The sequence below is a fragment of the Acanthochromis polyacanthus genome, chromosome 10, assembly GCF_021347895.1.
Source record: "Acanthochromis polyacanthus isolate Apoly-LR-REF ecotype Palm Island chromosome 10, KAUST_Apoly_ChrSc, whole genome shotgun sequence".
NCBI lineage: Eukaryota > Metazoa > Chordata > Actinopteri > Pomacentridae > Acanthochromis > Acanthochromis polyacanthus.
Window position 1 is genome coordinate 30573760 of NC_067122.1, and position 132456 is coordinate 30706215.

Consider the following 132456-nt stretch of genomic DNA (forward strand, 5'->3'; position numbering starts at 1 on the left):
AGCATAAGATGAGCATGAAGCAACTTTACAGGGTTCCATTTGAGAGGAACTCTGACAGTACAAGTAAGTACGTGGTGTGCATGGTTGTCTCATAATCTGTTTTACTGAAAAGTTGTAATTCCCAATTTTCTAAGATTCAGTTTTTACCTGATCACTGAGTACTGAGTGAGTACTTACTGAATATTAGAAAATAAGACAAAGAAATTATAGATATGCTTACTGTAATACAACTATTGTAATCCTTCTTTGTTTTTGTTTTTTTACTGTAATGAATGTCTAAACATTTACAAAAATTGGCAAAGGAGCTGCAATTAGTGCCTCCTGAAGATAAATGGGAGTATTTCCCATCATAAGATGGGAAATGCATAGTGGTCATAGTGCCTCACAGTACCTCTATCTCAACTAGTTTTGGTACCACTGTTGTAACGGATGGAAACATGGAGCATTCCTTTGCAATTTGATGTATGTACTGTCTGATTTTCTGTATAACTTATAACTAATGAGATGTTTTGTTCATTGTATTGCAGAGAATAATGGCTTTGGAAGGCAACGAGGCTCCTCACACCCTTGTGTTTGTGGATGAGGCTGGGTTCAATCTAGCCAAGGGACGAAGACATGGCCGGAATATTTATCGGCCACCGGGCCACAGTTGATGTCCCAGGCCAGTGTGGGGGCAATATAACCATGTGTGCTGCCATTTCTGAGAATGGTGTGGCAAGTCACATCCCCAGCCTTGGCCCATACAATACAGAAAAACTCCTGGCATTCTTGGATCATCTCTATTTAGAACTAATTCCTGAAAATGAGAGAGGGTTGGTTGGGCCTAACTTCCCAAAATTTGTTATTGTGTGGGATAACGTAAACTTCCACCGTGGCCAGCGCATCAGAGACTGGTTCACTGCACACCCCAGAATGCTGATGGTGTTCCTACCGCCTTACTCAGCATTCCTGAATCCAATTGAGGAGTTTTTTTCAGCTTGGAGGTGGAAGGTATACGAGTTTCGAGCTCAGAACCAGAGGACCCTGCTACAAGCAATGGATGCCGCTTGTGATGATATCACCACAGACCAATGGTTTCGGCATGCACGTGGATTCTTCCCCCGTTGCATTGCAAGGGAGAGGATAAGGTGTGATGTGGATGAGAATATGTGGCCAAACCAACAGGAGCGCGAGGGAAATGACGAGGATGAGGGAGAATGAGGGGGTGAACTGCAAAGTGGAGGGTAACTCCAGCGTGACTTTCTGTTTCTGTTTTGTGTTTAAATAGTTTATTCACAGTATGCTGAGCTGTATAAATTGCTTTACTTTATCTTCAACATGATGTATAGCATTCATTTCAGTTGTGAATATATAAATAGTGTCTTTCTCATTAGCTTTGCAAGCGTTTTGGATGTGAAACTGCATTTTGTTGAGATCAAACTTGCTTGTAAGTAGATGAAACAGAGTTTTGAAATTTGTGTGAGCTGTTTTGCAAAAGTTGATTTGGTTTTGAGAAGATGAAACCGAGTTTTGGAATTTGTGTGAGCTGTTTTGCAAATGTTGATTTGGTTTTGAGAAATGTGTCAAAGCAATTGAGAAACTGTAAGAATAAATTTCCCATGGCTGTGCATGTAACAAAGGCGAACAATTCTTGACTGTTGCACCCCTCCATTTGGAGTGATACATTCCACCCCGTCTAAGTTGGTATGCTCCAGCCCTGGTGCAGTTGAGAAGACGGTGTTCAACTCGTTAGCTTCTCGTCGCTCTGTGTACATGCTGTTGTGTGCATCAATTGAAAGAATGTAAGTTTGTTTAAGTAAGATATACATAGTGTGAAGGATTTCCACTGAATTATGTTTGTGCATTTCATGTTTAATCTGCGGCCTCATGTTAATTGAGCATCGTTAAGTGCCGCTACGGAATGCAGTGTTACGGTCGCATGTGTGTTTAGCACCTGTTGTTCTTATAGTAGGAGTTAATGCTTATTACCACGTATGCTGTTGCAGGAGAAGTGTATATGCTATGGCTATTGTTGCTGCAGAGAAATATATGTGTGTTGCATATGTGCTGTAGAGTGCTAACCTCTGCTAGTTACATATAGTTATCGGTAGTTCCTGCATGAAAAGTACTGCTTTTGTGTTACTTCCCCCTAAGGGAATTTTGTGAAGGGACGTATTGTATGGTCTCATGGCACCATCTTGTGGTCATTTTGTAATATAGCGGTAAAGCACCCTACAAGGCCAATGTGATATTTTGAATTAACAAATCGCTGTTAAATGGTAGTTAGTACATAGAGATACATTCTTATATTGTGTTATATTTTCAATTTCAGACCACACACATACGGCATTCTGTACACCTAGTTGGACTTTGTCAATAAAGTCTCTGAAGCGGAACACGTGGACAGTCTGTGATTTGATCGATCACACCAGTGGTGGTTGGTGAATTCCGAACCATAAGAATTGGAAAGGAGCCGTTGCGCTATACTTTCTTTTAGTGCAAGTGCCATGTGTGTGTCACTACTCATGTTTTGTTTTGTCTTATTGAGTTTTTTTTTTTTTTTTTTTTACACCATTGTACTGTTAGACATGGGGGATATTTGATGTTCCTCTGCCACAGTGACGAAACTTCTAAACGTTTTGACTAGTAGTGCTCACACAACGCTACAGGGACTTTGCATTTTGAGGGCACTGACCATTTGTATGAAAAAAATGTTTAGTTTTGAAGCATGAGTGAATTGTTTTCATAGATATATGACCTTTTGCTGGTGATCCATGGAGTTGTGCTAAGTCATCCACGCCATTTTGCCAAATGAACCTATGATTTTGAGAACGTACTTTCTGTTTTCAAGAAATGTGCTGAAGGTATTGAGAAAAAATGTGTCATTTTGGTGCCACTGACTATTTACACGGGAGGAGTATTTGGTTTTGAGGCATGGATGAAGTGTTTTGAGAGAGATATGGCATTTTGCTGGTAATCCATGGTGTTGTGCAGAACCATAGAAAGTATTTTGCAAAATGCACCTAGAGTTTTGAGAATGTCATCTCGGTTTCAAGAAATGAGCCAAACCAATGGAGAAAAACTGTAATAGACCATCTGAATTTGAGTGATGCCCTGCTCAGTGCAAACAAAGACAGAAATTGTCTTTCCAGCAGTATGAGCTACTCCACCAGCTGGCTCTCTAGATCATTGCCAAGCTGATGGATGGCCCCATCATCACAAAGGGCAAATTAATGTTTTATCTGCATGTTAGATACCTGGTATTCATGGAAGCATAGGCATCAGTTTAGGGGGGGACGGTAGGGACGTGTCCCCCCCACTTTTTGTCAGGGGTCATTTTGTCTCCAACACATTCAAATTCTTCACATGTAAGCCGTTATAAACCCAGTTATTTTCAGTAGTATAGAAAATTCCGACGCTCCTGAACGCACCATCCGCACTCGGCTGAGAGTTGCACAGACAAGCAGCACACCTTTGTGAGGTTAAAAAAAACAAACAAATAAAAACCCGCGCAGATGCTAAATTTGCGCCTGTGCCAAGTGGAAGCTCCGACCAGAGGCGTGCAGGGGCAAAATTTCAGCCCGGGAGAATTAGTACTATAGCGGCCCACAGACCCCTCGACCCACATGTACCGATAGCTCAACAGCTTGAGCCTCTACCTTTGGTGTGGTGGTTGTGAGTTTGAGCCCAGCTTGTGGCATTTTGCCGCCATTCTTTGACATTTTCTCAAAGTGCTGTGGTCTCCATCCCCCCCACTTTTAAAAACAAACTGACGCCCTTGCATGGAAGAACAGTTGACACAGAGGAGAGGAGTGGAACTGGACTGTGGTTGGCCACATCATGTCACATCTAGCTTTTGACATTTTAGCCACCTATTTCGAATATCTTTTCCCACTTTTTGGACCTAACTAGAGTAGTCTAGAATACAAACTCCAGGTTCAGGAAGATGTGTTATAGTATGGCAGCAGCACAAAGAGGGGGACTATTCCTAAAGGTACTACTAATACTACTTGATCATAACACAGCGCCTTAGGCTTTGAACATCACAAACTGTCATCTGTCAGTGTGCTCTCAGTGTCTTGCATTTTGAGGCTACATTGTGAAGCATGTAATGCATCTTCTACTGCAGGAGTGTGGGTCAGAATAGCCAGAAAAGCATGATGGTGTGTGTAATTCAGAATACAACCAGATGTAGTGGGACATCTGGGTATTTTTGACATAATGATTTTATCTTATTATGGGACATAATAAATCTTATCTCATATATACATACATACATAAATACATACATACATACATACATACATACATACACACACACATATATATATATATATATCAGTTTGCAATTGTACAGAAACAGCTTGGTAGAGCTCTCAAGCTACAAAAATAATTACATTATGTTACATTAATAGTCAGAAATAAACACCAGAATTGCTGTCATTAATGATCTATCAAATAGTTACACATCATACCGATACGTTCACACAAATGCTATTTCAATTCTTGGCATCCGACCTACCACAAATTTATGTGTTGCTGAATATTTCCAGAAGTACATATTTGCAATAATAATATACTATTGTATTAGTGCCACTTTGACCCATGTGGAATCATGAATCATCATCATGTTGTAAGTGATGATGGCGACAAATAAAACAGATGCAGCAGAAAACTGACAGCTACAGATACATTTTAAAGGGAAAGTACAGTAACTCTTCTTACAGTGAAATAAAAATGAAATAAAGTTCTGTACCTGCTCAGCTACACAGAGAAGACCAGAGTGGAGCTGTTTTTCTTGAATTGTATGAAGGTTATTGATTTATTCAGGCAGCCTCAAGAAACTCACCAGTAGTTATAAAATAGTTGGAATTCATTGTGAGATTAGATCTGTACAAGATTTGGGGCATGTCAACAAACCCCGCTTTCTTTTTCTTAGCAATTAGGAGCAGCAATGTTTTGCCACTTTATGCATTGACTGAAATTGTATTGAATACTTGTGTCTTTTAGTTATCTTGTGCCCCAAAAAGATGTTTCAGAGACTCAGTAAATGAACAGATTTTTTTAGAGGAGACACTGACAAATCCACACTCAGAGACTAAATTAGGATTTTCACACAGAACAGCTGGTCAGTGTGTTTATTTTTACTACTGCTCATAATATCCCATTTTCCATAAACCGTTTAGCTAAACTTACTTGGTAAATGTGGTATTGGTATATTTTCACTATAAATCCTATAACAAATATGTCATCATGAAGTGCAAAACAAACAATGAGAAGAGTTGCTGTAGCTTGAAATAAAATTGCTGCCTTTTTTGTCTCAAAATGTTTGGATACTTGAAGACAAATTAAAGAGACAAATAGCGGTAACCGAAGAGCCCAGAGCAACCTCTGAAGACATTAAAGGTGAACTCCAAGGTCAAGGTTCATCAGTGTCAGATCCACCATCCATCTTTGATTGAGCCAAAGTGGACTTCATGGGAGACGACCAAGGAGGCCACCATTCTTGAAAACAAATCATAAAAAAGCCAGACTGGAGCTTCTGGGTGAATGTCCTTTGGTTAGACGAGACAAAACTGGAACTTTTTGGCAAGGCACATCTACTATGTTCACAGACGCAAATATGAAGCACAGGAAGAAAAGAAGACTGTCCCTATTGTGAAACATGGAGGAGGATCTGTTATGTTCTGTGACTGCTTTGCTGCATCTGGAACAGGGTGTCTTGAATCTGTGCAGGTACAATGAAATCTCATGACTATCAAAGTATTCTAGAGAAATGTGCTGTCCAGTATCAGAAACCTTGGTCTCAGTGGCAGATCATGGGTCTTCCAAAACAATAATGACCCAAAATACACAGCTAAAAACAGTCAAAAATGGCTAAGAGGAAAACATTGGACTATGTTGAAGTGGCCTTCTGAGCCCTGAACTAAATCCTATTGAACATCTGTGGAAGGAGCTGAAACATGCCCTCTGGAGAAGGAACCCTTTAAACCTGACACAACTGGAGCAGTCTGCTCATGAGGAGTGGAAGAAAATACCTGCTGAGAGGAGCAGAGGTCTCACTGACAGTTACAGAAATGGTTTGATTGCAGTGATTGCCTCAAAAGGTTCTGCAACAAAATATTAAGTTAAGGGTACCATAATTTTTGTCCAGGTTACTTTCATTAGTTTTTTTAATGATTCTGCTAAACCACAATTCAAAAGCAGTGTCTGATTTTCATTGGTTAATTTTCATTACATCTTTATTTATTATTACTTTTGTCAGTTTCAAGTTATTTCAGTGATCATTGTGGGTTTTTTCTTTCTTTAACAGAGGGATGCCAACAATTTTGTCCACGTCTGTAGACAACCGATATAAGTAGTTTTTTGTTTGTTTGTTTGTAAAAATCACTATTTTTGTCGTGGACCCTCCTCAGACAGCATGAAACAAACCACAACATGCAACCAAAAGTCACAATAAAACAAAACTGACTGGATGGCTAAAGTGAAACTCAGGTTTACTGGCAGATTGCTTACACTTGTTCTCATGTTTTGTTGCTACAGGGCTGTAGGGCTCCTTGAAACTTATTCTACAGATTGCTATGCTTTCCTCCATAGGCAGGTGTCATGTTTGCGTGTTATTTCTCTGCGCTCATCCAGACAGTAACCCCTCCCACAGTGCTGATCCTCCATTCCTGCAGCTGTCTGCTCTCATCCACAGTCTGCAGCTGCTGTAGAAGCACGAGGCACCGGAACATGTCTCTCGGACAGACAGCCGCGTGCGTCCTGCTGTTTGCGCTGCTCGGTGCGGAGCCGCAAAGTCTGGAGGCTCGACCACTGCTCGTCTTCCTGATTGATGGATTCCGCTACGACTACATGGATGATCTATACGAACTACCCGGATTTCGCGAGCTCGTGGAAAACGGGGTGAAGGTGGATTACTTGACGCCGGACTTTCCGAGTTTGTCATACCCCAATTACTACTCTTTAATGACAGGTAAACATCTGTGTTTGTCAGTCTGTTCATGAGCTCACAGCACCAACGGGAAAAGCAGAAAATACCAGAGAAGCAACTCAACCACTGTGAAAACAATCAGGCCATCAGTACAATGCAAGGGAAATTTTGATTAAAAATATAACCTATGTTTTAGACAAATGCCAAAAATGTAAAACCTGTAGATACAAGAGCAGTGCATGTTTCAGGTATCCTGTCTGCTGCCTTTCCATTGCTGTAATAAACGGTCTGCTATCCTGCCAATAACATGAACTGTGGTGTTGTTGGTTTGGGTGTAGTAGCACTTCCAAAATGTTGGAGTTGACGTTATTATCACTGATTCCTATGAAACCTTACAGCTGACACAAATGCCGACTCACAGGAAATATGCTATGAGGTCTACAGTTGTCGAATTTATTCTGAGTAATCTACAGTCCAGTCCATAAATATTTGGACATTGACACAATTTTCAATATTTCGCCCCTGTACACCACCACAGTGGATTTGAAATTAAATAAGATGTGTTTTAAGTGCAGACGTTCAGCTTTAATTTGAGGGGATTTACATCCAAATCAGGTGAACGGTGTAAGAATTACAACACATTTTAGATGTCCTCCATCTTTTTAAGGCACCAAAAGTAATTGGACAGTTGTCTACTCAGCTGTTTCATGATCAGGTGTGTGTTACTGTTTAATCTACAAGGAGCAGATAAAAGGTCTAGAGTTCATTTCAAGGACTGTATTTGTGTTTGGAATCTAATGAGGTCAACTCTCAATATGAAGTCCAAAGAGCATCACTATCAGTGAAGGAAGCCGTCATTAGGCTGAAAATCCAAAACAAACCCATCAGAGAGATGGCAAAAACAATCGATGTGGACAAATCTACTGTTTGGTTCATTCTGAAAAAGAAAGAACTATCCAGAAAACCAAGAAAACAAGTGTAGAGTATGACAGAAAAATCTTTTCCCTGGTCAAGAAAAACTCCTTCACAACGGTGCACCTGATCAAGAACACTCTCCAGGAGATATAAGTCAACAATTCAGAGAAGACTTCACCAGAGTGAATACAAGGTGTAAATCATTGGTGAGCCTCAAAAACAGGAAGGGCAGGTTAGAGTTTGCCAGAAACATCTAAAGGCTGGGTTATGTTTTCTGCATGAACGAGTCGCTCAGTAGACTGTGTGTGACTGTCTTCTGAGCAACTCAAACTGCTCCCAAACTGCAGGGGGCAGCGTATCACGAACACACATCTACCTAGTCTACTCTAGTACTACACTAGAGTAGAAGAAGCTTGCCATTGTTACACCACTTAAATATGACATTTTACCGAATAAAAACATTTCAGCAGTTTCAATTTCACACGATGAATTCTTCATAACCCTGTTGTCATGGTGATCTCTGTGTGATGAATCGTATAAATGCCTGTATTTCTAGACTTCATCTACAAATTGCTTCTGGTCCTCTGCCATGTTTTTCCGTGCGTCTCCATCCGCTTTGTTAGAAAAATGTGGAGGTGCACAACGCGGAATTTTTCCGCCTAAGAAGGGCTGTTTGAGGAGGTGTGGCTGCTAAAACGGTGTAATTCGTCCACACGGACCTCACGGACGTGACAAGCATAAAACAAGCTTTAGAGAGCCTGTGCAGCTCTGAAACAACATCCTATGGACAGATGAAACAAAGATCAACTCAGGGCCGGGTCTAGCCAGGCATGTATGAGGGGGCAGCCACAAATGTTGAGGGGGCATTGTGCTCCAGCACCTTTTACCATGTCTAACTGACAAATTGACAAATTCACTCTCTAGGATGCGGGTACACTGAGCAAGTACCTTGTAAAGTAGTGTCGTCTCAAATGCTTGGCACTTGTTTTATTGTAGTTATTGTTGTTAGACTAGGGCTGGGCGATATGGCCTCAAATCAATATCACGATATATTGAGCACCTCTCCTCGATAACGATAAATGGACGATAATTCAGATAATTCCCTATATTATTAGTACTATATTATTCATATTATTAGTTTTCAACTTGTGAAAAGTAGGAAATAACTGACATCTCTTTTTAAAAAAAAAGTTTGCATTGCAGTTTTAAAAAAACAGGCAAGTTGCATAAACATTCAGAAATAAATAACTTACATCTAACCCTCTCCCATTCGTCATCAATACAGTGCAGCGTAAGGGTCATTTCATAGTCAACGCAAAGGCATGCAAACACGAACACACCACATGTCAGCCTCCCTGTTTTTTGTGCTATGCACTGTTCATATTCATAATTTAACAACATGTTAAATTATTATTTGTTTTAAAAATGTAAATTACTTATCAAAAAGACTTAACAATTCAATGAGCACTAGAATGCATGTGATAATATAGATTGAAAAATCAGCCGAAGTGATACCTCTTCTCCGAATATATAAGCTAAGCCAGTGTGCTGCTGTTAGCCAGTGAAAACAGAGCGGAGTGGCACCTCCTCACTTTGTTACACAATCTATGTCAGTGCGCTGCTGTGGCTGGAAATTTCCTTTGCCTTTTGGACTCGAACGGTGCCGGTGCAGTTGTTGTAATATTTTTTTCTTGGTGGTGGCGGTGCAGGTAAAACCCTACTTACCATGTGTAAACACCTTTTAAGACTTTTGAAAGACTGATTTAAGACATTTTAATGCCAATTAAAGCTGCAAGCAGCGATGGACGGGTCCTCGCATCCGCGCTGGTCGGCGAATCCATGCACGTCCACCAGGTGGCACTGTGACTGAGAGTGTGTGCCGGCCTCTGAATCACATCTGGACCAGAGTTTAATCACATGTAAAATTTCAGCCAGATTGGAGCATGTTCAGACTAGTTATACAGCATTTCCTGCCCATCCACCACCAGGTGGCGCTGCAACTCAGAGTGTATTTCAAACAGTGGATGTGATGAGGGTTGGACTCTGATCACTCATGAAAAGTTTCAGGCTGATTTGATCATGTAGAGGCCAGTTATACAGCATTTACTGTCCCTCCAACAGGTGGCGCTGCAACTGAGAGTGTCTGTTGGCCTGTAGATGTGATCAGGATTGGATTGTGATCACACATGGAAAGTTTGAGGCAGATTGGAGCATGCAGAAGAGAGTTATACAGCAGTTGTTGTTTCATGGCGAAGCATCAAAACTCTGATGGTCGCCATGACCACGCCATTTGGCTTCTGGTTAAACTTTTGATAACTTTTCATCACCAAGTCCTGCTGTGTGGACTGACAAAATTTCAGGTCTCCTGGAATTATCCCCTTGGAGGTATTAACTCTCAAAAATGAGATGGGGGATGGGGTAACCGAAATAACCAACATGGGCAGGATTACGTCGGTTAGAGACCCTAAATGTCAGTTTCGGTTATTTTTCGATTAATTGCCCAGCCCTATGTTAGACTAACCATATTTATTTCATGAACTTGGATTGCTGTTAGGTGTATGTCCCTCAACCTAAACTGATTGCACTTTGCCAGGCCTCTACCCTAAGACCTGCCCAACTTGGGTGTCCCTATGAAGACTAGCTTCTGTTGGTATAGCTCTTAGGGTCACTGAGGCACTCAAACCTCCTGACCACGATAAGGTGGTAATCCCTCAGGAGGATGTTTTTGTATTTTTTTGTATTTTTTGTGTTTTTTTTATAATACCCTTAGGAGGATGTTTTTGTTTAGTATTTATTTTTTTATTATTATGTTTATTTTTTTCAATAAAATTAAAGAAATCAAACAAAGGCTATTAGCCTAGACAGAACAAACAACTTAACAGTTACTTAGGTCTACTGGATGAGACCATTAGGCATGTCAAAAACATGTCCATAACAAAAGCAACTTACAAAAATACCCAGCAAATTGTCAACATCAACAAACAGAACAGATGTTGCCTAGGCTAGAATAGCTGGTGATGAACCAAAATGAACATTTTTGTAAAGGCTTTTTTATATTTTAAGTTTTTATTTTATTTTTATAAGACAAAAATAATAAAAGAAAGGCCTATTATGCAGCAAAACTTGCACAATTACGAATTGCCTTTTTTAAAAAGTTTGTCCTAGCGGTCTTGCCTTACTGTAGGCTGTTCTCTTCCCTTGTTGTGCTGATTAGCTGTGGCTTTGACCTGCTGTGACGCCTCAGATTCTGTCAGAGGTGTTGTGTTTATTTCTTCTTGCTACTAAAATGGTAAGTACACCATCTTTCAATTTCTAATCTGACTGAATAATTAATAAGTAATAAAAATAATTACACAGAGGCTATATAACAATTTTCATATAAAGTTCACTGGGAAATTCACCAGTTAATGTTCGCTCGTGTAAAGGTTAACTTCAACGTCTTTTAGGGTGACAGTTATTTTTGCTTTTGCGTTTTTGCTGGCCACTAATTTTAGTTATATTCTCCTAGGTCTCTAGGTCAATGGCAGCCTCCTGTTTCCCTTGGCAAACTCTCTCACAAATTCGTCCATGTCCAGCTTGTTTGTAATGGACTTTTCATGGGCCAAGATAACCAAGTTCCTCTTTCTGCAATGCAGCATAGTTCTGCGAAAGGGGGTTAAGACACGGGACAGTGTAGAGAAAGAGCTCTCACATGCAGCTGAAGAAACCCCAATGACCAGTGCTGTAATGTACAACTTGTACAGCGAGGGAAATGCTGCCTTGTAGTGCTGTAGGGTTTTGCACACTGTAGATAGATCTGGTTCATTGGGGCATTCCTTAAGCAACATGGGCTTTGCCACCAGGATTTCATTTTTCAGACATCCTGCATCAGTGCCAGCCAGCTCAGTCAACGGATGCAACAGAGCTCCGTGAAGGAATGTGTCAGATGAAGGCACAAGGCTGGATGTGGCCTTCATCAGCTCCAAATTCTTCTGGCAGAATCTCGTCTCCATCTCAGTAATTACCCTATCCAGAATGTTTAGTAGAGGTCTTTTAAGTGACTTATGGGGGGGGACACTGTCATCTGTGTCTGTGTGGCCCACTGTTGTAATTACAAATTACAACACTGTCACTGAGGTGCCTATTCATTGTTCTCCTTCCCTTTGCAGAAAGGTCATCCCCAGCTGCGGTGTGATCTCCCTCTCCCCACTCATCACTGTGATCCCTCATGGCCCTCAAAGAATCCAGTGCTGTACCAACCATATTTGAGGCTCTGCACATATCCACAGACTGAGACTGTAGCATGGCATTTGCTGGTGTCAGTAGACCAAGCACTTGAACCAGAAACTTGCCAATTTCAAAGAAGTGCTGCCTCTTAATCTGACAGAGCAGGCCTGATGCTTCAGTGCACAGATCCACTGCATCATCATCATCATCCTTTGCCACCTCAGACAGAACAGTGATGATTTGATCTGCATTCTCAGTTATGCAATTTGTCACCTCATAGTGGCTTGTCCACCGGATTTGGAGTAGCCTCCTAAGATTAGGAGCATCATACTTCCGAGTGATGTAGTGGTGCTGAAAAAAGTTGTACAAGGAAGAAGACAGATCAAAAAATCTTTTAGTACATTGTTCGCTCTGCATGGCATGCACAACCACCAGGTGCAGTTGGTGGTTGTAGCAGTGAATGTAGGGTATATACTTTCCCAGCTTCTGTTGGAGCAGAGCTTGAACACCTCCTCTCACCCCACTCATCACTGAAGCTCCATCATAGCACTGGCTAAGAATGTTGTCAGCACTGTAACCAGCATCAGAGAGGCACTTCAGGATCTCAGAGGTTATGTACGCTGCATCTAGTTGGTCGAGGTGAAGCAGCCCAATGAGATACTCCTCGGGTAGGGAAGCACTGACAAACCTGATCATAACTGACAGGTTTTCAACATTACACCTGTCCCTGGTCCCATCACTCTTGAGGCAAAACCCCACAGCATCAGCATTTTCATATTTTATTTTATCTCTCCAAGCACCATGCTTGCCAGTGTGTCAATTATTTCATTTTGTACGTGATTTGATGTGTATGTTGCTGCTCTCATGTCTTGTACCATCCTCCATTTTCCTGTATGTGCCTTTTAAACAGGGAAAATGGGTGTATTACAAACGCACTTTTTTGTTTTCACAATAATCCCTGATTTTTCCATATCTGCAATAACCGGTCTTATACCTTCTATCGCTGCTTGTTTCAGAGGATATTGAGGAATCTGTGGTCGATATGGAGTGGCTGCTTGTATTTCAACAGGTGGAAAATCTTTTATCAGTCCTACATCTGTAGGGCTGTTGGACCAGAGATCACTGGGCAGGTTTTTTTTTTTTTTTTTTTTTTTTTTAAATTCTGGGTAATCCTCTATAGACAAACAAATTAATGATCAGGTTTCTTTTCCATCCAAATGTGTGGAGGGTGTGGTTTTTACACACCACCCAAGAGGCTGTTTCATGAACCGCAAAAGTTGTTGTAATTCGGGTGTTTAGCTCTATTACTCTGGTTTTCAGGTCTGCACTCTCATGAGATAGGGTTTGTTTCTTTTTTCCGTCCGTTAAGAAATATGCAACCACATCCATATATTAATATCTTTATATAGTAATACATTTATACTTTATCACATCAATGCTCTATCAACATGAAATTTTATTTTAACGATCTGTTGAACCGTGTGATAATTGTTCCTGTGGTCTTAATACTGCATACAGAGTGAAGTGTTTGAAATGTACCAGGCTGAGCTGCATTCCAGAGATAAAAAGAACCTTGAAGCAAAAGCAGCTGAAAGTAAACCATTTTAAGCACTGAGTTCTCATTGTGGTACGAACTAACAGCAAGAATACAGTCTTGGTCTTACAGGAACAATTACCTCACACACCTCATAAAAGCTCATCATTGAAAAATCCCAAACCTCTAAACATATGAACAACTGAAAATTAGATTCCTTTTTTTGTGATCAATTATTTTTATTTAGAAAAAGAAAAGCATGAAACAATTCAACGACAGAGGTACAACAAATTACAAGCACTTCCTTTTCAACAATTTTTGAAGATGACCCCCCCCCCCCAATTTGCGACATTCCCTCCCTCCCATGATCTTCTGTATTGTAGTTTCAAAGAGTACATATTAATACAGCACACCATATCCTGGTCTCATTCGTAATTCGTAAGTTGAGGTAAAAAGAACAAAAAAACAGAAACAAAAGCGTATATGTATACCTACATACCGCATACATACATATATACACCGATATATACATACACACACACACACACACACACACACACACACACACACATATATATATACATCCACACACATACATGCGTGCACAATCACTCACCCATTCTATAACACAAAAATACTAAATTAATTATTTAACTGAACAAAAATGCAGAAATAGTTATTGAATTAGAACGTAGATGAGCAAAAAGTTACAGTTTGAATACATACGACATACAGATCCCTCATGCCAGTAAATCTTTTACTGCTGCGGCCGCAGAGGTCTGAAAATTAGATTCCTATTTCACTGACTCCATTGCAGGTTTCTATAATCAATATTACAAAGCAAATCGGACCACAAAGTAATTTCTGTGATCATGCTTGCATATGACAAAATTATGTCAAGTTATTACCAAGTTATATGTCAAATTACAGGTAAGAAAAAGAGAAGCATATATGGTGCAGATATTCTGAATTCAATTCATGCTTCTTGTCTGCTTTTTGTAAGAAAGTTTTTTTTATTAACACAATAACATCATTCTTAGTTACTAAAACCACACTTTTATAGTAAGTGCAACTGTGTCAAAAGACAAACTCACATCTAGGTTTTAAATCTGAAGCTGCCAACACATAATAAGAGTTACATTATCAAGTTATTGCAGCTAGTATTCAATGTAGAAGCTGGTCTAATTTTTACTGCATGGAGACAATGTTGTGCTAAATGAATGCTAATACATTTTACAATTGATCTCGGAGGTTAACCCCCTACTGAATGGAGACAATTTTTCATCTCCACAACACAGAAGAGCATTTCTTCATGAGACACTGAAGAAATGATAAATCCTTTGTCTATTTTCTCACACCCCACAGTTTCGATTGTGATCATTTTGATGGAAGACGCTAGCTGTCTTATCTTCTCTTTCTGTTCCTATTTTGTTTATATTAACAGTGTAGGTGTGTAAATTCAGCCCTTGGGTTCGTGATCTGTCACCCTTGTTATGGGGTGGGAGGGTGGGGGGGTCATTTATCTGGTGCCTCAGCTGCCGCGGCGCCTTCGGCCTCTGATGCACCAGGCCATCGTTGTTGTCTTTGTGTTTTTGTACACTATCTTATCACCTTCTGCTCTGGCTGCACAGGCCTCAGCTTTTTTTTAATTTTGTCGGTCAGTATAGCCTTCTTTAACCCTTTCCTCAGGTTAATTCAGGACCAGCTCTCCGTTTAAAGGGTTAGATTCTATCTGCCTATTAGTATTCCACCTAACAGGTTTCAGCAGAATAATTAAGCTGGTGTCGAGGAATACTCGCCTAGGTCCTAACTGTCTTCTTCCAAACGTCTTACCCCTCTTACTCCAATAAATACTCTCTCACTAAGCAGCCCTCCTAAGTAGTAGAATTGATTTATTGAACACGTTTGTTAACGACAGCTTTCCTCTTAAAACTGTGGCACTTGTTGATATTCCTAGGTTCGTTTTAGAGGTTTGGAAAACTAACCCCAGGGGTAATGTTTAAATAACTAGTTGGATTAAAGTAACCTTTAAGAACCATTAGATTTAATGCACACAATCAGCTTAACTTTTTACCACTATGCAGAACAGGTGAATCATAATCATTTCATTAGACTTCTCCTTAAATGCAATATAGCGTTTTATTAAGCAATTATTAGCAGGGGCACAGCATTAATTCATGATTAAACAATTTAATTATTTCTGATTATTTCTAACTTAACTAAATTAAACTAAGCTGAGCGTACCTAAGAATCTTCTCTAATTAGTAAATTTAGGAGAGAGAGCGGACAGCGCGGCCAAGCTGTCACGCCCGGTCTTGACCTGCATCTAGTTGAGCCACTCGATCGACCAGTAGACTCGGTACGAAGTCCTCTTTGTTGATGGAGGGTGTTCTTCCTCGGCAGGGGGAGTGGAAAGGTCCCGATAGCCAATCGTTGGTCTGGCAGTTGTCTTTAGTAGCAGCTGGAACACAAGTGCGGGCGTCTCAGCTGTCTTCTCAGTCGGATGGTGGTGGTGGAAAGCCCCCGTCTCATCAGGCTGTGGTGGGTCACTGGGTCCTCCAGCCCCTGGAGTGGAGCAGCCCTCTGCTGCTGCCTCCTGCGCCTCTCTGGATGTCGTGGGTGCTTGCCTCTCTTCATCTCTTTGGATAACTGCAGACCTCTCAGGACTCTCCTTTCAGCAGAGTGTGGTCCTCGCTTGTTGAACAAAGTCAGAAAAAGACTTTGCCTCCAACGATGTTCTCAGCGAACTCTGGAGCCTAAGTCCTGCGTTGTCTTCACGTCTCTTGGGCAAAAGGGTCCGGTGTCGACTCTTCAGAACTTTGGCAATGCTCTCCGGCAGCTCCGGCGAGCAGCATCTCTTGCAGCTCCGGCGAGCAGCATCTCCCCCCTCCGGGGGAGAACTCCAAATTCAGTGTCTCTGACTCTCTCTTTTATAGTGTCATCCTCTAATACACACATCTCTGGCTAGGTACGCCCCTGACACCGTCTAACTCATGCAATCAACTTATCACATACATCAGTAATACAGAAGTCATGGTTTTACAGCAAATACACAGCATCCACCTTCCGTTGTTAACACACACACATTGCTTGAGACATGTTGCCAAGACCATATTTGGCCACAGAACTTCCTCAATGTCCTCCTTTCTGCAGTGTCATGGTGACTTCTGCTTTTTGCCCTGCACACAGCTCAGAACAGCACAGATTACTTCAAGTCAAAACTCACTTAGTTACACTGAATCACTTCTTTAAATCATTCTTCTTAGCATGATCAAATAACTCATTTTAAATCATTCTCTTCTATAGCAATCATCATTTTCAGAATATATATCAGCCTATTAAAATCATTCTTGCATCAAGCATAAGCATAATCATGTGGTTAACTTATATAGTTTCTCATTTTAACTTTTCATTGGTTTGCTTAAAGCTTTTATTTAGGTGGTGGTTGCTCCTGGGATCTCAAATAACTCGGCCCCACTTGACAATTTGTTGCTGTATTTCTTTTTTTCTTTGTGCTTCTTTCAGCCATATTTCTGCATAATGAAGCTGTTTTTCAGTTTCTTTTGATTTCTTTTATCAGTTTGTTGTTTTGCAGTTAATTCTGTAAATAGCTCTGTGCAGCCTCCTACTATTAATTTGCTATTAAATTCATATTTCTTTTCTCAATCTGACAAGAATTGTATCAAATCTGGATGCTTCTGTTCTGTTCTGCTTATTTTGCATCGCCTTATAGTGAAATTTTTTCCTGATTATTTCCCATTTTTGTTTTGTTTTGTTCAAAATTATTTTTATTTAGAATTTGTGTTTTTCAAAATTATTTTATTGAGAATTTATGAAAAACAATGCATCATAAGCCAAAATTCAGCCCTTGGAAAACAAGCTTCTCGGCCAGCTCTATCAGCTAGTCCAGTTTTCCACTGGGGGTCCTATATCAGGACTAAAGGTCGTTTTAGAGTTTTTACAAAGTCCTCCTAAATCTTAATGACTGTTCACACTCAGTGATTTACTTCAACTGACAACAGCCGTACGTTCACACCGATAGGTTTCAGGCTGTCCGCTGCTTCAATCACTGACCAGTCCTTTCACACTCACAGTTTTACACATGCACACATTTTGTAAGTTTTCAGCTTTCCCTAGCTCAGGACTTCACTTTCCTACTGTAAGTTTTTGGCTTCTCTTCGCTCAGGACTTCACTTTCCTACTGTAAGTTTTTGCTTCTCTTAGCTCAGGACTTCACTTTCCTAAAGTGCTTTGTTCGGATGCCGTCAACCTGGAACCCCGCGGAACCCGGACAGGGTGTAACCGGCCGACGTGGAATTCAACCACGGAGGGCTTTCGTCCCCGAACCTAGTTCCAGGGGGCTGTGCACAGACTTCGGTCTCCCTCGAACAGCTCCTTAGGTTCCCAGGTGTATTGGCATCCTTTCTGTGCTTCTTTTTTTTCACTCTTTATCTGAAGGATTTCAGTTTTTAGTTTAGTTTGGAGTTCTAAGATCTCTCTCTCATCTATTTTATCATGTCATTACGGCGGAATCTATTTTATCATGCCGGCGGAATCTATTCAAAGAATTCTTTCTCACCCGTGGTTCTGATCGGTGTCACTTCCTGGATCGGATCCTTGGATTCACACCCAGCGCCGAGGGACCGCTTTTCCTTTCACCGACCTGGCCACGAATTCACGTCCCAGGATTTTCAGATCTCGCTGCTTGGTGACGATCGCTGTCGATAGACTTCAGTGTCGGCTCTCCTCGACGTCGGGAAGGAATCTTCGGATCCGGCTCGAAGGACCAAGTTATATGCCAGAGAGAAGCTCCGCTGAGAGCTCCCACATAACATAAGAAGATATTCACCGAACCAGAAAGACATGGAGACTGTAACTTTTACTTGCAGCACAGTGTAACAAGACACATTAGTGCGAACTACAAAGACTGCTCCCATACAAGGTTTATTTTATACACGAGCAGAAATGAAGACATGGCATAAGATAAGAAATAGCTCGAGTTACACAAGGGGGTGTGCTAAGCTGAAAGAGTGGAATTATACTGGGAGGTGGAGACTAGGGAGAGAGAGAGAGGGAGAGATATGTGCAGGTAGAAGTGAGTGAGTGGTATTCTATAAAAATAGTCATGTAAAATACTATGCACACACAGTTAATGCTCTAAGGCTCGATTATGATAAATGTATTTACAAATTCAACTCTAACAGTAACAGTTTCTCTGGTAGCTCACCTGATGCTAGCATTAGCTTGTTAGCTGATTAATGGCAGTGATAGGGCGTGTGTGACTGTGAGAGACATGCTTTATTTCACTTTAATCAGCTTAAGCAGGGTTTGAATTAAAAATGTTTTTTTATCCGATTTATCGATTAATCGAAAAATAATCTACGATTAATCGATTATTAAAATAATCGTTAGTTGCAGCCCTAATGATGTGACTGCTGACAAAAGCAGCAGAATGTGTGAAGGGCTTCGGTCAACATTATCTGCTCATATTCAGCCAAATGGTTCAGAATTCATCCTACTGAGCTGCATTTCACTTGCTGAAGACAGAACTGAAGGGGAAATGCCCCAAGAACAAACAGGAAGTGAAGACAGCAGCAGTAGAGGCCTGGTAGAACATCACCAGCGACCAAACCCAGCATCAGATGATGTCTATAGATTCCAGACTTCAGGCTGTCATTGACTGCAGAGGGTGTGCAACTAAATATTAAAAATGACAATTTAATTTACGATGATGTTAGTTTGTCCAGTTATTTTTGGTCCCTTAACATTTTTGGTCCCATATAAAAATGTGTTACAATTCTTACACCGTTCATCTGCTTTGAATGTAAATATCCTTAAATTAAAGCTGAAAGTCTGCATTTAAAGCCCATCTGGATTGTTTAATTTCAGATCCATTGTAGAGTACAGAGCAGAAATATTGAAAATTGTGTCAGTGTCCAAATATTTATGTACTGGACTATATGTTGATCAAATCTAAAAACACTGTGACTGTTATGCAAAATGTTTTCACCATTGTGTAGACACTGAAACGCTAGAGAAATGCAAAATCAGTGGTGAAATTTTTGAATCAAATTTTTTGAGACCAGTGATCTTAGTTAACATTAAACCTCAGTAAAATATTTTTTAATTATACTATTTTATAAAAACCATTTGTACTTAAAAAGTGTAGCAGAACCACACTTTAAACATGAAATTTTACTAAATATCAGGGCATCATCTCAGTTTACAGAGAAACTGAACATTCAAGGTGAAAGATAAAAGGAAATTTTAATCGAATTATGTTGATCTCATGACCTAAAGTCATTGGTTCTGAAAGAAAAGCACAAAAACAATGATGTGGTTCAAATGAAAATAGTAATAATAATACATTCTATTTATAGGTGACTTTCAGAACACCCAAGGTTGAGGAGTTCAGTGAGGCTATGGAGGGCCTTAAAGGTTAGCAGCTTGGTTTTATAGATGATGAAGTGTGTGATTGGGAGCCAGTGAAGTTGTTGGAGAACAGGGGTGATGTGGTGGAGAGGAGGTGTCCAGGTTAAGATCAGGGCTGCAGCTTTCTGGACTAGTTGGAGTTTATGAAGGAACTTGAGGGGGAAACCAGAGAGAAGAGAGTTAAGATAAACCTTTATTGCTCCAGGGGAAACTCACATTGTTACAGCAAACATACTTAGCAAATAAACATAATAGTAATAAAAAAAATAATAATAAAAGTACGGTGGCCGAGACCCGCCATCGCTGCAAATAAAACAAACGCTGCAAACAAAAACAAACGCTGCTGCAAATAAAAGAAACGCTGCAAATAAAAAGAAACGCCGCTGCAAATAAAAAAAGAAACGCTGCAAATAAAAAGAAACACCGCTGCAAATAAAAGAAACACTGCAAACAAAAAGAAACGCCGCTGCAAATAAAAAAGAAACGCTGCAAATAAAAAAGCCACAACGGAAGTGGATTACTGGGGATTATTTTTGCCGATACACCGGTGTGAGAAGAAGAAGAAGTAGAAACAAGAACAGGAGTACGACTTGGAAAACGAACGAGAAAGTAAGTGAAAATGTTAGTGTTTAATGTCACTACGTCTAATTTTTAATGTGTTATCTGGTTAGGCCATGTAGCCCCAGGTTTGAAGGTTTGAAGTTGAACTGGAGGATGCCGGTGTGTTGTTAGCCGTCAGTTGTTTCAACCCGGATGTGTTTTCGTTCCGGACTCATTCATTCTGTCCGCTCGGGCGGACGGTGTCGCTACCCGCATAGATATATACAAACACTGGATGGCTCATGAGCGCTGTCAGCCGATGGGGAGCAACGTCGCCACATGGCGGCCATCTTGGGACAGGGCTGCTCGATCACTCGTAACATTAAAGTCAATGGAGCATGGATTTTAAAATCACTGTAGATTGCTCAATTTTCAACCGATTTTACAACAGCTTGGTTTGTTATAAACGTCAGAGATGTACTTGTTTTACTGCTTACATAAGAATAATTAAAACCATTGAATTCATATAATAATGAACACAGATATCAGCTTTTTTCAGCATAAATGGATGTAAATGTAATTTTAATATTTAGCATTGCACTTTTTTATTACTATCAGCTTTCTAATGCACAGATAAAAACAAAGCTCAACCAAAATCAATGCACTACAAAAAGATGTTGTCTTTTCTTTTCATGAACCTGGTGCCTACATTACCCACAATGCATTTCGGCTGCAGGCTAACTAATCCAGGCATAGATGTATACAAACAATAAGTCTAAGGTCTCAATCAAAGTCTCTTAACAAGCAAATAAATACAACCACAACCACAAAGAATGTAATTTCGCCTAAAGATTAGGTTCTCAAAAAACGTTGGTCTCAGGAAAACCTAATAATTGAAAATCAGATTGTGAGTAACACCATCTTCAATGTGAGTAGCCAGGCAGAAAAGACACACAACTATGCCGCATTTTTCAAAACGAAAAGCTGCGATTTCTGAATTGAGCCTGAATCATAGCCACGTTAATAAGGTTTGTAATAAACTAAACCGTTTGTAAATCAATCAAGAATTGAGCGAGTTATGAGTGTTAAAGTGAGGAAATCATCCACCTTACCATTGACTACAGTACAGTGCGCCAGAGCAGTCCCCTGTCCTAAGATGGCCGCCAAGTGACGACGCCGCCGACTCCGTCTCGAGACATCTAGTGTTTGTATATGACATCTATGGCTACCCGATCCGTCCCGGAAACCCGATTTGTACTGCGCATGTGCGAAAAGTACGTCACTTCCGCTACTCGTTTTTCCATGCATTTTACAGCATTTTAACCTTTAACCCGAAAAAAATTGAATTTTCTGTCAATTACTTAATGATTCAAGAATTATAGGGTTAAGCTAGTAGTAGGAACCTTTAGTAGTGAAACTGGGCACCATCCTCCTCACTACAGCGATCTGCTTCTGTCAGAGGAATCACTCCGTTAAACTGTGGCCAAGTGAGCCGCTGGGCGTTGCGTGGCTATTCTGCGTAATACCGTAATGTTATCACATGCGCTGAGCAGCCAGGCTGACAGACGTCCGCTGCAAATACATGCTGTTATTCAGATTTTGACTTTCAATATCTTCAAATCCTGAGGCGGTGACAAAGATCTCTCACTATGGCCTTGTCAGGGGTCATCCCAGCTCGCACCTGCACAGTATCACCTGATTTTACTGTAAAATTTTAGAGAAAATTAATGTCAAAGTATGCTGAAATTTCAGTTGTGTTGATGCATAATGGCTGATTCTCAATTCAATTCAGTTCAATTTAAATTTATTTATATAGCATCAATTACAATTAAAATGTTTCAAGATGCTTTACAAACCCATATGGCCTGAAACCCCCAGAGGAAGCCCTCAGACGACAGTGGCAATGAAAAACTCCTTTTTAACAGGGAGAAACCGTAAGCAGAACCTCTCTCATACGGGCCAGCCCATCTGCCGTTGGCCAGCCGGACGATTGAAATTTCAGCATACTTTGACATTAATTTTCTCTAAAATTTTACAGTAAAATCAGGTGATACTGTGCAGGTGCGAGCTGGGATGACCCCTGACAAGGCCATAGTGAGAGATCTTTGTCACCGCCTCAGGATTTGCAGATATTGAAAGTCAAAATCTGAATAACAGCATGTATTTGCAGCGGACGTCTGTCAGCCTGGCTGCTCAGCGCCTGTGATAACATTACGGTATTACGCAGAATAGCCGCGCAACGCCCAGCGGCTCACTTGGCCGCAGTTTAACGGAGTGATTCCTCTGACAGAAGCAGATCGCTGTAGTGAGGAGGATGGCGCCCAGTTTTACTACTAAAGGTTCTTACTACTAGCTTAACCCTATAATTCTTGAATCATTAAGTAATTGACAAAAAATTCTTTTTTTTTTTCGAGAGTAGCGGAAGTGACGTAATTTGCGCACATGCGCAGTACAAATCAGGTTTCCGGGACGGATCGGGTAGTGACAGTCATCCTGACAAAATATCTGGAAATAAGTCGCGTTCTCATCGTAGGAGTCATGCGCTGTCAGGCAACAAGAAAGAAAACTACGTAACCGCGGATGAAACTAGTGCAGCTGTGATCACTGTTTACTGTCAAAACCCGTTAAAGCAGCTGACAGGAGACCAGGACACGGTGCGCACGTCTTTTAATAAGTTCAAACCGTGTGGTAAAATATCCTTTAGTGGTAGTTCAGCATCACATGTTGGCTGTTTTATATCCTTTAGTGGTAGTTTAGCGTCTCATTCTGGTTGTTTTATATTCTTTAGTGGTAGTTTAGCCAAAATGCCAAAATGAGACGCTAAACTACCACTAAAGGACATAAAATAAGCAAAATAAGATAAAAAATTAACTCATAAAGACATAAAATGGCCAAAGTATTACACAAATGATGTATAACGACCAAAATGTCACACAAAGAGCACAAAATTATGAGAAATGTTGAAAATTAAAAGTACAATTTTGAGAATCACCAAGACAGAGAAGTAAAATAAGTGCTTACACCTGCAGAGCATTAGTTAGTATTTAAACCTTATATTGGCATTCTATCTAGATACAAATATACACTAACAATGAACTTACATGTGCATTTTAAAAGTCATTATGAAGATATCAACGTACCCACTTCTTAATGTCACTCTCCATGCCAGGCCAGTAACAGCGGCTGATTATAGCGCTGTGTGTTTTCTCCCAGCCACAGTGATCCCCAAAATGACTTTCATGAAATTCATAAACGATGTCATCTGCCTCTTTGGCAGAGCAAACAACTTTTGCCAGGTGATCAGGCTGAGTTTTTTTCCGCCTACGTATGTAGTACAGTTCACATCTAGTGTGTGAATGTGAAGCACATTTAACATGAAATTACAGAGTTTAGAAAGTGTAGTTGACAAACTACAAATCCCTATTATACACCTTACCCTTTACCATGAAGGTTTCAGCTCTTCTTCTGATCACATATTTGTTTTGCAGTGATGACTTCAGGGTAACGGTTGTTAATTTTCAGGTCAAGGACCTCTTGTGCCATTTTGGGGTCCATTTTTTAAGAGAGATTTTCCTGTGTTGCCCTTTCTTAGCACTGGCTACACTAACACCTAACTAACGTAAACTAAACTAAATCCTACGCTTACCTATCTACTAACTTATCTACCTTCACACTTAACTATAAAACTACCTTCACACTTACCTATAGATGCCACAAACGCTTAACAGATACACAGACAGACAAATTACAGAACAGACATACAAAACAGTTACAATCACAAAAAGACAATAACACCAGACTCTCAACACACCTTACCTCAGACACTCTCACTTTCAAACAGCCACTCACTCTGTCACAATCAAACTGCAATCACACTATCAGCCACTCTACAACTACTATAACTCGCTTGATGAAATGCCTGCCTTGTCTAAACTTTCTCCTCACTAAACCCACAAGGTTGTAATGGGTTAACCAACCTTATACAGAGAGAGAGATGTACTCCCCAAATCTCTCCACCTGTGTGCCCACCTGTGTAGCCAAATGTGGCCACACAGGTGTGCCTGTGCCCAGTTTGAGGTGTGCCCACCTCACCTGTCTAATGAAATCATTTGAATTTTTTTGATAGTGTCAAATTTTGTTGTGATAAGTATTTACCTCTGTAGGGTTCCATACATGTAGCTACATAAGAATATGTACCTGTGAGAGATACGTTTTGCTTTTATGTGGGATACAATTGTTAATTTTGTTTGTATTTTTTTAATGTCTGGACTTCTGCTTTGTATATTTCTACAGTTGTACAGTTTCATTTAGCAGATGCTTTTATCCAAAGTGACATCTGAGAATACATACAACACAAGCAAGGATCTAGACAGGAGAAAACAGCCTGGATAAATGCCATTAAAAAAGTTAAAATGTTTAAATAGGACCTTGGTGTTTGCAGGCAGTGCAGAAGGTAATAGGATTGTTACTTCTTTTTTTTCAGCAAGTGAAGTACAAAGGTATTCGGTGAAGAAGTGTTTCTTAGTCTTTTTTTTAGGACTGGGAGAGATTCTGCAGATGAAACTTACTGTCAAACAATGCAGTGAGATGATCTTATTTGGTCTGTTTTTACTATTTCTCATTTTATTGTTTGCATGTGTTGAATTTTGAGATTGTGTGGCTTGTTTGAAACACCAGCTTCTGAAGGCAAGAATGAGAAATCGTTGGTTAAAATGTGGGTCAGGTGGTTTATATAATTTCGTTGTTTTACTTAAAAGGTGTATAAAAGTAAAACAACGCAGATCCACCAGCTTAATTGCAGTAATCTTTGAAAACAGTAACAGTATTTCTCGTGTTGTTTCTGTCTGACCGTCGGACTGAAGCCTCAGACTGTCACCAGTTAATCTGGTGTAGATCGTCACACTCTACGGCAGTGAAGCGATATTTCCACTCCGTTAGGTGGAAGTCCTCATAAAACCGCGTATTTTATTGGTAGACTGAACAGCCGTGAGTCAAAAAAGAACAATAAAGATTTTTGGAGCCAATGTTAAAGCTGACAACAAGAGCATTTCGGAACAGTTTATTGACATCTGTGTGTTTTGAACAGGCATCAACACAGTCACCCATAGGTGAAGAAAATGGAAATCGAAGCTTAAAAATTATCTTTCCCTTAAACATTCAAGCCAACTGCAAACATGTAGCTAAATGGATGTATGCATTCCAAAGAAAATAATAATTCCACGCAAAGTTTTACATAGAGACATCATTCTATGTATTGCCGGTGTAACGTCTGTCTCGCTAACTGAAAATCACCAGTTGATCGGATCACCAGTTAATCTTGAACACCGGCGGCAAAGGATGGTTCGCCCGGGGCGCAAATCTAGCCATGACCGAATCTGTGTGTTTTTCTGGGGTAGACACTGCTTTTGAGTGAGAGCGTGCAGTGGAACATGTTACTGTGTTTTGCTGCAGCCGAAGCTAACAACACACTGGCATCCTCCAGTTCAACTTCAAACCTTGGGCTACATGGCCTAACCAGATAACACATTAAAAACGAGAAAAGCACTCGGAGAGCGCAGACCTCCGCCAGGCCATCTGTCTGTCTGTCTGTTTACAGCATAACTCAAAAAGTTATGGATGGATTTTCACCAATTTTTTACAGAATGCCCGGAAGAGCAAAAGTAACAATCGATTAGATTTTGGAGGTGATCCGGATCACCGTCTGGATCCAGAAAAAAATCCTGGATGCAGGATCCTGGATCCAGATGTTTTTTTTTTTTTTTTCAAAAAAATCCTGGATCCAGACAGAGGTGTGGATCCAGGTGTGTTGTTAGCTTCGGCTAACGAGAGGACAATCGAGTTTGGTAACTTTACTCCAATATGCAGCAAAACACAGTAACATGTTCCACTGCACGCTCTCACTCCAAAGCAGTGTCTACCCCAGAAAAACACACAGATTCGGTCATGGCTAGATTTGCGCCCCGGGCGAACCATCCTTTGCCGCCGGCGCCCGTCCGCCCGAGCGGACAGAATGAATGAGTCCGGAACGAAAACACATCCGGGTGGAAACAACTGACGGCTAACAACACACCGGCATCCTCCAGTTCAACTTCAAACCTTCAAACCTGGGGCTACATGGCCTAACCAGATAACACATTAAAAATTAGACGTAGTGACATTAAACACTAACATTTTCACTTACTTTCTCGTTCGTTTTCCAAGTTGTACTCCTGTTCTTGTTTCTACTTCTTCTTCTTCTCACACCGGTGTATCGGCAAAAATAATCCCCAGTAATCCACTTCCGTTGTGGCTTTTTTATTTGCAGCGTTTCTTTTTATTTGCAGCAGCGTTTCTTTTTGTTTGCAGTGTTTCTTTTATTTGCAGCGGTGTTTCTTTTTATTTGCAGCGTTTCTTTTTTATTTGCAGCGGTGTTTCCTTTTTATTTGCAGCGTTTCTTTTTTATTTGCAGCGTTTCTTTTTTTATTTGCAGCGGTGTTTCTTTTTATTTGCAGCGTTTCTTTTTTATTTGCAGCGGTGTTTCTTTTTATTTGCAGCGTTTGTTTTATTTGCAGCGATGGTGGGTCTCGGCCACCGTATAAAAGTAGTAATAATATTAACAATATATACAGGGATGAGAAATGAAAATGAATAAATACAGTGTTGACACTCTGTAAACGATACGATATAAAGTGGCATGATGTGAGTGTGGTTTATGATGCTGATGTTCTACAGTCTTACAGCAGATGGAATGAAGGACCTGTGATAGCGCTACTTCTTTCAGGGTGGAGGAGTTAGAGAGGAGGGTGGTGTTGGTGGTAGAGAGCTGAGGTGTGAAGAAGGACCTGGCTGGTCGGTGCTTTGATGAGAGAAGAGGGAGCAGAGTCAAATCTGTTCAAGAACAGGTTCAGCTCTTTGGAACTCCAAGTCTGTACAACAGTGTGTCTTTCTATGACAGGAACATCACTGAATGTGCCTCTGATGTGTGGTCTGCTCTGTTGACGCTGTGTCCCTGTAGTTCTATAGCTGCATATGGGATGTTTCCATGCAGCCATGATTTTGAAATGATTGTAATACAGCTGTCCCATCTGTTGTTTACAAATTGGAGTCTCAAATTGTCCATTTTGTTGACACCAGAGTGAGCGTTGAAGAGGAGTAAGCTGGGAACAGTGTGGAGCCTGATGCAGTCGGGCTCTGCAGCTTGCCTGTTCACCAAGGTTCTATCATCTGTATCTTCATGATCTGATCTGGGGCTGTTGGCAGAAATCCGTGAGTGAATAGTATATTTTGGGAGGGAATTTATGTCCTCTGGAATGAGGTCCAAATCGTGTTTTCATGCTTCCATAAGTTCTAAACGTGAGTACTTTAAAAAAAACTGCCATGATTAGGAGAGCATCGGGTCGCTGCGACTTCTCGTAGCGCCATCTCCATGGTAACATGTGATAGCATTGACATCTAACATTAGCTTCTGACATCCCTGAAGAAACACAGAAGCTAATTGAAAGTCTGATGTGACTTGTGCACTACACTCTATTCCTCTGTAGATAGGTTCAGAGCAGCTATTGACGTGCTTTGCTTTGAAAAACTCAATGAACAGAAACACACACAAGAGAAAATACAGAAAAACGCACCAAACAGGAAGGAAAAGAGCTGCTGCACTCATGGGCTGCCGTTTTTGAACCAAAAAGATGTTTAAACACAGCTGACATTCCTACTTGGACAGCAGTCTGTGCAGTTTAAAAATCTGTTTTCCTCCTGAGTTCTTCCCGCCTGACCTTTTTTCTCATGGTAAACTATGGTGTCATTATATAGAGGTAACCTGCACTCTTGCTGCTTCATGCTCTTTCTCTCTTTGATATGTAACTTGCCACAAATGTGTACTTCAAACACACATCTTCAGTCTTTATTAAGTAGCCGTTTTACACACTTGCCATATTCACAGTTGCGGCCCGTGACCAAAATTACCGAGGAAGCCAGTGTGAACAACAAATTAGATTCGGTGTTTTAACTGGTATTTTCATGTAAACAAATCAGCCTACTGTTACAGTACCTTTATTCTACCGACTTCTCATTCATTTCAGTGGAAAAAAGAGGTTAAGTGCTCCAGGGGTTGTTCAGGGAGCCGGTAGACTGGTCAAATAGGAGACATGGCCAGCAGAAAAGCCGGTTAAGCTTGGCACTTCCCATTAGCCACTCTTTTCTGGTATAGTTAGCTTCACAAAAAGAGCAAGCTTTTCCATTAGCTCTACACTTAGTTAGATTGAGCTTTGGAGTTGGCCTACCGTCCCTTTTGACTTGTAGTTGAACTTCAAAAGGAAGTTTTGTGAAGTCATTTTTTTACAAGAAACTCAAGGTCCCTGTCACCATCCATTCTCTGGCTAGCTTGATGGCTATACTTGCTGTGTGGGCTTGCTGGCGCCTGGTGGGACAGCTGCATTAGTGTGGGTATTGTTCATCACAGTTTGTGATTGGTCGGAAGCCAGATTTGATCTGGCCTCCCTTATGTTTTTTTTAATGATGCATCGACCATTAAGCAATGAGCCTTGCTTCAATCTGATTGGCTAATACGGGCTGTTTTTTTCCTCTAAGGGAGGCAAGGCGAAGCTGGCCTCTGAACAGACAGACAGCGCAGAGGGCATGAGAGACGTAGTGTAATGCACAAAAAGAGCTTGACAAGAGGGGCGCTGTTTTGCTCCTCACAAAGCAGAAATGCCTGATGTAGTGTTTTGACAACAAGGAATGACAAAAATATAAAACATAAAATACATAGTGGTGAAGATTTATATTTTTTCTTTCTTGCATATTTTTTGGGGAAGCCAGGCTTCCCTTGGCCTCCGTGAAAAACCGCCACTGCACATTCATTGGTTTGTGCTTATTGTTCTGTCCTCTGCCTCTTGCCTGTGTCATTAGCAAACTATCCATCCATCCATTCTCTTTACATCGCTTTATCCTCACTGGGGGGGGCTGGAGTCAATCCCAGCTGACTCGGGTGAAGGCAGGGGACACCCTGGACAGGTCGCCAGTCTGTCACAGGGCTCATTTGCAAACTACAAGTTCCTAAAAGAAATACCCTGTTGGTTGTTGCCATCATTCTAGCAACTCAGTGTGATTGCAAAACAACAAGTACAGCTCAGAACTGAAGAATCCTTTTATATGAGAGGTGAAATGTCTTCAAGAGCCTAAAAGAGAAGTCCAGTTGCTTTCCACTGAACCTCGTAGGATTCATTATTTAACAAAATATACATTAATTCCGTCTACATCTTGTTTACTGTCTATCCTCATGACAGTTGTTACTTTATGTATTGCTAAATGTTGTATCCAAATTTCCAGCATGAGAAAAGTCATTAGTGTTTTAGTGTCATCAGAAAATCTTTCATTTGTAATTCAGAAATGAACCATAAACTGGAGTGTTTCTTTCTCTGTCATTTTAAAACAGACAGTACACTTTTAAAAACTAAAAAGCGCTTTAGGTGCTAGAAAACCTTCAGAGGCTGCATTTGAAGGCTGAATGCATCACGGTGGTGCGATGCAGGCCGTCCCATTACAGACTCCTTCGATGTGGCCTTCTTTTCCTGGACTGTGGAGGAAACCTGACCAATCCTAAAATTCATTGCACTTCAGTGACGGTTGGATTTTTGAGACAGTTAACTCTGCTAGAGGAACTTTGGTGATCAGAATCTACACTTTTAAATAGTGGTGGGATGTGATTAAAAAAGATTTGATTAATTAATGGCCTTGGAATTAATTAATCGTGATTAATTTACTTTTGTCAAATAGCAATGTTTGAGACAATAAGCGAAGTTTTTTAATTCAAGTTAATTTTGGTGGATGACTGAATTGCTTAATAGATATATATGTAAACTTAAACAACAAAAATGTTTGTGTTTCATTGACAGTTATCTGTGCATTTTTTTTCATCTACTACATTCTCAGATCAGATCAGAAAACTCTGCACAATTTGCACACAACCAGGCTTTTATCTGAGCTGACATCGAGAATATTTTTAAAAGAAAACTTTCTGCCCAACAAACCAATCAATGCGATCTCGTCTTCACCAAACTTTCTTGTGTTCTGACATCACTCAGTGCTTCCTGTGCTTCTCCTTCATGGCCGGCACACAAACATTTCGTTCATTGCCACCACCTACCGGACTGTAGTGTGTTCATCAGAGTCACCGGTGTGCCAGAAAATGAAGGAACTGAGAAAGGTGCGATTAAATGCTTTTTTCTGTGTGCGGTATTTTTTCTGTAATTAATTAACTGAATAATCGAAAAACACGTTAAAGTCTCAACCTTACTTTTAAATGATGTATTAGTTTCAGTTCACTTCACAAGCTACAGATAGCAAAAAATCTAACCTTAAAAACTTAAAATTTATCTACAATAATTAGTTGTAATTATATATTTCATATATATATATACATTACTGATGCTGTGATTCACTCACTGCAGTTTAGCTGCTGCCATCAGTTAACACTAAAGCCCTTCAAGCTTTCACTTTGTAATTTTAGAGGTTCACAGGTTGACCTGTGTTTTATATGGATGCTTTAAAGATGAATGTGAACAAATGCAGACAAGTTGTGAACCAGTTTTCAGACAGTCAAACATCACTTTTAAAGTTTACACTTACAAAGGCTGGGATTGATAACTAACCAGAAGTTGGTTATTTTACTTTCTGCTTTTGTGTAGCTTGCTCTAACATTTCATTTTGTTTTTTAAGCAGCAAGGAGCAGAATGCCCAAGTCAATAAGCTGAGGGCAGAATATAGAAAAAATGATTAAATCAACATTTCATCTCCATCTTGTTAACACGACTTCTGTCCTGACTCTCAGCTTTGGCTGTCAGGTTTGCTCACCATAGGAGTGGAAAACCTGGTTTCATGACCAGAGAGTCCTGATAAACAAAGGCTCAGATGGAGCGTTGGTGTATTAAAGGCCTGGTCCCCTGAATGGGGACACACCTATGATCTGTTTATGGTTTGGCAATTCTTCTTTTGTTTCTTGTTTGGAAGTCAAAAACAGAAGTCACTTGTTTGTTTGTTTTTTAAACCAAAGAGCAGAACCAACTAACCTGTTTTGTTTCCAAATGAAACAGAAAAGCGATTTTTGCAGCATTATACCAGCCCTGACCTAATGTCTGTTTTTGAACTGAAAACTTGAATTCACAATCTCAAGGTTTGTCAATAGTTAGACTTTTAGACTGTATAAGAAAGGTGGACGCAGCCACCGTGACATCACCCGTTGGTTTCTGGACTGAGACAGTGCAGCCAGGAGTTTGTGAGTAGGACTCTCTACCTGCCTACATTTACCGGCTTCTGCTGTGTTAACCGACACTGCTGCTAACAGCATCAGCCTCCATCTGTGGAGATAAAAGCTACAGGTAAGTTTTGAAGTCATCTTAGTAACTTACTGTACTCTACATATGAAGCAGTGAGCTACGTTGCTGTATTTTAAGTTAATTTGTGTAAGTTAACATTAGACTGTGTATGGTAGAACATGTTCTACGTAGTGAATCAGAACTAGAATAAGAAAAACTTTATTTATACCCGAGGGGCAGTTATGTGTTTTAAATTCATTCTGTAAATCTCAGGTTACGTTTCCTGACTTAGTGAGTTCTAACTCTGCTGCAAAGTCAGCTTTGTGCGTCCGTCATAAGTTAATTTTTGACTCTATATAAGGTTTCCTGAAGGTCACAGCTGAACGTTCGTAACAGCTTGATTAAAGTTATTACAGTCCTTTTACTGCTGCTATCTTGTGGTTTGCTAATCATCCACAGAATGAAGTTAATCTAAAGTGAACGTTCCTCCACAGAACACGGCTTACTGATGGACGTTAATGTCAGTTTTATTATGAATGAAGCTCAGTTCAGTTCTGTGAGTTGATATTACTGCTCTTTGGTTCAGTGTCAGGCTCTGGGCTGTTTTTAACAACTTCTGTTCATTTCACTGAGCGAAACATCCATTAAAATGATTCTTTCTCCTTCAGAAAAAATAACGTTACGCTGGCCACCCACCATGACATGAGCACACACATTGAAACAGGTAAGTGATAGTTACATTCTGCTGTTATTTAGTGTTTAACAGTACAGCGGACTGTGTTCTTTATGACAATATATTGTCGGATAACTGTGTGGAGCTCATGTAATAACAATGCTGTTTCTTTTCCATTTTCTCTGTTGCTTACAGTATGATATATAAGAATATAGTCCTTCCATCCATTATCTGTACAGGCAGGAAACACCTGGACAGGTAACAGTTTATCACAGGGTTACACATCGAGACACAGGGAATCAATCACACTCACATTCACACCTACAGACAATTTAGAATCACTAGTTAACTTCAGCATGTTTTTGGACTGTGGGAGGAAGCCGGTTCACGTGGTGAAACCCAGACATGCACAGGGAGACCATGAACCCTGCACAGAGATATCCCAGAAATAATAAACTTTATTGTCTATCTAAGGCAGTAAAATGTTCTTTGATCACATCCAGGAAAACCGAAGGTTCAAAGTACTCATTACCAAGTGTAACTGGTCCTGCAATCAGCAGTATACCGTGGTGGTACATAATTTCACCACACTCTAAAACCACACAATAGACAAAACATATGACAATAAATAAGATATAATAAAAACAATAGACTAAACTAATAAAACCATCAGTCATGCACAAAAGAATATGATGATAAGAAAATAAAATGACATGGTGCTGTTTAGGAGGACAATGGATGAAGGACAAATGAGTGTTATACGTTGTTGGTCCTGCACCTGTAGAGACTGAACATACGACCAGAAAGAACAGCTTAAACTCACCACACAGTGGAAAGACTTCTTTCAGCCAGGACTGACTGAACCTGCTTTAAGGTTCTGTCCCTGTAAAGTGATCAGAGATTAATCAAGTCTGTCCCTGCAACTTTTCACACTTTCTGTTGTGTTACATAAATCCCCTGCTGTGTATCAGATTTAATGCTGTGGAATGAAAGAACCTTGGAGATCTTTTCCTCACTGTTAGTGTTTTCTTTCCAGTCTTGGTCTGGATAATTGGGAACATCTGGTCTGATGTGTGCTGAGAGCTACAGAGAACATGAACATCTATCTGTGGTTGTCTGAGGTGAAGAATCATCTCTCTTCATCCAGTCCCTGTAAGAGCAGCATCCATGTCCTCCTCATCCACTGCAGTAATAATAATGCTGCACTGCAGACTGAGCTGACTCTTTTCATAATGCACACTTGTCTTGTGACTGTTAAATATTTACACTTCACTGTAAGCACTGTTTGCAGCGTGTTTAATAATAATTTGATTCAATTCAATTTCCATAGGGACTGCACAGTGGTAGTGGTTAGCACTTTTGCCTTGCATCTAGAAGATCTCTGGTTCACGTCCTGGCCTTCCTAGAATCTTTTTGCATGGAGTTTTCAGGTGTGGGTTTTCTCCAGCTTCCTCCCACAGGTCAAAAACATGCTGAGGCTAATTGGTGGTTTTAAATTGTCCATAGGTGTGAATGTGTCTCTATGTGTAGTCCTGTGATAGACTGTTACCTGTCCAGGTGTCTTCTGCCTTCTAAGTCAGCTGGGATGGACTCCAGCCCTCCATGACCCTGATGAGGATTAAGCGGTGTATAGATAATGGATGGATGGATAATTCATCCGTTTGTTACACACTTTTACTTGTCTACCCAGTTCAAAATTTGTTAAATATGCAATAAAGGTATTACTGAAAGTCTTGAACTGAATGTTTTGATGTTTCAGTGCAGCGTATCTGCTATAAATGAAAGATACATGTGGTCTGTTTTGTAATTGTGCAACAACAGCAGAGATGAGTTACAGGTAAGAAATGGAACCTGCAAATGCAAAGAACAGAGAACAATACACAGCTGAAAAATTGGTGGAGTGTCGTCCATTCAGTCTCCTTCTTCACAACCAGATGAGGTGTTCCTTATGTTGGCTTCACTCAGAAGATCCTCACAGTGAACATGAGACACCTGAGATGAAGACGGACCTCACAGCATCAGCACCAACAGCAGAGCTTCATTTTAAAGTAGCCTTTTTTCATGTTCAGTTTTCCAAGCACTTAAAGACAGAAAGGCCTGTACTCACTTCAAATTTAGGTGAGAAGACTTTTTTATCCAGCTTATCTGTGCTGTAATTTTTTTAAAAAGCATTATATTTAACTTTAGTCATGTTCTGACTGTTTCATCTTCCAGTCTGCTGCAGTAAGAAATATTGCAACATTTCATTGAGTTTTGGCTCTACATCAAACTCCAGAAAGAACGCCTATGATAAATAATGATATATTCATTCACTTATTTTATATCTTCTATAATAAACATGTAAGTGGAGTCATGTTCCTGAACATGAACTGAAATCCATTCACAGACTGTAGAAAACTTCTTGCCTTCATTTCTTCCTGTCCAACAGAAAAAGCACGTTAGGGTGAACTTTGACGCGGGGGGGCAAGTTGCTGAGCTGCCTGCCTGGCTAAATACTGGAGCTATGTCAAAAATTCATTTCTCCATCACTCACATGTATGAAATGACATATGAAAACAGACCCCAGGTTGAAAAAAACGAAATTCCACTTTAAAACAACAACTGTACAACACCACATTAGCGATTAGAGCGTGTACATTAACGGTTTTCTCTCATTTAACATCAGGACACTGCACATGTTCAGAACATTAATGTTGCTGTTTTAATCACATTGAAGATTCCTAAATGTGACATTAGCATGTATCGGCTCACCCGTGGACAGATTTATTAACTGAAGGTACCACATTACAGTAACAGACTTCAGTCTGGTTACATGTGGCAGAAACACAACACAAACATTGTTGACTTAATCCTGCTACATTTAACTTTGATCAGGCTACAGCTGATCAGTTAGCTTGGATTGCAGGTGCATCGCTAATTCACATTAAAGGTAATATTAAATAGATACTTACTCTCTTGTCTGGTCATATATACAGAAATAAATGGTTCCAACATCTGGGGTGCACTGCACATTATGTCTCACTAAAGTTGCATATAAATTGCATTAAAACCAGCACAAGTAAGAAAATGAACACCTACTTACTGAACACGCTGCCGTTCTAGTGTCTGCTGGTACAACATGCCCAAGGTCCTAATTTTTGGTGAGCTGAAAAGTGAATAAAACAACCCAACGGACAGCAACATGAGCTGCTGCTCTACTGACAAATAACATCAAACTAACAATTCTTATTATCAGAAGTAAATCCAGACGGGGATTAGACTGGACTTTATGGTGAATGAGCATCCAGGTTGCCTCACCGTAGACCAGCCAGTCACTCCAGACCAGACTGCCTGCCAGCCCCGCCCCCTGCTGTCACTAAAACTTATATAAAATCCAACTTGGGAGTTATTTTCAGATTGACCAGCAGATCTCTGAGTTTGACCGGGCAAACAAACAAGATAAAAAATCTTGATCTGCCAGAAAAATGTCTTTCACGATTTGTGTTTTGCGCTTTAGAGTTTGGATCTATGGAATCAGCTACCTCAGCAGTCGTGGTGTTACCGGTTTTTGACGTTTCCAGGTTTGCTTCACTTTTCAGGGCCGGTTGCTACAGCCATCTTTCTTATACAGTCAATTACTAGAGTTAACGCTTGTTCAATCTGTTTTATGAAACAAGCCCTTTGGTAACTTTAAAATATAAATAAAAAAAGTACATACAGTTGTGGATAAAGGTTTACATATATTTGTAAAGACTATGCAGTATTGAGTTTGCAATGACACCTATAAGTCTTTCTATAACCAAATGACTGAAAAACATGTTTCTTTGTCACAAGAAACAATCATGCTTTTGTTTCTTTCAAAGACTTATTATCGGTATTCTGGAAATATAGAGACAGAAACTTGAAATACAGTTGCCGTGATGTAGAAAGCGGTCTTTATCTAATTTCTTGGTGACATGTCCTCTTAACTCACTGCCGCTGCTAGCTTCTCTGAGCCACTTTAAATAGGGCTACTTTGATTCACTCATCGGACTGTGGGTCTAAGAAGTTTAGCACAAATCTGAAAATGCCAATCATGATTTGAGGCAGAAGCTTCACAATAAACTGGAACTGTTTATGATGATTCTTCTTATTACTGTGATTACGCAAGCAGATTCCCACGTCAGCACCAGTTTCCCAAGGACAGGCTTATCTCATGTCTGGAACACATCCACTATTAATGCAGTTCTTTGTCCTAATACATATTTCTGTAGTATTTTGTAAGTTAACAATGACATAGGTGTGAAAGTCTAAAATGCCAAACTGTGAATGACACCTGCAAAAGCTTTAGTAAAAAGTTAAATAAGTTACACTTTAAAATAGGTAATTCAGTACGGACTGAATAGTAACAACAGTCTTATCTCTCAGACCTGACTGAAATACAACCTTTTATACTTTGGATTTGACCGTAACACAGTTTGGTGACAAGCACAGCTTCCATTTTCAACACCGACGGTTAGCTGACCCTGGATTTGTTGTTTACATTAGGTTTAATGTGGGCTTCAAGACTTTATGTGTAGGTTGAGCAGAAAACTTTCTCATATTTGTTGGGAATAAAAGGATTTATTAATGTATTATGCAGATATTACACAATCTAACCTTCCATTTGACCAGTGAGATTATCAGGTTAAGATTGTGGTAATAATATTGTACAATGGTGTGAAAAAATATTTCTTGATTTCTTCAATTTTTTGTATATTTCTTACACTTGAATACCATCAAACTAATATTTCTTTGACATTAGACAGAAAAACCCTCACAGCACAAATTATATTTTTAAATGATGATTTACTGATGATGTATTGCAAACTTGTAGCTCAGCCCCGTGAGAAATTAACTGCCCCCTGAAATTAATAAGTGGCAACAACAGTTGCAGTTCAGTGTTTGTGATTGTCACTGCAGAGGCACTGAGCAGACAGAGACCAATGAGGTTCAGCAAAACCAGGATTTTTTTAATGACAAGTAAGCTAAAACCAATTTAGAATGAGAACTGAGTACAAGGAAATAACTGAATGGGGAGTAACCAAACTTCATTCAAAAAACTAGCAAAACTACCAAACAAAAGAAAAACTCTAAACTAACAAAGAGGGGACAAGCTGGGGAAAACTAACAACTAACCTAAAATGACAAAACGGGAATACTCACAAACAAACAAAGTGAGAAAAAAGTGTGAGAGAGATACAAAAAGAGAAAGAGCGAAGCAGGGGCAGATGCAGTGGCTGGGGTGGGGGTCCTGACAGTACCTCCCATTCATTTGTGCACCACCAGGTGCATGATGAAGCTGGTCCAGATGCTGGCGGGAAAAATCCTGATGAGGCTTAGATCCAAGGTCTGCTGGTGTGGAATCCAGCAGTGCTCCTCTGGTCCATACCCCTCCCAGTCAACAAGGTACTGAAGGCCTTGACACCGACGACACACATCCAACAGCTTGCAGACAGGATGGTCATCCAACATCCTGGGTAGCAGAGGGGGTGTTTCTGGGTTAGCCAGTGTGCTCTCTCTCCTCCTCTTGGCCAACAGGTGTGTGTCTCTCTCTACACAGTAATCTCAAAAGACTCAATGTGCTCCACTATCGCATCAACAATCCCAGAACAGGCCAAGAAAGGATTGTCCACAGAAACCTGCTGCTTGCCAGTGTTGGTGGATCAGGATGAGGACCACTTGGAAGTGGTTCTGAAGCAAAGTGAGGTTGATGGGAGTGTCTGGGTGAGTCTGAGTTTGGTAAGTCGGCACGCACTACTAGCTGGGTAGCGGAGTCAGTTTCCCCAGAAGACCCTCAAGAGAAAGGGTCTGTGTTCAAATCCCTCTTGACAATACCAAACCAAGTATTTGTGTCAAGAGTGCCAGAAATGAGACAAACTGTTTATCTGAACCAGATAAAGACAATGGCAGTGAAATAGGGTCTGAACACAGTGTGGATCAGCCAATACCTGTTCCCAGTCATTCAGAGAGTGCAGGAGCCAAGAGTTGTTTCATAACCTGATGAACATCCACCAAGTAGCTCAGTGAGTCATATTAGGACAAGAGTAGGCAAGATAGTTAAGAGACAAAAAAACAGCCTATTTGGTCAGTGAGATTGCCAAAACTTTTTTCATGTGAATTGTTCAGTCATGAGAATATTTCTAAATCATTATGAATGCACATTATTTTCAGAATGACAAAATTAAAGTAGTAATTATTCAGACATCAATATGAGATTGTGTGTTGTTTCACTCTCTTCAGCATGTGAATATTAGAGGTCTGGCCAGACTTGTGTGTCACTTTTAGAGATGTATGTTAGGAATAACAACGAGCTATGTTTATTTTACCATGATTCCAGTTTCTGACTCAGGATTGGTAGAGTTTTGGGAAGTTCAGAGGGGCTGTATCTGAGTAAATGTTTGAAAATAATGTATTTTATTTTGGTGAACATTATCAAAACACGAATATTATTTTGTTATTATTTTGGGGTTATTTTGTGTTTCTTTAGCCAAGTATTTTTTTTGTAAATGGTTCCAGATTACCTGTTGTAGCAGGGGGGTCGTTAATTGGTGACGCACATGCCCAAGGCGTGTGTAATGAAGCTGTGTGTTCCAGGCAAAAGTCGGGCATTTTCTGTTATGGTAGGACAAATGGTGATTCTCTCTTCTAACTGCTAAGCTAGTGTCCATAAAATATTGTTTAAGCTGTTTAATTATTCATAAAAACTAAACTGAATGATATTAATGACATCTTAGTGAATTTTGATTTTAATCTCACAGTCTCCTCTGTATGGCAGAGGAGACGAAGCGTGGAGACTGTTCACGTTGGTCAGTCCCTTAGCCAATCATGATGCAGAACACAATGCACTAAAAACATCCGTGAAACAGCGAAGCCGTGAAAGGTCAACCGCGTTATAGCGAGGGTTCACTGTATAGAGGATGGATGGATGGACAACCTGGAGGTGTGTTTGGGGTCATTGTCTTGTTGAAAAACAAGTGTTGGTCCCAGTAAAGGTATGGGTCCACTAGATGTGTTGTTTCCGCATGTAAACGCGCCGCATCTGAAAATTGCACAGATGGTGGGCGATAACTAGTGGGTCACAACATTGTCACATGACAGCATTTGAGTTTCAGCGCCCACCATGTGGTCACATGATCGAGCTGTCGCTTGACAATCTGGCAGGTGAGTCGGATAAACACAGCGGTTCGGACCCAAACTTTCTCTTTTATTTAAATAAAACTTCAGCAAAAAGTATTTCTGAAAGCATTTGAGGGTAGAAATAAGCTGTGCTGCAGCTGAATCGGTCCTCGTTTTAGTTCACTCCACATCAAATGTGCATAAAGTAGGAGGCCAGTCTACTTTATGCAAATGAGCTGCAGCCAGCTCCAGGTAAATACACCGGATCTCAGCTGGAAAAACACCATCCCACTCCCTTGATTAAGGGAGAGCGATCAGCTGTTGCTTGGAGGGCTCTGCTTTTTGTGTTGAAGGAGTGAGGAGTGAGACAGTTTATTAACCACTACATTTCGTTATTTCGCATTTTTAGAAAGTCAACAACGGAGAATACTTAACTTGTGTTTACGTAAATAAAACTTGTTTTTGAATCATAGTAGATCTCCGCATGTACTTATTAAATTAGTGAGTCGTAAACCTCCTCCTCAAAAGACGAACCGGACTGTTTTGGACGTCTTATTTTTCGAAAGCAACAGCAGCCATAACAAATATTGTGTTGAGAATTCCTGTAGACTCAGTGAGACTGTCAGTGGGATTAATTTGTCCACTACACTTCCCATAGTTACTTCCAGAGCTTTTCCTGTGTCCATTCTATTCAGTTTTCCCCATGTATCCCAGTCACCTTATTCCTACTTCCTTCCCTCGTCTCAGTCTCAGTGTTCCCTGCACAATTATTTGGTAATTTGTAAAATAAACTCTTTAAATCTTCACCCTAGTCTGTTGTGTTTCCTGTCTGCGCTTGGGTCTTTAATGCTCCACTACAATATTAAACCCTGTGAACACAGTTTATTAGCATGTTGTTTTCAATGGAAAACATAAAAATTAGGGCTGGGACTGTAACACCTTAAATTTGATTAATTTATTACAGAAAAAATAACATGTTAAAAAAATCATGCATTTCATCGCTCAGTTCACTAATTTCTGACACACCGATAACACTGATGAAGACTCCAGCCTGGTAGGTGGACCTAAAGTCGTCACCCAAAATTTATTTGAATTGAAAAACTTTGCTTATTGTGTCAAATATTGCTGTGACAAAAAAGTGATTTTTTTTGCGGGTAGTTAATTACAAAGCATGTAATTAATTAGATTATTTTTTATCACAATATCACAGCCTGGGATGTGGTAGTGATTTACAGTAGCATTTATTTTGATACAATATTATCTTTTAGAGCAATTTAAGATCAGAGAATCTCATGTTAGCCCATTGTCCATGTAAAATATTGTCTATTACTCTTATTAAAATTTAAATTGCCTGTTACCTTATAATACTTTGAACAAGAATGAGATTTGTTTTTCTGAATTGTCAGTCGGCTGCTTGTTTACCTCAAGAAGTTTTTACACTGTGAAATTTCTCTGCATTTGCGTGGTTGTCTATGAAATACATAGCCACTTATAAAGTGCTGCAACTGCACCTGTGGAAACTCACTGAAAGATTCACCAAATGAAAGTACAGATGGCTGTATTGGTCCATGTGCATGCAGTCACATAAACATGCATGTCGGTGCAAAGCTACACCCCTGCAAAGATGCACACAAAGCTTAAAAGCCTATTGTACCTTCTATAAGGATTTTTGAATCCTAAATTGTTTGTTTTACTGATGTCTTTTTGTATTGTTCTCTTTTTATTGTTTGTATTTTTATATGTTTTTATTTATGTGTTTTTATTTCTGTGTACAGCATTTTGACGGAAAGCGCTTTATAAATACAGTTATTATTATTATTATAAATGTATGTACCTATTGGGTCTAATATATTTTATTTGATCAGAACAGAGACCTCTGTCGGTCATTGGCAGCATGCTCTCATTGTACACTGTGGTCTACTAGGTCTGTAAGTTATCTCCTCCATGTGATCCGACTCAGCGGCAGGTAGTTGTCAGGTGACAGGACTTCGTCTGTAAGTCGAGAACATGTAGCCTCAGGTCAGAAGAAGTGGCAACAAAGCTGAACATTGACCTTTGACCTAAAGAGATCTGATATATGATGATACTGATTACATGCTGCAGTCTGCTCTCTATTGGTGCTCTCAGGGTGATGGGCAGTTAAAGCTGGGTTCTTTCTGAAATCTACAGTCATCTCCTTTGGCCTTACTGCCTTGAGCTGTAAATTATTCTAACTGCACCAGGTCATCAGAAGATGAACTGCCTATCTGAGAGACTTACCCCCACCAGAGGTCAGTCCATTGAGAGTGGTGTCTTCTGTGTACATTTAACAGATCAGTGACTGGTACTACAGCTGTTGGTTCACAGGGAGAAGAGCAGAGATGGAAGGACACAGTCAAGAGATGATCTTTAATGTTGGTCCACAAGTGAGAAACATGCTTCCACAGCCTCACATTCTGCCTTCTGACTGAGAGTAAGCATGTGCACCTGGGAAAGCTTCTTCTGCTGCATAGTTGGGGTGATTGTGTTGAAAGCAGAGACCTGCTACATGCTAGTCGATCCGAGCTAGTAGGCCTGTACCAATGCTAGCCTTAACGTTAACGGTTCTGTCTTCCCCTAGCACACTTCCAAGCTAGCATCAGCAATGCCAGCATGCAGTTGAAAGCAAACACACTGAGTCCACACCTGGTAGCCAACGAACACACAATGAACTGGAATGAAAGGAAAATCCAAAACAGTAGGAGTATTTTGGGTTGTATCTTTACAAAATTAAAGAGAAAATTTGTTTTTCATCACTTGCTTAGACTTATACTTCCTGACAGACTTCAAATACAAATAGAAGACATTTGTATTTTGTTAACATTTTGTGTTACAAATCAAGAAAAAAACACTTAACAGCTAGGCTACAGCTGCACTGACTGAAACAAGTGAGTCTACTAAAAACGTGAATGGGATTGACTGAAACAGGGATGTGACACATAAGGACGGAGTGAGGATGAATCGTGGGATGTGTGCCTCTGTGTTGCCTTACTATGCCTAAAAACAACACTGAGCAGCGGGACGTGAGCTTTGGATCCTGTTCCACGATGATGTGCTGATGTGTGTGTTTTGATGGAGCACATTCTCTGTTTGAAACAATGCGTGCATGTGTGTGTTTCCAGTGAGTGAACTGGAGACACACACACACACACACACACACACACACACACACACACACACACACACACACACACACACACACACACACACACACACTGTGTTTTCCTATCCTTGTGGGGATCTACCATTGACTCCCATTCATATCTAATGCCTAACCCTTACCCTAACCCTAACCCAGACCAAAACAATGCCTAACCCTAAAGAAATCTTTTACTTTTACTTTTTTCAGTAACAACAACATGGCCAAGAAAACACTGTTTCCCCACAAATGACATTTCTTTTGGTTTTCCTATGGCTGTGGGGACATTAGGTCCACACAACAATAGCCAGCACCTGATCACACACACACACACACACACACACACACACACACACACACACACACACACACACACACACACACACACACACACACACACACACACACACACATATACTGTGTTTGTCTATCATTGTGGGGACATACCATTGACTCCCATTCATATCTAACCCCCTAACCCTAACCCAACCCTAACCTTAATCCAGACCAAAACAATGCCTAACCCTAAAGAAACGTTTTTGCACTTTTACTTTTTTCAGTAACAACAACATGGCCAAGAAAACACTGTTTAAACTTGTGGGGACCGAAATGAGGTCCCCACAAATGACATTGTTTTCGGTTTTCCTACAGTTATTGGGGACATTTGGTCCCCACAAGTATAACCAGCACCTGAGCACACACACACACACACACACACACACACACACACACACACACACACACACACACACACACACACACTTCAGTTCACTGCCTCCCCCATGTCTGCCAGTTCTGCTTAATGCTGACTCACTTTTAGTTTAGACTAAATTTACCACATTTGCTTCAGATCATAACCAACAGTTCAATTTACTTTTTAAATTTAAATGCCCAATGTGTAATTTGGGGTCATTTTACAAAGCAAATACAAGTCTTTATCATAATATAAAGCAGGATCCAATAATACTCCCTTGAGCAAGCATTTGGTTACAGTGTGGAAGAAAAACTCCTGTTTTTCTGTTGCTCTTTTGGACCGTCCTGCTTATTCCCCTGATCTAAATCCCACTGAGAATGTTTGGGAATGGATGGCAAGGGGAGATTTGGGCTATGATCTTAAACTTTCATCAGCTGAGGAGCTGCCTGTTTGAGTTTAAATGCAATTTTTGATAAACTGCCTGTTCTGTATTTTTGGTTTCTTGCTCCTGTTTCTTCCTTTTGCTTTTTGAAGCTCTGCTGACAACAGGGTTACGATCTCCCAGCTCAAAATGCAAATACTTGTAATTTTTCCACTGGTCCAAACATTTTGCTCAGGAGTGGATACAGTATAATTGCAATCTGTTATGCTATTTGAATATTACAGCCATAACATTTGAGTTTAGAATTCATTTGACTATTGTATTTTTACCTCCTTCTGCTCCCCAGAACACTCCATAGATATTAATAACTGAAGTTTTGTGTTAAGTAATAACCATTTAATTTTATTTTAAAGCTTGCCATGATCCTTTGCTGATTGACATGATTGAGAAAGTAATTCCATTCATTCAGTGCTCTGTATATTACTGTACATTCAGTAAATAACTTAGATTGAGGTAAAGTAAAACAGCTTCCAGCAGCATGTCTTGTTGAATAATTGTGTATTTCTGTACTAAATGACAATTTACTATAGAAAACATTTGGAGTTTTTCAAATGGGTAAAGTGCAACAATCTATTTTTTACATCAAGCCAGTGGAGACTATCATGCATTTTAGAAACATCCGCCCTAATTCCACACCAAAGAGCAACCTAGTTGCAGTTTTCTGATGTAGTAAGTAACTGGACTAAACAATTGTACAAACCACAGCTTGAATTACATATGTCGTGCTTTGTGATGTGAGATATTTGGCATATCTCCTAATCACAGACAAAATAGTTCAAATTTTAGTTACCATTCTCTGTATTTGTTTGTCACAAGATAAAATATCATAGCTCCAATTTAACAATTTAACTTCAGTCACTTGTTTGACAGATTTATTATTAATGGTTATGTCAAGCTTTGGATTACAGCACATTGTATGTTTTGTTCCAAGAATCATGATATTGTTCTTTGACACATTCAAAATAGTTTATTTCTGTAACTATACATCTACTGATGCCTCTGGACACGTCTTCAGTGGCGTTCCTGTAATCATCGGGTGTTTCGGTCTTTCATACATCCTCCTCCAGGTGACCCAGCCGGGGGCTGATCAGACAGCTGTGGGGACCAAATGTCCCCACAACTGTAGGAAAACCGAAAACAATGTCACTTGTGGGGACCTCATTTCGGTCCCCACAAGTTTAAACAGTGTTTTTTTTGGCCATGTTGTTGTTACTGCAAAAAAGTGCAAAAACGTTTCTTTAGGGTTAGGCATTGTTTTGGTCTGGGTTAGGGTTAGGGTAAGGGTTAGGGGGAGTCAGACATTGAATGGGAGTCAATGGTAAGTCCCCACGGGGATATAAGAACCAGACATGGGTGTGTGTGTGTGTGTGTGTGTGTGTGTGTGTGTGTGTGTGTGTGTGTGTGTGTGTGTGTGTGTGTGTGTGTGTGTGTGTGTGTGTGTGTGTGTGTGTGTGGATTTGCTAATTAGGAAGTACACATTACATGAAAAACTACAGTACATGGTAATGAAGGAACAGTGAAGCTCACTGATGGCTTTTTTGGAGTGTAACTATAAGACACAGTTTAAAGCTGTATCAGACAGTTTTTGTTTTTTTGTGTAATTTTTCAGGCCGTCACTGCGACACTCATCAGATGACTGGAAATTACATGTGGGATGAAGTCTCCAAGAAGGAGTTTTTGATTGGGACCAATCCTGACAGCCGGTTACCTCTGTGGTGGGATGGATCAGAGCCACTCTGGGTGACCATGCAGAAGCTGGGAAAGAAGGTTTTCATGTACTACTGGCCTGGTGAGTGCACACATTGTTAACTTGAACTTCAGCTTAACCTGTGAGTAGGGCTGGGCGATAAATCGAATTAGTTCGATTAATTCACATTTTTAAAACCTGACGATTTGAAAATTTGCGAAATCGTAAAATCGAGGCGAGCTTAAATATATAATGTCAAGCTGGTCCTGATTTAACCTGAGGCAAGGGTTAAAGAAGGCGACATGGCGTCCCTGGGTGGGCAGGGCTCGACTAAGACAGACGCTAAAAAGGGACTCCTGTCAGATTATACTGACCGACATGGCGTCCCTGGGTGGGCAGGGCTCGACTAAGACAGACGCTAAAAAGGGACTCCTGTCAGATTATACTGACCGACATGGCGTCCCTGGGTGGGCACGACTACGACTAAGAGAGAAGCGCCCAAAAGAAGATTCTGAGGGTCCAGACCGACACCTAGAATCAACCGCCAGAGCCTTCCAGTGGAAACTGGGGAAGAGAGGGCGAATCTCTTCTGACCGAGGGTCCACAGCTGCGGAGATTGGGGAAGGAGAAGGACGAGACCTTCTGACCGAGGATCCACAGCACGGGTGATCAGCCGACGTCTGACTCGGGATCATCACGCCTGACGGGAGGTACAGTGAGAACCGCAGGCTAGAAGAAGCCGCAGTGACCTTGGGCCAGCGCACCCCAGAAAAGAGGCACAGCGGAGCAGCCAGATTGGGTCTGCACTCATCCCTGCTCAACGGTCCTATGAGAGGTTTTGAGGAAGCAGACAACTCGAGACGACAAAGACGATGGCCGCGAGCCAAACAGAAAAAGATGAACTCGTCCCTAACAAAGAAGAAGAACTCGCCCCACAAGATGATGAAAAAGCCGGAGGCTCCGGTGAACCAGAGGAAGAAGATTCTTCATCCGAAACCCCAGTGCCCGGGGAAACAACGATCAGTGAAGCGGTAAGAGTCCGCTTCGCAGAGCTTCTCCCAGGTTCCACTCCAGTGTACCAGAACCAGATTGTACTGGTAGGAGAGGGATGGAGCAACTGTCTGCAAGAGACACAGATGAGGAAATGAGAGTTACAGGACATGCTGCTTCGCAGGGCGAGAGCTCAGACGCAGATGAGGAAGTAAGGCCAAAAATAGAGTTGGCCACATCAGCTGCAGGCACCCCGGCTGCAGAGGCAGAGAAGCGGCTGTAGAGGATGGCAGCTGTCACTAAGGAAATGAGTAATTGAAGCACCAGAGAGCCCAGACGAGATTGGGGGGCTCACTGATTGGGAAACAACGAGGTAGATCGTTTCGTCCAGAAGAGAAGAATTGCTGTCGGGATCGAGGAATGGGACCAAACCCCTAAAAGAAAAATTGTCCCAGAGAAGTACGTGGAAGAAGTGGTGCGGGTCGTACATGAAGCGCTTGGCCATGTGAGCACACTACCTACCCGTAGGGAGCTGGAGAAGCTGCAACTCAGGATTCCAGAGTGTCGTATACGACAAGTGCTGAGGGCCTGTGAAGTATGTGGTCGATACAACGCAGGATGCCGAGGGCGAAGAGTAGACGGGCTCACCATCCGGAGCACTATTCCCTGGGGTTCTATCTGCATGGACGTAGCAGGCCCAATGGGGATTGCAGGGAGAAGAGGTGAGAAATACCTTTTAGTGCTGGTGGACTCTATGTCATTCCATATGGTTACTAAACCAGTGAAGAAAGCTAACAGCTACAGTGTGGTTGGCATGCTAAGAAGAGCTAAATACGAGAAGCCTGACATAATAAAGGAAGTTTTAGATAGCAATACAGTTTTGCTTGAAAGAAGAGGAATCCAAGAAGTGGAGCAGCTAGAGCCAGTTCCAGATTAAAGAAAACCAGGAACCAGAAACCATGGCTACGAGCACACAAGGCTTACCACCCTTCGTCGGAGTAGCCAACGTTAAAGGGGTGGTTACTATGTGGAGAAATACAACGAGGCTCTGGGCAGGCAGAGCCCTGAAGAAACTGGATGATGCTGAAAACAGAATCCTGTCAGATGATGGAAAAAGAGATGCAAGTCATCGGCGGCTGTGAGGACACATCTGAACTGTTGCAGATCGTGGGGGAAGTGACCATCACCACTGAAGACGATGCACGGACACAGCTGGGTGATGTGGTTAACCTGTCTGCTCCAGAGGATGATGAGTATCTTTTAAAATGACCTGGTGTTAGCTACCTGTGATCTCAAGGAGAGGGTGTCAAGTGGGGCCTAGTTATTTGAGATCCCAGGAGCAACCACCACCTAAATAAAAGCTTTAAGCAAACCAATGAAAAGTTAAAATGAGAAACTATATAAGTTAACCACATGATTATGCTTATGCTTGATGCAAGAATGATTTTAATAGGCTGATATATATTCTGGAAATGATGATTGCTATAGAAGAGAATGATTTAAAATAAGTTATTTGATCATGCTAAGAAAAATGATTTAAAGAAGTGATTCAGTGTAACTAAGTGAGTTTTGACTTGAAGTAATCTGTGCTGTTCTGAGCTGTGTGCAGGGCAAAAAGCAGAAGTCACCATGACACTGCAGAAAGGAGGACATTGAGGAAGTTCTGTGGCCAAATATGGTCTTGGCAACATGTCTCAAGCAATGTGTGTGTGTGTTAACAACGGAAGGTGGATGCTGTGTACTTGCTGTAAAAACATGATTTCTGTATTACTGATGTGTGTATTAGAGGATGACACTATAAAAGAGAGAGTCAGAGACACTGAATTCAGAGTTCTCCCCCGGAGGGGGAGATGCTGCTCGCCGGAGCTGCAAGAGATGCTGCTCGCCGGAGCTGCCGGGGAGCATCGCCAGAGTTCTGAAGAATCTTCACCGGACCTTTCGCCCAAGAGACATGAAGACAACGCGGGACTGAGGCTCCAGAGTTCGCTGAGAACATCGTTGGAGGCAAAGTCTTTTTCTGACTTTGTTCAACAAGCGAGGACCACACTCTGCTGAAAGGAGAGTCCTGAGAGGTCTGCAGTTGTCCAAAGAGATGAAGAGAGGCAAGCACCCATGGCATCCAGAGAGGCACAGGAGGCAGCAGCAGAGGGCTGCTCCACTCCAGGGGCTGGAGGACCCAGTGACCCACCACAGCCTGATGAGACGGGGGCTTTCCACCACCACCATCCGACTGAGAAGACAGCTGAGACGCCCGCACTTGTGTTCCAGCTGCTACTAAAGATAACTGCCAGACCAACGATTGGCTATCGGGACCTCTCCACTCCCCCTGCCTAGGAAGAACACCCTCTGCCCACAAAGAAGACTTCGTACCAAGTCTGCTGGTCCACGGAGGAGTTCAACTAGATGCAGGTCAAGACGGGGCGTGGCAGCTTGGCCACGCTGTCCGCTCTCTCTCCTAAATTTACTAATTAGAGAAGATTCTTAGGTACGCTCAACTTAGTTTAATTTAGTTAAGTTAGAAATAATCAGAAATAATTAAATTGTTTAATCATGAATTAATGCTGTGCCCCTGCTAATAATTGCTTAATAAAACGCTATATTGCATTTAAAGAGAAGTCTAATGAAATGATTATGATTCACCTATTCTGCATAGTGGTAAAAACTTAAGTTGATTGTGTGCATTAAATCTAATGGTTCTTAAAGGTTACTTTAATCCAACTAGTTATTTAAACATTACCCCTGAGGTTAGTTATCCAAACCTCTAAAACAAACCTAGGAATATCAACAAGTGCCACAGTTTTAAGAGGAAAGCTGTCGTTAACAAACGTGGTCAATAAATCAATTCTACTACTGAGGTGGGCTGCTTAGTAAGAGAGTATTTATTGGAGTAAGAGGGGTAAGACGTTTGGAAGAAGACAGTTAGGACCTAGGCGAGTATTCCTCGACACCAGCTTAATTATTCTGCTGAAACCTGTTAGGTGGAATACTAATAGGCAGATAGAATCTAACCCTTTAAACGGAGAGCTGGTCCTGATTTAACCTGAGGCAAGGGTTAAAGAAGGCTATACTGACCGACAATAACAACACAGATTCTTCTTCTGCCTTTCATGACTAGTGCACTGGCATTTGCTTCCGCCTCTCATCTCTTTCCGGCAAAACGCTCACACCTCCGTCATGGCGGACAGAACAGCAGACGAAGAGTTGGTTGCGAGAAAAGGGCCTCATGTTACGTCGATTATATGGAAGTGGTTCGGCTTTTGACAAGACTGACAGTCATGTGCAAGGTTTGCAAAAATACTGTGAAAATGAAGAGTAGCAGCACAACTAACCTCTTTCAGCACCTCCAGCAGAGGCATCCTAAAGAATGGGAAAAGTGCCCGCAGCTACGGGAGTGCGGCATGACTTGGGTTGCCACCCGTTCCCTAAAATACGGAATCGTCCTTTATTTGACAATTAATTGTAGCGTCCCGTATTGATTCAATACGGGACGCTAATTGTTCCGTATTTTCATAAATGTCCCATACGCGTCTGTCACACACGCATCAAAACTGCATAATAAACAAAATAAAACAGGAAATATTAAGGGCAGCCAGTTTCATCTTCCTTAGACCTATGTAGCGAGGACCCGATGCGAGGTCCAGCAGGTCTGTTTGCCGGTTCTGCCGCGGGTTTCCTGGTTACAGACGCTGCTGCTCCCGCGTGTTTAAAAATGTCTTCACCCGAAACTCCACCACATCCAAAGAAGCAAAAACGTTTTCAAAAGCACAGTCGTGAGTGGGAAGACTGGAACCCTGGCAAGAGGTACAGGGCAAACTGTGGTTTCTGTTGCTCATAGACTAGCTGAAGTAAGGCAGCATCAGGAGACCAACATGTAAGAAACATGAAAACGAAGAGAATCCAACCAGCAGGTCACAGTTTATAATCATATAATCATCTCCTGAAGTCCCTTTGGTAAGAGACATCAGTACATGGTTGTGAATTTACCAGAGGATGATTATAGTCAGACTAATGTGGCCGTAGACTCTACAGTATTTTAGTGACTCAATAAATGCCTAAGTTGTTTAATAGTATTTTAAATGCTTTTTATTTTTTAAAGTATTATTTCTTTAATAGCCTATATGTGATCAATAAATGGCCTTTGCCTATCTAAAGAAAAACTAACACAGAACTCTGATATGTTAACGGTACTAAATAAATAAGTCAGTACAGACATTCATACGCACATAAATAAGTTAATACATTCATTTTGTTAAGAAAAGATTTAGATGGGAAAAATATCTGTAGAGAATTTCCTTGTCCAGTATTCTGCATTCAGTTTTTGCAGAATCCAGTATTGTACACTGATTGGCCATTGCATTTTATTAGTATGGTTTCACTGTTTAAAATGATGCCACATCTTTTTAGACAGAACCTGTGATCATAAAACAATAAAAAAAACTCTTAGTTTTGTGTTAATAAAGCACTTAAAGTTTTAAGTATGACTAAATGCTTTTTTCAAAATTAAATATACCAATCCTTGGGTGGTTGTGGCCCCACGTTTGGTAAAGTTGGAAAGATATTCACAGATTCAGACTTCCAGCATCAATAACTCATTAGATACAGGTTGTCAAAACATAAACGATACCTCTTTCCCATTGTTGTAAGGCAGATGTTGTGCTACAAGCCCAGTTTTATCAAAAGTAGCTGTCTTTCAAGTTGCAGAAATAACATTGGTGTCTATGAGCAGCCGGCTGTGAACAGGGACTGCCTGCAAATTGCAAAACTGCTGCAACAGCGAAGAGAAACACAAATATTCAATAACCTCACTCTGATACACTGTAGTGTCAACAGAATCACTGCAGCCTTCAACTGGCTCCAGTTGACACCAGTGTTATTCCTGCAGCTTGATAGACAGCTACTTTGATAAAACTGGGCTTGTAGCACATGGTGTACCTTACAACGATGGGAAAGAGGCATCGTTCATGTTTTAACAATGTATGTCTAATGAGTTATTGATGCTGGAAATCTGAATCTGTGAATGTCTTTTCAATTTTACTGAACTGTGGCCCTGAGCAGTCGTGGTGGGTGTCCTTTATTTTCGTTTCTGAAAGGTGGCAACCCTAGGCATGACTAGCACTAGCCATAGCAAACAGACCGCAAAGACACAACAAAAATCGATTAAAATCGTAATCGTCCAAGATGACTAAAAAAAAATCGAGATTTTATTTTTTGGCCAAATCGCCCAGCCCTAGCTGTGAGCATGAATGGGTGAAATTTTATAAACTGCAAAGAACAGGAAGTTACAACTAGCATTTTACAACTAGTCAACACAAAAGCAGTTTCAGCTGTGTTTTTTCAGTTGTCTGAGGCTGTGGTGTTCACAAGCTGGAACAGCTTTCTTAATCAGTCCACGCTGTCTACACATAGCAAAACAACTGCATCTAACTTACATTATTTGTTCATAAATGCGGTAGTAATCTAAGTAAATCGAGGTTTTACTCTGAACAGTAAACATTCTCCAGTCATCTTAGTGACCCCTTGACCACCCACCTGCGGAATGCAAACCAAATGGCAGTGCACCCATTGTTACCTCACTGTCTCGTCCTTCACCAGCTCCAGCCAGTAGAGGTGAAAGACCCTGTTTTAAAATCTGAGACAGTGCTTTAAAATCCCTCATATGGTAAATGGTCTGTATTTATATAGCGCTTTACTATACCTGCAAGGTACCCAAAGCGCTCTACAGGATACGTCACATTCACGGGAAGCTGCCATGCAAGGCGCTAACCACGACCCATCAGGAGCGATTTGGAATTAGGTGTCTTGCTCAGGGACACCTCGCCATGAGCACGACGGGCCAAGGATCGAACCGGCAACCCTCCGGTTGCAAGACGGCCACTCTACCCACTGAGCCATGCCGCCCCCAATAAGCATAAGCAGGTACACACAGCTTACTGGGTATAACAGAGTTTAGTAAGCCTGGCAGTCACATGACAAACTGAACGTTAATTGCACAGGCAAAAGGTCTAACCGTGTTTGTTATAAAGCAAAGGAGCGACTGGTTTCCTCTGCTTGTGGCATTAGAAACCTCCACAAAGACTGCCTATTATCTTTCACACCTCAAACCAGTGGTCAGATCGACAAAACCAACGGCTAACAAGGGCTCACACAGTTTATCCTTATGTGGACTGTGGTAACTGGGGATCCACATACAGAGCTAGAATAGCATAACAGTAAGCACTTTGCTCATGATAATGTGCATATACTGTTTTTAAATAGAGTTACAGTGCAGTCTGCATGTTGTGATCAGTGGGTGTTTTGTTTCACCACATGGTAAAGCTGATGTTACTTTGGCTGAACACAGACACAGGAAAACTCCTCTTTTTTCATAACAAAGAGACTTGCACATTGTCTTTGGTGTGCTCCTGACAGGCACACATACCCACACACATAGACACATGCTGTAATCCTCTTGTACATTTTGTATGTACTGGGTTTTACTTTTATTTTCAATAAATGATTTGTGTACATCTGCTGGTCTGATTAATGTTAAATGAGAATGAATGCTGCCAACCTCTATTCTGTGGGACTTCAACTTGATGTGGTAGTTTGGTTATATTTAATAATTTAATAATCAAAATATCGAATTGATAGTTTGGTGTAATTTATGAGACTGATTCATAAGACTGATCTTTTGAGTCAGTCTAATTTCCATCATTTGAAGGTGGTACCGCAATTTTTAATGACTGATTCATGCAGACTTTTTTAATAAAGTAATACCATACTTTAACCTGTAACAGCCTATAAACACTGTGCTGGCCTGTGTTGTTTTATGACCATGCTGTCTGTCTGTGTTTGGTTAGTTCATTTAACCCTCGTGTTGTCCTTACCAAAAAATGTTGTTGCCTTGTCTGAAAAAAGTCCAAAAATTCAGAAAAAAATTCCCCAAATTTATAAAAAATTTGCAAAATCTTCAGGAAGAAAATTCCTGAAATGTTTTCCTCAAAAGTTTTATTTTTTAAAATTTAAAAAAAAAATCCCCAAATTTGACAGTGAAATTCACTGGATTTTGGTTGATTATTTTTCTAAATGTTCTTAAACATTTTTTTAATTTGCTTTATTCCACCAAAAAATGTTCAATAATTTCCTAAAAAATGTTTGAAAATGTGGAAGTTTTCACTGTGAATATATATATATATATATATATATATATATATATATATATATATATATATTCTACATTTTTAAAACTTTAAAATGGGTCAATTTGACCTGCAGAACAACAGGAGGGTTAAGAACTGTCTTTAAATAATGCAGTCATTTTCTGTGTGTTTATAGGCTGTGAGGTGGAAATTCTAGGTGTCCGTCCATCATTCTGTGAAGAATACGTCTACAACCCATCAGAGAAAAACCTGACAGAGTCAATAAGTAATGCTCTCAACATCTTGAGGTAATAAGAGAATGATTTGCACCTTGTCATGTTTCCTGTGATGTCTTTTGATTCGTGGCTTATGTTCAGCTATTGCATGAAAAAAAGGTTTTAACTTAAGGTTTTCATTCAGTTTAGTTCAAGTTTATTTATATGCCGCCAAATCACAGCATATGTCTTCTCATAGCACTCAACATAAAAAGGTGAAGAACTTACAAATTTAGAACATAGAAGTCAACAATCCAATGTTCCCTTTGGATTCCCTATGAGCAAGTAGTTGGTGACAATGGGAAGAAACTAATGACAAAAAACAAAACCCCTTATCAGGAAGGAGAAGAAGAGCTCAGACAGAGCCAGGCTCTGGGAAGGCGGCCGTCTGCCTCGACTGGTTGGGGTGAGGGGGCTGGAGGATATCAGTAATGATACATGTCCACTGGATCTGTTTTCTCTGCATGTAAACACGCTGCATCTGAAAATCGCCCGCCTGGTGTGTGGTGACTAGCAGGCCATACGCAGTCACGGGACAGCGCTTTCAGCTTGGGAGTCTGGCAGATGGACCAACATGGAGGCTCGGCCACAAACTTCCTCTTTTATTTACTTCAGTTAAAAGTACTTCTGAAAGCATTTGAGTCAAGAAACAACCAGTGCAGTATCTGAATCTGTCCTCGTTTTTGTTCACCGACAGCAAGTTTAGGCTTTTGATGAAAATTTTTCAATGCATCGGACCTCCGCACAGCGTATCGAATTTGCATAAAGTAGAAGTAAAGTCTACTTTATGCAGATGAGCTGCAGCCCACTCTGGGGAGAAGCACTGTATCGCAGCTCGAAATGTATCACAACTGGACCAGCATGCAGCGTGGTGCGTTTCACATAGACAATGAATGGGATGTGGATGGTGCTGTCCTGTGGCCCTGTAGTGGCCCGCTGATGATGGACAGTTTTCAGATGCAGCGTGTTTACATGCAGGAAAAACGGATCTAGTGGACATGTAGCATAAGGGTTGTGGTCGGGACAGCAGGTGAAAAACAGACAAGTGCTATAAGCACCACATTTTTAGTTTTTCATCATCTTTAATATTTTCCTACAGTCACAGGGTAAATGTTGTTTAACTGCAGTTGTCTTGTCGTTGTTTAACAATATGTTCCAAATTGTTACAGTGCAGTCTGTAACAGTCTGAAAGAATGAAAGTTTTCATTCTTTCAGGAAAACTGATAAAAGAAATGTTAAATGAAAGACTACATTCCCTTACAGAGACTAGTGTAGCACAAACTAGTCCCAATGTGACATCATCACTGCTGCTGTTAGTAACATTGGATGACTCTGATGAGAAGTTTAAAATGGAAATAATTGCATATTTTATTTTATTTAAAATTGTTTTGATCATTTAAACAACACATTATAGAAGAACATATAAATATTAAATGGTTTTAATTTGGCTTTATTTTTGAACTGTAGGATTGTTGTGTAAAAAGAAAAAGAAATGTAAGAGTTCAATGACAATGTGATTAAAAAAATATATGAGTATTTACAAAATGTCGATAATAGTAGATGATGCATAGGCATCAGTTATGATGGTTAAGGTCAGGATAAAGGTCAGGATAACGGGCTTAAGAATGCATGTGCCCCTGTGGATCCTCAAAAAACCATTTTGTGTTATGTGTGTTTGCATGTATGTGTTTATTTGTTTAGGTCAGGTGAAGCAGACATGGCAGCAATATATTATGAGAAAATAGATGTGGAGGGCCATCACTTTGGTCCAAACTCTCTTCAGGTCAGAACAGCTGTGCGACAACTGGATCGTGCCATGCAGACACTCAACAACAAACTCAAAGTAATACCATGTCTGCTATCACAGTTACAATCACTATACATTCCCTGTCATCAAGTGTGTTTTCATGCATTTCTGCTGCTTGTGTTGTCGTTGCAGGAGACAAACATGGTAAAGCAACTGAACGTTGTACTATTTTCTGACCATGGTATGACAAAGATCCAGTGGATGGAAAAGGTCATTGAGCTGGACAAATACATCAGCATGTCAGACATTGTCAAGATGATGGACAGAGGACCAGTGGTCAGTCTGTGGCCCCAAGAGAACAAGTACCAAAAGGTGACAACATAATCATTTTCTGCATTTACTGTCTTCATAATCTTTGTGAATAAGAAAGTCAGACAGAAGAATTAAATAAGTAATTCATCCTGACTGTTCTTACTTCATACTAGATCTAACGTATCAGATGGTTAAACACGTCATGTCATGTGGTTATGGTGCTGTATTAAGTGTTGCATTTTTGATGATAAATACTACAAACATGTCACAGATTTTGACCTCTGATGAGGTAAAAGAACTCAGCCTCAAAGACAAAAAGTTGGAGTTGGCTAAAAATCTTAGGAAAGCTCTCGTTATGCTGCGGTGACTGGTTGGTCAGGCTGCCTCTGAGGACATCTGGGGGCATCGTATCAGTTTTAGCTAAAGACCCAAAATTCTACATCTACAAAGCAGCAGGTAGTGAACAGGGGAAAGAAGCATTAAACACTGAACACATGGCAATAGACATTAACTGATTATATACACCAGACTCAAGGTTGCATCATGTCACGTGACTCCATAGACAGAAGTATCCTCACCTTTGTTCATCGGTCACTTTTTTTTTTTTTTTTACTTTGGTTCCGTGCTATTTCAACTCGACACCAGTTGGTTTGTCTGATGTCTGCAGAAATGGATTCTGGCTGCATTCATCTGTGATCTCATTCTTTTGTTCACTACCTAAAGCTCATGACCATAAGTGAGAGTTGGAACATAGATCGACTGGTAAATCGAGAGCTTTGAATCCTCTGGCTCAGCTTCTTCTTCACCAATGGTACAATGTCCAGATAACTGCTAATGCTGTGCCATGCAGGCTGCCCACCTCACACTACATTTTCCCATCACTAGTGAACCAGATTTTGAGATATTTTAACTCCTTTGCTTGGTCAGAGATCCTGTGTTTCTCAAAATCTAACCAAACCTTAAGCAATTAATATTTAAGGCTGCAGGGATTACACACACAGCAACATTTTAGAGGTTTTAATTCAAGCCACATACATAAATCCTTTGACGGGGTCACTTGAACCTTTCTTTGATTACTAACTCTGATCTATTTTTGAATATAACAACTCTTCCAGTTCAGGCTGTCAGCTAAGTAGAGTCACGCTGTGTTCACGGCTTTGTTCCTTCATGTTTATATCGTGACTAGTTTGTCACTTAGTTTCAGCATGTCGCTTTTTGCACATTCAGCCAGAGGTAGGTGTAGTGCCTCTGAGTTACACTGTGTCAGTGTTTTTTCAATATCGTGTTTCCGTGTGTGCTTCAGTGTGTAGTCTGCAGTTGGGTGAATTTATCTGTTATGTAGTCTGATTCTGTAAGCTGTTCCTGTCTTGGAACAGATCAGCTTACACTGTTGGAAAGAACACGACTTGTGGGGTGCAAAGGGGATGTATTTTGTCTTTTTTTCTTATTGCTATATTTTAAAGATGCTAAAATAATAATTGTGTGACACAAAAGCTGACAGTAAAGGACTTTTTCCTCATTTCTTTTTTTGCTGGATCTTAATTATTAAGAAATGCTGTCTTTATTGCTGTTACGTTCTACCTCCTGTTCATGCCAATGTTGAAATTAATTCTCCTTTTTTATTCTGAGAACAGTGTATCTGTATCTTAGATAATGTTTGTTCTCTTACCTAATCCCTTACCTCTACTTCTTCAGCAGTTTCCAGTGTCCACCATATTAAAACATCTAAAAAGTAAAATTTTACCTTGTAGCAAACTTTCTGACCTCTCTGTTTACCTGTGTGGCTTCACAGCTGACTAACTACTGCCTCGCTGTTTATTCTGTCAACACCAACTTTTCCCATTTGCTCAAAGTGTTAATATTGCCACTAATTATCTGCTACATATAACAAAATACTGGAACTGTACCTTGAATAACACTTAGGTTCTACTGTGTGTTTGCTTTATCATTCAATAAATTCTTAATCTTTAAGAGTATGTTTTCTCACATAGATCAAGGTTCTCTTCTCCTCCACCACTCTTGACTAGATCCTGTCCACTGGAAAAATGCCCCTCTCAAAACAAGAAAAAAAAAACTTATTTCAAGGAACTTTTTCCTTGAAATAAGTGGGGAAAAAAATCTGCCAATAAAAGAAGTGAAAAATGGCTTGGTAAGATTTCTGTAAATATGATATGATATTTAGATATACACTGGTCAAAATTAAAGGAACACTTTGAAAACATCATATTTCAATGTGGGGGAAAAACAAACTGGATATTTACATTGATATGGACTGGTTAATATGTTAGGAATGAAAAGATGCCACATTGTTTGATGGAAATGAAAATTATCAACCCCCAGGAGGGCTAAGACATTCCAAAATCAAAGTGAAAAACTGATGTGGCAGACTGGTCCATTTTCTGAAATTCGTTGGCAGCAACTCAAAACGGTACTCAGTAGTTTGCATGACCTCCATATGCTTGTATGCAGCCTGACAATATCGGGACAAGCTCCGAATGAGACGATGGATGGTGTCCTGGGGTATCTCCTCCCAGATCTGAACCAGGGCATCACTGAGCTCCTGGACAGTCTGAGGAGCAACCTGGTGGTGTTGGACGGAACAAAACATAATGTTCCAAAGGCGTTCTATTGGATTTAGGTCAGGTGAGTATTGGGGCCAGTCAATGCTGTCAATTCCTTCATCCTCCAGGAAGTGCCTGCATCCTCTTGCCACATGAAGCCAGGCATTGTCGTGTACCACAAGGAACCCAGGACCATTGCACCAGTGTAGGGTCTGACAATGGATCCAAGGATTTCATTCTGATACCTAATGGCAGTCAGAGTGCCGTTGTCTAGTCTGTAGAGGTCTGTGTGTCCCTCCATGGATATGCCTCCTCAGACCATCACTGACTCACCACCAAACCAGTCATGCTAAACCATGTTACAGGCAGCATAACATTCTCCATGGCTTCTCCAGACCTTTCCATGTCTGTGACGTGCTCACGATGAACCTACTCTCATCTGTGAACAGCAAAGGGCACCATTGGCAGACCTGCCAATTCCTGTGTTCTATGGCAAATGCTAATCAAGCTCCACGGTGTCAGGCAGTGAGCACAGGACCCACTAGAGGATGTCAGGCCCTCAGACCACTCTCATTACATCTCTTTCTCATTGTTTGGCCAGAGACATTCACACCAGTGAATTTTGTAGGGCTCTGGCAGTGTTCATCCTGGAGCAGGATAGATGTCCTGCTGATGGGTTGAGGACCTTCTGCAGTCCTGTCCAATTCTCCTCGAGTAACTGCCTGTCTTCTGGAACCTCCTCCATGCTCTTGAGACTGTGCTGGGCAACACAGCAAACCTTCTGGTAATGGCACGTATTGATGTGCCATTGTGGAGGAGTTGGACTGCCTCTTCAACCTCTGTAGGGTCCAGGTATCGCCTCATGCTACCAGTAGTGACAGTGACCCTAGCCAAATGCAAAACTATTGAAAAACAGTCAGAAAACACAAGAAGGGAATAAAATGTCAGTGGCCTTCATGTGTAAAACCAATCTTGTTTTGAGGGGTGTCTCATTGTTACCCCTCGAGTGCACCTGTTGTTAATTTCATGAACACCAAAGCAGCTGAAGCTGACTAAAAAAATCCACTTTTACTTACTTGACCAGATCAGTATCCTGCATGTTTGACTGATTCGATGCAATACTTAGATTAAAAAGTGTTCCTTTAATTTTTTGAGCAGTGCATATTTATGTTAAGATCTTAAAATTAGCTGGGGAAACTTATTTAAGCTGTATTTGACCAGGATTGTCAAGCTTAGGTGTCTTAAAACAAGCCAGATATGCAAAAAAAAAAAAAAAAATTAGCAGTTTTTCACTGAAAAATAGATTTTTGCTTTCATGTAACCTCCTAATTTGAGATGTATTAACCCTCCTGTTGTACATCGATTATGAGTTGGCCAAAAGCTACAAACTACCAAGAAAAGGACTGTTGCATTGTGTTTGCGTCTATAACACGTCAAAGTTATTGTGCGGATGGTGTCTGGATGAAAAAGTGACGACATGAATTATTCATTTTTGGCTTTTTTAGTTTGTGAAAGCCCTCACTGTAAAAAAATAAAATAGCAGCAGTTAAGGCAAAAAGATTGTTCCCCGTGGTTTCAAGTATACCTGAGTACCTAAAACGATAATGACAAATCTACACACGGTGTCACTGGAGCAAACAGTTTTGGTCTATTGGGCATTATATAAAGAAGCTGGATTTCTAAAAGCTACGGAAAGAAAAGCTGAATTAGATACAGGCACCAAAAATATTTTTTCCTTGTCTGGAAAAAAATTGCAAAAACTCCAGGAAAAAAATTAAAATAATTCCTTAAAAGTTTCTATCAAAAGTTTTATTTAAAAATGTCCCCCAAATTTGGCAATAAAATTATTGTAAATATTTTCAAAGAATGAGTAAAAATCTTCCCAAAAAATCAGTAAAACTTTAAATATTTTCTTTAAGAACAGTCAGAAAAAAATCAACCAAAATCCAGTGAAATTTGCTGGATTTTGGTTGATTTTTATGTGAATGTTCTTAATAAACATTTTTACCATTTTTTCCACCAAAAACTGTTCAAATATTTCCCAAAAATGTGGACATCAGAAGTTTCACTATGAAAAAAATATATATTTTCCCCACATTTTCAATTTTTAAAAAGGAGCAATTTGAAATACAGGACGACATGAGTGTTAAACTTATTTTGAGTTTTCTTGTAAAATTCAACTCAAAACAAGATAATTTCAAGATTGTTTGACTTTACAAGATATTTAAGATGCATTGTCTTAAAACACATCAATCCATCTGCTGAAATGTCACTTGTTCAGTGAATTTATCTTAAATCAAGTGAGATGAGACGTTTTGACTAAAACTAACACAAATAGACTTAGTAAGAGTTTTTGCAGTGTATCACATCTACCGTCTCCAGATGTGCACTAGGCTCAGCTTGATACTTGTTCACTGCAACTCAAATGCAACCTCATGCTATATTGTAGAAATATTCTGCCTGATCATGTTTGTGTCCATGCTTTGTAATGGCATGAGTACATGTGATGTCCAGCTCCTGGTCACGTTTTCGTTTCTTTTATTTTTATCACTTCCGTCCATACTCACCCTCTGTCTCGTTTTAGGTCTCTTGACACTCTCCAGTCGTTGTCTGATGTCTCACCTGTGTGATCACCTGTCTGCGCTAAAGCGCTGCACATGGCGTCATTTCCGCTTGTTCCTCCTCACCAGTTGTCGCTTCATGTGATTCCTAGTGCTTAGTGTGTGTATTTTCACCCTGCCTGTTTTGACCGTTGTTTTTGTCTATGCGTTTGGATATGTCTGCCTGATTATTGTGCTTCAATAAATAGTTTGGAAATCCATTTGTGCCTGTGTGAAAGCACACATTTTAATACAGTACCTATAAAAAGCTTTCACCGCCACTGGACATTTTCCCATTTTGTTGCATTTCAGCATTGAGTCATGGTCAACATTATTTGGCTTTTTTGACAAGAATTTACACATAAAGTGAAACTTCATTTTACAAATTAATGTTAATAAATGAAATATATAATTCGTAAAAGGATTCACCCCCTTCAAGTCAGTAATTAGTAGATGTAGCTTTTGCTGCTATGACAGCTTTTAGCCTATAAAGGACAAGTTTCAATGGGTCACTTAAGTTTTACCACTTTCCTCATTGCAAAACTGCTCAAGCTCTGTCAGCTTGAACTGTGATCATGACAGAGCAGCTCTTTTCATGTCCAGCCACAAATACTCAACTATAGACTGAGTTATGGGCTCTGATTGGCCACTTCAGGACATTCATTTTGTTGTCTTTAACCCTATAAGCTGTAGTCAATTTTCGCCTGAAATTTCTACTGAAGATGTACAGAAAGTAAATTGAATGCTGTTCTTGAACTGTTTGGAGTACAGGCATGGTTGGGGTCTCCTTTGAAAGCTGACAACCTGAATTTTCATCCAGGGCAGTCAGAATTACTGTAGGTGCTACTGGCACAGCGTATTTTATGTTGGAACACACTGAATTAGGATGACTTTTATTCTCGCCTAAATTTTTTCCCTAATAAAACACATGAAAATAAGTGTGGCAGCACTGTGACAGCTTGAAAACACAAAAAGGCAACAGCCTGGGGTCTTACATAGTTCAGGTCAAAATTTCAGAGCAATACTACAAGAAATGAGTGTTTCACACATGTATTTGTACTGCTATGGCCAGGCGCTGTCAATTTTGGACACCCTCTGTACATCCTTTGCACACCCTGGGCAAAAATGGTATATGTTCGTTTTATAGCCCATTTTCACATTATTTTCACTCCAAAAACTCATAAAGAACTCAAAAAAGGCACTTCAGAGCAGCTCCAGTGTTTATCAGACGCAGAGACTGCAAGGGGGAGACAGAAAGGCTCCAGCTGCAGTCGCAGCCAAGGTGTGAAATGTCAAACAACCCCGCTGGCAGAGGCTCTATTTATATCCTGGTATTCAGCAGGCTCATTGGCTATCAGCCCTGTCAGTCAAACGTTTCCTCCGACGTGATTTGCTCAGAATTTACTGACGAAATGAGGTAGGTCCAGATCGGTCAGTCTCGGCTACGGTTGGCCGTTTAGGGCTCAGAGGCAGGCCAGAGTCACTTGATTGGTTGAAACGTGGTGTAAACATAAAGGATAGACTTCAGTCGCCATTTTGAGTCCAAGATCGCATGGATCTCTGTATGCTGAATAAAAATATGGGCATAAATACAGTGAATATGAAACGCGCAGCGCCGCCATGCGCCGCGTGTGCGCGCATAGAGCCGAGCTATTTGTGGATTATTTACTTATTTCAAGACATGTTTTGGACAAAATATTATACTTGCTAGTATTGTCTGGATGCCGAAGCTTGGATTCTGGCTGGTTTTTGTGGATTATTTTCATCTTTCGTTCAAAGAGCATCCAAAGGTGAGTTGTGCCCTTTAAATTTTTGTTGTTTGTTGGAGAAATGTGTTTATATTACCCGCTGTGGTAATCACATCTGAAAGTGGTTTATACCGGCGGATTCATGAGAATCTAAGCTTTACATGGGTGTATAGTGTTTCCCGAATCGCGTTTGCAGCTTCGGACATTCTTTCGGACATTCTTTAAATTCTTATGCAAATCTCAAGTGTCTCGCGAGCGGGACACTGAAGCTTAACGGGATCATTTCTGTGTCGGTTTGACTGTAAGCCTCAAGGTCTTGTCTTACTGGAAAAAAATCTTCTCCCAAGTTGCACGTCTCTTGCAGATTGCGTCCAACACGGTCTCACGGGGATTAGTGAAACTGTCACGTCAGTTTTTGTTTCGGTTTCGTGCGCACCAACACGATGTCGTCATGTTTTTCGTGCAGCTCACCACGAGCGAAACCCGCTGTGGTAATCACATCTGAAAGTGGTTTATACCGGCGGATTCATGACGATCTAAGCTGTCCATCGGCGTTTGCGGCCACCGGACATTCTTTAAATTCCTATGCAAATTAGGCGGATTCATGACGATCTAAGCTGTCCATCGGCGTTTGCGGCCGCCGCCGCGGCCGCTGCTGCGGCCGGATGTCTGGCGGCCGCAATGGCTGCTGCCCCAGTGGACTACTACGTAAAAGATGGCTGATGCCACCACAGAGTCATAAAAATTCTTCAGGAGTGTCCCCTACACCCCAAAAGACAGCAGTCTCCTCATTAGACAGAGTCTGCTTTGACCCTTCTTTTAAAGTGCTGTGGTGTGGTCTGACCAGTCCAGTTTATTGTTCAGGTGAACACCCAGGTACTTGCATGAGTCCACTCTCTCCATGTCCATGCCCTGGATGTCCACCAATGGTGGGTGTGTGTGACTGTGCCTGTGGAAGTCTACCACCAGTTCTCTGGTCTTTCCTGAGTTGATCTGGAGGCAGTTCCACTGGCACCAGTCCTCAAAGTTCTGGTTCAGTTCTCTGTACTCCCAATCACCATCATCTGAGATGAGACCGACGACTGCAGAGTCATCAGAGAACTTCTGCAAATGGCAGCTGGCTGAGTGGTCCATGAAGTCTGCAGTGTACCGGGTGAACAGAAACAGAGCCAAGACCATTCCCTGCTCCTGTGCTACAGACTACCATGTCAGACTCACAGTCCTGTGTCCTCACAACCTGTGGTCTGTCTGTGAGGTAGTCCATTATCCTACCCAAGACGTGGTAATCCACCCCTGTGACCTCCAGCTTGTCCCTCAGAAGAACTGGCTGAATCGTATTAAAAAGAAAGCTATAGATAAGATCCAGGGCGAGTCATGTAGTGCAGGTGATGAGTTAAAATCAGCTGCATTTTTTGTCATGTTCACTGCGTTCTTTAGGTAATGAACCTTAAGTTGTACAGGGCATTAAAATGAACAAGAAACTGAAGAAAACAAGGGAGGTCTAATGATTTCTTCTTTGATTGTAGTTATGAACTTGTTGTCTCACTACTCAGTTTCTTAGCATGCATAATACATATATTCAACACTTTAAGTTGTATTTATTAAATTATTGAGTTTTGATTCGACTGTGTTTTTGGTATGTGTTTTTTTTTTAAAATAAATTACATATTTTACCTTCAGTTGTCATGGTGAGGAGAATATCATTCTTTTTTTAGTCTTGAAACCTATTTTATTGGATTCCTTGACCCCAAAAATGTACACTTTGACACCAAGTTTGCCATTTTAGCTATAACAGAAGTAAAGATATGGGCCTCTCAAGGATGGTTGGCGGCCATTTTAAAAATGGCCGCAAAAGCATGCTCTCACTTGTGTCTTAGGATAAATTTACTTGTATGGCCCAAAGGTACTTCCATACCAAAGGGGACCTTTGCATCATGATTTGAAGTCAAAAAGTTGATTAACCTCCCCACTCGATGACTTTAGTCATCTCTCAAAAGCCTTTTTGCTAAGTGTAGTTGTGACTTCTTCAACAGTGGCTTTCTCTTTGCCACTGTCCTATAAAGTACCAATGGTTAAAGAATCTGGGCACCAGTTGTTGTTGTAATGCACAATTTGTCCCATCTCAGCCACTGAATCTTGAGAGTCCTTTGGAGTAGTATGTGACTTGGAAATGTTCTTGTGTCCGTCTATTGTATTGTGCATTTCAATAACCTTTTCACAAAGTTGCTTGGAGTGTTCCTGTGCCTTAAAGATGTAGTTAAAGCCAGAGTACTTATTCACAAATGACTGGGCCTTCCATATACAAGTGTCTTTATGTCATAATCCCTTGAGACACATTCACTGCACTCAGATGATCTGTTTCACTGTGTTATTTGTAACACCAATTGGCTGCACATGTGTTGAAATAAGTTAACTTTAAGCAGCTGAACACTTGTGCAGTCATGCCACGCATTCTCACTGTGCTTTAACTGTTTTTGTACACTTTTGGGATTGTTATGTGCTGGGAGCACATAATTTTGTTCCCCTATTTTTTGTCTAGTTTTTCTTTAAATAAATATTCTCTTTTGTTTGGGATACAATATTACCTGCGTAATATTGTAAAAATCAGGAACATCCTGTCTCAGAGTGATGCAGAAAAACTAGTTCATGCTTTTGTTACTTCCAGGCTTGACTATTGCAATTCCTTATTATCGGGTTGTCCAAATAGCTCTCTCAAACATCTACAGTTGATCCAAAACGCTGCTGCGAGAGTACTGACAGGAGTTAGCAAAAGAGATCATATTTCCCCTATACTTGCTTCTCTTCACTGGTTTCCTGTTAAATCCAGAATAGAATTTAAAATCCTTCTTCTGACATAAAGCTCTTAATAACCAATCTCCATCATATCTTAAAGATCTGATAGTATCATATTATCCTAGTAGAACTCTTCGCTCTCAAACTGCAGGCTTACTTGTTGTTCCTCGAATTTCTAAAAGTAGAATGGGAGGCAGAGCCTTCAGTTATCAGGCGCCTCTCCTGTGGAACCTGCTCCCAGTTTGGGTTCGGGAGGCAGATACCCTCTCTATTTTTAAGACCAGGCTTAAAACGTTCCTTTTTGACAAATCTTATAGTTAGGGCTGACTGGGTGACCCGGAGGGGTTCGGCTTGTGTCTTCATTGCACAGCTGACTCCCTCTTGGACGTCCCTTCGTTCTGCCCCTAGTCATGCTGCTATAGGCCTATAGGCTGCTGGGAGACAAGTTTAATGGTCATGGGAAAGAGGTTGACAAAATTGCTTCTTCCTCTGTGGAGCCAGCTGAAAATTCTCCACCTGGCGTTCAAAGTAAACCAGGGCCCGCTGAGTCAAAGGAAAATGTGATGTGCTTTTATTGTAAAAAGAGGGGTCACATCGTGGCGGCATGTCCAGTTTTAAAGAAAAAGAACACAAAATCTGTTGCGTTGATTAAAACAAAACATCAAGGTCGGTCTGGCTCTGAGAAAGCTTGTGCTTATGCAGATGTTAAACCTTTTGTGATGGATGGATTTGTGGCTGTGTCTAGTGGCTCTGAGAAAATCCCAGTTAAAATATTGCATGACACTGCTGCGTCTCAGTCGTTTATTTTGGAGGGAATTTTGCCATTGAATGCTGACACTGCTGTTGGTTCTGAGGTTCCGGTCTGTGGATTTAACATGGAGCAGATAGGAGTTCCTTTACATCGAATATTTATTCAGTCAGATCTGTGGTCTGGGGATGCTATTGTGAGGGCGCGTCCATGTTTTCCCATAAATGGTGTGTCTGTTATAATGGGAAATGATTTGCCCGAATGTCGAATTTTGGCTACTCCTGAGGTAACACATTGCCGTCATCTTTTCACCATAGTACACAACTGACCAGCTCTACATTGTACAATACACCCATCCTCCTGTCCCAGTTGCAGAAGTCTCTTTCTATACTGAGTCAACTTAAGTCTGCATGTCTGAAATCACTGACGATACAAATATCTGAATTTTTGCTTCATCCTGCCTTTTTGTGACACTTTGTAATAGTTACTCCTGCCCTTTCTTCTTTATTCTACCTCTTCAGTCTTTAAAAAAAATCTATCAGGAGGTCAGTGGCTCAGAGAGGGATATTTTTACTTGATCATAATAAAAAAATAGCTAATGATACTCACACCAAGGTTGGTTAAAAGTGAATGTGTAACATCTGGCTTTCCTGTACTCTGTTCCGTCAGCGTCATCGTTTAAACAGCTGGGAAATAAATTTAAAAAACACTTCATGAGGAGTGTTGTAAATGCACTGAGTCACACATTTTTCTGTTACTAGAGCTGGAATGCTACTTTTGAATGGAGAGGTGCTTTATAGATGTTGCTTGTTCTCATATGATTCCATTAACACTGCCCACGTGTGTGTGTGTTATAACAGGTGTATGCTGCATTGTCCCAGGTCCCTAACATGCGTGTCTATGCCAGACAGGACATCCCTGACAGATTCCATTACAAAAGAGGAAAGTTTGTGTCGCCCCTGACACTGGTGGCTGAGCCAGGCTGGTTTATCACCGAGGTAAAAGATCACATCGTGTCCACATTTTCATTTGGATAAACTGTACTGTTCTTCACATGTTGGTCCTCTTATTTGCATTTGAAGTGATATCAATGTAAATGGACTGTGACAGATTTGCTCTGGCTGTCACATACAAAGCTGGAAAGCTGTGCATGCATGACATCATCATGATATTTTAGAAGTAGTTTGTTCTGCCTTCACTAAACATATTCTCTTTGACAAATGGCAGGTGTATTGTCTTAATTAATTCTTCACAAGCCAACAGTTAAACTGTAAGAAAAACAAAATCACATTTTTCAGGCTGTAGTACAATGAGCATGAAAATAACATTTGTGAGTTTTAACTCTGTACAAATAAATGCAAAGATGTGACTGCAAAATATATTCAGTCAAACACACACTTAGCATATCAATAAGTTCTGTGTAATAAACATATGCCTCAAAAGAACATAAACCTTGTAATGTCAAAAATAATCACTGATTTAAGTGAAAATAATCATAGACAATGCTTTCATGAAGACAACAAAGGATGGACCATAACCATAACTCTGACCTCTGTTACTGCACTAAGTCAGTCTTATTGGCTTATAACAGCGAACAAAGAATGAACATAACAGCACTCTCTACTGGCAGGATTTATGTCTGCCAGCACAGTGGTAATTACGTCTGCATTATTTCCTGCCTAGTCTCCATAGTAGTGTTTAATAGCTTCTGCTCAGTTGTCTGGATGTTAACTTTTTTGAATTGGCATTAGAGCTATGGAACAGTTTTTTTCTCTTGCACATGCAGACACATATGTAGACCAAAGTGTTGAGCTGTATCCCACATGGATTGTTATTGTTCCAGCCTACAATAGCATAAATACCATAAATCCATTGTGTTATTTACAGAACAAGACAAGACTCCCTTACTGGAAAAATGACACTGGGGAGCCCTCAGCGTGGCAGAATGGCTGGCATGGTTATGACAACGAGTATATCGACATGAGAGGCTTTTTCTTGGCAACAGGACCTGGTAATACACCATGTTAAGCATGGATAATATTTCTGTGTGTGTGTGTGTGTGTGTGTGTGTGTGTGTGTGTGTGTGTGTGTGTGTGTGTGTGTGTGTGTGTGTGTGTGTGTGTGTGTGTGTAAGTGTAAACAGTGTTTTCTTGGCCACGTTGTTGTTACTGAAAAAAGTAAAAGTGCAAAAACGTTTCTTTAGGGTTAGGGTAGGGGTTTGGTATGAATGGGAGTCAATGGTAAGGCCCCACGGGGATATAAGAATCAGACATGGGTGTGTGTGTGTATGTGTGTACAGGGGAAGGAGTTGGGGGCTGGAGGTGTTGTGATGGTGGTGGACTGGAGTCAGTAATCCAGAAGCCAGAGTTGCTCCCGAAAATTCATTCCTGAACTGGTAAATGATTTGAGTTGTACCACAGTGTTCACATGTTGAGTTAAATACTGATATTAATAGTAAAATCAATAAAAGTTATAGAATGGTTATTTATTTACTGTATATCGTTCCAGTTCATAACGTGTCAAATTTAGAACATAGAAACCAACAATCCAAACTTCCCTTTGGATTCCTTAGTAATAAGCAGTCTTCTTCTTCTTATTATTATTATTGTCAGTTTATTTAAAAAGGGACCATGTACAATATTAAACAACAGTCTGCCACAGTGGGAAGGAACCAGCTGCAGCCTTTTGGATCAGACGGCACTTTTCAGGAGAGTTATTGGGACATCCTGATAATAGGTAATTATAATTTCTAAGCTGGACAGCTTAGAAATTACAAACACATGAACTAGTTTTTCAGTATCACTCTGAGACAAGATGCTCCTGGTTTTAAAGATTTTATTAAGTAGATGAAAGAAGGCTGCCTACAGATCAGGGGCGATTCTAGGTTCAGAGCTGTGGGGGTGCTGAGCACCCAGAGTGCCTGGCTGGTTCAAATGAATTTTTTTTTCATTTCACTTAAAGTGATTTAGGATCATTCAACACAGTTTAGTAGCATCACTTCCCATTTGTGAACAGCACATTACACTTTGTGGTTAGCAGAAACACTGTGACTACGCCATGTCCAGTTTTTACTAATTTATTTCTGATAGAATACACACACACAAAGAAACATGGAACATATTAGACAATGACACATTCTGTTCTACACTTCACAATTTCACCCTACACCTTACAGATTAAGCTGTGTCGCCTGACCTTGAGGGTTGCAAACCTATCAATAACTTTTTGGTGTTGCACTTGGTCAAGCACATCTTTTTCAATTGCCATGACAGCCAGGTGTTGGAGTCTGTTTTGACCAGTGGTCCTTCGAAGCCAGGTATGGAGCTGGCGTAATGCGCTGAAAGACCTTTCACAGCTGCAGCTGCTTATTGGAATTGTTAGGCAAATCTGAATAACTGCCTTCAGGGTTGGGAACATTGCACTATCCAGGAGATTGTACACTGAAAGTGTGTCTTCAATGGCACCAGACTCCCTCTTGCTCTTCAGAAAGTTTTTTGCAACCACTACTTCCGCTGACTCAAATTCAATGCCATAATGCACTGCCAGCGCTGACAAATGAGGCACAGACAAAAAATTGTCAGAAGTTGGACTGCATGCATGAATCCCATTAAGTAAGTCCTGATTCACACCAGAAAACCGCCTCTCAAGTTCCAAGATCATTCTGTCCAGACGGGAAAAACAATTTCCTCTTGAGTTCCTCTGACTCGGAGGAACCACCAACTTCACTTCCTGCCCCACAAGTTGACTCAACTACAAAACCCTCCATCCTTTTTGTCTTACGTCTCTGTTCAGAATATGCCTTCGTGACTGCTATCTGGTTTGCCTCACAAATGTCCTTTGTTCTAACATGAAGATCTGCAGCAGTGGCATCAGATCGTTTCTGCTTCAGGGAGTCAGTGACTGCATCTTTGTATGTCACTGCTTGGACAATATCAATTGTCTCCTTCTGTAGGTATCTGTGCAAACCTGCTGTTACGGACAAGAGATCCTGAAAAACCATCAGCAAATACACTGTAGAGAATTTAGTGAGCTTTGCCTTCAATCCCACGGCCATAGCTGTGTTGATGGTGGAGAGGCACTCAATGATGGCAGGAAAATTGTTCAGCACTGCAGACACTGAATGAAGCTGGCATGCCCAACGAGTGTTTGACAGCTGCACAAGTTGACTCGGCTGCAATCCTAACTTCTTTTGAGTGTCAACAAACTTGTGATGGTTCACAAGTGAAACACTAAAGAAAGAATGGAGACATTCCAGCATATTGAAAAGCTCTGTGGCTTCAGAAACAGCTTTGCATGCGTGACATAACACAAGGTTCAACTCGTGTGCATAGCAATGCACATATATTGCCTCTGGGTGCTTCTTTTTAAAATGGGCTTGCACACCACCAACTGAACCACTCATGACAGCTGCTCCATCATAAGTCTGTGCCACACATTTCAACTGATCAATTCCGTGCACTACCAACTGATTCTCAATCGCACTGGCTATTGTTTCAGCATCAAACTGTGCTATTTCTGTAAGTGCAAGGAACCTCTCTTTCACAGCACCATCCACAGTCACATATCTCACACAAAGTGACAGTTGTTCACTCTTTCCATCTCTGGCCTCATCAGCCATAATGGCATACATCTTTGAGGCTTTCAACTCACTGACAATGGTTGCAGTCACCTCTTGAGAAACACATTCTATCATCTCATTTTGACATTTCCCTGATAGGTATGTGGTGTTTGCTGGGGGTGTATAGCCCTGCAAGAATGGGTCAAACTTCTTCAACAGTGTCATGCACTCCAGAAAATTGCCCTTGTTCTGGCTGTCATCTGTTTCATTGTGACCTCGGAATGGTATTCCTTGCTTCCCTAAGAAGCTGGTCACTGCCACAACACGTTCCAGGTATTCCCTTCTTTCACTAATTTCACTGGCACTTGCTGCTTCTATCTGTTCCACCACATTGCCTTGTGACAGACTTGCACTGTAGCTACTCCAACACATCATACTGTCCTTGTGTGACTGAGTGTCATTGTGTTTCTTAAACTTTCTCAATGCCTTTTGCCAGTTACGGACCCCGTCATTCACTAATGCATCTTCTTTAAGTTTTTTGCCGAAAATCCGACAAGCAAAGCAAAAAGCAACATTTTCTTTTTGGGAATATTCCAGCCATTTAAAAGTTTGAAACCACTGTCCTTGGAAGGCTCTTTTTTGTGAACCAAACTGATCCACTGGGTAGTGGGACAACTTTAACTGTTGAGGACCAGTATTTCGGTTTCCTAAATCTTGGACTTGCTGGGCAGGCTGATTATCTCCCTGAGCTCCAGCAGTCTCTCCCTGTTGTCCTCCTTCAACAATAAAAATCAAATGGAAAATCATATAAGGACAATGTAATGAGGATGTCCTGCTTAAAATAAAGTCCACTAGTCAGTTAATTTTCTTACCTGGTTCTTCCTGTTCTTGCACGAACATCTCCTCTCCCTTTCCTTTATCTCTCTCCCTTTCCACTAACAACCACATTAAAATATATTGCAGTCATTAAAAAATAAAATGAGTAATAAATAATAAAATAGTAAATAAATAATCTACCTCTGTGTTATCAAACAAAAGGTGTTAACCAAAAAGATATAAATTCAGTATAATCAAGAACAGTATCAATTCATAACTTTCTTAATAAAAAATGATTAAAAGATAATCATCAAAATGTGATGAAAATATCCTGTTTAGAATAAGGTCAACTGACATCAGGAGAGAATACATAATTATCAGAATACATGTTAAATTATATTATGGATGGGGTGTTTTTAACTTCAGTCACTGTTGATATTTTGCTTCACAGTGACTTTGTTACCCGTTTTCTCCAGGTCTGCAGGTGCCCTCTCCTCCCCTTCTGGCCCTCTCTCTCCTAGCGCTGACAACCATATACAAATAAATTAGGAAGAGGTTTTCTGTATTTCTTTATAGTTACTGTGGGTAATACACTCTCACCTGAACATGGTGTTTTTTTAGCGAAAAATGTTCGTGTATCCATGGGTCCCTGGAGGATAAACACACGCACCAATTAAGCTAGGCTGAGAGACTATAATATGTTCCATTCGATTCAACACAGCTAAAATGAAGACTGATATCTGTTGATGATAATAACAAAGTCATGGTATTGGGTGGTAGAATAGTTGTTCAACTTAATCAATGTGTAACATAACTATTACTCTCACGGTTGACACAGACAGTTTGACGCTAATGACAGGAACGAAGGAGGAGCGGGGAGGGAGCGGTTGGGAATCAAATGGATTGAACCATCTCAAGGCAGGGGTGTATTTCCAACGCTGCGTTGTTCACGTTTTTGTTTTGTTTTATTCTTTATTACTTTATCTAGCGTTTTTTTTACATCATATATAAGCGTATCCGGTCATTTATGAGGGAAAAGAGTTTAAAAAATGATATCATTTTTGGGGGTGCTCGGATTGAATTTGGGGGTGCTTGAGCACCCCCCAAAATGGGCTGGTTACACCCATGCTACAGATGTGCTTTATGTGTGTTGACTCCAAGTTTTTTTTTACAGTCGAACTGGAGGCCAAGGCAATGTCATCTAGAGTAACTATCTGGTTGGATTTTGTGTTTCCTCACTGTTTAGCTCAGAGATGATTAATATAGTTTTTTCACTTTTGCTCAGGGTCAAATACAATAAGTTTTGTCTGAATATAAATGAAGAAAACTACAAGTCATCCAGGCCTTTATGTCCTTAAGACATGCTTGGAATTTTGCTGATTTCATTTGGCTTTATAGATCAATGTAACTGGATGTCATCTCATAACAGTGGGAATTTATGTAGTGTGTCCTTCAGTTATCAGCTGCATGTCATTCCTCCTTTCTGTCTCCCCACCTTTTGTGTTACTCCTTGGTTATTCCTCAAGGAACGGCAACCACAGATCTGAAACGTGTGTGCAGGGGAAGGAGTTGGGGGCTGGAGGTGTCCCTCAGAGACCAGGGACACTCTGAAAAAGGAAACAAGGGGAAACAGTAAATGCAATGCAATAACGGTATATATAGTCAATACAAAGGTAGTTAGAGAAGGGCTCAGTGCATCCAGAGAGGTCTCCCAGCAGCCTAGGCCTATAGAACTAAGGGACATCGAAGAGGAAGTCAGTTGTGCAAATGAAGACTTCAGCTGACCCACTTAGGGTCACCCAGTCAGCCTTAACTATAAAATTTGTCAAATAGGAATGTTTTAAGCCTGGTCTTAAAAATAGAGAGGGTGTCTGCCTCACAAACCCAAACTGGAAGCTGGTTCCACAGGAGAGGAGCTGATAACTGAAGGCTCTGCCTCCCATTCTACTTTTAGAAATTCTAGGAACAACAAGTAAGCCTGTAGTCTGAGAGTGAAGAGTTCTGCTAGGATAATATTACCATATTATCCTAGCAGAACTCTTCATCTTTAAGATAAGATGGAGATTGGTTGTTGAGTGTCAGAAGAAGGATTTTAAATTTTAAATTCTATTCTAGATTTGACAGAAAGCCAATGAAGAGAAACCAGTACAGGTGAAATATGATCTCTCTCCCGTCAGTACTCTGTCTGCAGTGTTTTGAAACAACTGCAGGTGTTTCAGAGAGCTATTGGGATATCCTGATAGTGTGGGTTTTCTCTGGTTACTCTGGCTTCCTCCTTCAGTCCTAAAACATCCATCCATCCATTCTCTATACACCGTTTAATCCTCATTAGAGTTGTAGGGAGGCCTGAGTCTATCCCAGCCGACTTAGGGTAAAGGCAGGGGACACCTGGACAGGTAGTTGTCTGTCACAGGGTTACACAGAGAGACAATCAAGGAGGTTCTGACCCTCCTGTGCCCCTGTAATTTCCACTGTATTTCAGCACCCACACTCTTCTCCTGGTCCTGTGTGACCAGGCTTGACGCAGCACCGATGATGGGCTGGATGATGAATGTTTTTGAGGCGAGGCAAATGTGTTTTGCTCAGTTGGTTGTTCATGGTGAAGCTAAATATTGTAAATTGGAATATGAGAATTTAAAATGGAAATAACTCTAACTCTATGTACTTCATTTTATCCAGATTTCAAGCGGAATGTCCGGGCAGCTCCAATTCGAACAGTGGACATCTACAACCTGATGTGCTGGACATTAGGAGTTGATCCTTTACCCAATAATGGTTCCTGGGCTCGGGTAGAGTACCTGCTGAATGACTCTGATGGTCTATTTCAGTCAGCAGCCTCCTGGACCTGCTGTATGAGTTTGCTAGGGGTACTGTTGGCAATGTGCAATTAAACATTTAACAGGGTTTATAGCATCTACTGGTACAGTAGCTAGAGACAGTTTGCTGGAAACAGAACCTCAAATCATCTATCTATCTATCTATCTATCTATCTATCTATCATCTATCATCTATATATCTAATGGTATTGATAGCAAAAAATAAAAAGTACTTGACAAGAAGAGATGTAGTATGTCAGCAGGACTGTACCTTTATTTTACATGAAATGTTTTAAAGTCACAAAGTGTAAATCTCTACTCCCTTTTTTTGGCCATTCTATTTAAACAGCAGTCTTCTCCAGAAAACATTGACGCATATTAGCGAAATCCCTGCAAGATCACAAAATCATTTTAGAAATAACAGAACAGCACTTGTAAATGGACAGATTACATACAGTAAAGAATGCCAATGTTGCCTCCTTTTAAAATGGGTAACATCTAGAATAGATAATATGCAGAGACATACATCAGGTAAAACATTATGACCACCTGCCTAGCATTGTGTTGGTCATAATGCTGTGCCTGACTGGTGTAAGTTGTACTGTTGAATGGTAAAGGAGATATTTAGGAACCTTAACATTTCCAGTCACTTTTCTTTTTTCCATTGTTTGGCCACTTTTAAATCTTACATATTTGGTCTGTACTGGATGATTATTGCAACTGAGATCTCTTATTTTGAAATCATTTTTAATTGAGGAGCTTGTTTTTTGTTAAGTGTATGTATAATTCACTTTTTTGTGAAAAGTGATCTATAAATAAATAAATTCTCTTTTTTTTCAAAACACAATTCTGTGTGCCATCATGTTGTGTGCAGTTCAGATGGAGGACGCAAATGCAGACACACATGGAAGACCAGCTGTGGAAATACACAGTAGAATTTAGATCCAGCACCCGTATGCTGTACTGATTCAGAAAGAATCTCCTGTATGAATTGTCCTCCTCAGTTGCTGTGTTCCACAATACAAAGTGCTGGAACGTTCACAACACTGACTTGGAGGATTTCATAACTTGAAATTACAAAGCCATGCAGATTTTTACCATGCAAAGTACAAGGTGTCCCAAAGAATTTGACATCATTTTAGAAGCAATTATCTTGAAAACTACTAAGTCTTGCTCCATTAAACTGAACAGTTTAGATGTTGAACATCATAAGTTTATTATGGGACTGATTTCATAAGGGGGCTGCACAGTGGTATAGTGGTTAGCACTTTCACCTTGCCGCAAGAAGAACTCTGGTTCAAATCCCGGCCTGGGCCTGGGATCTTTCTGCATGGAGTTTGCATGTTCTCCCTGTGCATGCGTGGGTTTTCTCCGGGTACTCCGGCTTCCTCCCACAGTCCAAAAATATGCTGAGGTTAATTGATGACTCTAAATTGCCCGTAGGTGTGAATGCGAGTGTGATTGTTCGTCTGTGTATGTAGCCCTGCGACAGACTGGCGACCTGTCCAGGGTTTAGTTTAGTTTAGTTTCAAGTTTATTTGTAAAAGGACAGCGTGCAGTTACATTAAAAAGATGGTTGCACCAGATTTAGCTTCAAGCTAATTTCCATCTGTAGTCCTTGGTCAAAGGACTACAGATGGGTGTCCCCTGCCTTCGCCCGAGTCAGCTGGGATGGGCTGCAGCACCCCCCCCCCCCCCCCCCCGGCCCTAGTGAGGATAAAGCGGTATATAGAGAATGGATGGATGGATAGATAAAAAGAGCATCAGCCAGTCGGACTGCTCCGACCGACAAAACAGGACAAAAACTTAAAACAAGTTAAAAAAAAAAAAAAAATATATATATATATATATATATATAAAGAGCAACAGCTCCAACCAACAAAACAAGACAAAAAACATAAAACAACCAAAAAATATATATATTTATATAGATAAAAAGAGCAACAGCCCGTCGGACTGCTCCGACCGACAAAAACATAAAAACAAGCAAAAAAATTAAATATATATATATATATATATATATATATATGGATAAAAAGAGCAACAGCCCGTCGGACTGCTCCAACCGACAAAACAAGACAAAAAACATAAAACAACCAAAAAATATATATATTTATATAGATAAAAAGAGCAACAGCCCGTCGGACTGCTCCGACCGACAAAAACATAAAAACAAGCAAAAAAATTAAATATATATATATATATATATATATATATATATATATGGATAAAAAGAGCAACAGCCCGTCGGACTGCTCCAACCGACAAAACAAGACAAAAAACATAAAACAACCAAAAAATATATATATTTATATAGATAAACAGAGCAACAGCCCGTCGGGCTGCTCCGACCGACAAAACAGGACAAGGACATAAAAACAAGCAAAAAAATTATATATATATATATATATATATATATATATATATATATGGATAAAAAGAGCAACAGCCCGTCGGACTGCTCCAACCGAAAAAACAACCAGGACCAAACCACAAAACAAAAACACACAAAAAAAAACCACAAAAAAACAAGACCTGGTTGGACGGGGGGAGTAAGAAGAAAGCCCGTCTGTCGGACCAAACGATAAAGAACAGCCCGTCGGACGGCCCCGACCTGGTTGGACGGAGTAAGAAGAAAAAAGAGCCGGTCGACTAAGAACACTTTTGCCTTCATCATGAAAACGAAGAATATCTTTCTCCTTCCATGCCATCAGGTTTATTTCAGGTTTTTAACGATTGGAACTCCTAATCACCTCCTGCCTCCAAAACATTGTTAAAAATGTACTGCCTGATCATTTAGTCGCGCGTCTCCGAGCTCGGAGTGTGTACAGGTCCAGAGGCGAAGGCCTGTGAGAGCCTCTGGGGATCCGGACACCGGACGACTGCTGCTGCTGCTGCGCTCCGGCATGCCGCTAAAAACCGTTCAGGCCGTACTCCAGCGCGCTGCTAGCCTAGCCGCACTAGACAACCCACGGCAACGAATTTAATTCTCTGCGAGGGAGGGTCTAGTTACCCTCCATAAGGCTCGAGGCTGGATACTCCTAAAACTGGCCGGACCAATCACCATGAAGTGTAGAGTCAGAAGGCGGGCGTAACTAAGTGACGACAGAGACGTGACGATTCTGACAGAAACAACCAGCGCACAATAAACAGTTATCTTTCCACTTGGCTTTGGCCACAGCCCTTAAAGATTTGAAGCTAAAATTCAACTTGAAAGATAAACAAAAGACGGCACTTAAGTGTTTCATTGAGAAGAAAGACATATTTGGACTTATGCCGACGGGATATGGCAAATCCTTAATATACCAGTTGGCTCCGCGGCTCTGCTGGTTGGGAAGCTAATGGGACTTAGCCACAATCCGCCGGTGCTCTCGGAACCATGTCAGCCTATTCGTTGCGTTGATTGGTTGTATACCTACCCAATTGCTGCAGAGGGATTTGATAGACAACCTTTTACCTTTTAGCCCGCCTCCCTCCCTGTCGAGCTTCCCTAAACCCTTGTGCCGTCAGAAACATGGGAGTCGCTCGGGGTTACAATTAGCATGTCTCGGTTGTTTCCGTGATGTCATGTATGGTGAATAGTGACCTAAATCACGAGCATTTGGAGCATATGCGTGACGCTCATTGGCTGACATCTGGGCCAGCCGCTTGCAAGATTTAATGAAGGCTATTGCGCATACAGACAGCTGCTGTCTTTCACCACCCCTCACCTGGACAAGTTCCAGGATGCAGGAAAGAAGGCAGTGTATCAGCTCTGCACAAAGCTCCTGAACCTAAGCTCCTTGGCAGGACTGAAAGAGTCGAGGTGGGCTGAATTCTTTGGTCCAAGCGTTTCCCCAAAAGACAGCTGGCGGTCCCTGTATAAGCCACCCATTGAGAAAAGGTCAGCAGATCTCTAGTGGAGAGCTATACACGGGGCAATAGCTACGAACAGATACAGAGCGCACCTTGATCCTGGGCTGGGGGAGGGCTGTGTCTTCTGTTCTCAGACAGAGAGACTACAGAGCATCTGTTTGGGCAGTGTTCCCGTCTGACACCACTGTTTGCTCTGATGGAGAGATGGTTTCTTGGTCTTGGGGAGGTTTTCTCTTTCAGTGTGTTTATTTTTGGTCCGAAATACTCAGCAAAGAAAAAAACTGTACATACACTTGTGAATTTTTTATGTGGAACTGCTAAACTGGCAATGTGGCTGACACGGAGGAACGGGACTGAGGGTGCTGGATGTGTGGACGTGGTTCCGGTTCTGGAGGGACTGTTGAAGGCCCATCTGAGGGTGGAACACTCATATTTTCAGTTAATGGACAAAATGAAAGACTTTATTCAGACATGGGCGGTGGGCGGGGTTTTGTGTTCGGTGGGGGAGGGTGGGGAGCTGCTGCTTCACTTTTGGTGGTTTTTCTTTTCTTCTTTTAGTCTGACCTGAAGATCGGTTTTGTGTTTGTGTTTTAGAAGAGGTCAATAAAGGGATTTTTGAAACCTCACCTCTCGTCTCGTCTCGTCTCCTCTCCTCTCCTCTCCTCTCCTCTCCTCTCCTCTCCTCTCCTCTCCTCTCCTCTCCTCTCACTCTCTCTCTCTGACTACACCGCCACAGGCCGATGTCCATTCAGGCAGTACATGCCAAACAAACTGGCCAGGGGCTCAAGATATGGAAAGGAAGCGGCTGCAGCTGTGGCTGTGGTGGCGGCGGTAGATGCGAAGTAGCTGACTCTCCTCTCCCACCTGCGGGGTCCAGAACGACCCCCACCCCCCTAAGAAATGAGCCTGGCTAACCACTACCTTCTTCCCTTCCTTCTCCTCCTTCTCCTTCTCCTTCTTCTCCTTCTCCTTCTCCTTCTCCTCCTCCTCCTCCTCCTCATCATCATCATCATCATCATCATCGTCGTCGTCCCCCTGCCGCCACCACCATCACCGGGGGGGACGAGGAGCGGGAGGGAGGGGTTCAGAACAACCCCCTACCACCACGACCCCCACTCCCTCGCACCACCACCACCACCTCCTAAGAAACAAAGACCCCGGCTGACCCCATTCTTTCCTTCCTTCCTTCCTTCCTTCCTTCCTTCCTTCCTTCCTTCCTTCCTTCCTTCCTTCCTTCCTTCCTTTTACTCACATTTCCCTTTTGCATAACTGAAGTATGGTGAAGGAATGGCGTTTTGCGCGTTTAATGTCATATTTTCTTTTTTTCGCTCCTGATCATTTCAGTCTCTGCCGCCCTGCTCTCTTGAACAGTTGCTGGGCAGATTTCAATGTCCCCGCCGCTAGAACCGCCCCCTAGACCTCCGGCCTACAGAGCACTATCCGTCCTCTCTTCCTGTCTTTCACCCTCTGGAGACTGCACATCAAGAAGCACGTTTTATCTTTCCTCTGAAGTTCTTCATATGTAGACAACATGAGTTGACACACAAATTTCTCCTTCACAATGACTTGAAATGTGACAAATATGAAGGCAAATGATGTTTGAGATGACTTGGTTTTGAAGGGATTGCATGGACAGCATATTTGAGAAAACTGAGCATTTCAGCTCAGGAACAGCATTTTAAAGACAGAAAAATCATGAAGGCTACATTAACGTGAAGTTCATGTAGACACACAATTTCCTCCTTTAGAATGACTTACAATTACATCATTTGAAGGAAAATGATGATTAAGGTGTTCTGGATGTAAGAAGTTGCAGGGACAACTTATTTTAGCTCAGAAACAGCATTTTTAAGAGCAGAAAAATCATGAAGTATACATTAACGTGAAGTTCATGTTGACACACAAATGTATCCTTCACAATGACATGAAATGTGACAAATATGAAGGCAAATGATGTTTGAGATGATTTTGAAGGTTTTGAAGGAATTGCATGGACAATATATTTGACCAAACTGTGCATTTCAGCTCCAGACCAGCATTTTGAGAGCAGAAAAATCATGACGGCTGTATTAACGTGAACATAAGGTTGACACACAAATTTCTTCTTCAGAATGACTTGAAATGTGATACATATGAAGGCCAATGATGTTGAAGGTGTTCTGGTTTGAAGGAATTGCATGGACAGCATATTTGACCAAACTGTGCATTTCAGCTCAGGACCAGCATTTGAAGCATATAGAAAAGGTAGTGTCTACAGATACGGACCCGTACCCATAGCCTGTGGTCTACGGATACGGCACTTTCCCTTATCATACATATTAATGAGACGGACATGAATATTAATGAATCGGCTGATGAACGCCCTTTGTGATTGGCTGGAAATCCGACGTACATAATGTAGCATCAACCAATCATTAAGGCTGCACGATTCTACACTTGATGTTTTCAAACAACAAATTTCTTCTTCATTTTTTTTTTTTTCCTTTTGTCTGCATGTCCGCTCAAAAATGACACCAACCACTCATGGTGTCATTGCTTAAGCTTCATGTGCAATTTTTTTTCTTCTTTGTGACTGTGACCATCACCTGCCCTCATGGCAAATTAACCTATCATGTTTATTTCAAGCTGTTTCCTGCATTATGCCATTGAGGGCTGTGCACACCCAAGTGAAACATAAAACAAACACAGGACAGACAGAAAGGTGAGGCATAGACAGTGTTCTAAGAGAAAAGGTGCATTTTATTTGTTTGTACTCTTTAATTCACACCTTAAAACCATTTACAAATCTAAAACCCTTCACAAACACCTAATACGACAAAGTCCCAACTGGATCAATCATGAAGATGTCAGGAGGCCACAAGAAGGATAGATAGAGCAGAGTGAGATCCACAGACACTAACCCAGCAACCTCCACTGACTCAGCAACCGGAGGAACAAACTCTATTGAGTTTTGGTAGGTGCCGGTGTGGTGGGTCTGGCATGCATGAAAACCTCCACCAAAAGGAGGGAGCTGTCCCCTCCAGCCCAAGGAGGTCCACCCAGCTCCCCCGCAGGAGCCACCAAGCGGAGACCCAGCCCAGGAGCCCGGAGCGACCCCCCCCGACACAGCCAGAGCCCCAAGGCTCAAGGCCCGTTCTGCAGCCAAGCAGCAGAACGGGCCATAGCGGACCCCCACGGCGCCCCACCGGCCCACAACCCCACCTCCCCCACGACCACCCGCCCCCCCCGTCCTCCCCCGCAAATTTTTTACGGGGGTGCACAGCCATAGAGCATGAAAATAAGTATCAGCAGTGTTCTGGGAGCACTGGAGACAGATGTCGGAGTCGGAGAATCCCATTTTGTTCATCATATATTGAGTAATATGTGTTCTATGGAGGATTTTGTATTGGATGAGTTGTAAGTTTGTGTATTTTGTCATTTTAAATGCATTTTCGCAAATTTGAGTCCAGAAGTCTGGTTCCAGAGATATAGATAGATCTGACTCCCATTTAGAGATAGGTACATGTATCAGTGCTTAAGAGTAACTTATATATTTTAGAGAGGGTTTTAGTTGTTGTCAGAGAAAGCTTTATGATTGCTTCAGCTAATGCCGGCGGCCGGAGCGTGCTTTGAAGTGTTGGGATTCTTTTCTTAATAATATTTTTAACTTGAAGATAATGTAAAAAATTCCCATTTTTTATTTTGTATTTTTGAAGCAAGTTTGTATATGACATGAACGTATTATCTGAAAAGAGGTGGTGGAGATGTGTGATTCCATTCTGCTCCCAAACAGCTAAATGGAGCGGCTGATTGTTAACTTGAAAATCAGGGTTGTACCAAATGGGAGAAAACTTACAGGGCTCCAATTTAGAGTTTGCAATTTCTAATGCCTTCCACCAAGCGGTCAAGGTGGACGAAATCATTGGGTTTTTAAAACAGTTATGTCGTTTGATGGATGTTGTAATAAAGAGTATGTCTGAAAGTTTGATGCTATTGCAATCCTTCTGTTCTAATTCTAACCAACAGTTGGTATCTCCGGTAGGTTGTGTCCATAGAATAAGATATTGTAGCTGGTTACCTAAATAATAATGCATAAAATTTGGTGCTTCTAAACCTCCTTCGGCTTTACTTTTCTGAAGAGTAGATAGACTGATTTTTGCTTTTTTATTATTCCAGTAGAATTTTGTGATAGCCGAGTCCAGCGACTGGAACCAGTTGGACGTTGGTTTGAATGGAATCATTGCAAAGAAGTAATTTATTTTTGGTAGGATTTTCATTTTGATAGTAGCTATTCGTCCCATAAGAGATATAGGGAGATTGTTCCAGTGCTGTAGGTCATTGATGATGTTATCCAGTAATGGGGAAAAATTTAAGTGAGCTAATTCAGATAATTTAGGTGAAATTTTTATGCCTAAGTATTTTAAGTTGCCTGTAGGGAAAGAGTAGTGAGGGTCCTGGTCTGCAGGACTCCATGAATTTTCTGTGATCGGAAGTAATGTTGATTTTGTCCAATTTATGGAATAATCTGATAACTCTGAAAATTTAGTTATTAAATTAAATACTTCCCTTAATGAAATAGCCGGTTCTTCTAAATAAAGTAATATATCATCTGCATATAAATTAATTTTGTGTTCTGTTGCCCCAGAGCGGATTCCTTGGATCCTGACATCCTGGCGCACAGCTGTTGCCAACGGCTCAATGAATATCGCAAATAATAGAGGAGAGAGTGGACAGCCCTGTCTGGTGCCTCTCTGTAAGGTGAAAGTCTTTGAGGCGATTCCATTAGTGGTGACAGTCGCTTTAGGAGAATCATATAGTGCTGATACCCAGTGAATAAATGACTCTCCAAAGCCAAGCTTATTTAGAACAGCAAAGAGGAAGGACCAGTTAACTTTGTCAAAGGCTTTTTCTGCATCCAACGATATAATAACTGCCTTTTTCTCCTGCCGCTGTGACATGTTAATCAAATTTAAGAGCCTTCTTACGTTGTTGGTAGAGTGTCGACCTTTAATAAAGCCGGTTTGATCATTATGAATAATTGTTGAAATTACTGTCTCTAGTCTAGATGCCAAGGCCTTTGCAATAATTTTAATGTCGGTGTTAATTAGTGATATCGGGCGATAACTTGACGGAAGGGTCGGGTCTTTATCTGGTTTTAATAAAAGTTTAATTGCTGCTGTGTTCATGTGAGGCCGTATGTGACCACTGGTTTTAATTTCTGTTACTAATCTAAAAAACAGTGGAGCCAGCATTGACCAGAAGTGCTTCAGAAATTCGGCCGGAAAACCATCTGGACCTGGTGCCTTACCATTAGGCATACTGTCTAGAGCACTGGACAGCTCATTTATGGACAGTGGAGCATCGAGGATATTTTTATGTTCAGTAGATAACTGAGGCATATTTAAACTACTGAGAAATGCCTCGATATGCTCAGGGTTGGGTTTGTTATTTTCTGAATACAGATTCCAATAATAATTGTAGAAAATATGATTAATTTCTTCTGGTGATTGCGTATACTCACCAGTTGTCCCTTTTATCGCTGTTATGAGAGATTTTTCCCGATTGCGTTGGAGTTGGTTTGCAAGAAATTTGCCTGATTTGTTATTATGCTCAAAGTTGTTGTGTCTCAGTTGTTGTATTATGAACTCAGTCCTTTTGGATAACATCTCATCTAGCTGTATTTTTGTATTTTGTAATTCAGTCCATATCTGATTATTTGGGTTTGTTGTATATTCATCAGTTAGTTGTTTAATTTTATCTTCTAGATCTCTTTCTAATTTTTGATCTTGTTTCTTTTTATAAGATGAATATGATATAATTTTACTTCTAAGTACTGCTTTCCCTGCTTCCCAGAGTAAAGATGGAGATGAGTTTGGGGAGTCATTCATCTCCAGATAGTCTGCCCACTCTCTCCTTATGATCTTATCAAACTCTTCATCTTTTACCAGTGAGATGTTAAAACGCCATGTCGGAGGTGGTTTAAAGGTGAGGTCAGTTTGTAAGGACAGGGAGACTGGTCGCTGATAATATAGGGTGTATTCTTGTAGAAGCTTTCTCGGTAATAGAATTATTTGTAAGAAAAAAATCGATTCTTGAAAATGATTGATGCACCGAGGAATGGAAGGTGAATTTCTTCTTTGTTGGATTTTTTAGTCTCCAGCTGTCGCCAAGGCCAAAATCATCCATATATTCCTCTATTACTTTAGCAGATTGTGATTGCCTTGTACATGTTGTGTTATTGGAGCGATATACTAATGGATTTAGGACTGTGTTGAAGTCTCCTCCAATGATAACAGTTGAGTTTGCTGTTAAATCAGATAGTTGAGAAAAAAATGAATGAAAAAAGGCCGGATCATCATTATTAGGGGCGTACAAATTCCCAATAGTATATTCTTTATTGAATATAGTTGCCTGGATAATAATGTATCTGCCTTCTGAGTCAACTATTATGTCATTTAAAGTAAAAAGTAGCCTCTTATGAATAAGTATAGAGACTCCTCTTTGTCTACTGTTATGAGAGGCAGAATAAACCTGATTGAAATTTATGCCAGTAAGTGATTTTTCTTCAGATTTTTGTTGGTGGGTTTCTTGTAGGAGACAAATGTCTGCTTTTAATTTTGAAAAATGGTCTAAAATTTTTATTCTTTTTGCCTGTGAGCGAGTGCCACACACATTCCAGGAGACCAGAGTTAGTTTATGCATATAGACAGTTTAAGTTCAGCCTTGGATGTATATCTATGTGAGCAGCTTACTGGTATTGGTATGTTATGAAATAAACTCAGTCTGCTGATAACGTTGGATGGGTGTATAGCAGGGTTTGAATCTATGATGGATGTGGATAACAAGACTGTAAAACATGTCAAACGTGAGCACAAAAAAGCAAAGAACACTGGTGCCTCGACATATATAACACACAAAAGATTTACATAGGGAGTTTGTGTGGGGGGAGAGGGGAGGTGTGAGTTTAGGTGGTTAGGGGAAGCAGAGGGAGGGGAGGTAGACAAAAAGGTAAACAGAAGGGGGTCAAACATAAAACAGTGAGCCATTATTATAAGTAGCCATAGTGAGATTAAATACATATACATATATACATACCTACATATATATACACACACACACAATATATACATTATTTTATAATAAATAAACAAAGCTCTTTCGTTTCACCATACTGATCAGAACAGCCCCGTGGCTGTGGTATTGGGGTCCCGGTACAGTTGGCCGTCGATATAAAGTTTATCTACAACCAAAGTAGACCTATTCTAGTAGACCCTTCTGTCTGTTCTGTTTCAGTATGGGAAACAATACCTTCCGCCGCTCGTTGATCTCTCTCGGGAATTGATCGTTCATTCCGAAAGAGGTCCCTTTAAGCTCCCCTCCTTTACTTTTAACTAATTCTTTCTGTTTAAAATGTTCGAATTTAGCGATAATAGGACGGGATTTATTGCCTCTACGGGCTCCAAGCCTGTGAACGCGGTGAAAGGAAATATTATTCACCGTTTCCTGGGGAATTTTTAAAGCCGTTGTCATAAATTTCTTAATTTCTGCCTCCGGATTATCTGTGGTGCTTTCAGAGATTCCTGAAAATATTAAATTGTCCCGCATACTACGGGATTGGACATCCAGTACAGTCTCTTTAAGCGCTTTATTCTCCCTTGTAATTGTTTCCAACTCGGTTGTAACTGCAGAAAAGTTGGAACGTAGTTCCGCGTGATCAAGTTGAAGCTCACTTACCTGTTGATAGGCATTCTCCAAATTTACCTTCAGCATTTCAGCTCCGGACCAGCATTTTTAAGAACAGAAAAATCATGACGGCTGTATTAACGTGAACACACAAATTTCTTCTTCAGAATGATTTGAGAAGTGATAAAAATGAAGGCCAATGATGTTTAAGGTGTTCTGGATTGACGGAATTGCACGGATAGCATATTTGACCAAACTGTGTATGTCAGCTCAGGAAGAGCATTTGAAGCATATAGAAATCATTAAGGCTGCACGATTCTACACTTCATGTTCACACACAATTTTCGTCTTCAGAATGACTTGAAATGTAATGACTATGAAGGCCAATGATGTTTAAGGTGTTCTGGATTGACGGAATTGCACGGATAGCAGATTTGACCAAACTTGCATGCCAGCTCAGGAACAGCATTTTAAGAGCAGAAAAAATCATGACGGCTGTATTAACGTGAACAGACAAATTTCTTCTTCACAATGATTTGAGAAGTGATAAATATGAAGGCTAATGATGTTTAACGTGCTACTGCTTGAAGGAATTGCATGGACAACATATTTGACCAAACTGTGCATTTCAGCTCAGTACCAACAGTTTAAGAGCAGAAAAATCATGAAGGCTGCATTGTCGTCAAGTTCATGTTCACACGCAATTCTCTTCTTCAGAATGACTTGAAATGTGATGAATATGAAGGCCAATGATGTTGAAGGTGTTCTGGTTTGAAGGAATTACATGGACAGCATATTTGACCAAACTGTGCATTTCAGCTCCGGACCAGCATTTGAAGCGTATAGAAATCATTAAGGCTGCACGATTCTACACTTTATGTTTTCAAACAAATTTCTTCTTCAGAATGATTTCAGAAGTGATAAATATGAAGGCCAATGATGTTTAAGGTGTTGTGGTTTGAAGGAATTGCATGGAAAGCATATATGACCAAACTGTGCATTTCAGCTCAGGACCAGCATTTTAAGAGCAGAAAAATCATGATGGCTGCATTGTCGTGAAGTTCATGTTCACACGCAATTCTCTTCTTCAGAATGACTTGAAATGTGATGAATATGAAGGCCAATGATGTTGAAGGTGTTCTGGTTTGAAGGAATTACATGGACAGCATATTTGACCAAACTGTGCAATGTCAGCTCCGGAACAGCATTTGAAGAGCAGAAAAATCATGAAGGCTGCATTGTCGTGAAGTTCATGTTCACAGACAATTTTCTTCTTCAGAATGACTTGAATTGTAAAAAATATGAAGGCCAATGATGTTTAAGGTGTTCTGGTTTGAAGGAATTGCATGGACAGCATATTTGACCAAACTGTGCATTTCAAATCCAGACCAGCATTTTAAGAGCAGAAAAATCATGAAGGCTGCATTGTCGTGAAGTTCCTGTTCACAGACAATTTTCTTCTTCAGAATGACTTGAAATGTAATGACGATGAAGACCAATAATGTTTACCATGTTCTGGTTTGAAGGAATTGCATGGACAGCATATTTGACCAAACTGTGCATGTCAGCTCCGGACCACCATTTTTAAGAGCAGAAAAATCATGACGGCTGTATTAACGTGAACATAAGGTTTACACACAAATTTCTTCTTCAGAATGATTTGAGAAGTGATAAAGATGAAATCAAATTATGTTTGAGTTGGTTTGGGTTGAATGAATTGCATGGACAGCATCTTTGACCAAACTCTGCATTTCAGCTCAGCACCAGCATTTTAAGAGCAGAAAAATCATGAAAGCTGCATTGTCGTGAAGTTCATGTTCACACACAATTTTCTTCTTCAGAATGACTTGAAATGTGATGAATTTGAAGGCCAATGATGTTGAAGGTGTTCTGGTATGAAGGGATTGCACGGACAGCATATTTGACCAAACTGTGCATGTCAGCTCCGGAACAGCATTTGAAGCGTATAGAAATCATTAAGGTTGCACGATTCTACACTTTATGTTTTCAAGCAACAAATTTCTTCTTCAGAATGATTTGAGAAGTGATAAATATGAAAACAAATGATGTTTAAGGTGTTCTGGTTTGAAGGAATTACATGGACAGCATATTTGACCAAACTGTGCATTTCAGCTCCAGACCAGCATTTTAAGAGCAGAAAAATCATGACGGCTGCATTAGCGTGAAGCTCATGTTCACACACAAATTTCTTCTTCAGAATGACTTGAAATATGATAAATATTAAGGCCAATGATGTTTAAGGTGTTCTGGTTTGAAGGGATTGCATGGACAGCATATTTGACCAAACTGTGCATTTCAGCTCCGGATCAGCATTTTTAAGAGCAGAAAAATCATGACGGCTGTATTAACGTGAACACACAAATTTCTTCTTCAGAATGATTTGAGAAGTGATAAAAATGAAGGCCAATGATGTTTAAGGTGTTCTGGATTGACGGAATTGTACGGATAGCATATTTGACCAAACTGTGCATGTCAGCTCAGGAACAGCATTTTAAGAGCAGAAAATCATGACGGCTGTATTAACGTGAACAGACAAATTTCTTCTTCAGAATGATTTGAGAAGTGATAAATATAAAGGCTAATGATGTTTAACGTGCTACTGCTTGAAGGAATCGCATGGACAGCATATTTGACCAAACTCTGCATTTCAGCTCAGTACCAGCAGTTTAAGAGCAGAAAAATCATGAAGGCTGCATTGTCGTGAAGTTCATGTTCACAGACAATTTTCTTCTTCAGAATGACTTCTAATGACGATGAAGGCCAATGATGTTTAAGATGTTCTGGTTTGAAGGAATTGCATGGTGTTCGCCAGTCTAGCCTTTTTTAACCCTTGCCTCAGGTTAAAGTTGGTCCAGCTCTCCGTTTAAAGGGTTAGATTCTATCTGCCTATTAGTATTTCACCTAACAGGTTTCAGCAGAATAAATTAAGCTGGAATCGAGAGACACTCGCCCAGGTTCTAACTGCCTTGCATCCGAATGTCTCACCCCTCTTATCTGATAAATGCTATCCCACCAAGCAGCCTTTCTAAGTAGTAGATTTGATCTATCATTCACATTCGTTATCGGTCAGCTTCTCTCTAAGGACTTGCATGCACTTGGTGCTATTCCTGGGTTCGTTTTAGAGGTTTGGAAAGAACTAACCTCAGGGGTAATGTTTAAACACTCTCACATTGGACTAAGTAACCTTTAAGAACCATTGGATTGAATGCACACAATCAACTTAACTTTTACCACTATGCAGATTTTCAGTGGTTTATAATAATTTCATTAGGCTTCTCTTTAAATGCAATAGAGCGTTTTATTAAGCAAGTTTAGCAAGAGCACAGCATCAATTCATGATTAAAACAATTAATTATTTCTGATTAAAAATGATACTAAAGTAAATAAATTGAGCGTACCTGACAATCTTCTCTAATTATTGAATTTAGGAGAGAGAGCGAACAGCGTGGCCACTACCGTATCACTCGGTCTTGACTTGCGTCTGGGAAAAGCCCTCAGTTGTCCAGAGGACTCGGTACGATGTCTTCTTTGTGGACAAAAGGATCTTATCCCTTGGCAGGGGGGAGCGGAGGAGTCCTGTAAGCCAATCGTGGTCCGGCAGTTATCAATGGAATCGGCTGGAACGTTAGTGCTTACGCCCCAGCTGTCTTCTCTGTGGTATGGTGGTGGTGGAAAACCCTCGTCTGTTCAGGCTGTAGTGGGTCACTGGGTCTCCCAGCCCCGGGGAGGGGAACAGCCCGGTGCTGTTGCCTCCTTTGCCTCTTCGGGTGTAGTCGGTTCTCCCCTCTATTGGTTTCTTCTGGATAACTGCAGAACCTCTTAGGACTCTCCGTTTGGCAGAGTGTGGGCTTCGCTTGTTGAACAAAGTCAGAAAAAGACTTTGCTTCCAACGATGTCCTCAGCGATCTCTGGAGCCTAAGTCCCGTGTAGTCTTCCCATCTCTAGAGCAATAGAGGAAGGTGAAGATTCTTCAGAACTCCGGCCAAGTTCCCTTTGCAGCTCTTCTTAGCAGCTCCGGCGAACATCTCCCGTATAATGTCTCTGTGCTTCCCTTTTTATACTCTCTCTCGCTTCTACTAACACATACACCGTTTTACACACAATTCTACCTCTTGGTACGCCCATATCCTTGACTCATAGGTTTAAGACACAACCTTTTTCCTGTTACACACACAACAGTTGCATAGAATCATGTGTTTTACAGCAAATACATTTAACACACACTCAGTTGCTATGACAATGTTCTGCTAGCAGGCCTCAGCCCATCCTGTCATTCTGTGGAAACTCCAAGTTCCTCATTTCTAAGGGGACTTCTGCCATTCTCACTTCTGCTTTTCCCATCCTGTGCAAGCAGCTCAGAACACTTAATGTCACAGCTTAAAGACACAATCAGTTACATTGAATCACTTCTTAACTCATACTTCATTGTTAAACACAAAATAAATCATCTGAATCATTACTTTAATCAAATCAACACTTCAAAAATGTATATATATTTCAGCAAGCATAATCATATGGTTAACTTATAATGTTTCTTCTTAAGATCTTTATTTGTCTGCTTCAAAACCTTTGTTACCTTAGGGCCATAATGAGCCTGAGTCCTCTCTGAGACCTCAACATCTGCATCATACTTGACAATGGACAGCATATTTGACCAAACTGTGCATGTCAGCTCCGGACCACCACTTTTAAGAGCAGAAAAATCATGACGGCTGTATCAACGTGAACATAAGGTTAACACACAAATTTCTTCTTCAGAATGATTTGAGAAGTGATAAATATGAAGGCTAATGATGTTTAACGTGCTTTCGGCTTGAAGGAATTGCATGGACAGCATATTTGACCAAACTGTGCATTTCAGCTCAGGAAGAGCATTTGAAGCGTATAGAAATTATTAAGGCTGCACGATTCTACACTTCATGTTTTCAAACAATTTTCTTCTTCAGAATGACTTGAAATGTGATGAATATGAAGGCCAATGATGTTTAAGGTGTTGTGGATTGAAGGAATTGCACGGACAGCATATTTGACCAAACTGTGCATTTCAGCTCAGGAAGAGCATTTGAAGCGTATAGAAATCATTAAGGCTGCAGGATTCTACACTTCATGTTTCAAACAATTTTCTTCTTCAGAATGACTTGAAATGTGATGAATATGAAGGCCAATGATGTTTAAGGTGTTGTGGATTGAAGGAATTGCACGGACAGCATATTTGACCAAACTGTGCATTTCAGCTCATGAAGAGCATTTGAAGCGTATAGAAATCATTAAGGCTGCACGATTCTACACTTCATGTTTCAAACAATTTTCTTCTTCAGAATGACTTGAAATGTGATGAATATGAAGGCCAATGATGTTTAAGGTGTTGTGGATTGAATGAATTGCACGGACAGCATATTTGACCAAACTGTGCATTTCAGCTCAGGAAGAGCATTTGAAGCGTATAGAAATCATTAAGGCTGCACGATTCTACACTTCATGTTTCAAACAATTTTCTTCTTCAGAATGACTTGAAATGTGATGAATATGAAGGCCAATGATGTTTAAGGTGTTGTGGATTGAAGGAATTGCACGGACAGCATATTTGACCAAACTGTGCATTTCAGCTCAGGAAGAGCATTTGAAGCGTATAGAAATCATTAAGGCTGCACGATTCTACACTTCATGTTTCAAACAATTTTCTTCTTCAGAATGACTTGAAATGTGATGAATATGAAGGCCAATGATGTTTAAGGTGTTGTGGATTGAAGGAATTGCACGGACAGCATATTTGACCAAACTGTGCATTTCAGCTCATGAAGAGCATTTGAAGCGTAAGAAATCATTAAGGCTGCACGATTCTACACTTCATGTTTTCAAACAATTTTCTTCTTCAGAATGACTTGAAATGTGATGAATATGAAGGCCAATGATGTTTAAGGTGTTGTGGATTGAAGGAATTGCACGGACAGCATATTTGACCAAACTGTGCATTTCAGCTCATGAAGAGCATTTGAAGCGTATAGAAATCATTAAGCCTGCACGATTCTACACTTCATGTTCACACACAATTTTCATCTTCAGAATGACTTGAAATGTGATGAATATGAAGGCCAATGATGTTTAAGGTGTTGTGGATTGAATGAATTGCATGGACAGCATCTTTGACCAAACTCTGCATTTCAGCTCCGGACCAGCATTTTGAAGAGCAGAAAAATCTTGACGGCTGTATTGTCGTTGAACATAAGGTTGACACACAAATTTCTTCTTCAGAATGATTTGAGAAGTTATAAATATGAAGGCCAATGATGTTTAAGGTGTTGTGGTTTGAAGCAATTGCACGGACAGCAATATTTGACCAACTGTGCATTTCAGCTCATGAAGAGCATTTGAAGCGTATAGAAATCATTAAGGCTGCACGATTCTACACTTCATGTTCACACACAATTTTCATCTTCAGAATGACTTGAAATGTGATGAATATGAAGGCCAATGATGTTTAAGGTGTTGTGGATTGAAGGAATTGCATGGACAGCATCTTTGACCAAACTGTGCATTTCAGCTCAGGAAGAGCATTTGAAGCGTATAGAAATCATTAAGGTTGCAGGATTCTACACTTCATGTTTCACACAATTTTCTTCTTCAGAATGACTTGAAATGTGATGAATATGAAGGCCAATGATGTTTAAGGTGTTGTGGATTGAAGGAATTGCACGGACAGCATATTTGACCAAACTGTGCATTTCAGCTCATGAAGAGCATTTGAAGCGTATAGAAATCATTAAGGCTGCACGATTCTACACTTCATGTTTCAAACAATTTCTTCTTCAGAATGATTTGAGATGAGATAAATATGAAAACTAATCATGTTGAAGGTGTTCTGGTTTGAAGGAATTACCTGGACAGCATATTTGACCAAACTGTGCATTTCAGCTCCGGACCAGCATTTTCAGAGCAGAAAAACCATGAAAGCTGTTTTCTCGTGAAGTTCATGTTCACACACAAATTTCTTCTTCAGGATTTTTTGAGAAGTGATAAATATGAAGGCGAATGATGTTCAAGGTGTTCTGGACTGAAGCAATTGCACGGACAGCATATTTGACCAAACTGTGCATTTCAGCTCATGAAGAGCATTTGAAGCGTATAGAAATCATTAAGGCTGCACGATTCTACACTTCATGTTTCACAACAATTTTCTTCTTCAGAATGACTTGAAATGTGATGAATATGAAGGCCAATGATGTTTAAGGTGTTGTGGATTGAAGGAATTGCACGGACAGCATATTTGACCAAACTGTGCATTTCAGCTCATGAAGAGCATTTGAAGCGTATAGAAATCATTAAGGCTGCACGATTCTACACTTCATGTTCACACACAATTTTCATCTTCAGAATGACTTGAAATGTGATGAATATGAAGGCCAATGATGTTTAAGGTGTTGTGGATTGAAGGAATTGCATGGACAGCATCTTTGACCAAACTGTGCATTTCAGCTCAGGAAGAGCATTTGAAGCGTATAGAAATCATTAAGGCTGCAGGATTCTACACTTCATGTTTCAAACAATTTTCTTCTTCAGAATGACTTGAAATGTGATGAATATGAAGGCCAATGATGTTTAAGGTGTTGTGGATTGAAGGAATTGCACGGACAGCATATTTGACCAAACTGTGCATTTCAGCTCATGAAGAGCATTTGAAGCGTATAGAAATCATTAAGGCTGCACGATTCTACACTTCATGTTTTCAAACAAATTTCTTCTTCAGAATGATTTGAGACGAGATAAATATGAAAACTAATCATGTTGAAGGTGTTCTGGTTTGAAGGAATTACCTGGACAGCATATTTGACCAAACTGTGCATTTCAGCTCCGGACCAGCATTTTCAGAGCAGAAAAACCATGAAAGCTGTTTTCTCGTGAAGTTCATGTTCACACACAATTTCTTCTTCAGGATTTTTTGAGAAGTGATAAATATGAAGGCGAATGATGTTCAACGTGTTCTGGACTGAAGCAATTGCACGGACAGCATATTTGACCAAACTGTGCATTTCAGCTCAGGAAGAGCATTTGAAGCGTATAGAAATTATTAAGGCTGCACGATTCTACACTTCATGTTTTCAAACAATTTTCTTCTTCAGAATGACTTGAAATGTGATGAATATGAAGGCCAATGATGTTTAAGGTGTTGTGGATTGAAGGAATTGCACGGACAGCATATTTGACCAAACTGTGCATTTCAGCTCATGAAGAGCATTTGAAGCGTATAGAAATCATTAAGGCTGCACGATTCTACACTTCATGTTTTCAAACAAATTTCTTCTTCAGAATGATTTGAGAAGAGATAAATATGAAAACTAATCATGTTGAAGGTGTTCTGGTTTGAAGGAATTACCTGGACAGCATATTTGACCAAACTGTGCATTTCAGCTCAGGACCAGCATTTTCAGAGCAGAAAAACCATGAAAGCTGTTTTCTCGTGAAGTTCATGTTCACACACAAATTTCTTCTTCAGGATTTTTTGAGAAGTGATAAATATGAAGGCGAATGATGTTCAAGGTGTTCTGGACTGAAGCAATTGCACGGACAGCATATTTGACCAAACTGTGCATTTCAGCTCAGGAAGAGCATTTGAAGCGTATAGAAATCATTAAGGCTGCACGATTCTACACTTCATGTTTTCAAACAATTTTCTTCTTCAGAATGACTTGAAATGTGATGAATATGAAGGCCAATGATGTTTAAGGTGTTGTGGATTGAAGGAATTGCACGGACAGCATATTTGACCAAACTGTGCATTTCAGCTCAGGAAGAGCATTTGAAGCGTATAGAAATCATTAAGGTTGCACGATTCTACACTTCATGTTTCAAACAATTTTCTTCTTCAGAATGACTTGAAATGTGATGAATATGAAGGCCAATGATGTTTAAGGTGTTGTGGATTGAAGGAATTGCACGGACAGCATATTTGACCAAACTGTGCATTTCAGCTCAGGAAGAGCATTTGAAGCGTATAGAAATCATTAAGGCTGCACGATTCTACACTTCATGTTTTCAAACAAATTTCTTCTTCAGAATGATTTGAGACGAGATAAATATGAAAACTAATCATGTTGAAGGTGTTCTGGTTTGAAGGAATTACCTGGACAGCATATTTGACCAAACTGTGCATTTCAGCTCCGGACCAGCATTTTCAGAGCAGAAAAACCATGAAAGCTGTTTTCTCGTGAAGTTCATGTTCACACACAAATTTCTTCTTCAGGATTTTTTGAGAAGTGATAAATATGAAGGCGAATGATGTTCAAGGTGTTCTGGACTGAAGCAATTGCACGGACAGCATATTTGACCAAACTGTGCATTTCAGCTCAGGAAGAGCATTTGAAGCGTATAGAAATCATTAAGGCTGCACGATTCTACACTTCATGTTTCAAACAATTTTCTTCTTCAGAATGACTTGAAATGTGATGAATATGAAGGCCAATGATGTTTAAGGTGTTGTGGATTGAAGGAATTGCACGGACAGCATATTTGACCAAACTGTGCATTTCAGCTCAGGAAGAGCATTTGAAGCGTATAGAAATCATTAAGGCTGCACGATTCTACACTTCATGTTCACACACAATTTTCATCTTCAGAATGACTTGAAATGTGATGAATATGAAGGCCAATGATGTTTAAGGTGTTGTGGATTGAAGGAATTGCATTGACAGCATCTTTGACCAAACTGTGCATTTCAGCTCCGAACCAGCATTTGAAGCGTAGAAAATCATTAAGGCTGCATGTTTGAAGTTCATGTTCACACACAATTTTCTTCTTCAGAATGACTTGAAATGTGATGAATATGAAGGCCAATGATGTTTAAGGTGTTGTGGATTGAAGGAATTGCACGGACAGCATATTTGACCAAACTGTGCATTTCAGCTCAGGAAGAGCATTTGAAGCGTATAGAAATCATTAAGGCTGCACGATTCTACACTTCATGTTTCAAACAATTTTCTTCTTCAGAATGACTTGAAATGTGATGAATATGAAGGCCAATGATGTTTAAGGTGTTGTGGATTGAAGGAATTGCACGGACAGCATATTTGACCAAACTGTGCATTTCAGCTCAGGAAGAGCATTTGAAGCGTATAGAAATCATTAAGGCTGCACGATTCTACACTTCATGTTTTCAAACAAATTTCTTCTTCAGAATGATTTGAGACGAGATAAATATGAAAACTAATCATGTTGAAGGTGTTCTGGTTTGAAGGAATTACCTGGACAGCATATTTGACCAAACTGTGCATTTCAGCTCCGGACCAGCATTTTCAGAGCAGAAAACCATGAAAGCTGTTTTCTCGTGAAGTTCATGTTCACACACAAATTTCTTCTTCAGGATTTTTTGAGAAGTGATAAATATGAAGGCGAATGATGTTCAAGGTGTTCTGGACTGAAGCAATTGCACGGACAGCATATTTGACCAAACTGTGCATTTCAGCTCAGGAAGAGCATTTGAAGCGTATAGAAATCATTAAGGCTGCACGATTCTACACTTCATGTTTCAAACAATTTTCTTCTTCAGAATGACTTGAAATGTGATGAATATGAAGGCCAATGATGTTTAAGGTGTTGTGGATTGAAGGAATTGCACGGACAGCATCTTTGACCAAACTGTGCATTTCAGCTCAGGAAGAGCATTTGAAGCGTATAGAAATCATTAAGGCTGCACGATTCTACACTTCATGTTTTCAAACAATTTTCTTCTTCAGAATGACTTGAAATGTGATGAATATGAAGGCCAATGATGTTTAAGGTGTTGTGGATTGAATGAATTGCACGGACAGCATATTTGACCAAACTGTGCATTTCAGCTCAGGAAGAGCATTTGAAGCGTATAGAAATCATTAAGGCTGCACGATTCTACACTTCATGTTTTCAAACAATTTTCTTCTTCAGAATGACTTGAAATGTGATGAATATGAAGGCCAATGATGTTTAAGGTGTTGTGGATTGAAGGAATTGCACGGACAGCATATTTGACCAAACTGTGCATTTCAGCTCAGGAAGAGCATTTGAAGCGTATAGAAATCATTAAGGCTGCACGATTCTACACTTCATGTTTTCAAACAATTTTCTTCTTCAGAATGACTTGAAATGTGATGAATATGAAGGCCAATGATGTTTAAGGTGTTGTGGATTGAAGGAATTGCACGGACAGCATATTTGACCAAACTGTGCATTTCAGCTCAGAAGAGCATTTGAAGCGTATAGAAATCATTAAGGCTGCACGATTCTACACTTCATGTTTTCAAACAAATTTCTTCTTCAGAATGATTTGAGAAGAGATAAATATGAAAGCTAATCATGTTGAAGGTGTTCTGGTTTGAAGGAATTACCTGGACAGCATATTTGACCAAACTGTGCATTTCAGCTCCGGACCAGCATTTTCAGAGCAGAAAAACCATGAAAGCTGTTTTCTCGTGAAGTTCATGTTCACACACAAATTTCTTCTTCAGGATTTTTTGAGAAGTGATAAATATGAAGGCGAATGATGTTCAAGGTGTTCTGGACTGAAGCAATTGCACGGACAGCATATTTGACCAAACTGTGCATTTCAGCTCAGGAAGAGCATTTGAAGCGTATAGAAATCATTAAGGCTGCACGATTCTACACTTCATGTTTCAAACAATTTTCTTCTTCAGAATGACTTGAAATGTGATGAATATGAAGGCCAATGATGTTTAAGGTGTTGTGGATTGAAGGAATTGCACGGACAGCATATTTGACCAAACTGTGCATTTCAGCTCAGGAAGAGCATTTGAAGCGTATAGAAATCATTAAGGTTGCACGATTCTACACTTCATGTTTTCAACACAATTTTCTTCTTCAGAATGACTTGAAATGTGATGAATATGAAGGCCAATGATGTTTAAGGTGTTGTGGATTGAAGGAATTGCACGGACAGCATATTTGACCAAACTGTGCATTTCAGCTCATGAAGAGCATTTGAAGCGTATAGAAATCATGAAGGCTGCACGATTCTACACTTCATGTTTTCAAACAAATTTCTTCTTCAGAATGATTTGAGACGAGATAAATATGAAAACTAATCATGTTGAAGGTGTTCTGGTTTGAAGGAATTACCTGGACAGCATATTTGACCAAACTGTGCATTTCAGCTCCGGACCAGCATTTTCAGAGCAGAAAAACCATGAAAGCTGTTTTCTCGTGAAGTTCATGTTCACACACAAATTTCTTCTTCAGGATTTTTTGAGAAGTGATAAATATGAAGGCGAATGATGTTCAAGGTGTTCTGGACTGAAGCAATTGCACGGATACCATATTTGACCAAACTGTGCATTTCAGCTCATGAAGAGCATTTGAAGCGTATAGAAATCATTAAGGCTGCACGATTCTACACTTCATGTTCACACACAATTTTCATCTTCAGAATGACTTGAAATGTGATGAATATGAAGGCCAATGATGTTTAAGGTGTTGTGGATTGAAGGAATTGCATGGACAGCATCTTTGACCAAACTGTGCATTTCAGCTCAGGAAGAGCATTTGAAGCGTATAGAAATCATTAAGGTTGCACGATTCTACACTTCATGTTTCAAACAATTTTCTTCTTCAGAATGACTTGAAATGTGATGAATATGAAGGCCAATGATGTTTAAGGTGTTGTGGATTGAAGGAATTGCACGGACAGCATATTTGACCAAACTGTGCATTTCAGCTCAGGAAGAGCATTTGAAGCGTATAGAAATCATTAAGGCTGCACGATTCTACACTTCATGTTTCAAACAAATTTCTTCTTCAGAATGACTTGAAATGTGATAATATGAAGGCCAATGATGTTTAAGGTGTTCTGGTTTGAAGGAATTACCTGGACAGCATATTTGACCAAACTGTGCATTTCAGCTCCGGACCAGCATTTTCAGAGCAGAAAAACCATGAAAGCTGTTTTCTCGTGAAGTTCATGTTCACACACAATTTCTTCTTCAGGATTTTTTGAGAAGTGATAAATATGAAGGCGAATGATGTTCAAGGTGTTCTGGACTGAAGCAATTGCACGGACAGCATATTTGACCAAACTGTGCATTTCAGCTCATGAAGAGCATTTGAAGCGTATAGAAATCATTAAGGCTGCACGATTCTACACTTCATGTTTCAAACAATTTTCTTCTTCAGAATGACTTGAAATGTGATGAATATGAAGGCCAATGATGTTTAAGGTGTTGTGGATTGAATGAATTGCATGGACAGCATCTTTGACCAAACTGTGCATTTCAGCTCAGGAAGAGCATTTGAAGCGTATAGAAATCATTAAGGCTGCACGATTCTACACTTCATGTTTTCAAACAATTTTCTTCTTCAGAATGACTTGAAATGTGATGAATATGAAGGCCAATGATGTTTAAGGTGTTGTGGATTGAAGGAATTGCACGGACAGCATATTTGACCAAACTGTGCATTTCAGCTCAGGAAGAGCATTTGAAGCGTATAGAAATCATTAAGGCTGCACGATTCTACACTTCATGTTCACACACAATTTTCATCTTCAGAATGACTTGAAATGTGATGAATATGAAGGCCAATGATGTTTAAGGTGTTGTGGATTGAAGGAATTGCATGGACAGCATCTTTGACCAAACTCTGCATTTCAGCTCAGAACCAGCATTTAAAGAGCAGAAAATCATGACGGCTGCATGATTCTACACTTCATGTTCACACACAATTTTCTTCTTCAGAATGACTTGAAATGTGATGAATATGAAGGCCAATGATGTTTAAGGTGTTGTGGATTGAAGGAATTGCACGGACAGCATATTTGACCAAACTGTGCATTTCAGCTCAGGAAGAGCATTTGAAGCGTATAGAAATCATTAAGGCTGCACGATTCTACACTTCATGTTTTCAAACAAATTTCTTCTTCAGAATGATTTGAGACGAGATAAATATGAAAACTAATCATGTTGAAGGTGTTCTGGTTTGAAGGAATTACCTGGACAGCATATTTGACCAAACTGTGCATTTCAGCTCCGGACCAGCATTTTCAGAGCAGAAAAACCATGAAAGCTGTTTTCTCGTGAAGTTCATGTTCACACACAAATTTCTTCTTCAGGATTTTTTGAGAAGTGATAAATATGAAGGCGAATGATGTTCAAGGTGTTCTGGACTGAAGCAATTGCACGGACAGCATATTTGACCAAACTGTGCATTTCAGCTCAGGAAGAGCATTTGAAGCGTATAGAAATCATTAAGGCTGCACGATTCTACACTTCATGTTTCAACACAATTTTCTTCTTCAGAATGACTTGAAATGTGATGAATATGAAGGCCAATGATGTTTAAGGTGTTGTGGATTGAAGGAATTGCACGGACAGCATATTTGACCAAACTGTGCATTTCAGCTCAGAAGAGCATTTTGAAGCGTACAGAAATCATGAGGCTGCACGATTCTACACTTCATGTTTCACACACAATTTTCTTCTTCAGAATGACTTGAAATGTGATGAATATGAAGGCCAATGATGTTTAAGGTGTTGTGGATTGAAGGAATTGCACGGACAGCATATTTGACCAAACTGTGCATTTCAGCTCATGAAGAGCATTTGAAGCGTATAGAAATCATTAAGGCTGCACGATTCTACACTTCATGTTTTCAAACAAATTTCTTCTTCAGAATGATTTGAGACGAGATAAATATGAAAACTAATCATGTTGAAGGTGTTCTGTTTTGAAGGAATTACCTGGACAGCATATTTGACCAAACTGTGCATTTCAGCTCCGGACCAGCATTTTCAGAGCAGAAAAACCATGAAAGCTGTTTTCTCGTGAAGTTCATGTTCACACACAAATTTCTTCTTCAGGATTTTTTGAGAAGTGATAAATATGAAGGCGAATGATGTTCAAGGTGTTCTGGACTGAAGCAATTGCACGGACAGCATATTTGACCAAACTGTGCATTTCAGCTCATGAAGAGCATTTGAAGCGTATAGAAATCATTAAGGCTGCACGATTCTACACTTCATGTTTCAACACAATTTTCTTCTTCAGAATGACTTGAAATGTGATGAATATGAAGGCCAATGATGTTTAAGGTGTTGTGGATTGAATGAATTGCATGGACAGCATCTTTGACCAAACTGTGCATTTCAGCTCAGGAAGAGCATTTGAAGCGTATAGAAATCATTAAGGTTGCACGATTCTACACTTCATGTTTCAAACAATTTTCTTCTTCAGAATGACTTGAAATGTGATGAATATGAAGGCCAATGATGTTTAAGGTGTTGTGGATTGAAGGAATTGCACGGACAGCATATTTGACCAAACTGTGCATTTCAGCTCAGGAAGAGCATTTGAAGCGTATAGAAATCATTAAGGCTGCACGATTCTACACTTCATGTTCACACACAATTTTCTTCTTCAGAATGACTTGAAATGTGATGAATATGAAGGCCAATGATGTTTAAGGTGTTGTGGATTGAAGGAATTGCATGGACAGCATCTTTGACCAAACTGTGCATTTCAGCTCAGGAAGAGCATTTGAAGCGTACAGAAATCATTAAGGCTGCACGATTCTACACTTCATGTTTTCAAACAATTTTCTTCTTCAGAATGACTTGAAATGTGATGAATATGAAGGCCAATGATGTTTAAGGTGTTGTGGATTGAAGAATTGCACGGACAGCATATTTGACCAAACTGTGCATTTCAGCTCATGAAGAGCATTTGAAGCGTATAGAAATCATTAAGGCTGCACGATTCTACACTTCATGTTTTCAAACAATTTTCTTCTTCAGAATGACTTGAAATGTGATGAATATGAAGGCCAATGATGTTTAAGGTGTTGTGGATTGAAGGAATTGCACGGACAGCATATTTGACCAAACTGTGCATTTCAGCTCAGGAAGAGCATTTGAAGCGTATAGAAATCATTAAGGCTGCACGATTCTACACTTCATGTTCACACACAATTTTCATCTTCAGAATGACTTGAAATGTGATCAATATGAAGGCCAATGATGTTTAAGGTGTTGTGGATTGAAGGAATTACATTGACAGCATCTTTGACTAAACTCTGCATTTCAGCTCCGAACCAGCATTTTAAAGAGCAGAAAATCATGACGGCTGCATTGTTTAGAAGTTCATGTTCACACACAATTTTCTTCTTCAGAATGACTTGAAATGTGATGAATATGAAGGCCAATGATGTTTAAGGTGTTGTGGATTGAAGGAATTGCACGGACAGCATATTTGACCAAACTGTGCATTTCAGCTCATGAAGAGCATTTGAAGCGTAAGAAATCATTAAGGCTGCACGATTCTACACTTCATGTTTCAAACAATTTCTTCTTCAGAATGACTTGAAATGTGATGAATATGAAGGCCAATGATGTTTAAGGTGTTGTGGATTGAAGGAATTGCACGGACAGCATATTTGACCAAACTGTGCATTTCAGCTCAGGAAGAGCATTTGAAGCGTATAGAAATCATTAAGGCTGCACGATTCTACACTTCATGTTCACACACAATTTTCATCTTCAGAATGACTTGAAATGTGATGAATATGAAGGCCAATGATGTTTAAGGTGTTGTGGATTGAAGGAATTACATTGACAGCATCTTTGACTAAACTCTGCATTTCAGCTCCGAACCAGCATTTTAAAGAGCAGAAAATCATGACGGCTGCATTGTTTGAAGTTCATGTTCACACACAATTTTCTTCTTCAGAATGACTTGAAATGTGATGAATATGAAGGCCAATGATGTTTAAGGTGTTGTGGATTGAAGGAATTGCACGGACAGCATATTTGACCAAACTGTGCATTTCAGCTCATGAAGAGCATTTGAAGCGTATAGAAATCATGAAGGCTGCACGATTCTACACTTCATGTTTTCAAACAAATTTCTTCTTCAGAATGATTTGAGACGAGATAAATATGAAAACTAATCATGTTGAAGGTGTTCTGTTTGAAGGAATTACCTGGACAGCATATTTGACCAAACTGTGCATTTCAGCTCAGGACCAGCATTTTCAGAGCAGAAAAACCATGAAAGCTGTTTTCTCGTGAAGTTCATGTTCACACACAAATTTCTTCTTCAGGATTTTTTGAGAAGTGATAAATATGAAGGCGAATGATGTTCAAGGTGTTCTGGACTGAAGCAATTGCACGGATACCATATTTGACCAAACTGTGCATTTCAGCTCATGAAGAGCATTTGAAGCGTATAGAAATCATTAAGGCTGCACGATTCTACACTTCATGTTCACACACAATTTTCATCTTCAGAATGACTTGAAATGTGATGAATATGAAGGCCAATGATGTTTAAGGTGTTGTGGATTGAATGAATTGCATGGACAGCATCTTTGACCAAACTGTGCATTTCAGCTCAGGAAGAGCATTTGAAGCGTATAGAAATCATTAAGGCTGCACGATTCTACACTTCATGTTTCAAACAATTTTCTTCTTCAGAATGACTTGAAATGTGATGAATATGAAGGCCAATGATGTTTAAGGTGTTGTGGATTGAAGGAATTGCACGGACAGCATATTTGACCAAACTGTGCATTTCAGCTCAGGAAGAGCATTTGAAGCGTATAGAAATCATTAAGGCTGCACGATTCTACACTTCATGTTTTCAAACAATTTTCTTCTTCAGAATGACTTGAAATGTGATGAATATGAAGGCCAATGATGTTTAAGGTGTTGTGGATTGAATGAATTGCACGGACAGCATATTTGACCAAACTGTGCATTTCAGCTCAGGAAGAGCATTTGAAGCGTATAGAAATCATTAAGGCTGCACGATTCTACACTTCATGTTTCAAACAATTTTCTTCTTCAGAATGACTTGAAATGTGATGAATATGAAGGCCAATGATGTTTAAGGTGTTGTGGATTGAAGAATTGGCACGGACAGCATATTTGACCAATGTGCATTTCAGCTCAGGAAGAGCATTTGAAGCGTATAGAAATATTAAGGCTGCACGATTCTACACTTCATGTTTTCAAACAATTTCTTCTTCAGAATGACTTGAAATGTGATGCAATATGAAGGCCAATGATGTTTAAGGTGTTGTGGATTGAACGAATTGCACGGAAGCATATTTGACCAAACTGTGCATTCAGCTCAGGAAGAGCATTTGAAAGCGTATAGAAATCATTAAGGTGACGATTCTACACTTCATGTTCACACACAATTTTCTTCTTCAGAATGATTTGAAATGTGATGAATATGAAGGCCAATGATGTTTCAAGGTGTTGTGATTGAAGGAATTGCACGGACAGCATATTTGACCAAACTGTGCATTTCAGCTCAGGAAGAGCATTTGAAAGCGTAGAAAATCATTAGGCTGTTTTCTCGTGAAGTTCATGTTCACACACAAATTTCTTCTTCAGGATTTTTGAGAAGTGATAAATATGAAGGCGAATGATGTTCAAGGTGTTCTGGACTGAAGCAATTGCACGGACAGCATATTTGACCAAACTGTGCATTTCAGCTCATGAAGAGCATTTGAAGCGTATAGAAATCATTAAGGCTGCACGATTCTACACTTCATGTTCACACACAATTTTCTTCTTCAGAATGACTTGAAATGTGATGAATATGAAGGCCAATGATGTTTAAGGTGTTGTGGATTGAAGGAATTGCACGGACAGCATCTTTGACCAAACTGTGCATTTCAGCTCAGGAAGAGCATTTGAAGCGTATAGAAATCATTAAGGCTGCACGATTCTACACTTCATGTTTCAAACAATTTTCTTCTTCAGAATGACTTGAAATGTGATGAATATGAAGGCCAATGATGTTTAAGGTGTTGTGGATTGAAGGAATTGCACGGACAGCATCTTTGACCAAACTGTGCATTTCAGCTCATGAAGAGCATTTGAAGCGTATAGAAATCATGAAGGCTGCACGATTCTACACTTCATGTTTTCAAACAAATTTCTTCTTCAGAATGATTTGAGACGAGATAAATATGAAAACTAATCATGTTGAAGGTGTTCTGGTTTGAAGGAATTACCTGGACAGCATATTTGACCAAACTGTGCATTTCAGCTCCGGACCAGCATTTTCAGAGCAGAAAAACCATGAAAGCTGTTTTCTCGTGAAGTTCATGTTCACACACAAATTTCTTCTTCAGGATTTTTGAGAAGTGATAAATATGAAGGCGAATGATGTTCAAGGTGTTCTGGACTGAAGCAATTGCACGGATACCATATTTGACCAAACTGTGCATTTCAGCTCATGAAGAGCATTTGAAGCGTATAGAAATCATTAAGGCTGCACGATTCTACACTTCATGTTTCACACACAATTTTCTTCTTCAGAATGACTTGAAATGTGATGAATATGAAGGCCAATGATGTTTAAGGTGTTGTGGATTGAATGAATTGCACGGACAGCATATTTGACCAAACTGTGCATTTCAGCTCAGGAAGAGCATTTGAAGCGTATAGAAATCATTAAGGCTGCACGATTCTACACTTCATGTTTTCAAACAATTTTCTTCTTCAGAATGACTTGAAATGTGATGAATATGAAGGCCAATGATGTTTAAGGTGTTGTGGATTGAAGGAATTGCACGGACAGCATATTTGACCAAACTGTGCATTTCAGCTCAGGAAGAGCATTTGAAGCGTATAGAAATCATTAAGGCTGCACGATTCTACACTTCATGTTTTCAAACAATTTTCTTCTTCAGAATGACTTGAAATGTGATGAATATGAAGGCCAATGATGTTTAAGGTGTTGTGGATTGAAGGAATTGCACGGACAGCATATTTGACCAAACTGTGCATTTCAGCTCAGGAAGAGCATTTGAAGCGTAAGAAATCATTAAGGCTGCACGATTATGAACATCATGTTGACACACAAATTTCTTCTTCAGAATGATTTGAGAAGTGATAAATATGACGGCCAATGATGTTTAACGTTCTCGGGCGTGAATGAATGACATGGACAGCATATTTGCACAAATTGTCCACTGCAGCTCTGGAACAGCGTTTGAAGCGTATAGAAATCATTAAGGCTGCACGATTCTACACTTTTTGTTATCAAACAAATTTCTTCTTCAAAATGATTTGAGAAGTGAAACAAGTGATGTTTGAGTTGGTTTGGTTTGAAGTGATTCGATGGAAAGCATATTTGTCCAAACTGTGTATTTTAGCTCCGGACCAGCATTTTAATAGCAGAAAAATCATGACAGCTGTTTTGACATGAACATAATGTTGACACACAAATTTCTTCTCCAGAATGATTTGAGAAGTGATAAATATGAAGGCCAATGATGTTTAAGGTGTTCTGGATTGAAGGAATTGCACGGACAGCATATTTGACCAAACTGTGCATTTCAGCTCTGGAACAGCATTTGAAGCCTATATAAATCATTAAGGCTGCACGATTCTACACTTTATGTTATCAAACAAATTTCTTCTTCAAACTGATTTGAGAAGTGATAAATATCAAGGCCAATGATATTTAAGGTGTTCTGGATTGAAGGAATTGCATGGACAGCATGTTTGATCAAATTGTGCATTTCAGCTCCCGACCAGCATTGTAAGACCAGAAAAATCATGACGTCCGTATTAACGTGGAGTTCATGTTCACACACAAATTTCTTCTTCAGAATGATTTGAGAAGTAATAAATGTGAAGGCCAATGATGTTTAAGGTGTTCTGGAATTGAAGGAATTGCACGGACAGCATATTTGACCAAATTGTGCATTTCAGTTGCGGACCAGCATTTTAAGAGCAGAAAAATCGTGACAGCTCATTAATATGAACATAATGTTTTCAAACAAATTTCTTGTTCAACTTATTTGAGAAGTGATAAATATGAAGGCCAATGATGTTTAGCGTGCTCGGGCGTGAATGAACGACATTGACAGCATATTTGACCAAACTGTGCATTTCAGCTCAGGAAAAGCATTTTAAGAGCAGAAAATTGATGACAGATGTATTATCATGAACATAATGTTGACACACAAATTTCTTCTCCAGAATGATTTGAGAAGTGATAACTATGAAGACCAATGATGTTTAACGTGGTTGGGCGTGAATGAATGACATGGACAGCATATTTGCACAAACTGTGCACTCCAGCTCTGGAACAGCATTTGAAGTGTATAGAAATCATTAAGACTGCACGATTCTACACTTTATGTTTTCAAACAAATTTCTTCTTCAAAATTATTTGAGAAGTGATAAATATGAAGGCCAAAGATGTTTAAGGTGTTCTGGATTGAATGAATGACATGGACAGCATATTTGACCAAACTGTGCATTTCAGCTCTGGAACAGCATTTGAAGCGTATGGAAATCATTAAGGCTGCACGATTCTACACTTTATGTTATCAACCAAATTTCTTCTTCCAACTTATTTGAGAAGTGATAAATATGAAGGCCAATGATGTTTAAGGTGTTCTGGATTGAAGGAATTGCACGGACAGCATATTTGACCAAACTGTGCATTTCAGCTTAGGAACAGCATTTTAAGAGCAGAAAATTGATGACAGATGTATTAACATGAACATAATGTTGACACACAAATTTCTTCTTCAGAATGATTCGAGAAGTGATAAATATGAAGGCCAATGATGTTTAAGGTGTTCTGGATTGAAGGAATTGCACGGACAGCATATTTGCACAAACTGTGCACTGCAGCTCTGGAACAGCGATTGAAGCGTATGGAAATCATTAAGGCTGCACGATTCTACACTTTATGTTTTCAAACAAATTTCTTCTTCCAACTTATTTGAGAAGTGATAAATATGAAGGCCAATGATATTTAAGGTGTTCTGGATTGAAGGAATTGCATGGACAGCATGTTTGACCAAATTGTGCATTTCTGCTCCCGACCAGCATTGTAAGAGCAGAAAAATCATGACGTCCGTATTAACGTGGAGTTCATGTTCACACACAAATTTCTTCTTCAGAATGATTTGAGAAGTAATAAATGTGAAGGCCAATGATGTTTAAGGTGTTCTGGAACGTGGTTGTTCGTGAATGAATGACATGGACAGCATATTTGACCAAACTGTGCATTTCAGCTCAGTACCAGCATTTTAATCGCAGAAAAATCATGACAGCTGTTTTGACATGAACTTAATGTTGACACACAAATTTCTTCTCCAGAATGATTTGAGAAGTGATAAATATGAAGGCCAATGATGTTTAACGTGGTTGGGCGTGAATGAATGACATGGACAGCATATTTGCACAAACTGTGCACTGCAGCTCTGGAACAGCGATTGAAGCGTATAGAAATCATTAAGGCTGCACGATTCTACACTTTATGTTTTCAAACAAATTTCTTCTTCAAAATTATTTGAGAAGTGATAAATATGAAGGCCAATGATATTTAAGGTGTTCTGGATTGAAGGAATTGCATGGACAGCATGTTTGACCAAATTGTGCATTTCAGCTCCCGACCAGCATTGTAAGAGCAGAAAAATCATGACGTCCGTATTAACGTGGAGTTCATGTTCACACACAAATTTCTTCTTCAGAATGATTTCAGAAGTAATAAATGTGAAGGCCAATGATGTTTAAGGTGTTCTGGAATTGACGGAATGGCACGGACAGCATATTTGCACAAACTGTGCACTGCAGCTCTGGAACAGCAATTTGAAGCGTAAGGAAATCATTAAGGCCGCACGATTCTACACTTTATGTTATCAACCAAATTTCTTCTTCAAACTGATTTGAGAAGTGATAAATATGAAGGCCAATGATGTTTAAGGTGTTCTGGATTGAAGGAATTGCACGGACAGCATATTTTACCAAACTGTGCATTTCAGCTTAGGAACAGCATTTTAAGAGCAGAAAATTGATGACAGATGTATTAACATGAACATAATGTTGACACACAAATGTCTTCTTCAGAATGATTCGAGAACTGTTAGATGTGATGTTTAATGATGTTTAACGTGGTTGTTCGTGAATGAATGACATGGACAGCATATTTGACCAAACTGTGCACTTCAGCTCAGTACCAGCATTTTAATAGCAGAAAAATCATGACAGCTGCATTAATATGAACATAATGTTGACACACAAATTTCTTCTTCAGAATGATTTGAGAAGTGATAAATATGACGGCCAATGATGTTTAACGTTCTCGGGCGTGAATGAATGACATGGACAGCATATTTGCACAAATTGTCCACTGCAGCTCTGGAACAGCGTTTGAAGCGTCTCGAAATCATTAAGGCTGCACGATTCTACACTTTTTGTTATCAAACAAATTTCTTCTTCAAAATGATTTGAGAAGTGAAACAAGTGATGTTTGAGTTGGTTTGGTTTGAAGTGATTCGATGGAAAGCATATTTGTCCAAACTGTGCATTTCAGCTCAGGAACAACATTTAAGAGCAGATAAATCATGACGTCTATATTAACATGAACATAATGTTGACACACAAATGTCTTCTTCAGAATGATTTCAGAAGTGATAAATATGAAGGCCAATGATGTTTAGCGTGCTCGGGCGTGAATGAATGACATAGACAGCATATTCGCACAAATTGTCCACTGCAGCTCTGGAACAGCATTTGAAGCGTCTCGAAATCATTAAGGCTGCACGATTCTACACTTTATGTTTTTAAACAAATTTTTTCTTCAAACTGATTTGAGAAGTGATAAATATGAAGGCCAATGATGTTTAGCGTGCTCGGGCGTGAATGAGTGACATGAACAGCATATTTGCACAAACTGTGCACTTCAGCTCTGGAACAGCATTTGAAGCGTATAGAAATCATTAAGGCTGCACGATTCTACACTTTATGTTTTCAAACAAATTTCTTGTTCAACTTATTTGAGAAGTGATAAATATGAAGGCCAATGATGTTTAGCGTGCTCGGGCGTGAATGAACGACATTGACAGCATATTTGACCAAACTGTGCATTTCAGCTCAGGAAAAGCATTTTAAGAGCAGAAAATTGATGACAGATGTATTATCATGAACATAATGTTGACACACAAATTTCTTCTCCAGAATGATTTGAGAAGTGATAACTATGAAGGCCAATGATGTTTAACGTGCTCGGGCGTGAATGAATGACATGGACAGCATATTTGACCAACCTGTGCACTCAGCTCAGTACCAGAATTTTAATAGCAGAAAAATCATGATAGCTGCATTAATATGAACATAATGTTGACACACAAATTTCTTCTTCAAAATTATTTGAGAAGTGACAAGTATGAAGGCCAATGATGTTTAAGGTGTTCTGGATTGAAGGAATTGCACGGACAGCATATTTGACCAAACTGTGCATTTCAGCTCTGGAACAGCATTTGAAGCGTATGGAAATCATTAAGGCTGCACGATTCTACACTTTATGTTTTGAAACAAATTTCTTCTTCAAAATGATTTGAGAAGTGAAACAAGTGATGTTTGAGTTGGTTTGGTTTGAAGTGATTCGATGGAAAGAATATTTGTCCAAACTGTGCATTTCAGCTCAGGAACAACATTTTAAGAGCAGATAAATCATGACGTCTATATTAACATGAACATAATGTTGACACACAAATGTCTTCTTCAGAATGATTTGAGAAGTGATAAATATGAAGGCCAATGATGTTTAACGTGGTTGGGCGTGAATGAATGACATGGACAGCATATTTGCACAAACTGTGCACTGCAGCTCTGGAACAGCGATTGAAGCGTATGGAAATCATTAAGGCTGCACGATTCTACACTGTATGTTTTCAAACAAATTTCTTCTTCCAACTTATTTGAGAAGTGATAAATATGAAGGCCAATGATGTTTAAGGTGTTCTGGATTGAAGGAATTGTACGGACAGCATATTTGACCAAACTGTGCATTTCAGCTTAGGAACAGCATTTTAAGAGCAGAAAATTGATGACAGATGTATTAACATGAACATAATGTTGACACACAAATTTCTTCTTCAGAATGATTCGAGAACTGTTAAATGTGATGTTTAATGATGTTTAACGTGGTTGTTCGTGAATGAATGACATGGACAGCATATTTGACCAAACTGTGCATTTCAGCTCAGTACCAGCATTTTAATCGCAGAAAAATCATGACAGCTGCATTAATATGAACATCATGTTGACACACAAATTTCTTCTTCAGAATGATTTGAGAAGTGATAAATATGACGGCCAATGATGTTTAACGTTCTCGGGCGTGAATGAATGACATGGACAGCATATTTGCACAAATTGTCCACTGCAGCTCTGGAACAGCGTTTGAAGCGTATAGAAATCATTAAGGCTGCACGATTCTACACTTTTTGTTATCAAACAAATTTCTTCTTCAAAATGATTTGAGAAGTGAAACAAGTGATGTTTGAGTTGGTTTGGTTTGATGTGATTCGATGGAAAGCATATTTGTCCAAACTGTGTATTTTAGCTCCGGACCAGCATTTTAATAGCAGAAAAATCATGACAGCTGTTTTGACATGAACATAATGTTGACACACAAATTTCTTCTCCAGAATGATTTGAGAAGTGATAAATATGAAGGTCAATGATGTTTAAGGTGTTCTGGATTGAAGGAATTGCACGGACAGCATATTTGACCAAACTGTGCATTTCAGTTCTGGAAATGCTCTGAAGCCTACAGAAATCATTAAGGCTGCACGATTCTACACTTTATGTTATCAAACAAATTTCTTCTTCAAACTGATTTGAGAAGTGATAAATATGAAGGCCAATGATATTTAAGGTGTTCTGGATTGAAGGAATTGCATGGACAGCATGTTTGACCAAATTGTGCATTTCAGCTCCCGACCAGCATTGTAAGAGCAGAAAAATCATGACGTCCGTATTAACGTGGAGTTCATGTTCACACACAAATTTCTTCTTCAGAATGATTTGAGAAGTAATAAATGTGAAGGCCAATGATGTTTAAGGTGTTCTGGAATTGAAGGAATTGCACGGACAGCATATTTGACCAAATTGTGCATTTCAGTTGCGGACCAGCATTTTCAGAGCAGAAAAATCGTGACAGCTTATTAATATGAACATAATGTTTTCAAACAAATTTCTTGTTCAACTTATTTGAGAAGTGATAAATATGAAGGCCAATGATGTTTAGCGTGCTCGGGCGTGAATGAACGACATTGACAGCATATTTGACCAAACTGTGCATTTCAGCTCAGGAAAAGCATTTTAAGAGCAGAAAATTGATGACAGATGTATTATCATGAACATAGTGTTGACACACAAATTTCTTCTCCAGAATGATTTGAGAAGTGATAACTATGAAGACCAATGATGTTTAACGTGGTTGGGCGTGAATGAATGACATGGACAGCATATTTGCACAAACTGTGCACTCCAGCTCTGGAACAGCATTTGAAGTGTATAGAAATCATTAAGACTGCACGATTCTACACTTTATGTTTTCAAACAAATTTCTTCTTCAAAATTATTTGAGAAGTGATAAATATGAAGGCCAATGATGTTTAAGGTGTTCTGGATTGAATGAATGACATGGACAGCATATTTGACCAAACTGTGCATTTCAGCTCTGGAACAGCATTTGAAGCGTATGGAAATCATTAAGGCTTCACGATTCTACACTTTATGTTTTCAAACAAATTTCTTCTTCAAAATTATTTTAGAAGTGACAAATATGAAGGCCAATGATGTTTAGCGTGCTCGGGCGTGAATGAACGACATTGACAGCATATTTGACCAAACTGTGCATTTCAGCTCAGGAAAAGCATTTTAAGAGCAGAAAATTGATGACAGATGTATTATCATGAACATAATGTTGACACACAAATTTCTTCTCCAGAATTATTTGAGAAGTGATAACAATGAAGGCCAATGATGTTTAACGTGCTCGGGCGTGAATGAATGACATGGACAGCATATTTGACCAAACTGTGCATTTCAGCTCAGTACCAGCATTTTAATCGCAGAAAAATCATGACAGCTGCATTAATATGAACATCATGTTGACACACAAATTTCTTCTTCAGAATGATTTGAGAAGTGATATTTTGACGGCCAATGATGTTTAACGTTCTTGGGCGTGAATGAATGACATGGACAGCATATTTGCACAAATTGTCCACTGCAGCTCTGGAACAGCGTTTGAAGCGTTTAGAAATCATTAAGGCTGCACGATTCTACACTTTTTGTTATCAAACAAATTTCTTCTTCAAAATGATTTGAGAAGTGAAACAAGTGATGTTTGAGTTGGTTTGGTTTGATGTGATTCGATGGAAAGCATATTTGTCCAAACTGTGTATTTTAGCTCCGGACCAGCATTTTAATAGCAGAAAAATCATGACAGCTGTTTTGACATGAACATAATGTTGACACACAAATTTCTTCTCCAGAATGATTTGAGAAGTGATAAATATGAAGGTCAATGATGTTTAAGGTGTTCTGGATTGAAGGAATTGCACGGACAGCATATTTGACCAAACTGTGCATTTCAGCTCTGAAAATGCTCTGAAGCCTATAGAAATCATTAAGGCTGCACGATTCTACACTTTATGTTATCAAACAAATTTCTTCTTCAAACTGATTTGAGAAGTGATAAATATGAAGGCCAATGATATTTAAGGTGTTCTGGATTGAAGGAATTGCATGGACAGCATGTTTGACCAAATTGTGCATTTCAGCTCCCGACCAGCATTGTAAGAGCAGAAAAATCATGACGTCCGTATTAACGTGGAGTTCATGTTCACACACAAATTTCTTCTTCAGAATGATTTGAGAAGTAATAAATGTGAAGGCCAATGATGTTTAAGGTGTTCTGGAATTGAAGGAATTGCACGGACAGCATATTTGACCAAACTGTGCATTTCAGTTGCGGACCAGCATTTTAAGAGCAGAAAAATCGTGACAGCTTATTAATATGAACATAATGTTTTCAAACAAATTTCTTGTTCAACTTATTTGAGAAGTGATAAATATGAAGGCCAATGATGTTTAGCGTGCTCGGGCGTGAATGAACGACATTGACAGCATATTTGACCAAACTGTGCATTTCAGCTCAGGAAAAGCATTTTAAGAGCAGAAAATTGATGACAGATGTATTATCATGAACATAATGTTGACACACAAATTTCTTCTCCAGAATGATTTGAGAAGTGATAACTATGAAGACCAATGATGTTTAACGTGGTTGGGCGTGAATGAATGACATGGACAGCATATTTGCACAAACTGTGCACTCCAGCTCTGGAACAGCATTTGAAGTGTATAGAAATCATTAAGACTGCACGATTCTACACTTTATGTTTTCAAACAAATTTCTTCTTCAAAATTATTTGAGAAGTGATAAATATGAAGGCCAATGATGTTTAAGGTGTTCTGGATTGAAGGAATTGCACGGACAGCATATTTGACCAAACTGTGCATTTCAGCTTAGGAACAGCATTTTAAGAGCAGAAAATTGATGACAGATGTATTAACATGAACATAATGTTGACTCACAAATTTCTTCTTCAGAATGATTCGAGAACTGTTAAATGTGATGTTTAATGATGTTTAACGTGGTTGTTCGTGAATGAATGACATGGACAGCATATTTGACCAAACTGTGCATTTCAGCTCAGTACCAGCATTTTAATCGCAGAAAAATCATGACAGCTGCATTAATATGAACATCATGTTGACACACAAATTTCTTCTTCAGAATGATTTGAGAAGTGATAAATATGAAAGCCAATGATGTTTAAGGTGTTCTGGATTGAAGGAATTGCACGGACAGCATATTTGACCAAACTGTGCATTTCAGCTCTGGAACAGCATTTGAAGCCTATAGAAATCATTAAGGCTGCACGATTCTACACTTTATGTTATCAAACAAATTTCTTCTTCAAACTGATTTGAGAAGTGATAAATATGAAGGCCAATGATATTTAAGGTGTTCTGGATTGAAGGAATTGCATGGACAGCATATTTGACCAAACTGTGCATTTCAGCTCAGTACCAGCATTTTAATCGCAGAAAAATCATGACAGCTGCATTAATATGAACATAATGTTGACACACAAATTTCTTCTTCAGAATGATTTGAGAAGTGATAAATATGACGGCCAATGATGTTTAACGTTCTCGGGCGTGAATGAATGACATTGACAGCATATTTGCACAAATTGTCCACTGCAGCTCTGGAACAGCGTTTGAAGCGTCTCGAAATCATTAAGGCTGTACGATTCTACACTTTTTGTTATCAAACAAATTTCTTCTTCAAAATGATTTGAGAAGTGAAACAAGTGATGTTTGAGTTGGTTTGGTTTGAAGTGATTCGATGGAAAGCATATTTGTCCAAACTGTGTATTTTAGCTCCGGACCAGCATTTTAATAGCAGAAAAATCATGACAGCTGTTTTGACATGAACATAATGTTGACACACAAATTTCTTCTCCAGAATGATTTGAGAAGTGATAAATATGAAGGCCAATGATGTTTAAGGTGTTCTGGATTGAAGGAATTGCACGGACAGCATATTTGACCAAACTGTGCATTTCAGCTCTGGAACAGCATTTGAAGCCTATAGAAATCATTAAGGCTGCACGATTCTACACTTTATGTTATCAAACAAATTTCTTCTTCAAACTGATTTGAGAAGTGATAAATATGAAGGCCAATGATGTTTAAGGTGTTCTGGATTGAATGAATGACATGGACAGCATATTTGACCAAACTGTGCATTTCAGCTCTGGAACAGCATTTGAAGCGTATGGAAATCATTAAGGCTGCACGGTTCTACACTTTATGTTATCAACCAAATTTCTTCTTCCAACTTATTTGAGAAGTGATAAATATGAAGGCCAATGATGTTTAAGGTGTTCTGGATTGAAGGAATTGCACGGACAGCATATTTGACCAAACTGTGCATTTCAGCTTAGGAACAGCATTTTAAGAGCAGAAAATTGATGACAGATGTATTAACATGAACATAATGTTGACACACAAATTTCTTCTTCAGAATGATTCGAGAACTGTTAAATGTGATGTTTAATGATGTTTAACGTGGTTGTTCGTGAATGAATGACATGGACAGCATATTTGACCAAACTGTGCATTTCAGCTCAGAACCAGCATTTTAATAGCAGAAAAATCATGACAGCTGTTTTGACATGAACATAATGTTGACACACAAATTTCTTCTTCAGAATGATTTGAGAAGTGATAAATATGACGGCCAATGATGTTTAACGTGCTCGGGCGTGAATGAATGACATGGACAGCATATTTGACCAAACTGTGCATTTCAGCTCAGGAAAAGCATTTTAAGAGCAGAAAATTGATGACAGATGTATTATCATGAACATAATGTTGACACACAAATTTCTTCTCCAGAATGATTTGAGAAGTGATTACTATGAAGGCCAATGATGTTTAACGTGCTCGGGCGTGAATGAATGACATGGACAGCATATTTGACCAAACTGTGCACTCAGCTCAGTACCAGCATTTTAATAGCAGAAAAATCATGATAGCTGCATTAATATGAACATAATGTTGACACACAAATTTCTTCTTCAGAATGATTTTAGAAGTGATAAATATGAAGGCCAATGATGTTTAACGTGGTTGGGCGTGAATGAATGACATGGACAGCATATTTGCACAAACTGTGCACTCCCGCTCTGGAACAGCATTTGAAGTGTATAGAAATCATTAAGACTGCACGATTCTACACTTTATGTTTTCAAACAAATTTCTTGTTCAACTGATTTGAGAAGTGATAAATATGAAGGCCAATGATGTTTAAGGTGTTCTCGATTGAAGGAATGGCACGGACAGCATATTTCACCAAACTGTGCATTTCAGCTTAGGAACAGCATTTTAAGAGCAGAAAATTGATGACAGATGTATTAACATGAACATAATGTTGACACACAAATTTCTTCTTCAGAATGATTCGAGAACTGTTAAATGTGATGTTTAATGATGTTTAACGTGGTTGTTCGTGAATGAATGACATGGACAGCATATTTGACCAAACTGTGCATTTCAGCTCTGGAACAGCATTTGAAGCGTATGGAAATCATTAAGGCTTCACGATTCTACACTTTATGTTTTCAAACAAATTTTTTCTTCAAAATTATTTGAGAAGTGACAAATATGAAGGCCAATGATGTTTAAGGTGTTCTGGATTGAATGAATGACATGGACAGCATATTTGACCAAACTGTGCATTTCAGCTCTGGAACAGCATTTGAAGCGTATGGAAATCATTAAGGCTGCACGATTCTACACTTTATGTTATCAACCAAATTTCTTCTTCCAACTTATTTGAGAAGTGATAAATATGAAGGCCAATGATGTTTAAGGTGTTCTGGATTGAAGGAATTGCACGGACAGCATATTTGACCAAACTGTGCATTTCAGCTTAGGAACAGCATTTTAAGAGCAGAAAATTGATGACAGATGTATTAACATGAACATAATGTTGACACACAAATTTCTTCTTCAGAATGATTCGAGAACTGTTAAATGTGATGTTTAATGATGTTTAACGTGGTTGTTCGTGAATGAATGACATGGACAGCATATTTGACCAAACTGTGCATTTCAGCTCAGTACCAGCATTTTAATAGCAGAAAAATCATGACAGCTGCATTAATATGAACATAATGTTGACACACAAATTTCTTCTTCAGAATGATTTGAGAAGTGATAAATATGACGGCCAATGATGTTTAACGTTCTCGGGCGTGAATGAATGACTTGGACAGCATATTTGCACAAATTGTCCACTGCAGCTCTGGAACAGCGTTTGAAGCGTATAGAAATCATTAAGGCTGCACGATTCTACACTTTTTGTTATCAAACAAATTTCTTCTTCAAAATGATTTGAGAAGTGAAACAAGTGATGTTTGAGTTGGTTTGGTTTGAAGTGATTCGATGGAAAGCATATTTGTTCAAACTGTGAATTTTAGCTCCGGACCAGCATTTTAATAGCAGAAAAATCATGACAGCTGTTTTGACATGAACATAATGTTGACACACAAATTTCTTCTCCAGAATGATTTGAGAAGTGATAAATATGAAGGCCAATTATGTTTAAGGTGTTCTGGATTGAAGGAATTGCACGGACAGCATATTTGATCAAACTGTGCATTTCAGCTCTGGAACAGCATTTGAAGCCTATAGAAATCATTAAGGCTGCACGATTCTACACTTTATTTTATCAAACAAATTTCTTCTCCAGAATGATTTGAGAAGTGATAAATATGAAGGCCAATGATGTTTAACGTGTTTGGGCGTGAATGAACGACATGGACAGCATATTTGACAACATATTTGACAAAACTGTGCATTTCAGCTTAGGAAAAGCATTTTCAGAGCAGAAAATTGATGACAGATGTATTAACATGAACATAATGTTGACACACAAATTTCTTCTTCAGAATGATTCGAGAACTGTTAAATGTGATGTTTAATGATGTTTAACGTGGTTGTTCGTGAATGAATGACATGGACAGCATATTTGACCAAACTGTGCATTTCAGCCAGTACCAGCATTTTAATCGCAGAAAAATCATGACAGCTGCATTAATATGAACATAATGTTGACACACAAATTTCTTCTTCAGAATGATTTGAGAAGTGATAAATATGACGGCCAATGATGTTTAACGTTCTCGGGCGTGAATGAATGACATGGACAGCATATTTGCACAAATTGTCCACTGCAGCTCTGGAACAGCGTTTGAAGCGTCTCGAAATCATTAAGGCTGCACGATTCTACACTTTTTGTTATCAAACAAATTTCTTCTTCAAAATGATTTGAGAAGTGAAACAAGTGATGTTTGAGTTGGTTTGGTTTGAAGTGATTCGATGGAAAGCATATTTGTCCAAACTGTGTATTTTAGCTCCGGACCAGCATTTTAATAGCAGAACAATCATGACAGCTGTTTTGACATGAACATAATGTTGACACACAAATTTCTTCTCCAGAATGATTTGAGAAGTGATAAATATGAGGCCAATGATGTTTAAGGTGTTCTGGATTGAAGGAATTGCACGGACAGCATATTTGCATATTTGCACAAACTGTGCATTTCAGCTCTGGAACAGCATTTGAAGCGTATGGAAATCATTAAGGCTGCACGATTCTACACTTTATGTTTTCAAACAAATTTCTTCTTCAAAATTATTTGAGAAGTGACAAATATGAAGGCCAATGATGTTTAAGGTGTTCTGGATTGAATGAATGACATGGACAGCATATTTGACCAAACTGTGCATTTCAGCTCTGGAACAGCATTTGAAGCGTATGGAAATCATTAAGGCTGCACGATTCTACACTTTATGTTATCAACCAAATTTCTTCTTCCAACTTATTTGAGAAGTGATAAATATGAAGGCCAATGATGTTTAAGGTGTTCTGGATTGAAGGAATTGCACGGACAGCATATTTGACCAAACTGTGCATTTCAGCTTAGGAACAGCATTTTAAGAGCAGAAAATTGATGACAGATGTATTAACATGAACATAATGTTGACACACAAATTTCTTCTTCAGAATGATTCGAGAACTGTTAAATGTGATGTTTAATGATGTTTAACGTGGTTGTTCGTGAATGAATGACATGGACAGCATATTTAACCAAACTGTGCATTTCAGCTCAGTACCAGCATTTTAATCGCAGAAAAATCATGACAGCTGCATTAATATGAACATAATGTTGACACACAAATTTCTTCTTCAGAATGATTTGAGAAGTGATAAATATGACGGCCAATGATGTTTAACGTTCTCGGGCGTGAATGAATGACATGGACAGCATATTTGCACAAATTGTCCACTGCAGCTCTGGAACAGCGTTTGAAGCGTATAGAAATCATTAAGGCTGCACGATTCTACACTTTTTGTTATCAAACAAATTTCTTCTTCAAAATGATTTGAGAAGTGAAACAAGTGATGTTTGAGTTGGTTTGGTTTGAAGTGATTCGATGGAAAGCATATTTGTCCAAACTGTGTATTTTAGCTCCGGACCAGCATTTTAATAGCAGAAAAATCATGACAGCTGTTTTGACATGAACATAATGTTGACACACAAATTTCTTCTCCAGAATGATTTGAGAAGTGATAAATATGAAGGCCAATGATGTTTAAGGTGTTCTGGATTGAAGGAATTGCACGGACAGCATATTTGACCAAACTGTGCATTTCAGCTCTGGAACAGCATTTGAAGCGTATAGAAATCATTAAGGCTGCACGATTCTACACTTTATGTTATCAAACAAATTTCTTCTTCAAACTGATTTGAGAAGTGATAAATATGAAGGCCAATGATATTTAAGGTGTTCTGGATTGAAGGAATTGCATGGACAGCATGTTTGACCAAATTGTGCATTTCAGCTCCCGACCAGCATTGTAAGAGCAGAAAAATCATGACGTCCGTATTAACGTGGAGTTCATGTTCACACACAAATTTCTACTTCAGAATGATTTGAGAAGTAATAAATGTGAAGGCCAATGATGTTTAAGGTGTTCTGGAATTGAAGGAATTGCACGGACAGCATATTTGACCAAATTGTGCATTTCAGTTGCGGACCAGCATTTTAAGAGCAGAAAAATCATGACAGCTCATTAATTTGAACATAATGTTTTCAAACAAATTTCTTGTTCAACTTATTTGAGAAGTGATAAATATGAAGGCCAATGATGTTTAGCGTGCTCGGGCGTTAATGAACGACATTGACAGCATATTTGACCAAACTGTGCATTTCAGCTCAGGAAAAGCATTTTAAGAGCAGAAAATTGATGACAGATGTATTATCATGAACATAATGTTGACACACAAATTTCTTCTCCAGAATGATTTGAGAAGTGATAACTATGAAGGCCAATGATGTTTAACGTGCTCGGGCGTGAATGAATGACATGGACAGCATATTTGACCAAACTGTGCACTCAGCTCAGTACCAGCATTTTAATAGCAGAAAAATCATGATAGCTGCATTAATATGAACATAATGTTGACACACAAATTTCTTCTTCAGAATGATTTTAGAAGTGATAAATATGAAGGCCAATGATGTTTAACGTGGTTGGGCGTGAATGAATGACATGGACAGCATATTTGCACAAACTGTGCACTCCAGCTCTGGAACAGCATTTGAAGCGTATAGAAATCATTAAGACTGCACGATTCTACACTTTATGTTTTCAAACAAATTTCTTGTTCAACTGATTTGAGAAGTGATAAATATGAAGGCCAATGATGTTTAAGGTGTTCTCGATTGAAGGAATGTCACGGACAGCATATTTGACCAAACTGTGCATTTCAGCTTAGGAACAGCATTTTAAGAGCAGAAAATTGATGACAGATGTATTAACATGAACATAATGTTGACACACAAATTTCTTCTTCAGAATGATTCGAGAACTGTTAAATGTGATGTTTAATGATGTTTAACGTGGTTGTTCGTGAATGAATGACATGGACAGCATATTTGACCAAACTGTGCATTTCAGCTCTGGAACAGCATTTGAAGCGTATGGAAATCATTAAGGCTGCACGATTCTACACTTTATGTTTTCAAACAAATTTCTTCTTCAAAATTATTTGAGAAGTGACAAATATGAAGGCCAATGATGTTTAAGGTGTTCTGGATTGAATGAATGACATGGACAGCATATTTGACCAAACTGTGCATTTCAGCTCTGGAACAGCATTTGAAGCGTATGGAAATCATTAAGGCTGCACGATTCTACACTTTATGTTATCAACCAAATTCTTCTTCCAACTTATTTGAGAAGTGATAAATATGAAGGCCAATGATGTTTAAGGTGTTCTGGATTGAAGGAATTGCACGGACAGCATATTTGACCAAACTGTGCATTTCAGCTTAGGAACAGCATTTTAAGAGCAGAAAATTGATGACAGATGTATTAACATGAACATAATGTTGACACACAAATTTCTTCTTCAGAATGATTCGAGAACTGTTAAATGTGATGTTTAATGATGTTTAACGTGGTTGTTCGTGAATGAATGACATGGACAGCATATTTGACCAAACTGTGCATTTCAGCTCAGTACCAGCATTTTAATCGCAGAAAAATCATGACAGCTGCATTAATATGAACATAATGTTGACACACAAATTTCTTCTTCAGAATGATTTGAGAAGTGATAAATATGACGGCCAATGATGTTTAACGTTCTCGGGCGTGAATGAATGACATGGACAGCATATTTGCACAAATTGTCCACTGCAGCTCTGGAACAGCGTTTGAAGCGTCTCGAAATCATTAAGGCTGCACGATTCTACACTTTTTGTTATCAAACAAATTTCTTCTTCAAAATGATTTGAGAAGTGAAACAAGTGATGTTTGAGTTGGTTTGGTTTGAAGTGATTCGATGGAAAGCATATTTGTCCAAACTGTGTATTTTAGCTCCGGACCAGCATTTTAATAGCAGAACAATCATGACAGCTGTTTTGACATGAACATAATGTTGACACACAAATTTCTTCTCCAGAATGATTTGAGAAGTGATAAATATGAAGGCCAATGATGTTTAAGGTGTTCTGGATTGAAGGAATTGCACGGACAGCATATTTGACCAAACTGTGCATTTCAGCTCTGGAACAGCATTTGAAGCCTATAGAAATCATTAAGGCTGCACGATTCTACACTTTATGTTATCAAACAAATTTCTTCTTCAAACTGATTTGAGAAGTGATAAATATGAAGGCCGATGATATTTAAGGTGTTCTGGATTGAAGGAATTGCATGGACAGCATGTTTGACCAAATTGTGCATTTCAGCTCCCGACCAGCATTGTAAGAGCAGAAAAATCATGACGTCCGTATTAACGTGGAGTTCATGTTCACACACAAATTTCTTCTTCAGAATGATTTGAGAAGTAATAAATGTGAAGGCCAATGATGTTTAAGGTGTTCTGGAATTGAAGGAATTGCACGGACAGCATATTTGACCAAATTGTGCATTTCAGTTGCGGACCAGCATTTTAAGAGCAGAAAAATCGTGACAGCTCATTAATATGAACATAATGTTTTCAAACAAATTTCTTGTTCAACTTATTTGAGAAGTGATAAATATGAAGGCCAATGATGTTTAGCGTGCTCGGTCGTGAATGAACGACATTGACAGCATATTTGACCAAACTGTGCATTTCAGCTCAGGAAAAGCATTTTAAGAGCAGAAAATTGATGACAGATGTATTATCATGAACATAATGTTGACACACAAATTTCTTCTCCAGAATGATTTGAGAAGTGATAACTATGAAGGCCAATGATGTTTAACGTGCTCGGGCGTGAATGAATGACATGGACAGCATATTTGACCAAACTGTGCACTCAGCTCAGTACCAGCATTTTAATAGCAGAAAAATCATGATAGCTGCATTAATATGAACATAATGTTGACACACAAATTTCTTCTTCAGAATGATTTTAGAAGTGATAAATATGAAGGCCAATGATGTTTAACGTGGTTGGGCGTGAATGAATGACATGGACAGCATATTTGCACAAACTGTGCACTCCAGCTCTGGAACAGCATTTGAAGTGTATAGAAATCATTAAGACTGCACGATTCTACACTTTATGTTTTCAAACAAATTTCTTGTTCAACTGATTTGAGAAGTGATAAATATGAAGGCCAATGATGTTTAAGGTGTTCTCGATTGAAGGAATGGCACGGACAGCATATTTCACCAAACTGTGCATTTCAGCTCTGGAACAGCATTTGAAGCGTATGGAAATCATTAAGGCTGCACGATTCTACACTTTATGTTTTCAAACAAATTTCTTCTTCAAAATTATTTGAGAAGTGACAAATATGAAGGTCAATGATGTTTAAGGTGTTCTGGATTGAAGGAATTGCACGGACAGCATATTTGACCAAACTGTGCATTTCAGCTTAGGAACAGCATTTTAAGAGCAGAAAATTGATGACAGATGTATTAACATGAACATAATGTTGACACACAAATTTCTTCTTCAGAATGATTCGAGAACTGTTAGATGTGATGTTTAATGATGTTTAACGTGGTTGTTCGTGAATGAATGACATGGACAGCATATTTGACCAAACTGTGCACTTCAGCTCAGTACCAGCATTTTAATAGCAGAAAAATCATGACAGCTGCATTAATATGAACATAATGTTGACACACAAATTTCTTCTTCAGAATGATTTGAGAAGTGATAAATATGACGGCCAATGATGTTTAACGTTCTCGGGCGTGAATGAATGACATGGACAGCATATTTGCACAAATTGTCCACTGCAGCTCTGGAACAGCGTTTGAAGCGTATAGAAATCATTAAGGCTGCACGATTCTACACTTTTTGTTATCAAACAAATTTCTTCTTCAAAATGATTTGAGAAGTGAAACAAGTGATGTTTGAGTTGGTTTGGTTTGAAGTGATTCGATGGAAAGCATATTTGTCCAAACTGTGTATTTTAGCTCCGGACCAGCATTTTAATAGCAGAACAATCATGACAGCTGTTTTGACATGAACATAATGTTGACACACAAATTTCTTCTCCAGAATGATTTGAGAAGTGATAAATATGAAGGCCAATGATGTTTAAGGTGTTCTGGATTGAAGGAATTGCACGGACAGCATATTTGACCAAACTGTGCATTTCAGCTCTGGAACAGCATTTGAAGCGTATGGAAATCATTAAGGCTGCACGATTCTACACTTTATGTTATCAAACAAATTTCTTCTTCAAACTGATTTGAGAAGTGATAAATATGAAGGCCAATGATATTTAAGGTGTTCTGGATTGAAGGAATTGCATGGACAGCATGTTTGACCAAATTGTGCATTTCAGCTCCCAACCAGCATTGTAAGAGCAGAAAAATCATGACGTCCCTATTAACGTGGAGTTCATGTTCACACACAAATTTCTTCTTCAGAATGATTTGAGAAGTGATAAATATGACGGCCAATGATGTTTAACGTTCTCGGGCGTGAATGAATGACATGGACAGCATATTTGCACAAATTGTCCACTGCAGCTCTGGAACAGCGTTTGAAGCGTATAGAAATCATTAAGGCTGCACGATTCTACACTTTTTGTTATCAAACAAATTTCTTCTTCAAAATGATTTGAGAAGTGAAACAAGTGATGTTTGAGTTGGTTTGGTTTGAAGTGATTCGATGGAAAGCATATTTGTCCAAACTGTGTATTTTAGCTCCGGACCAGCATTTTAATAGCAGAAAAATCATGACAGCTGTTTTGACATGAACATAATGTTGACACACAAATTTCTTCTCCAGAATGATTTGAGAAGTGATAAATATGAAGGCCAATGATGTTTAAGGTGTTCTGGATTGAAGGAATTGCACGGACAGCATATTTGACCAAACTGTGCATTTCAGCTCTGGAACAGCATTTGAAGCGTATGGAAATCATTAAGGCTGCACGATTCTACACTTTATGTTTTGAAACAAATTTCTTCTTCAAAATGATTTGAGAAGTGAAACAAGTGATGTTTGAGTTGGTTTGGTTTGAAGTGATTCGATGGAAAGAATATTTGTCCAAACTGTGCATTTCAGCTCAGGAACAACATTTTAAGAGCAGATAAATCATGACGTCTATATTAACATGAACATAATGTTGACGCACAAATGTCTTCTTCAGAATGATTTGAGAAGTGATAAATATGAAGGCCAATGATGTTTAACGTGGTTGGGCGTGAATGAATGACATGGACAGCATATTTGCACAAACTGTGCACTCCAGCTCTGGAACAGCATTTGAAGCGTATAGAAATCATTAAGACTGCACGATTCTACACTTTATGTTTTCAAACAAATTTCTTGTTCAACTGATTTGAGAAGTGATAAATATGAAGGCCAATGATGTTTAGCGTGCTCGGTCGTGAATGAACGACATTGACAGCATATCTGACCAAACTGTGCATTTCAGCTCAGGAAAAGCATTTTAAGAGCAGAAAATTGATGACAGATGTATTAACATGAACATAATGTTGACACACAAATTTCTTCTTCAGAATGATTCGAGAACTGTTAGATGTGATGTTTAATGATGTTTAACGTGGTTGTTCGTGAATGAATGACATGGACAGCATATTTGACCAAACTGTGCATTTCAGCTCAGTACCAGCATTTTAATCGCAGAAAAATCATGACAGCTGCATTAATATGAACATAATGTTGACACACAAATTTCTTCTTCAGAATGATTTGAGAAGTGATAAATATGACGGCCAATGATGTTTAACGTTCTCGGGCGTGAATGAATGACATGGACAGCATATTTGCACAAATTGTCCACTGCAGCTCTGGAACAGCGTTTGAAGCGTATAGAAATCATTAAGGCTGCACGATTCTACACTTTTTGTTATCAAACAAATTTCTTCTTCAAAATGATTTGAGAAGTGAAACAAGTGATGTTTGAGTTGGTTTGGTTTGAAGTGATTCGATGGAAAGCATATTTGTCCAAACTGTGTATTTTAGCTCCGGACCAGCATTTTAATAGCAGAAAAATCATGACAGCTGTTTTGACATGAACATAATGTTGACACACAAATTTCTTCTCCAGAATGATTTGAGAAGTGATAAATATGAAGGCCAATGATGTTTAAGGTGTTCTGGATTGAAGGAATTGCACGGACAGCATATTTGACCAAACTGTGCATTTCAGCTCTGGAACAGCATTTGAAGCCAATAGAAATCATTAAGGCTGCACGATTCTACACTTTATGTTATCAAACAAATTTCTTCTTCAAACTGATTTGAGAAGTGATAAATATGAAGGCCAATGATATTTAAGGTGTTCTGGATTGAAGGAATTGCATGGACAGCATGTTTGACCAAATTGTGCATTTCAGCTCCCGACCAGCATTGTAAGAGCAGAAAAATCATGACGTCCGTATTAACGTGGAGTTCATGTTCACACACAAATTTCTTCTTCAGAATGATTTGAGAAGTAATAAATGTGAAGGCCAATGATGTTTAAGGTGTTCTGGAATTGAAGGAATTGCACGGACAGCATATTTGACCAAATTGTGCATTTCAGTTGCGGACCAGCATTTTAAGAGCAGAAAAATCGTGACAGCTCATTAATATGAACATAATGTTTTCAAACAAATTTCTTGTTCAACTTATTTGAGAAGTGATAAATATGAAGGCCAATGATGTTTAGCGTGCTCGGTCGTGAATGAACGACATTGACAGCATATTTGACCAAACTGTGCATTTCAGCTCAGGAAAAGCATTTTAAGAGCAGAAAATTGATGACAGATGTATTATCATGAACATAATGTTGACACACAAATTTCTTCTCCAGAATGATTTGAGAAGTGATAACTATGAAGGCCAATGATGTTTAACGTGCTCGGGCGTGAATGAATGACATGGACAGCATATTTGACCAAACTGTGCACTCAGCTCAGTACCAGCATTTTAATAGCAGAAAAATCATGACAGCTGCATTAATATGAACATAATGTTGACACACAAATTTCTTCTTCAGAATGATTTTAGAAGTGATAAATATGAAGGCCAATGATGTTTAACGTGGTTGGGCGTGAATGAATGACATGGACAGCATATTTGCACAAACTGTGCACTCCAGCTCTGGAACAGCATTTGAAGTGTATAGAAATCATTAAGACTGCACGATTCTACACTTTATGTTTTCAAACAAATTTCTTGTTCAACTGATTTGAGAAGTGATAAATATGAAGGCCAATGATGTTTAAGGTGTTCTCGATTGAAGGAATGGCACGGACAGCATATTTCACCAAACTGTGCATTTCAGCTCTGGAACAGCATTTGAAGCGTATGGAAATCATTAAGGCTGCACGATTCTACACTTTATGTTTTCAAACAAATTTCTTCTTCAAAATTATTTGAGAAGTGACAAATATGAAGGCCAATGATGTTTAAGGTGTTCTGGATTGAATGAATGACATGGACAGCATATTTGCACAAACTGTGCACTGCAGCTCTGGAACAGCGATTGAAGCGTATAGAAATCATTAAGGCTGCACGATTCTACACTTTATGTTTTCAAACAAATTTCTTCTTCAAAATTATTTGAGAAGTGATAAATATGAAGGCCAATTATGTTTAAGGTGTTCTGGATTGAAGGAATTGCACGGACAGCATATTTGATCAAACTGTGCATTTCAGCTCTGGAACAGCATTTGAAGCCTATAGAAATCATTAAGGCTGCACGATTCTACACTTTATTTTATCAAACAAATTTCTTCTCCAGAATGATTTGAGAAGTGATAAATATGAAGGCCAATGATGTTTAACGTGTTTGGGCGTGAATGAACGACATGGACAGCATATTTGACAACATATTTGACAAAACTGTGCATTTCAGCTTAGGAAAAGCATTTTCAGAGCAGAAAATTGATGACAGATGTATTAACATGAACATAATGTTGACACACAAATTTCTTCTTCAGAATGATTCGAGAACTGTTAAATGTGATGTTTAATGATGTTTAACGTGGTTGTTCGTGAATGAATGACATGGACAGCATATTTGACCAAACTGTGCATTTCAGCTCAGTACCAGCATTTTAATCGCAGAAAAATCATGACAGCTGCATTAATATGAACATAATGTTGACACACAAATTTCTTCTTCAGAATGATTTGAGAAGTGATAAATATGACGGCCAATGATGTTTAACGTTCTCGGGCGTGAATGAATGACATGGACAGCATATTTGCACAAATTGTCCACTGCAGCTCTGGAACAGCGTTTGAAGCGTATCGAAATCATTAAGGCTGCACGATTCTACACTTTTTGTTATCAAACAAATTTCTTCTTCAAAATGATTTGAGAAGTGAAACAAGTGATGTTTGAGTTGGTTTGGTTTGAAGTGATTCGATGGAAAGCATATTTGTCCAAACTGTGTATTTTAGCTCCGGACCAGCATTTTAATAGCAGAACAATCATGACAGCTGTTTTGACATGAACATAATGTTGACACACAAATTTCTTCTCCAGAATGATTTGAGAAGTGATAAATATGAGGCCAATGATGTTTAAGGTGTTCTGGATTGAAGGAATTGCACGGACAGCATATTTGCATATTTGCACAAACTGTGCATTTCAGCTCTGGAACAGCATTTGAAGCGTATGGAAATCATTAAGGCTGCACGATTCTACACTTTATGTTTTCAAACAAATTTCTTCTTCAAAATTATTTGAGAAGTGACAAATATGAAGGCCAATGATGTTTAAGGTGTTCTGGATTGAATGAATGACATGGACAGCATATTTGACCAAACTGTGCATTTCAGCTCTGGAACAGCATTTGAAGCGTATGGAAATCATTAAGGCTGCACGATTCTACACTTTATGTTATCAACCAAATTTCTTCTTCCAACTTATTTGAGAAGTGATAAATATGAAGGCCAATGATGTTTAAGGTGTTCTGGATTGAAGGAATTGCACGGACAGCATATTTGACCAAACTGTGCATTTCAGCTTAGGAACAGCATTTTAAGAGCAGAAAATTGATGACAGATGTATTAACATGAACATAATGTTGACACACAAATTTCTTCTTCAGAATGATTCGAGAACTGTTAAATGTGATGTTTAATGATGTTTAACGTGGTTGTTCGTGAATGAATGACATGGACAGCATATTTAACCAAACTGTGCATTTCAGCTCAGTACCAGCATTTTAATCGCAGAAAAATCATGACAGCTGCATTAATATGAACATAATGTTGACACACAAATTTCTTCTTCAGAATGATTTGAGAAGTGATAAATATGACGGCCAATGATGTTTAACGTTCTCGGGCGTGAATGAATGACATGGACAGCATATTTGCACAAATTGTCCACTGCAGCTCTGGAACAGCGTTTGAAGCGTATAGAAATCATTAAGGCTGCACGATTCTACACTTTTTGTTATCAAACAAATTTCTTCTTCAAAATGATTTGAGAAGTGAAACAAGTGATGTTTGAGTTGGTTTGGTTTGAAGTGATTCGATGGAAAGCATATTTGTCCAAACTGTGTATTTTAGCTCCGGACCAGCATTTTAATAGCAGAAAAATCATGACAGCTGTTTTGACATGAACATAATGTTGACACACAAATTTCTTCTCCAGAATGATTTGAGAAGTGATAAATATGAAGGCCAATGATGTTTAAGGTGTTCTGGATTGAAGGAATTGCACGGACAGCATATTGACCAAACTGTGCATTTCAGCTCTGGAACAGCATTTGAAGCGTATAGAAATCATTAAGGCTGCACGATTCTACACTTTATGTTATCAAACAAATTTCTTCTTCAAACTGATTTGAGAAGTGATAAATATGAAGGCCAATGATATTTAAGGTGTTCTGGATTGAAGGAATTGCATGGACAGCATGTTTGACCAAATTGTGCATTTCAGCTCCCGACCAGCATTGTAAGAGCAGAAAAATCATGACGTCCGTATTAACGTGGAGTTCATGTTCACACACAAATTTCTTCTTCAGAATGATTTGAGAAGTAATAAATGTGAAGGCCAATGATGTTTAAGGTGTTCTGGAATTGAAGGAATTGCACGGACAGCATATTTGACCAAATTGTGCATTTCAGTTGCGGACCAGCATTTTAAGAGCAGAAAAATCATGACAGCTCATTAATTTGAACATAATGTTTTCAAACAAATTTCTTGTTCAACTTATTTGAGAAGTGATAAATATGAAGGCCAATGATGTTTAGCGTGCTCGGGCGTGAATGAACGACATTGACAGCATATTTGACCAAACTGTGCATTTCAGCTCAGGAAAAGCATTTTAAGAGCAGAAAATTGATGACAGATGTATTATCATGAACATAATGTTGACACACAAATTTCTTCTCCAGAATGATTTGAGAAGTGATAACTATGAAGGCCAATGATGTTTAACGTGCTCGGGCGTGAATTGAATGACATGGACAGCATATTTGACCAAACTGTGCACTCAGCTCAGTACCAGCATTTTAATAGCAGAAAAATCATGATAGCTGCATTAATATGAACATAATGTTGACACACAAAATTTCTTCTTCAGAATGATTTTAGAAGTGATAAATATGAAGGCCAGTGATGTTTAACGTGGTTGGGCGTGAATGAATGAGATGGACAGCATATTTGCACAAACTGTGCACTCCAGCTCTGGAACAGCATTTGAAGTGTATAGAAATCATTAAGACTGCACGATTCTACACTTTATGTTTTCAAACAAATTTCTTGTTCAACTGATTTGAGAAGTGATAAATATGAAGGCCAATGATGTTTAAGGTGTTCTCGATTGAAGGAATGTCACGGACAGCATATTTGACCAAACTGTGCATTTCAGCTTAGGAACAGCATTTTAAGAGCAGAAAATTGATGACAGATGTATTACCATGAACATAATGTTGACACACCAAAATTTCTTCTTCAGAATGATTCGAGAAACTGTTAAATGTGATGTTTAATGATGTTTAACGTGGTTGTTCGTGAATGAATGACCATGGACAGCATATTTGACCAAACTGTGCATTTCAGCTCTGGAACAGCATTTGAAGCGTATGGAAATCATTAAGGCTGCACGATTCTACACTTTATGTTTTCAAACAAATTTCTTCTTCAAAATTATTTGAGAAGTGACAAATATGAAGGCCAATGATGTTTAAGGTGTTCTGGATTGAATGAATGACATGGACAGCATATTTGACCAAACTGTGCATTTCAGCTCTTGGACAGCATTTGAAGCGTATGGAAATCATTAAGGCTGCACGATTCTACACTTTATGTTATCAACCAAATTCTTCTTCCAACTTATTGAGAAGTGATAAATATGAAGGCCAATGATGTTAAGGTGTTCTGGATTGAAGGAATTGCACGGACAGCATATTTGACCAAACTGTGCATTTAGCTTAGGAACAGCATTTTAAGAGCAGAAAATTGATGACAGATGTATTAACATGAACATAATGTTGACACACAAATTTCTTCTTCAGAATGATTCGAGAACTGTTAAATGTGATGTTTAATGATGTTTAACGTGGTTGTCGTGAATGAATGACATGGACAGCATATTTGACCAAACTGTGCATTTCAGCTCAGTACCAGCATTTTAATCGCAGAAAAATCATGACAGCTGCATTAATATGAACATAATGTTGACACACAAATTTCTTCTTCAGAATGATTTGAGAAGTGATAAATATGACGGCCAATGATGTTTAACGTTCTCGGGCGTGAATGAATGACATGGACAGCATATTTGCACAAATTGTCCACTGCAGCTCTGGAACAGCGTTTGAAGCGTATAAAATCATTAAG

At 39.5% G+C, this 132456-nt stretch overlaps 1 protein-coding gene across 3 annotated transcripts; it reads left to right on the plus strand.

The window, feature by feature from the left end:
• Positions 1 to 488: 488 nt before the first annotated feature.
• enpp6 (ectonucleotide pyrophosphatase/phosphodiesterase 6) lies at positions 489 to 75529 on the plus strand. 3 transcript variants are annotated; one of them, XM_051954188.1, is made up of 9 exons: positions 489 to 1781; positions 6680 to 6955; positions 45523 to 45702; positions 53905 to 54016; positions 55685 to 55826; positions 55923 to 56102; positions 67353 to 67490; positions 68380 to 68503; positions 74546 to 75529. In XM_051954188.1, the coding sequence occupies exons 2-9, from the start codon at positions 6715 to 6717 to the stop codon at positions 74755 to 74757; spliced, it is 1329 nt and encodes a 442-aa protein (XP_051810148.1). In that variant the 5' UTR covers positions 489 to 1781; positions 6680 to 6714; the 3' UTR covers positions 74758 to 75529. The 3 variants fall into 3 exon arrangements, with proteins under 3 accessions (XP_051810148.1, XP_051810147.1, XP_022077248.1); XM_051954187.1 differs by lacking the exon at positions 489 to 1781 and having other exon boundaries at positions 6622 to 6955; XM_022221556.2 differs by lacking the exons at positions 489 to 1781; positions 6680 to 6955 and adding an exon at positions 41933 to 42072.
• The last annotated feature ends 56927 nt before the right edge of the window (positions 75530 to 132456 follow it).

Bases quoted from the DNA above. Each gene is read 5' to 3' on its own strand.
- enpp6 (XM_051954188.1), top strand. From the start codon at position 6,715: ATGTCTCTCGGACAGACAGCCGCGTGCGTCCTGCTGTTTGCGCTGCTC. The intron at 67,491-68,379 runs GTAAAAGATCAC...TGTTATTTACAG, and splicing joins CAGGCTGGTTTATCACCGAG to AACAAGACAAGACTCCCTTA. The intron at 68,504-74,545 runs GTAATACACCAT...CATTTTATCCAG, and splicing joins TTTCTTGGCAACAGGACCTG to ATTTCAAGCGGAATGTCCGG.